This window comes from Mya arenaria, chromosome 6 (genome assembly GCF_026914265.1).
Source record: "Mya arenaria isolate MELC-2E11 chromosome 6, ASM2691426v1".
Taxonomy (NCBI): domain Eukaryota; kingdom Metazoa; phylum Mollusca; class Bivalvia; order Myida; family Myidae; genus Mya; species Mya arenaria.
The window spans coordinates 35,726,510-35,849,460 of record NC_069127.1 but is presented as its reverse complement, the minus strand read 5'-3'; the positions used below and the strand labels follow the sequence as shown (position 1 = coordinate 35,849,460).

The following is a 122,951-nucleotide window of genomic DNA, read 5'->3' as shown; positions in this document are numbered from 1 at the left end:
GGCATGTTTTTCGAATGATTCGTAAGATCTATAACATTTAAAATGTCTGTCAGAATAAGAATATTTCTCTAAAATGAATATTACTTGATTTTATGACTATTTCCTTCAACCTTCTAAAAAGCAAGACTAAATGGACACTTTTCGTATCCTATTACATTACTGTTCAATGTCACTGAACAGTTGACTATTATATCCTTACCAGAAGCCAAAACACCAAAAAGGTTAATAATTTATATGAAAGAACACGTCACAAAACCACTTTAATCTGATGTATTTCATAAAGTAGTTATTTAATAGCTCAGCTAATCTAATAATCGCAAATCAATATAGAAATCGCATTCAAATTGTGTTTTTTTCAATTTAAAGAAGATTGATTTAATGGTTAGAGTTTCGAAAAACAATTGCTTACATGAATAACACATATTTTATATTCTTTCTTTAATACTAGGCTAAGAATAATGTACTGATCTGGTTTAAACGTTATTGATGTCCTTACTCCATATATTGATGTAATGGTTAAATCAAGTCACGCAAGTTTCATATTATTTCATAACTTGCATTTAAAAATGAGTATTACTAATTAATAGATACGTGGCCACAATTTCCCCAGTTAAAAACGCGCCAAAATATCGTTAATTTCTTTAACCTGTACACAAATAATAGGTTTTTGTTTTGTTAATGATCTGATTTTTTAATGATCAATCATTAAAGTCAATCGAATGACAATGCATTAGCATTGAAAAAATGAAAATTGTAACTTCAAGAAAAAATCATATTTAAAAGGAGCTGTCCAATTCACATGACACATGCCCCCGATTTTAGGATTTTATGAGGTTTTCAAGAGACATGCTTAGATGTGGCATCCACCTGGTGCTCTCTAGGTTAATAGGTCGGACTAGATTGACCTCCATTGATTCAACAATTAGTCTGAGTTCCCTAAGTACTTTTGGAAAATAATGATGATGTTGTTGAAGCATCATCAAGCCAGATTTGAGATCACTGAATATTTGTGCATCTCTGATTTACATTGCATCCAGAGACATGATAAAATGCAGGGTAATCGAGTGATGAATATTCCACTCTAACAAGGCTATGGCACTATGTCTCTGTCCAATGTGCACCCTGCAATATACTGCACCCTGAGTCAGGGTTCGTGTGCACTGAACTTCTCCTTAGTGAGATCCATCTGTAAAAGACGTTTGAAGACAATAATTGAAATAATTTTCAAGTTATATTTCGGACAAAATTAACAAAGTAAAAAACTGCAACAAGAGTTATGCTCCGGAAAAATAGGTATGAACAAAACAAAGTGCAAAAAATTGGAGCAAGAGTTACGGTTCCTGTGCACTGCATGTCCCCCTTTTCAAGTATGCTCCGGACAAGACTGCCCGATGGAGACTTAGTGTCACTAAATCAAAGGGCAATTGCTCCAAAAGTATCTTACACAAAGTGATGTTTCTTTTGTACAGCACTTCTCCTCAGCAACATATGATGGCGCTTGAAGTATCTATGTAAAAAAGCATTTTACAAACGGAGCAGATCAGAGTCGGATCCAGGATTTGACGTTAGAAGGGGCGTAACATAAGGTGCGTAACCCTTTGACTTCGGGGTACATTTCCAAGAAAATGGTAACAATTTCTAGTCTGAGATGGTGAACTTTGGGCGTTTTTTTATTACTTTGTATCACCTATATTGAAATAAAAAGTAAACTTGGACGATTAGCTAGTGCAGATGGGTCATTTGTACATTATTGTGAAGAAAACAGTTTCAATTCTTTATGATTTCTTAAAGCTGCTCTCTCACAGATTGAACGTTTTGACAACTGATTTTATATTTTGTCTTGGGGCGAGCCAATTTATGCGAGAATGTATGGCAACTAATGATATAAGACTGCTGGCAAATAATCAGATCGCAATTTTCATATTTAAGTTCAAAAAATGTGTTTTATGCAATTTTTTTAAACCATTAATTACGCTTTTTGCCATAAAACGTTAAATTTTGAACGGAAATATGAAACTCTGCGATCTGATCTTTTGTCAGCAGTCTTATATCACTGGTTTGCTGATATTTGCTCAAAAATTGGCTCATTCTAAGACAAAAACTAAAAAGTTGTCAAAAAGATAAATCTGTGAGTGTGCAGCTTTAATGACTATGTGAAGAATGATGTCACAAATATAACAGCTATCTATATTCTTCTAACTTACAAGATTACTTGAAACAACTTAAAACACTTTATTAAAGGCGGCCATAATTAATTGCTAGATTTTTATCTTCACCCGCCCCCTCTTTTTTACCGCCGCCCCTTAAATTGTATTCACTCAAAAAAAAATGTTGAAATATGGTCTGTATTAGCGCATCGGTCCGTTAACAGCATAAATTCATACCTACGGTGTCAATGTGTTACGATCGTGTCTGCGGTTTGTCTAAAACACATGTATATAGTCCCTTATGCAATAAGAAAGAGCATGAACACATATTCAACGATGAACCAGTTATCTAATAAAAATAAAACAAAATATAATCTCATACCTACACCCATGAACAAACTGAGTGAAAATCTATCAATTTATTGGCCTTATATGCCCTGTTCTAAAACAATGCTCTTTTGCATATTTTTTTAACCATGATACAAAATTATATAGGATCCTCAGGCATCAAACATTCAATTAATTGTACAATGGGATCATTAAAATACTGTTTGTGCTACGCTAAGACAAAATTAAATGCTAGTGTATTACTGATTAGGTTTATAAATAATAAAATTAATTCGTAAAGTTGAATATTTTAAAATTACCGAAGCCTGTAAGGTTTTATAGTGTCTGACATTAAGTAAGATTAAATTGTGATTGCTTTATGATTTAAATGAACTTCCTGGTGTAGTAGTCGCATTTACGGCCAATCTTATTGTATATGGGAATGGGTTTGTTTTTGTGCCAAACTTTTGTTCTACATTGCATACAACTTTATCTGATATTGAGCTTTTCAAAGGCCATTAATTTAAAGTTATTACCTTTCGTAGAGTGCATATCCTTTAAAGCTGCACTATAACAGATTGACCGTTTTGACATCTTTTATTGTCTTGTAATGAGCCAATTGTTTCCATTAATGTCTGGAAACCAGTGATATAACCGTGCTGACAAAAGACCAGATAATATTTTGCATAATATATATGTTCGAAAATTAAAGTGTAATGGTTTATAGCGTTACTTACTCTTTAAGAGTAATGTATATAGCTTTTCGGCATAAAAATCATTTTAAACATGCGAGCTAATCATTTGTCAGCAATCTGGTTTCCTGACAATTACGCAAAAATGGCTCATTTAAAGACAAAAAATAATAAAAAAGTGAAATGGTCTGTGAGTATGCAGCCTTAAGTAAATACAACTTTTTAATGTCATCTTTCATTGATACGTATATTTTATGTCAAGAATTTGAATCTGGATATTTTAGATTAGAGTTTGTATTTTGATAGCTATAGAACATGGTTATAAAAAGTATGGTATTACAAATGAAATAAGTAAACACGATTCTTCCTGCTCAACCATGAATTTTTATAGTCAAAGTATTGTAGGGTCAAAAATAAATTTCAACCGGTATTGCAAGTTTAATGCATTATTGTTAACTCATTTGAGTTTAATGATAAAAAAAATATGATTTGTGTACAGATAAAAAATTGAAGCGATGTTATAAATACTTACTTATAAATACTACTACTTTTAATAATCGACAATTGTTAATGTATTAATCATGGATATTCGTCTTAGAGAGTCGTTTCTTTCTTACATTTGTCTTCCACCTTAGGCCTAAAAAAAAATATGTCTGTTTCGGGTAACCCGACCCTACCTATAAAAATGCGCCGACCCTAACTATTTTTTTCCGTTTCAGAGCCAAAAAAATATTCGTTAGCGAATAGAGAGTTACGAAGGGCGGATAAATGCAGATTTCGATCAGAATTATTGTTTGTATGATAAAACAAAGTCAGGCAATGACAGTAATGTAGGAAAGACTGCCATGTGCAAGAAAACACTCTGATCTTACGACAGATTTTGATTTTTTTTTTTAAATAAAAAAAAATCCCTACCTACCCTACCTAGAAATTTTGGGAAGGTTAACCGAAACAAACAATTTTTTTTGGCCTTATAAGAAATACTAAATGCGAACGGTGTGGGTAGAATAAAGCTTTCACATTGAAATGTCACCTTTCACGAGATATACCTACTGCTTATCATTTAATCTCTCTTGATTGCTGCTTTTGTAAAATCGATAATGAATCTTCAATTACGTTCGTTTTATTTATATCTTTGAAGATATATGACAAATGCTTTTTGTATGCCAACGGACCTGTCAAATCAGTTCTTCAGTCATATCTATTGCTCGAACGGAGCATGCGGATGGTGGCGTCGCGGACTGGAAGTGCGCGAGGAAGTGCGCTACGAGATCATGGATGAGCTGCACGGGACAACCCAACGATGAGCATTCCAATGTGTATGCACTTCTATGAACATTTCGGACAGTGGCGCGAGGCGGGGCGGACGGAGGCCATCAGAAAAAGCTAAACCCTAAGGTACACGTTTACTAAGATAAGAAAATATTGTAGCTCGATTGCGAACACAAGTGCATCACTCTGAAGTCTGTTTAAAGATTGAGGCAAATGACCTGCCACAAACAATTATTCTCTATATATGTGTCGTCAATAAAACCGTCTGTCCAGTTCTTTTCCGGTGGTGAGGATAATCAGGTCTCCGTCCACCAAGCGTTAAGAACATAAATGATATACCATGACATAAGAATTAGCATGAGAAAATTGCTAGAAAACCCCCCATAACTTTTAAGGATTTTGTTACTTGTTCATAAAACATATATTTATTTTAACCGTTTCTTTGAAGCCGAAATACTTTCATAGAACTCACAATGCAAACGTTAGTTTAAGGATCAAAACAAAATCTTTAAAACGTGAATGTAAATATGACTTTCAAGGTTAGTATTCAACTTGAATTTAACATGCATCCATATATACATTTATGTTAATGGATGTTTGAGTGGGGACAGTAACATATTTGTATTGTTGTCTAACGACTTGGATTCAACTGATTAAAAAAAAGTCCTTCATACAAGACCTTAACTCCTTAATTGATTAGACCACAATGTGAAGAACGGCTATTTTACACCTGCATAATACCCTAAAACGAAGAATTTTTCAAAAGTTGACAAAATATTTTCAAGGCTCCGTCATTTTTGTATTATGTAAGAAATTTAATTGATATGCTGTGCATTTGTTCTTTTAAACATTTAGTTATAGAATGTTCATATTTTAAAATATTATCTAAAATATAAAAAAAACACACATTCACACATTTTGGAAAAGGTTTTTGGCGCGAAACCAATCTAAGAGGATTAACTCTTGCATAAATTATACTGACTTTCATTTTTAATTGAAATTTTAGTTACAATTTACGTAACAAGTTTTTAATGCATACTTTTTCAAGCGTTTAAAAATTGAATTTGAATTGTTGTCGGTCAGACGCAGTGATTATTCGTTTGCAAAATCTTTAATATTCACGCGCAAATCTATCGCAAGTGTTAACGAACATTTTCAAGTAGTTTGCTTAATTAAAGTTTGTAATATAGTACAGACAATTCGTGTTTGCCATTTTTATATGCGTATGTCTAGTTACTTCCCTTGTTTTCGTATTTACTGCATGCTAATGCTTCGTCTACCATAACATAACATCGTAATGCACAGATTACTGAAATAGGCTGACATAAGGCATGTACGAACTTAAAATCAACCTTACGTGTATGGAACACTTACCACATACTCCGAAATTGTCGCTTATTTCAATTATTTATTAGAACGTTTAAACTGATATTTACCTCTACTTGAATTATGATAAAATAAAGATCCACATTTAAACCTATTCAGCCGCTGCTTTGATGTATTGCATCACAATTTGTCTTGTAATTTGAGATGGGATACTTGCACAGATCCCTGCTTGAAGTTCATGGTTTTGTAAAGTTTACTGCATTATACATACATACATCCTTATATACTTATATGTTTAGACTTGTTTCAGTTGCGACAAAACATATTCATATTGGCGAACGACGTTTTAGTTTGGTTGCAATTACACCTTAAATAAAGCAATCTGATAAACTAGTCCTTCATACATTCACCTCAACTCATTAACATACCAAACCACGTAATAAAGAATACCTACTTAACCCCAATAAAAGACTGTATGGTATCTTAAACAAAAATATAATTGTATACTGTAAGCTCCGCAAACTTTTATTATTATCATTAAATCAACAGTTAAATGAAATGACTTTCCTTTTTATTATAATGTAATGTATGGCGATATTTTTTAAATGCATTCCTTTTTCAACCGTTGTAGAATTGTACTTTCTTTTACAAGTGCAATTTACTTTTGATTATTTGTGTTGGTTGACCAGTATCTATATTGATGATATAATAAATTCGATACTCAACAAAGGTTGGTGCGCACACCAACAAAGGTACTTTGTACTTTTAGCAACAAGAACAATTTAACAAAGCTACTTTGTTGGTGCATGTACCAACCAAGGTACTTAGCACTTTTAGGAACAAGAACACGTTAAAAAAGCTACTTTGTTGGTGCCCTCACCAACAAAGCTACCTTGCACTTTTAGGAACAAGATCACTTCAACAAAGCTACTTTGCATTTTTAAGAAACAAGAACATTTCATTTTTATAAATTTAGAAAATCACAAAAAGTTGAGCTACTTTCCAATGCCATGCAACCATGTTAAAACCACTTGTGTTTTTGTTTGACTTTTTCAGCACTTGAGTATTTAATTTATTTCATCTTTATTCACTGTTGTCATGTTATTTAAAATACGGTAATACTAGATGTCTATAGACCACTAACTACCTATTCACATGCTATGGTGTTTAAAACAAAGTGATAAGGTAGGCAGTAAATGTGACCAAACTTATGATGTAGGAATAATTTTGGGGGACTCTACTTTGATTTTATTTTAGGCCCCTAGGGTCAAGGTCAAGGTTATTTAAAATAGAAAAACAGTTGAAACTGGATACTTTTAGATAGGGTTTGTAATTAGTAACAATATACTAACTTAGTATATTGTGACCATACTTGGCATATATAAAATGTTTATGGAGACCTTTCAAACAATTGTGTGTGCGGCCCTTCAAGTTCAGGTTCAAGGTCAAGGCCACTTTTACTATAAATAGAAAAATATGTGAAACTGAATATCTTAAATTAGGATTAACATTTTGTGATCAAACTTTGTGTGTATAAAGAGTTTATGGAAACCTCTCATTTGATCGCAATAACGGTCCTTAGGTTCAAGGTCATTGTAACTTAAATTAGAAAACTGTTTGTGTTGACATATTGTGACCAAACTTGGTTTGTATGAAGGTTTTATGGAGACCTGTCATGAGAGTGAATATAGAGCCCCTTGGTTTAAGGTCAAGTTTACTGTTAATAATAAAAAGAAAAATGGTTGAAACTAAATATCTTAAGCTGAGTTAATGGATACCTTTCATAGGGTTGCGATCTGGGCCCCTGGGGTTAAGAGTATTGATTAAAAATTGATATTCAGTTTCAAAGTGAATTACAGTTAATTTTCCTTGCATGCATTAAAGGGGCTATACACAATATGATGAAGTCGTGAAAAAAAATGTCGAAAACTGACATAAACTAGATATCGATGTGTACAATGCATTGAAACTATCTAACTGTAGTGCAGTTTATACAAAAGTTAACTGCAATTTTGACTACAGCGGTTGGAACCCTGTCTCAGACTCTATTTGTTTACATTTTGGTGTTGTTGTTTTGTACAATTATGATATCAAAGCGTATTTTTAAAAAAAAATAATTGTCCTGAGATACGTTACAGTAAAACACTCTTTTTTGTGCCAATCTGGTAAATAGTGCCTTTAATGCTAACTTTGCACTTGCCTAAAACAAGTCTGGTTTTAAATGGTAAACAAAACTACGTATGATTGATAATTGTTACAAAATTGCAGACAACTAGCAAACTATAGGAAATATCTGTTTCAACATAATATACATAGTAAATACTAGAAAATACATTTTGTCTCCATGTTTTCTAATCAATCACCAGACAATCCTGTGTTCAGGCTAAAAAAAACACTTCTAGGTTATATAAAACAGATAGTTTAGAAAACATTATTTTTCTATAAAATATGTTCACATATGACTTTCAAATACAAAAATAATCCATTTATGATGCTTTGCTAATTATGTTGAGAGAATAAAAAAAAAAAGAGTAAAACTTTTAGATAATTCGCTTAAATGCATTAACAAGGAATGCATACATGGACAAACCCTCAACTTTTGTGTGTTATGTGATGAAACTTTTTTTCTTCATTTTGCATGAGACTGTCGCCTTAATAGAATTTGTTGAGCTGGCTATATCTGCACTTTTTTCTCAACAAAGGAAATTTAATGAACATGCCTCTCATTTTCAATTTGTTTTAAAAAGATGTATGTATACATTTCATGTGTTTATTACCTTAAAACAATGGAAATATGTTCATTAAAACTGTACAGGAATGAAAAATTCGTTATTAAAACAAGAGGCCCAAAAGGGCCTATACTCTACTGGCTGGGTTTGTGTGGTCAACATCACTGTTTTCAAAATCTAGGCATGCATGGGCAGATCTAGCTGGTTTTCGAAAGGAACCGAGCTCTAATGGATATCAAAATACTGTACAAGTTTCATCGAGATACAATCAAAACTGAAGACTGTATCATGTTCGCAAGCATTTTTTTACACAATAGCATTTTTTATACTATCAAGGTCCACAATCTAATAATTTTAAGGCCCAAAATCTAGGCATGCATGTGCAGATCTAGCTGGTTTTCGAACGGAACCGAGCTCTAATGGATATCCAAATACTGTACAAGTTTCATCGAGATACAATCAAAACTGAAGACTGTATCATGTTCGCAATCATTTTTTACACAATAGCATTTTTTATACTATCAAGGCCCATAATCTAATAATTTCAAGGCCCAAAATCTAGGCATGCATGGCCAGATCTAGCTGGTTTTCGAAATGAACCAAGCTCTAATAGATATCCTCTGGCCTTTGGCCAGTAGAGCTAAAAATGAACAATGTTGACGGATACATGTACACTGAAAAGTGCTCTGCGGCCACCTTATCAACAAGCGTATGGCAAAATACCGTAAGATCATAACAAGAAAAATCAAATTAATAATTCAGCTTGCCATATCAAATGAACTTTGTAACATCTACAGCCAAATTATTTTTCAATCTTTAATTACCACGGAGAATGAAGTATTCAATAAATTAATCCAAACATTTGTTACATTGCTTTCAACACAAAAAAGTAATGCATTTCTTACCCATATTAACTAATATTGTCCTTGACTGACTTGTTATTAATGTTTAATCATGATATATAGTTGCCAAGGCAGCCATCATAGCAAAATTCGGTCATGTTACAAAAAACTATGGTCACCACTTGATGTGATAAAAAAACAAAATGATAGCATTTTTGAAAGAGGGAGCAGATCAAAGTATGTTAGAAATCACGTTTGGTGGCAATGCAGATGATCATTGGCCATGAAAAATGGATGTTCACAGATTGTTTTTAACAATGAATTATTAATCAAGGGAACATAATCATCAGCATTCACATTAATGTGTTTCAAGTCTCATTGCCATCTGTTACAAGCAGAAGCAATGTCAAAACAGTTAAATAAAGCTCAAACAAAGTTTACTAGCAGGTATTTGCATTGTTCATTCAATGACATGGTTCCAAAAAAACTGTACACATATGCCACGGATGCAATAAATTTCCAATAATCTCATTCACCTTTGATTTAAAACCCAGTTTTCAAATAAGGAACTATTTTATGGAACTTGAAATTTCCTCATTCAGTAGGACAAGTAAACATCCTTAACTGCATTTTTATACACTCAGGTTTATTATTTAAAAAAAAGCATTTGAAGAGGTATGGTTGCCTCCACAGATAGTCTTTAGGCCATACATTGTCTGTACATTTGAATAGGTAGGGTTGCCTCAACAGATAGTCTTGTAGGCATGACATTGTCTGTACATTTGAAGATGTATGGTTGCCTCCACAGAAAGTCTTGTAGGCTAGACATTGTCTGTACATTTGAAGAGGTATGGTTGCTTTCACAGATAGTCTTGTAGGCCTGACATTGTCTGTACATTTGAAGAGGTATGGTTGCCTCTACAGATAGCCTTGTAGGCCTGACATTGTCTCTACATTTGAAGATGTATGGTTGCCTCCACAGATAGTCTTGTAGGCCTGACATTGTCTCTACATTTGAAGATGTATGGTTGCCTCCACAGATAGTCTTGTAGGCCTGACATTGTCTGCACATTTGAAGAGGTATGGTTGCCTCCACAGATAGTCTTGTTGACCTGAAATAGTCTCTACATTTGAAGATGTATGATTGCCTCCACAGATAGCCTTGTAGGCCTGACATTGTCTCTACATTTGAAGATATATGGTTGCCTCCACAGATAGTCTTGTAGGTCTGACATTGTCTGTACATTTGAAGAGGTATGGTTGCCTCCACAGATAGTCTTGTAGGCCTGACATTGTATGGAAATTTGAAGAAGCTTTGGTATCTTGGAGAGTCTTGTCTAGCCACAGCTCTTTCTGCCTTTGTAAACTCCTCCTGACTCACTGGCTCACATCCTGCATACAAATAGACTAGTATAGATAACATTGATCGGAAACAAACATGTATCAAATCATTAAAAAATTGCAGTGAAAAACACAATTATTTATATGTATACCTAAGATCAGAGTATGTTCTGCTATGAACTTTAAAATGTCATGCTTAATATACAAACACTTCAGTTGTTTCATTTGGCTTCATGACTACAAATTTCAGATTTGTTTTTTGTATTTTGATATATTTAATTATTCAACAGTCATCAAAATAAGAGTTTTGGATACACAAGCCAAAATTTGTATAGTATTGCTTGGCATTAATTTTTATAAAAAGCCCTGCAATCCCATAAGACATATGATATTACCAGTGTAGAGCTTGTAGGCTTGTGTTAATATCAGCCACTGTTACAAAATCACTATTAATACTGAAGATAGTCACCAATGTTTACATTTTCATTTTTTTATTTATTATTTCAATAAATAGATAATTGGAGTGGCACTAATTGACATATATTATATAAAGTTATCACAGATGCAAAATGTGTACACATAGAATACCGGCAATAACCAAAAGAAATAACATCAAAATTATACCTTTGTCCTGACCATTTTGATTTGAACTGTTTTTTCCTGGCTTACAAGAATCCAGCAATCCAAACCAGCTAGAGGACATTCCTGTACGAAATTAACCGCCTGGTTGTGAGCAGGAAACCAGGCGTCAAAATCAGACTAAAACCAGTTGGTTTAGAAAATTTTAAATCTAGCACACATATGGATAATCAAGCGTCAAATTTAAAACCATGCGTTAACCAAGCGGAAAAAAGGCGTCTATATGCGAACATTATGCAAATGTACTGGTTTTAAATTCCAGCTGGTTTTTAAAACCAGGCGTAAAATAAACCAGGCGTAAAATAAACCAAGCGTCAAAAAACCAAGCGTCAAAAAAAACCAAAAAAACAGGCGTCAAAAAACCAGGCGTCAAAAACAACACCTGGCGTCAAAAATTGGCTTTACTTGAACACAACCAGTTTGAGTTAAGAAAAATTTATAGTTTGCAAAACAGGAAAATAAAACATTGTTTAATATATTTTCTAAAAAAAAACACAGCTGAAAATGTTATTTTTTTTACACATTTTTACTATCACTTATGATGTAAGAGTTCATATTCTGTGTTTAATTTGTTTTCGACAGAATGAACCTTGTTCCGTTATCGCCCCATTTAGTTCTGCTTCTCTTGTTGCTTCCGCTTTATTCTTTCTACACCGTGACCATCTTGGAACGTAATCTGTTAAAATAAATTTATATGTATTTATTTAAACGATGATTTCCGGATCTATAGCTATACTTACAAGAGGGATGTAATTGTTAGAAGATAATTTATAGTTTTGCCTACATGGATTTATATTTGTAAATTATAAAAAGAATAAAGTTTCAAAGTTGAAACTAAATGAAACTAAATGAAATAACAGTCAGCAACCAACCATTTTCAGCATATTCTTTAGCTTTCCAAGTTTCCCATCAGATCTTGTTTGGTCACAGGATCCTTATCTTTATCGCAGAGACAATATTGGTCTTCTATGATAATTAAATAGGATCATAAGGCACATACATACACACCCACATGATCATCAATAAATAAGTGAAGATTATGCTCAGGCTTAACATTATATAAAGAAGAGTATATATAAAGTTAAATGCAGCTTATACTTCATTGTAATAGAACTTGTGCATATATCCATATACTTAAACACATTGTATTACAATCACGAGGCTTCAAAACATCCCATTGAGACATTGTGTTAATGGAGGTTCAGGGAGCAATATACAGAATGATTAAATGCTGCCAGATATATAATTGCAAAAACATTATACTTAATAACTAACCATTTTTTATTTGTGTTATTTTTACTGTGTTATAGTATTAAAGATACATGTTGAAAGTGTTCTTACCTTTTAAGTGATTAGGGAAAAGGTTTATTCACACAAAATATGAGTTTCAGAAACTGCCATGTTGACATGATTCTTCTCCATACATTTGAATTTCCCACACAGATGAATGTTTACTTAATGCTGATTGGCTTTGATAAAACTCTTCAGGAAGCTTCATTGCCTGACTTTTGAATGGACTGATAAGCCCAGGTTGTTATATACCTTGACTCATGGAGAGAGAACTTTGGAGGCAGTACCAGTATTAAACCTTTTAGCAGTATGCTTACTGTTCATTAAAATATAAATGTTAATTGCTATGAATTTATGATTTGCTACTATTAAGATAACAAAGTAAATCTATAAATTTAGCAACATTACCAGAAAAAATATATGTATCATAAATATATATTAATAATATTTTTTTTTGTATGCGATAATTTATATAAGCATCATCATAGTAATTTGTCAAAGATAAATTCTGAAATTAAGCAGAAATTAAAAATCATTCTCAATTTAAGTCAAATTAAAAAGAGTTTGAAAAGCAGAATATATATAGTTTAAATGTGAAAGTTTACTTTGAAAATGAATAATTTTCAAAAGAAGTTCTAATGCATAATGCTTGTATACAGTAGAGAACAGTATTTTTTCAATGATTTTCCAGTTTCATTTTTTATCCCCTGTATAGAATTGTAATTTTATCACATTGGGAAACAATTATTAGACTTTAGTCACTTTGAGTGTCAATTTCTTTCTGTATTCCCGTGTAAAATTATAAAAAAAATGAAAAAATATTTAAAGCACAGCTTTATTTTTCATATTCTTATTTAATCTTATGTTAAAAAAGGTTGGCAGAAAATGTCAAAGTATTATATAATGCCTTTTGTGGAACGAAAAATGTCAAAGTATTATATTATGCCTAATGTGGAACCTAAAAGTATCCAAGTTCCAATTTATTTTTGCTGATTGCGAAAATACTTTCTTACCTTGACAATGTCAAAATTAAAATAAAGACACAAACGCATGCGCCGTGAAGATTTTCAGTTTATATCGGCATATGCGTAAATAAAGTTTTAAATAAAAACAAAGATCAAAAATCGTGTGCACGGCTCTGTTGGACGACATTTGACTTCCATTTTACAGATATCGTGATAGACATGTGGTTTCTCTTAGGCACATGTGTTGAATTGATGATGCAATAGCGGGATAATGCATTTTAGTCTTTGGTGAAATAAGCTGGTAGTTGGTTCGTCGAGTAACGTTCGTTTAGCAGGGTTTTAAATAACATTTCTTCCGGTAAAAGTATTTCCTTAATGATTGGTTAAAACACTACCCGTACGACATTTTTCGCCCGGAATTGACACGTAATTTTACTATAAGTTCCAGGCGGATAAATTTTCCCGGCGTACTTTGAACAGTATAAATTTTAGTGTTTGAGGCGGAACCCGTCGAATTTTCTTCATATCACATATTCTAAAACAAGACATTATTTTTTTATCAAACGGAAATTATAAACTTTCATATCATAAGATAACCAAACGCATATTTTTGTTTCAAAAAGAAAACACACTTATAAAAGGCAGAGTTATGAGAAGAGTGCTATATTGCTGACCTCTGTGTATGTTAAACTAAGTCTTCCGTAGATTATTTTGCATAATGATTTGTAAAAGGGTAACCATGAGTCTTGACTTTTTTCTAATGTTGATATTTTAGGCAGTCATCCCTAAAATGTTATTTATTAAACTACATGTAATTGTAATACAGTAACATGTAAATAATTTGAGTCCTTGGGGTGTTTGCTTATATTGTATAATTTAAATACAGTTTTAATGATTTTCGATTATATTGATATTGTACTGTTTGTTTGATATTTGACCGTGTACCCCATTGACAGCCCATGAGGCTTATCGGTGATTCAATTATTGTAGCACAGTGTTGTAAATGATGGTCTCGAATCGATTGGAAGTTAATCATTTATAGGCGAGTGGGCCGAGTTAAGGTTCATGAAATCTGAATTAAAATTTATATCATGGGTCATGTTTTTTTCTTTATGTTTTTGACTTCCCTTTGTAGTTCTATATTTTTGATACATCTTTTATTTCACAAGGAATATCTGGTGTACAGATAATAACATAGACTATGTTTATCTTTTACCCCTCTATGTGAAATGTAAATGATGTAAAGGAACAAAAACAATTCTATACGTTCTCATGACTCGAATTATTTTGGATTTTTTGGCTGAAAATATATGCCTAAGTTTGGAATAACGCTCCACTAAAATGTTAAGTAGGATATTCCGCCCCAAAGGTTGCATACAAAAACCGATATACGAAATTCCGTGTCACAAAAATGTTAAAGTATATAAATACGCCTGTAATTTGTTAACGCCTGGAACTTCCAATAATTTTACGCCCAGAATCTACAAGAAACGTGTATAGATATCGGGCGGAATAATGATTCCGTCCATACTCCAGGCAGAATTCACTAATTCCGTGCCAATTCTGCCTTGATTCCGAACGGAATCCGCCCCTTTATTTCGTACGGGTACAAGGAAAGCCCAAAAAGTGTAGAATTTGGTTGGGATTTGAGACTGTTATGGCCTCTTAAACTGGGTCATCTCAGCAAATATGGGGAAATACAGGAGTAAGTCGTCACCGTTTACAATGATTATAGAATACTTTATTTTTTTTAAACTTATCATTCGTAACATTTCCCCAATCACTATATTTAAACCTGGTTGTTTTTTTTAAATGGGGGGGGGGCGTGGTCAAAGTGTTGTGTCAAAGCAACGCACCATTCACCTGTGAACCATTGGGGACATGCTTTGTACTCTATACAAACAGTTACCCAAACAAACAGTTCATTTACCAACCATGAAGGGCAAACATGCTGGAGAGTAGATTCTTTATGTTAATAATAAATCAATGTTTTAGGCAGATTTTGAGTCGTTACCTCACAACATTATTTTTGAAGACTTTCTTTCCATGTAAGTTCTACATGAACTGTAAATAAACATTAAGCTTTAACAAGGCTTGTGTTCTGAAATAAATAAATAAATGATCAGAATGAAATATCAATATAAACACATACTATGCTCAGTGTGGGTATATAAAGGGTCTCAACGATAGGTATTACGTGAGGTTATTTGTACTACTTTTTAGGTAAAACCATAGCCTGGTAACAATTTGAATAGTGTTGTTATTCTTTTCAGGTTTATTGCTGCTGCAAGTGGCGTTTCTGGACGAAACTCATGAAAGTTGAACTTGTAACTTTTTTTACTTCAGGTAGATTGCAGATACACAAAAAGTGACCTGTCGAAATTGAATTAACTGTTGCCTGCTGCCATAACTCTACAAAATTAAAACCCGCCGGAGTGCTTCACTTTGATGGTGAAACCACGCAATATGAGTGTATTTAGTGTAATAACATATTTATTCATGATCGCTCGGTGTCAAGACTATTCAAGCAACTACATAAACTCTAAAGAGATATGTCACAATCGCGGAGGTCTTATTACGCAAAAAATGCTTAAATGCAGTGGACTTATAAACACTACATGTGAACTTAGTGTAAATAACAGTGTGCTAAAGGATGGGGAATCTGTATGGATGCAAGGGCGCGCTCAAACTGGACCTTATATAGCTCTCCATACTTGCATGAGGTTTAGCAATCAGGGTCAACACCTGTTTGCGAGAAAAATGACATTTAATTCCAACATTCTTTATGAATGCAGCGTGTTGTGTGGTCAGATGTTACACTCGGGATATCTAGGGATTTACCATGATTCGTGTTTCTGCATGTATGAATTCTTCAGATTTCCATATGCATCGCAATGCCTAGGACTTGACCTCATGGACATACAGAAAGGGATAATCGTTTTCAGACTGATTAAAGCCAATCAGTTTAAAATCCAATCAAAATCAGATCTCAACTGCCTTGGTGCTTTGTTTCAGGAAAGTGGAAAAACATTGTATTATAACACTAAATGTGCATCTACGTTATATAGCATATGTACACAACGTGTTGATAATGATCTTAGTAACAAATGTCTACCTAGGCTAGGAGAATTTTGCTTCAACCAAGAAAAAGGTACATTCCTTGAGAACTTACGAAAATGTTGGTATTACAATGGAACCCTAATACCGTTTAATTCAGGCATAATAGTATCTTTGAATTATTCAGTAATGCTTGGCAGTTTTCGGACTTTCAAAGCGATTGCTGCTGCTGCAGATGATGAGGATTATGATGAGGATGAAAACAACGGCAATGTTACTTGGTTATGTTTGTCAATCACACAATTGAATGGAACCATTTACCTTGAGACAGAAAATTGTTCTTATGGAAAAAAAATCTTGTGTATAGATGATATACAAGAAACACCTAACAAAGGAGAATCTGACACAAAAGATGATGTGACAACACACACCCAGCTCATTTGTTTTCTAATTCCTCTTTTGATAATAGTTTCTTGTATTAGTATTGCTATTATGTTATGTCGCAAAAGCACAGGTAATCCACAGACAGAAACACAGCAACAATCAGATGAAATAAGTGAAGAGGAATTCCATTCAATCGGAGAGCATAATTATAGAAGCAGAATATAAAACATCACAGTATGTCCAAGTAGCACAACAGTCCTAATATATTAACAGTCATTTACAAACCATGCACGACAAAGATTATGAATCGAGTAGATTTCACAATGTTTTCAAACGCCAATTTGAGGAATAGAAAATATTTTTAAAAACTTCATTCCATTAACCGAAATACAGTAACTGTTTTTGCTGTTGCGGTATGTTTGAGGTGCTATAATGAACCTTGAGGAAGATCTCCAAATACGATATGAGAGATAAAGCGGCAGCTGCATTAAAGGCGGAATTATAACTTCAGCTGCACCAACAGACACTATCAATTATATATATATATTACTGAAGAAATATGCACTTAACTGAAGTTAGACGTTTGTAAAATGTAAATGCAAATTATCTCCATTAGCCAAGTTTTTAATTGACCTATATGATATGATTTTGTAGATTTTTTTTTATTTCATATCCTTTTTAATTTAACCAGTTTAAGCACCCAGTCCATGTTATTATAATACGAGCACTCTATATACTTTTGCGATGATTCTGATATTTGGATATTTATTAGAGCCAGTCAATCGACATGTCAACTTCCGCGTCCGCGAAAATTCAGTAAAAAAACATGGACTTTCCGAGGTTTCCAGTCCACTAACATGGTTTTATCACCAAAATAACGAGTAAAACATATGGATTCTGCTTAATCTTCCGAAGTAGACGCTTTTAATTTGAAAGTTAACAGAAGGAAAGGAACGAATCAGTATGTTCAACCAAGTCAAACACTGAAAGTTTGAAACAGTTTCAAAATGACGATAAATTCTGTGTTCCTGAACCGGCTGAAGTCTGAATCTGTGAATAATTTAGTGTACCAGTATCAGTCTAATATGCAGGGGTGGTTCTAGAATTTCAATTGGGGCTAGGTGTGTTACCCCTAAGTACCCCAAATAGGTAGTCATTCTAAAATGCCGTCCAGGCTCTTTTTTTTTTAATGATGGTTAGCCTGGACATTCTAAAATGCCGTTCAGGCTCTTTTTTTAATGATGGTTAGCCTGGACGTCATTCATAACAAAATTCAAAAACATGTAAAAACTGTCTATGAAATGAAATGTTCTTCATTTGTATTCTGTGGCTTAAGACTGCCAATAAATACCTTAATTCTTATCAATAACCATATCCATTTTGCAAATTCACAAGCTATTTCTTCAAAAAAGTAATTTAAATACCTATTGCAGTTGACAGGAGCTTTCTTACTGCCAAAAAGAAAAAAAGATTACACACAACTATACTTTAAGGTTTCAATCTGAAGTAGTATTTTTAGTATGGATTACCTTCCCCTAACACTATCATTATCAGTTACCACACTTTTGTACTTAATACATTTGAAAAAACATTTATCGTCACATACAGGATTCAAGATTTATTTACAAACTATTCTATGGGCAATGTGGACAATGCATACTATTATACACATGTATTTAACATAAGACTAAATATTAAAAAACCACCATGTATATCAACAGCATTGTTACACTAAGTGAATCAAAATGTTTTATTGTGTAACCTATTAATCTTCAACACGACAATCCAAGTTTACAATAATCAGAGATTTTGCTGACTTATCAATTTATTATATATATATATATATATATATATATATATATATATATATATATATATATATATATATATATATATATATGTATATATATATATATATATATATATATATATATATATATATATATATATATATATATATATGTGTGTGTGTGTGTGTGTGTGTGTGTGTGTGTATAGTTTCGCTAGAACAGATGTTTCATGATTATATTTTTATAAACAAATACCTTATACCTCACATCAGAGAACCTATACAAAACTCAACTAAAGGGAATCTTCAGGAAATTACTATTTTTAAAGGAATTGATAGAAAAACATAATTACCGAACATTGTTGTTTGCTTTTTTCCGACTATCTAGAGTGCGTTTTATCGTTAAGCTTAAAGCTTATAGGAAAACAACTAGAACTATATTGGTAAACAGAAGTAATGCTTATGTGTTTAAGGGGTTAAAACATGACAAAGCCGGGACTCTGTGTGAGAATTGGCCTTCATGCTCTTATAGAATATGCCTCGGGTTGTTATGGGACACTTGTGCAATCTTCGCCGACTTTACATTTAAAATGTCATCTTATAGAAGGTCATATGCCCAGTTTGTGACGTGAACGCGCCAGCGGTTCAAAGAGACGCTATAAAATTTAACAAAGCTTATAAAGGCAAACCGGTAATTTTACCCAGTATTCTAATTTCTGTCATACAAAGTAAAAGCACACACATAGTATTTATAATGTATGGTCGTTTTTAGACGGGAGGCTAGGTGCGTGTGGGAAAGGGGAAAGAAATGTAGAAATGCTTTTATGTCAAAAGATGGCAATCAAAAACCTCCAAATAATTGCAGAATTTCAAACCGTCATGGCAGGTTTTTGTCAACATACATACAAATGGTCGTTCACTGGGGAACAACAGAAAACTTACTCGCCTACTGGTAGCAAAAAGGTAGGGAGGAGAGAGCTCGTACAATCACCAGTTGGTACCTGACGTTGCTTTTACCACAAGTTTGTGACAAGTAGTACTTGAAAAAGTTTTTTTTGTAGTGTGTCAGAATCTGGATGCTTTAAAGAAACCAAACAAAGGATATTAAGCATACAAAAGTTCAGACATCCAAGTGAGCGCAAATGAGGGGTAAATTACAAGAATAGAAAATAATGATACGAACTGAAAAAAATGCCATGCATGCAAATGAAAATTCTTCCCATACTTTGCATGATAACATTCCACAAACTTAATGATATTGCTATTTGATTCATTTTGCAAAAACTAAATGTCTTTATTCCAATATACTAACAAAAGTAATAAATGTTTGTAAACACTTCTTTCTTAATTTATTATGAATAATTTACAGGTTTACAATAAGTTGCCTTAACAAAACTACTGCCAATGACACTACAGCTCGTACTGAGCTGTACTAAAGTAACTTATAGTCATGTGTAACCTTAAGCAGAGAAAAGAAAATGCATTTGGATATTCTCGGCTACATTCGTTAACAAAAACAATGGTGTTTGGTGAATTTTGATGGTGTTTGAAAATGTATGTTGTTTTAACAATTCGGGACGTGATTATTTTATAATATATATTGCAATTGATGTAAAAAGAATTACTTTTAACAGGTACAGTGTTCTTTTTTTGTTTAAATAGACTAAATTGGAAAATTCTTAATAAATGTGCGACCATTTTGAACATGTTTACGAATTTTGCTATGAATGACTTCCAGGCTAACCATCATTAAAAAAAGAGCCTGGACGGCATTTTAGAATGTCCAGGCTAACCATCATTAAAAAAAGAGCCTGGACGGCATTTTAGAATGACTACCCAAATAGGAAACAGCTTTGCCTCTGTCCAATCCACTCCTTTGACCAAATGTGATGTTGAAAGACCAAGAAAAAAATTGCCAGCCATCAAAAATTTAGGGTTAGCCTAAGGTACAGTACGGATTGTAGTATTGCCAGATAAACGACAGTGCGGATTTCAGCAGGTGCTTGGATGGTCTATTTACGTCATAGATATTTGTGTAAATAGAAAAATTTGCCTTTGCAGCAAAGTATTAAGGTTGACAATGTTTTAAGGTTGACAGTGTTTATCATAAATTTCTCTTGTCAAAATGAACTCAATTTTGATTGTGTTTATATAAAATAATAATGTAAGTAGTTGCCACATTTTCCCATGATTATTTTATGAAATAATTAGGGTAAATCAAACAATTAAGAAATAAAGGAAGATCTACACTGTACTTTATCTTTGATTTAGATTTAGCTAATACAGTATAATTTAGTATTTTAGTACTCCATATAAACAGCTGCTTCTGAGTCTTTAACGGTTTTTGAATAGGCGAACGTTCCCTATAATCGCATTATTGTAACTAGTATTTTAGAAGGTGTAAACAAAGGTCCATTGCTTTAATTTTAATACCTATCAATCCTTTATTTATGTTCATCATGAAAAGCATCCAACTTTGACACTGAAATTTAAGACATCCATTACGTTTTGAAGTATTTTGACTGTAAATCATATGACTGTAGCAATCATTGCTTTGGAACACGTTCAAAAGCACTGTAGTTTATCAAATGACCATATATCTCTATGCTGGTGGTCATAGCTGGGGGACACGTTCTAAAGCACTGTAGTTTAACAGTTGACCATATATCTTTATACTGGTGGTCATAGCTGGGGGACACGTTCTAAAGCACTGTAGTTTATCAAATGACCATATGTCTTTATACTGGTGGTCATAGCTGGGGGACACGTTCTAAAGCACTGTAGTTTATCAAATGACCATATGTCTTTATACTGGTGGTCATAGCTGGGGGACACGTTCTAAAGCACTGTAGTTTATCAAATGACCATATATCTTTATACAGGTGATCATAGCTGGGGGACACGTTCTAAAGCACTGTAGTTTATCAAATGACCATATATCTTTATACAGGTAGTCATAGCTCGGGGACACGTTCTAAAGCACTGTAGTTTATCAAATGACCATATATCTTTATACTGGTGATCACAGCTGGAGGACACGTTCTAAAGCACTGTAGTTTATCAAATGACCATATATCTTTATACTGGTAGTAATAGCTCGGGGACACGTTCTAAAGCACTGTAGTTTATCAAATGACCATATATCTCTATACTGGTGATCATAGCTGGGGAACACGTTCTAAAGCACTGTAGTTTATCAAATGACCATATATCTTTATACTGGTAGTAATAGCTCGGGGACACGTTCTAAAGCACTGTAGTTTATCAAATGACCATATATCTCTATACTGGTGATCATAGCTGGGGAACACGTTCTAAAGCACTGTAGTTTATCAAATGACCATATATCTATACTGGTGATCATAGCTGGGGAACACGTTCTAAAGCACTGTAGTTTATCAAATGACCATATATCTTTATACAGGTGGTCATAGCTGGGGGACACGTTCTAAAGCACTGTAGTTTATCAAATCACCATATATCTTTATACTGGTGATCATAGCTGGGGGACAGGTTCTAAAGCACTGTAGTTTATCAAATGACCATATATCTCTATACTGGTGGTCATAGCTGGGGAACACGTTCTAAAGCACTGTAGTTTATCAAATGACCATATATCTCTATGCTGGTGGTCATAGTTGAGGGACACGTTTTAAAGCACTGTAGTTTATCAAATGACCATATATCTCTATACTGGTGGTCATAGCTGGGGGACACGTTCTAAAGCACTGTAGTTTATCAAATGACCATATATCTCTATACTGGTGGTCATAGCTGGGTACACGTTCTAAAGCACTGTAGTTTATCAAATGACCATATATCTCTATACTGGTGGTCATAGCTGGGGGACACGTTCTAAAGCACTGTAGTTTATCAAATGACCATATATCTCTATACAGGTAGTCATAGCTGGGTACACGTTCTAAAGCACTGTAGTTTATCAAATGACCATATATCTCTATACTGGTGGTCATAGCTGGGTACACGTTCTAAAGCACTGTAGTTTATCAAATGACCATATATCTCTATGCTGGTGGTCATAGCTGGGGAACAGGTTCTAAAGCACTGTAGTTTATCAAATGACCATATATCTCTATGCTGGTGGTCATAGCTGGGGGACACGTTCTAAAGCACTGTAGTTTATCAAATGACCATATATCTTTATACTGGTGGTCATAGCTGGGGGACACATTCTAAAGCACTGTAGTTTATCAAATGACCATATATCTCTATGCTGGTGGTCATAGCTGGGGGACACGTTCTAAAGCACTGTAGTTTATCAAATGACCATATATCTTTATGCTGGTGATCATAGCTGGGTTACACGTTCTAAAGCACTGTAGTTTATCAAATGACCATATATCTTTATGCTGGTGATCATAGCTGGGGGACACGTTCTAAAGCACTGTAGTTTATCAAATGACCATATATCTTTATACAGGTAGTCATAGCTCGGGGACACGTTCTTAAGCACTGTAGTTAATCAAATGACCATATATCTTTATACTGGTAGTAATAGCTTTGGGATACGTTCTAAAGCACTGTAGTTTATCAAATGACCATATATCTTTATACTGGTAGTCATAGCTCGGGAACACGTTCTTAAGCACTGTAGTTTATCAAATGATCATATATCCTTATACTGATAGTAATAGCTTTGGGACACGTTCTAAAGCACTGTAGTTTATCAAATGACCATATATCTCTATGCTGGTGGTCATAGCTGTTGGACACGTTCTAAAGCACTGTAGTTTATCAAATGACCATATATCTCTATGCTGGTGATCATAGCTGGGGGACACGTTCTAAAGCACTGTAGTTTATCAAATGACCATATATCTTTATACTGGTAGTCAAAGCTTAGGGACATGTTCTAAAGCACTGTAGTTTATCAAATGACCATATATCTCTATGCTGGTGGTCATAGCTGGGGGACACGTTCTAAAGCACTGTAGTTTATCAAATGATCATATATCCTTATACTGATAGTAATAGCTTAGGGACACGTTCTAAAGCACTGTAGTTTATCAAATGACCATATATCTCTATACTGGTAGTCATAGCTGGGGGACACGTTCTAAAGCACTGTAGTTTATCAAATGATCATATATCCTTATACTGGTAGGCATAGCTGGGGGACACGTTCTAAAGCACTGTAGTTTATCAAATGACCATATATCTCTATGCTGGTGGTCATAGCTGGGGGACACGTTCTAAAGCACTGTAATTTATCAAATGACCATATATCTCTATACTGGTAGTAATAGCTTGGGGACACGTTCTTAAGCACTGTATTTTATAAAATGACCATATATCTCTATTCTGGTAGTAATAGCTTGGGGACACATAATTTGTTAAGTGTTAAATCATAAGGAAAGGAGTGTTAAAACAAAAATAGCAAAAGCTGGAACCCTTTAGCAAAATAATGTTGAAGACCACAATTTCAAACGTGTATTTAAAATTAATTACGGCTGATGTGTTGTTTGATTGGTTGATTGACAATGTATCATGTGATATAATGAATGTTTCCTTAAGGGGCCAACATATCCACCATTTTTGTTAAAGTCCCGGTGGCTGTGTTGACTAGCCGGCTGTTTTTTTTTACTGTTTACATGGTTTTTCCTGGCGTGGGTTTGAACCCCACAAAAACCAAAATAAATTTTTATTCACTGGATTTTTTTCTGCATTATTCATAACATAAAAAAATGATAAAAATAGTTTTTTTCAGATGCATTACCGGGAAAACTAATATTTGGTCCAAAAACAAAAGCGAGTCACTTTTAAGTACTGCATTCAGTTTACTTGGTATATGCCTTCCAGATGCGTAGTCAGGCTTTACTGAATGTTACGCACGAAAGGGGGATGGTGTTGAAGGAGGAATATCCCTGTAGCCGTAGGGGGGCTCCCCAAGGAAAAAAAATGAAATATAGAACTAACATGTTGGGCACTGATGTGTATTTGGAGGGATTTATAGGTTCGGGGCCGCCGACCTTGTAGTAACCAAGTGATTGATTAAGGCTCAGTAAGCTATCCAACACAGAGAAAAAATGCTTACTATAGCTGATCTTCCCTTTATTCTGATATCAATATTTAGCTTAGCCCTTGAATTTGATGCCATTTTTTGCCATATTTATTTTTTTCATTTTTCAAATTGATGTTACACACATGCGTAAGTGCATAATGCTGGCTACGCCCCAGCCTTCAATGCTTCATATGAGTAGTTATGGCGGTGACAGCTGATGTGAAGTTCTAAATCTTAAGCAATGCAGTTTATCAACTGATCACCTGGAATCATGACTTGAAATTGGATGTTCACCTGGATACACTTGAGGAGCAAAGAGGTCATGTTATGTTTGGAAAACTATGAAAAAAAGTTGTTTGATTTGAAGTCTACAGATAAAACTCAGGATCTATACAAGTGTAAGAAATGTGGTTAGAATCAGTAAAGACTTAAAAGAAAGTCTTCACTGGATGTGTTAAGAAATAGGTAACTTTTGGTTTAATGAAGACATGGAATTAGAGAAAAAAGGTCACATTGGATTAAGAAAGTGATCTACAAGAATAGGTTTATGTGAAGAAAACTACTAGCTCAACAATTGGATTCACCTGAGGAGTTACAAGAACATTGGATTCAGAAGATATACAAAAATAGGTTGGATTATGTGAAGCAACTACTAGTTAAACGGAATTGGATTCACCTGAGGACTTACAAGAAACTATATGATAAAGGTCTTTTTTACTGTGCTTTGAAAAAAGTTCATCTGAAATGGGCCAAAGTTGAAGAGAAGATTGAAAAAATATGAAAGAATTGTGTGGATTTTAAATGACATGATTGAGTCTGTGACATAAAACACTTCCATTGTTGGTAGTTTTCTATGCTTGGTGAAATTGAGAAATAATTTTTCATACAAGTATGGTTACTTATCTGCATGGAAAAATCAACATAAGCGGAACTTATGTGAACTGTGCCACAAATTAATTCTCCTGAAAGTACACAGTAACTATTATACACTTTTGTTTGCAAATCACCCTAGAATACATAGATCAAGGGTCTGAAGCATTGATTGATCTTGGCTTTTGTTCACGCTTAAACCACCAAGTGAATTTCCTTTCAAGTCTGACAGCTATGGCCTGCCATTTAACTTCATGCATCATTTTGCTAACATCATCTGCAATTTTACCTGTTGTTTAACTAATCACATAGAACTTTCTACCAAAAAAGTGGGCTCATTTCCACACAAACCATCCATGTTCAGTTTGCATTGATCTCCCCTTCACCAGGGCTTTAAAGTATGCTTGCAACAACTGCATGGTTACAAAGGGAAATCTTTAAAGAGTTGATCATGACTACCTGGGTTATCTTTTAAGAGTTGATCATTACTACCTGGGATATCTTTGAAGAGGGGATCATGAATATCTGGGATATTTTTTAAGAGTTGATCATGACTACCTGGGATATCTGTGAAGAGGGGATCATGACTACCTGGGATATCTTTTAGAGGTGATCATGAATATCTGGGATATCTTTTAATAGTTGATCATGACTACCTTGGATATCTTTGAAGAGGTGATCATGACTACCTGGGATATCTTTGAAGAGGTGATCATGAATATCTGGGATATTTTTAAAGAGTTGATCATGACTACCTAGGATATCTTTGAAGAGGTGATCATGAATACCTGAGATATTTTTGAAGAGGTGATGATCATGAATATCTGGGATATTTTTAAAGAGTTGATCATGACTACCTAGGATATCTTTGAAGAGGTGATCATGAATACCTGAGATATCTTTGAAGAGTTGATCATGACTGCCTGGGATATCTTTGTGAAGAGGTGATCATGACTATCTGGGATAGATATCTTTGAAGAGGTGATCATGACTACCTGGGATAGATATCTTTGAAGAGGTGATCATGAATAACTGGGATATCTTTGAAGAGGTGATCATGAATAACTGGGATATCTTTGAAGAGGTGATCATGAATACCTGGGATATCTTTTAAGGGGTGACCATGCATACCTGGGATAACTTGAAAGAGTTTATCGTGACTACCTTTACCTGGGATATCTTTGAAGAGTTCATCATGACTACCTGAAGGTGGTATAAATTAACCATCTGCTTTTTGCAAAATGGAAAAATGATTTTAATCATGCCTTAATACATGTAACAGATACTTTTTCAAGCTTCCTGTTGACCTTATAAGGATTGTAGTAATCACTTCATACAAGAAATCAACATTTTTAAATACTTTATTTGAAATCATAATATGAAAATAAAATAAATCCATTCAAACAAGTGCTGACACAGCAATTTGACAAATGTTCTGGACAGGGTTTACTTTACACGGAAAGCCAATTGTTCAATGTTCTGTTTGCATACATAAAAGCCCATATTAGGGAGAAACATTTACAGATGTGCATCATGATGAACCCACTGGTTCAATGAAATTTTAAAAGTTTGAAGGCAAAAGCTGTTACATTTGAGATGAACAGTTACCTTAAATGGAGCTTTAAGCAAGAATCTTAGCAATACTCAATCTAATATAAAAGTAAGGTAAAAAAAGTTCTTAGTTTCAGCTAACTTCTAAAATAAATAGGGTTGGTCAGTATGCTTTTTTCTAAAAAAAACAAGAGGCCCATGAGTGCCTATGCTCTAGTGGCATGGCTCATGTGGTTATTTTTGATCCAGAGCATGTATGTATGAGTAATAGCCAACAAACATATTGTTCACGTTTTGTGTTTGAGTTAGCTTAAAACGTTGCACATTCAACATCTGAGAACAGAAAGTGTTGTAAGCAGATTAGTTGCATGAACTACCAGTATTCTAATATGTGCCAAGTAAAGGCCATCTGAGGAGAATAAAATTTGCTACAAAACTGTACTATTGGTCAAAATTTCATTTTTGTAGCTTTAAAAGGACAAAATGGATGGTGGCCCCGGCCCAGGGCACATAATTTCAACTGTTTTGCTAGACGGTCTACATATAATGCTCCACAACAAATATCAAAGATATGAGCCTTGTGGTTTGAAACAAGAAGATTTTGAAAATATTTCTTAAAAAAACTTGTGACCCCTGGGGGCAGTGCCAGTTTTGACCCTAGGGGCATAATTTGAACAACCATGGTAGCAGACCAATAAAATAATCCTTATTCAAAATAACATGGGTCTGCATAGCTGTTTCAGACATAAAGATTTTCAAACATTTCCCAATTTAGTATACCAAACCGGTGAACCCAGTGGCGTGGCCAATAATGACCCCAGGGGCCTAATTTGAACAATTTTTCACATGAATTTGTGACTTTACATGTAAACTTGTCTAAAAATAGACGTCGCTCATGTAGACTTGGCTAAAAATAGCATTTTTTTTTTACTTTTGAGGCCCATAATCTAGGTATGCATGGGCAGATCTGGTTTTCGAAAGGAACCAAGCTCTAATTGATATCTTAATACTGTACAAGTTTCATCTATATACAATTAAAACTGAAGACTGTACCATGTTCACAAGCAATTGTTTACAGTCGCACAGACGTTCAAGGCCCATAATCTAGGCATACATGGGCAGATCTGACTGGTTTTCGAAAGGAACCGAGCTCTATTGGATATCTAAATACTGTTTTATTGAGATACAATCATAACTAAAGACTGTATGGTGTTCACAAGCAATTGTTTACAGGCGCTAGGAAGCACATACTACGTACACATTACCATCACATCAGATATTCTGATCTTTGGCCAGTAAAGCTAAAATTAAAACCGTGATAATGTACCAAAACTACCTATATCAGGGTATATCACTATTGTATTCTTTTTAGGATATACAAAAGCTGTCATGGGGCAGTGCCCTCAACTATATGCTGCTTTGTCTTAGAAATGAATACAATAATGATAAAGGTAATATGCAATAAAGAGACAAAATAAAAATTAAGCATGAAATGCTGCAATGCAAAAAAACCCAACAAGTTTTCAATGATTGACAGACAAACCTAATTAATTAAGCCTTTGTTGTGCGATTAAGTTTCAATATTTTTTTGTTTTAGTGACCTTGATCCTATGGGCCCCGAAAGCAATTCTATAATACTTTGTATACTAAGTTTGTAGATGTATTTGATGCTGCCCTCCTCCTGGCCTGCCAACACAATGACACAGTCATGTCATTTTTATAACCAGGTTTCACTTTACAGGTTAACAAGAGCTGTCGTAAAACAGTGCGCTCTACTACCCCTCTTGGAATTGGACGTAAATACTATAATAGTGTGATATGTGCCTGTAAAAAGCAATAAAACAATCAAATAAAAAAGTGAATAAGAATCACAATGTGACAAAACAAGGTTTGATTTGGTTAAGATTATAAAAATGTGCCTGTCAAAATAAAAAAAATAACAAGACGCCAACGCGGCAACGCCGCATAAAGCTTGATTTTTTATTTGACAATGCAATTTTGCAAACCTAGGATTTGAGCTAATGACCTAGTATTTTTAACCAAAAAGACCCATATTTATATTTATCGGAGATATCATTCATACAAATAACCTGATCAACAGAAACTATTCCATTTGTGTGAGGAAAAACGAACATTTTATAAATACATCAGCTTTTCCAATAAGATCTGTCCCAGAGACCTAGTTTTTGACCCTAGATGACACACTTTATCATCTAAGATTTCATGTACACAAATATTTTTAAAGTTAATTAAAATTTATTTTTTTGAAAAATATGGTTAGATCTGAAATTCATGATTGGGATGTGTGTTTATAAAATAACAATTGAATTTAGTTATTAACTGATATGGATAGCTTTGGTAAGCATAGATTTTTTTTTATGACATCAGGAAAGTATTTCCTAAGATTTGACCTAGTGACCTAGTTTTTGATCTGAGGTGACCTATATTCACAAATGATTAAGACAACATGTAGACAAATATTCTGACCAAGTTTACAAAAGATTTGACTAAAATTAATGAATTTTTATGACTGTGGGATTCTTTCTTCTAAAATTTGACCTTGTGACCTAGGTTTTGACCGGGGATGACCCATATTATAGAACTTTTAAGATATTATGCAGACAAATATTCTGACCAAGTTTCATAAAGATTTGACAAAAATTGTTCAATTTATGATGTGGAATGATTTTCCTAAGATTTGACCTAGTGACCTAGAATTTGACCCGTGATGACCCATATTAAAAAACTTTCAAGATAGTATGCAGACAAATAATTCTGACCAAGTTTCATAAAGATATGAAAAAATGTTGAATTTATGACATAGAAATATTTTCTCTAAGATGTGACCTAGTGACCTAGAATTTGACCAGGGATGACCCATATTCATACATCTTCAAGATAACATGCCGACAAATAGTCTGACCAAGTTTGATTACCATTGGATAAAAACTCTTGATTTTATTACATAAAATGAAAACTTTAACGCAGAATTGTTAATGATAGTATAGCCCACCTATTCTTCGAATAGTCGAGCTAAAAATGAACAAATAATAATTTGCAATGCTAATAAGCTCTTGCTCAATTTCATCATGTCCCTTTCACATATGAGTTGGACTGATATATCAATCACTAAATATTAATGGTCCTAGGTCAAAGAATTCAAGGGTCATTGTGCAGAATAACCACTGTTTGCCATTACCTTCACCTTCGACCAAAAAACTCCGAAAACAATACTTGTCATGTTCTGGTCAAATATAACCTACCATTAATGTTTCATGGTGTGAAGTCAACCTACAAAATGTATTTTCAAATTATTCAAAAATATAAATGTGTCTGTTTGAAATATAAATGTGTCTGTTTGAAAACATATGCTAAAACATATGCCCATTTGTTTTTACAATAGTGGCATAATACATATAAAATATCTTTAAGGTCAATAAATCAATGACACAATGCAGCACAAAAGAGGTCTTTTATATCACAGATTCTCTGCAAGCCAAGGTAGGGTAATTCCATCCAAAGAGCATGCAAACTGACAACAGCCTGTTGAAGAGATTTTCCTGAGGAACAATCCTGGGTATTCATTCCCTTCCTTCTGTCAGAGTAGAGACGTTTCAAACTGACAGCCTGCAATTTTAATGTACATATTTGAAAACTGTTTATATTCACAGTGACTTTTTATAATTTTTTTTACATAAAGTGATGTTACATAAAATGTTGCCCATATACAATAAAATGATTAAACAGACTATCATAAACAATAAGTCTACAAGTACGGTATAAGGCCTTAAAGGGACTGTACACCAGATTGGCACTAAAAAAGTTTTATTCTATAACATATCTCAGGACAATTATTTAATAGAATGTGTTACGCTTTTATGTCATAATTGTAAAAAAAAGTACAAACATGTAAAAAAAAATGTGTCACCGAAATTGAAGTCCAGTGTTGTATCAACTGTGCTACGAAGGCTTACTTTTTACATAAAGTGATGTTACATTAAATGTTGCCCATATACAATAAAATGATTAAACAGACTATCATAAACAATAAGTCTACAAGTACGGTATAAGGCCTTAAAGGGACTGTACACCAGATTGGAAATAGAAAAGTTTTTTTTCTGTAACATATCTCAGGACAATTATTTGATAGAATGTGTTACGCTTTTATGTCATAATTGTAAAAAAAGTACAAACATGTAAAAAAAAATGTGTCACCAAAATTGAAGTCCAGTGTTGTATCAACTGTGCTACGAAGGCTTACTTCAATCAAGTGGTATATTAAAGCTATACACCTAACTTGGTTATATCATGTGATAACATCGACTAGCCAATCACGCATAAGAAATTAATTCTACTAGGTAGACATACCCAGTAATCTTTTTGAATGGAAAAATATGAAATAACTGCTAAACTTAATAAACTTGCAATTTGATCATCTGGTGCACACTGTTGCTTTAACAGCAATTAAAAAAACAACACATTCATGAAACAAATTTACTTTGCCTGTATATAATTATTTAAAACTATATTATTTTTTTTTTAATTATTTTTCGTTTTAAATACAGAAATGCTTATGCTGAGGACTTGGAAAGTTCTATTCTTACACATGGAAGTGGTGCAGAATGTATCCATTAATAGGCACGGCCGCAGATGTAATTCTGTAGATGTTTTCATGGCTGCTACTGATATCATGGACTCAACGGCATGGTCAACTGTTGGTCCAGGCAGCGATATATCTGCCATCTCTGTGGAAGGCTCTGGATGAAGGGCGGCAAAGGTCCATGACCAACTCCTAATAGCAAAATGAATTATTATTCAGAGTATGAGATGCACTATTTATTGAACATGTAAATGTACATGGGTATATCATTTTTGTTCTCACTCATCAACTCAATACTCTTTAAATCGTTGTTTATATTTCAATCCTGTACTTGTGTATAGACCTGTACTTGTTCATAGACATTTCCTTTAGGCCTGGCGGAAACAATAAATGTCTTATCATACAAAATTACAAACACAAAGCACAGTCTTACCAGTTGGTGTTTCAACACAGTTTGTTCTTCAACATTCCAGAAGCAAGCACGTGTAGACAGACACCAAGCACACACTTTAGGGTGATAGTGGTGGTGGTCATTTTGTGCTATTGTGCATCTAATAGCTTGTTAACTGCTACAGGTCTTTTTAGGCCAAAGCTAAAAAAAATAAACATCTGTCAATTGACCTACAGTGCATGAGAAAGTCACCTTTATAGAGTTATATGGTAAGAGAATTTAATAAAAAAACACAACTTTTAAGTTAAAGTCCAGTCAAAATCTCTAATATAAATGTGTATGGTCAGTGGAATAAGAACACAGCTGAAGACAATATACTTCCTGCCATATAAACCAGTGTTAGGTATAGATATATACCGGAGTATATACAGTCATCTGTTAAACTACAGTGCTTTAGAACGTGTCCCAAAGCTATGATAACTAGTATAGAGATATATGGTCATTTGATAAACTACAGTGCTTTAGAACGTGTCCCCCAGCTATGACTACCAGTATAAAGATATATGGTCATTTGATAAACTACAGTGCTTTAGAACGTGTCCCCCAGCTATGACTACCTGTATAAAGATATATGGTCATTTGATAAACTACAGTGCTTTAGAACGTGTCCCCCAGCTATGACTACCAGTATAAAGATATATGGTGATTTGATAAACTACAGTGCTTTAGAACGTGTCCCCCAGCTATGACTACCTGTATAAAGACATATGGTCATTTGATAAACTACAGTGCTTTAGAACGTGTCCCCCAGCTATGACTACCAGTATAAAGATATATGGTCATTTGATAAACTACAGTGTTTTAGAACGTGTCCCCCAGCTATGACTACCCGTATAAAGATATATGGTGATTTGATAAACTACAGTGCTTTAGAACGTGTCCTCCAGCTATGACTACCCGTATAAAGATATATGGTCATTTGATAAACTAGTGCTTAAGAACGTGTCCCAAAGCTTTTACTACCAGTATAAAGATATATGGTGATTTGATAAACTACAGTGCTTTAGAACGTGCTCCCTAGCTATGACTACCAGTATAAAGATATATGGTCATTTGATTAACTACAGTGCTTTAGAACGTGTCCCCCAGCTATGACTACCAGTATAAAGATATATGGTCATTTGATAAACTACAGTGCTTTAGAACGTGTCCAAATGCTATTACTACCAGTATAAAGATATATGCTCATTTGATAAACTACAGTGTTTTAGAATGTGTCCCCGAGCTATGACTACCTGTATAAAGATATATGGTCATTTGATAAACTACAGTGCTTTAGAACGTGTCCCCCAGCTATGACTACCTGTATAAAGATATATGGTCATTTAATAAACTACAGTGCTTTAGAACGTGTCCCCCAGCTATGACTACCAGTATAAAGATATATGGTGATTTGATAAACTACAGTGCTTTAGAACGTGTCCCCGAGCTATGACTACCTGTTAAAAGATATATGGTCATTTGATAAACTACAGTGCTTTAGAACGTGTCCCAAAGCTATTACTACCTGTATAAAGATATATGGTCATTTGATAAACTACAGTGCTTTAGAACGTGTCCCCCAGCTATGACTACCAGTATAAAGATATATGGTCATTTGATAAACTACAGTGCTTTAGAACGTGTCCCACAGCTATGAATACCTGTATAAAGATATATGGTCATTTGATAAACTACAGTGCTTTAGAACGTGTCCCCCTGCTATGACTACCAGTATAAAGATATATGGTCATTTGATAAACTACAGTGCTTTAGAACGTATCCTAAAGCTATTACTACCAGTATAAAGATATATGGTCATTTGATAAACTACAGTGCTTTAGAATGTGTCCCCCACCTATGATCACCAGTATAAAGATATATGGTCATTTGATAAACTACAGTGCTTTAGAACGTGTCCCAAAGCTATTACTACCAGTATAACGATATATGGTCATTTGATAAACTACAGTGCTTTAGAACGTGTCCCCGAGCTATGACTACCTGTATAAAGATATATGGTCATTTGATAAACTACAGAGCTTTAGAATGTGTCCCAATACTATTACTACCAGTATAAAGATATATGGTCATTTGATAAACTACAGTGCTTTAGAACGTGTCCCCGAGCTATGACTACCTGTATAAAGATATATGGTCATTTGATAAACTACAGTGCTTAAGAACGTGTCCCCGAGCTATGACTACCTGTTAAAAGATATATGGTCATTTGATAAACTACAGTGCTTTAGAACGTGTCCCAAAGCTATTACCACCTGTATAAAGATATATGGTGATTTGATAAACTACAGTGCTTTAGAACGTGTCCCCCAGCTATGACTACCAGTATAAAGATATATGGTCATTTGATAAACTACAGTGCTTTAGAACGTGTCCCACAGCTATGAATACCTGTATAAAGATATATGGTCATTTGATAAACTACAGTGCTTTAGAACGTGTCCCCCAGCTATGACTACCAGTATAAAGATATATGGTCATTTGATAAACTACAGTGCTTTAGAACGTATCCCAAAGCTATTACTACCAGTATAAAGATATATGGTCATTTGATAAACTACAGTGCTTTAGAATGTGTCCCCCACCTATGATCACCAGTATAAAGATATATTGTCATTTGATAAACTACAGTGCTTTAGAACGTATCCCAAAGCTATTACTACCAGTATAACGATATATGGTCATTTGATAAACTACAGTGCTTTAGAACGTGTCCTCGAGCTATGACTACCTGTATAAAGATATATGGTCATTTGATAAACTACAGAGCTTTAGAACGTGTCCCAATACTATTACTACCAGTATAAAGATATATGGTCATTTGATAAACTACAGTGCTTTAGAACGTGTCCCACAGCTATGACTACCTGTATAAAGATATATGGTCATTTGATAAACTACAGTGCTTTAGAACGTGTCCCCGAGCTATGACTACCTGTTAAAAGATATATGGTCATTTGATAAACTACAGTGCTTTAGAACGTGTCCCAAAGCTATTACCACCTGTATAAAGATATATGGTGATTTGATAAACTACAGTGCTTTAGAACGTGTCCCCCAGCTATGACTACCACTATAAAGATATATGGTCATTTGATAAACTACAGTGCTGTAGAACATGAGGCCCAACTAGGACTACCATTATAAAGCCAATTGTCATTTGTTTAACTTGTTTAGGTTAGTTTAGGTTAAATGTCAATAAATTTTGTAAAGGTCAAAATTCAGCTCATTCCCACCAAATCACTGTGAAATGGATGTGCTTTGCTGAAAAAAATGATTTGCAAGCATCAATAGTTAAATAATGCATAAAATTATGGAAATATTTAATACCGTCTTCCCAAAATTCTTCGTACTAGAGTCAGTCACAAATTATCTTGCATTTCCAGCTCCTGGATTTTCCTTAAAGCCTTTTCCAAGATTTTACAAACCAGCAATTTTGTTCGCTGTGGTGTACTCATGTGTTTTACACAGATATCAATGACGTAATTGTGTAAACACGCACCTGCCTAAATCCGCACTGTCGTTTATCAAAATCCATACTGTATTTAATTTTTACGAAAATTTAGTCACTTAAATTCTCATGAAAAACTTGGCATAAGAGTAGTGACACGCAAAACGATGGCAATGCCAAGCTGATTTAGTGGCAGTCATTTGACTGACAAAAGGAATGTCGTGCTATGTTACAACAAAAGTAGCTTCAAAACCCTAGGTATTTATCAATTGAGTACTATCAAAGACAAAGTTTCTATTTAAAGAAAGGCCGTCTCTAACCGTAGGCTTGACTAAAGAGTAACATCCCTTTTATGTAAATTAGCCATGGAATAGATGATTTGCTAAGCAGAAGTTCTCAAATGTCAACCAAATTTTACATGAAGGCTAGCTAGATAAAACCTGCACAAAATGTTAAATCATTTAGCAGAAACTTTAAATGTATGCATCTTTTTATGACATTAATTTTGCAAAACTGTCTATTGTGAAATATGCAAAGAAGCGCATGCATATGTTGTTCATTCTAAAGGTGAGAGAACTTCATCATGGTTCACTTTGGTTTTGATCAAAGACTATAAGTATCTTCCATGGCCAAGAGTGTAAGATAGGTTCATTCCGACCCGAGCGTAGGGTGTTTTGCGGAAACGAGGTTTACCGAGTTTCCGCAAAACACCCTGCGCGAGGGTCGGGATAAACCTATCTTACAGGAGCGGCTATGGTAGATGCTTTTTCTCCCACCTAAGTTAAACAAAGTTAAGTAAATATGTATTTTTTGCTGGAACTCTTTTGTGCTTATTTAAATTATTGCGTATGGATATGCGATAGCACGTGAATGGTGCTTGAAAACTGTTTTATGGTGACATTTGAAGCGAAAAAAATTTAATTAGGATTCTGAATATTACCTTAAGACAAGATTTCCTTGATGCTACTGACGACAGTCTTTAACAAGGGAGGTAATTACAATGGTGTGACCATTAAAAAAGGAGTTCCATACGGGCATTTTATCTTCGCCCGTGGGCAAGATAAGAATATCTAGCATGGTTAAATTATTGGATCTACTTAGCTGAGGTGGGAGAAATGTATTCTCTACATAGGAAATTGGTGAAATTGCTACAAACATCTGAACATGACCATGAATGTACTATGCACTGGCAAAAACCAGTGCATTTGTAGTCTATGGGATGCTTAGTCACAATCTGCCATTCACGGAATCTGACAGAGTTATACAAATACTAGATAAATTAAGGTAAGTGTGATACGATTTCAAAGAATGAAGTCATGTGGGAAGATTAAGGACAAACTTGCAACTCTAGAGTCTAAACAACAAAGTGGTCAAGACTGATGTTAAAGCTGCACTCTCACACAGCGTTTTTACAACTTTTTAATTCTTTGTCTTGGAAAGAGCAAATTTTTGTGTTTAAGTATCTGCAAATATATGATAAAAGATTGCTGACAAAAGATCAGATCATAGAACTTCATATTTCCATTTGAAAATTCATGTTTTATTGCTTAAATGGTTACTAACGGTTTAAGAAAAATGCATAAAACATCAATTTTTAAACTTAAATATAAAAATCTGAGATCATTTTTTTTTTGTCAGCCGTCTTATATAACTAGTTTCAGTGCATTTTCCCAAAAATTGGCTTGTTTCAAGAAAAAAATAAAAAGTTGTCAAAATGTTGGATCTGTGAGAGTGCAGTTTTAATTTTATGATATGATAATAAATTTCTTCTATTACTGCTTTTAGCGCAGATCTAGATAATGTCTTGAAAAAACATTATTCACAATACTTATTAATTTGATTTTCCATATAAGTATTCCATGTATTCATGAGCATTTTATGATGTTGACTTATTGAAGTTGATTCATCTTCATGATATCAAAATTATACATAATAAACAATATAACTGATACTTGTTTTTATACTTATATCAAATGTTAAAAGAGATACTGATATAAAGATATTGCCTGTAATTTATTTTCATTTAATACTCTTATATGTTTGTAATTTGATCCAGTGTTTAACCTTAACAGTATTTTTTAAATCCTATTAAATTACAGTTTAAGGACAAAAAGCAGTAAAATAAAAGTGAACGTCAAATGCTGAATACAGAATATTTCACCAATAAAATCATAAACAAAGCAACAGTAGGCCATACCATGTACATGTATAAAGAACAAATCTCCACCAACACAAAATTTGACATACAGCATACAGATTTAATGTCCTTAAACTTTGATTTTATTATGCCCCCACAAAGTGGCGGCATATAGGGTTGCCCTTGTCCGTACGTACGTCTGTACGTACGTACGTACGTACGTACGTACGTACGTCCCGAAGATTGTTTCCGATCTAATTCTTGAAAACCGTTTGTCCAATCCTCACCAGACTTTAAACACATGTTTGTGACCATAATATCTTGATCAAGTTCAATAGTCATGGAAATCGCTTTAGTCATTTAGGAGTTACGGCCCTTTTTTGCCAAAAATTCCCGAAGATTGTTTCCGATCTAATTATTGAAATCCGTTTGTCCAATCCTCACCAAACTTTAAACACATGTTTGTGACCATAATATCTTGATCAAGTTCGATAGTCATGGAAATCGCTTTAGTCATTTAGGAGTTACGGCCCTTTTTTGCCAAAAATACTTCAAAAATATATGTTTCCAATCTAATTCTTGAAAAGTATGTGTCCAATCCTCACCAAACTTTACATACATGATTGTGACCATAATATCTTGATCAAGTTCGATAGCCATGGAAATCGCTTTTGTCATTTAGGAGTTACGGCCCTTTATTTGCAAAAAAAGATTTGAAAAATACGTCCCGAAGATTGTTTCCGATCTAATTCTTGAAAACTGTTTGTCCAATCCTCACCAAACTTTTAACACATGTTTGTGACCATAATATCTTGATCAAGTTCGATAGCCATGGAAATCGCTTTAATCATTTAGGAGTTAGGGCCCTCAGATTATCCTGAATAATCATTATGGCTTATTTTCTGTGACAAAAAATCGAAGTGGGGGCATCCGTGTCCTATGGACACATTTCTAGTTTCAGTTCTTCTGAATGACAGTGACAACATTTATAAAAATGGTCATGAAACATTACTATTATTAATTATTTGAAAAGTGTAAACTTATATTTCTATGAGCACAAGTTAAACAGTATCTTAATACCATGCATTTAATACATGTAGTATTGTTAAAAATCATACACAAGTTTTATCAAATTAATTCTCTATTTTATGTATGAATTTTTATTCATTACAACAAAAAATGCATTTCAACAAGCAGTTTTATTTTTTAAATTTTCAGGAAAGATTTTTCATTGTTATCAATGATCAGGACAATAAAGAAATTGATAAACTTAATAATAATTAATTGCAACAGAAATTAAAGTCTAAACCTCTTTTCAATAAAAAAGATAAATGTCATTATTTGGGAGTGACAGAATACAGACAAAAAAAATTGTCCATTTCACTCTTTGTACTCAATGCATTTATAGCAGCTGATTGCTTTTTGTTCACAAAATGACTTGTACTCATATGGTAAACATATTTTTTCAAGTGGGGTTTGATTAAAATAATTCAGAAAAAAAACTAAAAAAGATTTTTCAGTCAGCTGTACAACAAAAATTTAGAATGATAAGAAGTTTGTCTTTAATATTTTAAGTTTTACTGATTTTTCTCAATTTGATAGAGAATTTCACAAGCAGATCCAGTGGGATAGGGGCATCCCCCCTCCCAATATCTAAGATCAGTTTTGTTTCAATATAGTAGAAAAAGAGTAATAAAATAATATCTCTAAAATGCACCATTTCTATCAAGAAATTGTGAAAATTTCAAACACCACTGCCAACGCTTTTAACCAAATACATTTCAGTTCTGATGGAGGGCCGCAAATTAAATGTTTTTGCCCGTAAATTATGCCTCCCAGTATCAAATACTGAATCCGCCCTTGAATTTCCAATTGTAAATGAAAATGATTATATTGCACAACTTAAATTGGTTATTTAATTCCATAAGCAGAATTGCATTGTAAATATAGGACATTTCATCTTATTTCAGGTATTGGAACTTCACGTCAGATAGCTCGGGCTGTACTGTCCTCCCCACCTGGCAATATAGTATGAACATTGATGCTTTATGAGAAACAGATGTATGCTAGGGTAGGTGCCACTAAAGGAAGTGCTTTGTATTACAATCAGTATAAAAAATATCGATGACTTTAACTGGCTTGGTATTATTATGACTCAGTCACATAGCCCGGCCGATGAGGTTCCGATGTGCCAGCGATGCGATTTTCACCGAACACCGGCCGGACATCCGTGGCGTTTGTTGCTTAAAACCGCATCGGTGGCAGCTCGGTGAAATTTAAACTTCGGAGCTAAATTTCACCGTGCTCTCACCGAGCTCCCTCATCGCAGCCCCATCGTAACCACATCGGAAAACACGTCGGCCGGTGCACGGCCGAGTATCGGCCGGTGTCCCGTGCATCTGAGACAACCAGAGGATGAGGTTTTTTTAACGGACACCGGCCGAGCTCCGACCGAGCTCCGACCGATGTGGGACAGAGCCTTGGAAAGTATAGCACCGGTGGCTGACCGATGTAAGGGACACCGGCCGATGCTCGGCCGGAACTCGACCGGAACTCGGCCGTAACTCGGCCGGATATCTCTGCTATATATATACTGTTCGCTCCTATCTGTGTACAGCATTCAGCAAGTTGTATCCACACGATTCACTCTTGACAGACTTTATAAACAGGATGCCAAATTAGTCAAGGAAAGTGATGGAGATGAGAAGAATTGCGGCAAGAAGAGGCAGCAGCCAGCTAGCAGCAAGGGAAAGGGCCAGAAGAAGCAGAAGACGCTAGCAGTGAAGACCAGAAAATCTCCCCGAAAGAGGATACAAGAGGAAGAAGGCGGTGCCAGTGGTACGGAGGGGGGGCAATCAGAGATATCCGATGCTGAGTCCATGGCGTCCCGGGCGTCCCAGGCGTCAAAGTCGTCGCAGTCCAAGCCCACGTCCTCGTCCAAGTCCAAGTCCTCGTCGGCGTCTGCGTCGCGGCGAGCCGTTGATGTGCCGATAGAGGAGATCACCCAAGACCAGATGTAAAAGATAGCAGATTTCTACGAGGGACACCCTATGTACTACGATGTTGGGCATGAGAACTACAAAAACACGAAGTTGAAGGAATGGACTCTGGACAAGTTTAGCGAACAGACTGAGCTTTCTGGTGAGACCTTGTCAGCTTTTGAAATGTTTGAAATTATTTTTAAATTTGTCAAATTTTAATTTAACGATGTTTTACTTTAGAAAACATTGTATTAAATGTCTTAATGGATTTTGTCTGTGTGTTGCAGTCCAAGCCATACAGAGGCATTTCACAAGTTGCCGTACCGAACACTTCAAGCTCAAGAACAGACCCAAAAGTAGCAAGAGTGGATCCGGGGCGGCCCCTCTTACGTCACTCCAGAAGTTCAAACTGAACGCGTACGAGTTTCTGGACGCCCATCACGTATCACGGACGCTGAAATCGACCTGTGGGAGGGTAAGCATCTGCAAGCAGATTTTCTAAGTTATCAAAGAATTGTCTTAATGTTTTTCTTTGCCAGTGAGTTGCTCATCCTTCTTTCTACTTGCCGCGATTTTACTATTGATGGTTTGAATGCTTCAGCTGGCTGGTGAGGACGAGGATTCGGCGTCGGAGTTGGAGTATGCTGCAGCGTCTGAGTCTGAGCCGGCCACGTCGCAGGGAGTAGGAGCTGCCAGCAAGAAGGACAAGGCTGCATCCGTCAGCGACATGTCCAGGACGCTGATCGCGTGTCTCAAATCAAGTACCAAGGCCACTCAGGACGCAGCGGAAAAGGTAAATACTCGACAAAATGCAAAATAAACCATTTTCTGCTACTTCCATCCCAATACAAAATGCAAGTTTTTGTGTATTGAAGTGTAGACGTGTGAGTTGGCGGTTCCTAAAACACCAGCGGTTTAAGCCACTGCTCGTACCAAGGAGGTCCCCTATTTTCATTTTTATTTTCTTTGCAATGTACTGGTTAATTTTAAGTTTTACTTATGGGGGGTTAGGTTTCGACTGGGTTTTTAGTTTTCTGCGTATTTGTGGTTTCTGGGTACATTCTTTAAAAGCTGTATTTACAATTGTTATGTTTACAGGTGCGTGTAGCCCAGACGGCAGCTGAAGATCCGTTCCAGGCCGAGCGTGACGCCTGGGCTGAGTGGATGACAAGCGCGAACAACCAGGTGCCAGCACCTCGGTACAGAGAGTTTCAGCAGGAGACTTTCACCACCTTCATGAAATACGTCCCGCTCATGCCGGGGACTCAGCAGCACCCCCAACAGCAGGCTCCAAAACCCTCATCGCAGTTCGTACAGCCACCCATCCCGATGGTAGATCCTTATCACCACCAGCCGATGTATCTTCAGTCCGTATCCCAGAAACCACAGCAACAGTCGCAGCCGTTTATCCCCTTTGCTACGTCTCCAGTTCGGCAGCATCAGCCGCCCGATCAGCAGTATGAACAGTTCCAGGTATGTTTTTTTTTCATTGTGATATTAAACAGTACATATTATAATAAAATTAATTTCCAATATTCAGATTTAATGCATGTCATAACCTTAATTAAATTATGGTGATATGATCTCTTGGAAGCAAACCATGCAACAAAAGAGAGAAAATTGCAGTCTCGGTTTTATTGAGACTGTTCATTGACAGCAATGAAATGTACTACACTGTCAACGCCCCCTAGCACCGGCTTAAGCGGTATTCAATCTTCAAATTCACCGAATTACATTAAATGATCCCGAAAGACCAGAAACTATCTACAGTATAACTGCACTGAGGACGAAGTACGGGCGACCTTTTACGACCCGCCATACAAACACTTAAGTTTTTTTGCAAAACAGTCAATTGTTATGCCTCTGCTATGTTTCAGTCTCCCAGGGCAGTCTCTGCACCACCTGTTACTTCTGCGACCTATGACCTCTCAGCCTTGCTGGCCTTGCAGTCTCCATTGACAGCCAGCCAAGGATCCAACATCGCTGAAGCTGCGTGGCAGCTTTCATCACCCGGCAACATCGGCCTCAACATGCAGTCACCTGCACAGAGGCCAAAATATAGCAGTCTTTCACAAGTGCTAGGTGCGACCAGCAGAGTGCTGGCTAGCACTGAACGTGATAACACAATCGGTGGTGACGACGACAACTCAGAACAGGAGCAGGAGTAGGAGTAGAGACAGGGCATGAAATTCTTCACAATATGACAGAGACCCACCTCAGCCAAGTAGCCCAAAGTTGTAGTGTATATACTGACAGTGTGTTTTGAACAATATAGTAACAATGTGCCTCGTACAATCACAGTAACAGTGTGCCTCGTATAATTACAGTTACAGTGTGCCTCGTATAATTACAGTTATTAGAATCAATCACGATGAACATTATGTTGTTGTATTATTTACCCACAACTCATCATTTTCGTACAGCAGCCAATTGTATAAACACTGGTAAATAATTACCTCGGTAAGTAAAACCAACGGTAAATTCCGTGGTAATATTACCATGGCGGTAAATGCGTTGTATAAAAGAAATTACCAAGGCGGTAAATTTACCAGGGTAAATTTTACCAAAATGTCCCATAATGCAATAGAGTGACGTCATTTTCCCGCACAGCTGTCAGATTGGAGGTATCTTTTTTATAAAAAAATGAATGTCCACATTCCATTTTTATAAAAAAAAATATCTAAAAGGCAGGTTAATGACAAAATTCATTAAATCGGCCCAACAAGTATTCAACAAAACAGTACAAAGTATTATAAGCTACTCCCGTGGCTGATCAATAAAACGCATGTATGCAACACTGCAAGGGGTAGGTTTATTCTGAATTCAGGGGTGTTACTCTTTACTTCATACAAAACGGTCAACGAATACCGAAGAAACATGCGAACATTATTGCAATGATATGCAAGTCATAATGACACAATATATCTGAATAATTTAAAAACAGAAATTAACTGACAAGAAATTATACTTGCTAACACAAAATTCAAAAAATATCTTTGAATGGCATCTTCCGTTTTTCTCACGCTGACACCTAAGGAATTTATAGTCAGTTTCAACTTGTCATAGAAATGATGCACTGAGTTTCATAGAATTGATTCTCATTAAAGTGATCAATAATTCATATCTTTAATCTAATATGTACCATTGTTTCAGTATTCCATGTATTTGTTAATTAAAGCTGGGAGTCCATTGTTATATTTTAAACTGAATTATTGCTGAAATTAAGAATATATGTAAGAAAACACCACTGATTCTTTTTTGTGTCAATACAGACGCATATTATAAATGTACTTGATATTTTCTATATCTTCTATGTGAAATGTCATTTCTTGAAGAATTCCATTTATTAAATGCTGCATCCAACCACTTTGCAAATTCATAAGATTGTTAAACTACATGCGACATTTGTATAATATATCAGTTATGTTTATTATTTATGACCAAATTATATATATATATATATATATATATATATATATATATATATATATATATATATATGTTTGTATAATTATGTCCCTACCCATAGGCTTGCAGTAACCTCAACTTGGCACTAAAAATGCAATCATTGACGGCGTTCCCTAGAGGCCAATATTTCTATAAATTTGAAAGGTAAGTTAACAAGATCGTCGGCTTTCACAATAAACAAACAAGTTAATGATATTTTGCTTTTATTCAAATGACAGTACACTGATAATTTACAGAAGAAAAAAAAACAACCTTATTTTTACCTCACTGCTCTTGGTGTCTGTAATCATGTGCCTGTTATATGTTCTATCATCACACTGGCTCTGCTGGCTTTCGCTGATATAAAGCCTAAAATGATTATAATATTCATTATCACAATTATGAAATGGTTGTGTACAATTGAACATAAACGTGCTAATCACAGAACTGTGTATGTAACAGTATAATTTATATACATTTTAACAAACTCAAACAAGGGCCATAATCCTGAAGAGCCTGGCTGGTTATAGAACTTTGCCAAGAATATATACCAACAAACATTTATAGTAGCAAGTTTGGTGAAATTCGGATAAAAACTGTTCAAGTATGAGAGTAGACAAAGCTAAAATGGCCAATTTTGATAAATTCAGGGGGCCATAACTCTGGAGTGCCAAAAGCGATTAGGCTGGTTATCGAACTTGACCTAGATATTTCACCAACAAACACTTTCATGAAGTTTGGTGGAAATTGGATGAGAAATGTTCAAGTTAGAGAGCGGACAAAGCTAAAATGGACAATTTTGACAAATTCAGGGGGCCATAACTCTGGAGTGCCTAAAGCGATTTAGCTGGTTATTGAACTTGACCGAGATATTTCACCAACAAACACTTTCATGACGTTTGGTGGAAATTGGATGAGAAATGATCAAGTTAGAGAGCGGACAAAGCTAAAATGGCCAATTTTGACAAATTCAGGGGGCCATAACTCTGGAGTGCCTAAAGCGATTTGGCTGGTTATCGAACTTGACCTAGATATTTCACCAACAAACACTTTCATGAAGTTTGGTGGAAATTGGATGAGAAATGTTCAAGTTAGAGAGCGGACAACATTGTGGAGCCGCCCGCCCGCCCGCCGCCCGCCCAATTTTGACAAATTCAGGGGGCCATAACTCTGGAGTGCCTAGAGCGATTTGGCTGGTTATCGAATTTGACCTAGATATTTTACCAACAAACACTTTCATGAAGTTTGGTGGAAATTGGATGAGAAATGTTCAAGTTAGAGAGCGGACAACATTGTGGAGCCGCCCGCCCGCCATGGGTGTTCCCATAATACGGCCATCGTAAGATGGGCGTATAAAAATCATACTTGAGTATGTTGTCGTACCACAGCTGTTGTTTTTATCAAATATACAGTAAACTTTTATATTATCAAGGCACTTCACAGTATTTGGTTAGCAGTCACCCAATTGTGTGCCTCTATATAAAAGAAAACTGTGGAAATAGACTATAGACTGAGGTATATTTCATAGAAAATGACGTCATAGCTGTCATTTACAGTATTGGTCAATGTTTACAGGCGGTTCAATTTGATTGTAAATATTTATGTGCAAAATACTCAAAAAAATGTGCAAATTGGGATACATTTCAACAAAGTAAGGTGCAATCAAGTGTTGGTCTCGAACCATTGCATTGAGCTTTGAAAGATTTTGGAATTATTTAAACGCGAAACAAGGTAAATAACTTTCTTAAACTTCAGATTTCTTGTGTCACTGTGTTTGTACATGAAATTTGTTCGTTGGAATATTTATAATGCATTTATTTGTTCACACAGTGAGTTATTGGCGATTTCTTACATCTGTATTCCTGTCTTCTATTGATATGGACGTAATGGAACAGTTTTCTAAGCATGAAGTTTCAGTTTGTCTTTAAAAGCGACAAAATGAGTTGTGAATCGAGCGTTTGTTTATGTCTGGTCGGCCATCTTGATTCTGGTAACTGAGACGGTAAATCAATTTACCCACCTCTTGGAGGAGGGTAAATATTACCGCGGTAAATAGCTTGGTAAAATCTTAATTTTGTTTTATACAATTGATTACCGCCAATTTACCAGGAAAATTACCGCCGGTAAAATATTACCCTGGGTAAATCTGTTTATACAATTGGCTGCTGGTGTACATTTATTTTGATATTTGGCCGACGTCACACCAAAAGGGACTTTCAGACAATACACACTAGTGTTGATCCTGATCAATGGCTACAACGTTAATCTTGAATTAAATAATACATTTATTGCATAGATTGGTCGATAATTGTCTAGTTTTGCTCTGACGAGTGTCAAAATGCGCAAGTCATCCAAATGTGTTGTTCCATGAGAAACACATGCATTCCAAGTTTCAAGTTTCTTTGACCAGTAATTCAAAAGTTATAGCCAATATTAAAGTTTGGTGACAAACAGACAACCAGACAGATCAAAAACAAAATGCCTCCCTGATCTACAAGCGGTGGCATAAATATAAAGACAATGTTTTAAGAATACCCGATAACAGTTTTAATTTTGCAAACAACATACTGAATAATGGACTGTAATATACGACAATGTACTAAGTCCTGAGAACTGTCTATGGTTGCAACCAGTACATGCATATTGTTACACAGAATACAGACGTGGTTTATTGCCACATCTTGACATGGCACACTCCCGGCAGGACTGCAAAAGTAATTCTTGAGGTATGCGCGCAGTTCTTTGCCTGGTCCGGTCAATCTTGGTCCGTTCCCTGCTGCTTGCACATCTTCGAGCACGGCTTGGTCTCGCCATGCACCCGCGATGAACTGGCCCTGCTCATCTTCCCGGTCGAGATCGGCATTCTGGATGTTGGGGTAACGAGTCCTCATGAGGTTGTGTAGGGTCATGCAGGCCATGACGGTCTTAGTAACTGTCGACGGTCTCATTCCCAGGGTTGTTGGAAGACATCTGAAGCGATTTGCAAGTATACCAAACGCATTTTCAACCCCACACGGCGTGCACTGGAACACCGGTAATTGAAGATCCGCTCGTCCCGTGCCAGGTGACGATGAGGGTAGGGCTTTAACATGTATTGCCGAAGGGGAAAGGCGTCGTCTCCGACCATGTAGTAGGGTGTGTCCCGGTCGTCATTAGGCAGGGAATCCGGTTGGGGGAGTCCGATCGTTCCCTCACGAAGACCTGGCTCTAGCCGCGACCGGTTAAAGATGCCGGCATCGGAACACGACCCTGGTGACCCCACATCCACCCAGATGAACTTGTAGTTCGAGTCTACCACCGCAAGCATGACGATAGAAAAGAAGCCTTTATAGTTGTAGTAGAGTGAGCCACTCTTGGGGGGCTTCTTAATTGAGACGTGCTTCCCATCGATCGCGCCACAACAGTGGTGGAAGTTCCACCTGTCTCCGAATCCCTCGGCCACCGGGCGCCATTCATCTTCTGTCTGTGGAGTGGCCCACATCTCATCCTCGTATACGTCGTAGATGGCCTGACACACCTCGGGGATGAAAAGGGCGATGGTGTTGTGTGGGACACGAAACGCAAACGCAAGATCGTGGTACCCGCTTCCGGTCGCCAAAAACCTCAAGGTGATTGCCAGCTTCAGCCCAGGGTCCAAGGGGGTTCGATGCCTGCAACAGAAGAGGATGAAATATGATTTAACCTTAGCAAGAGTATAATGTTTGGAGGGAATTTTGTTTGCAAAATACGGATTAACTTACGTTGTACTCTTGGTAATGCGGGGGCCAACTCGGTTTAGCAACTCATAGTACATCTGTGGCTCCATGCGGAGGAAGGCTTTGAAGTCGGCAGCGTGCTTGGCCTCGAGTTCCTTCATGAGAGTCTCGTAATGGCCGAAAAGGGGTCTGCGTAGGATCCACTCTCGCACCCACCAGCGTCATTCTCTTCTGCGGGCCCTCTGTCGCTCCCTCTCGGCGGCTTCTAGTATTGCCGCCAGGACCAGGTTGTACTGGAACCTTGCTTGAGCTAGTTCGTGTTCGAGCAGTGCCATTCGAAGTCTCCTCGGTACAGCCATAGTGATGAACTGACAATGTCAGGTAGGAAGAACGGAATAGCTCGGCACCCGAGTCCGTGTTACATCGGACGAGCATCGGCCGGTCATTGTTCAAAGCCCGTTAACAACCCGGCCGGCGATCGCACGGTGTCCTGTTACCTGCTCGGGTACCGGCCGTATTCCTTCCGATGTCCGGCCGACCTCCGGCCGGTAGTTGCTGCCACATCGGCAGAAAAAAACTCCCATTTTGAGACAGACTCCGTACGGTCACCGGCCGGTGTTCGGTCGGTCGCCTGAAGATGTCCGGACGGAGTCCGTTCACGTCACCGAGCTCTGCTTCCGATGAGGAGAGCTCGGTGGCACCAAAAAAATCCACCGAGCTCTACCGATGCCGGACATCGGCCGGGCTATGTGACTGGACCATAATGAACTCGTGATGAAACAGAATTTTCTAGCTGAAGTCTTGCTTGCTGTAGCCCTGCCATCGGGAAGAATTGGCAAAACCAAGGCAGCAGAAGCACTTGTCCGAGTCATAGGCACTGTTTTTAGAATGCTTATGAAACAAAGGTACCATGAGCTTTCTGCGGTCCAGAAAATGGTGCCTATTGCATGAGCCAATGAGTCACAAAAAGGTTGTATTTTGTTTTACGTGTCTGTTTTTACGTTTCAGTTCTTGTTTAAAGTTAAGTGTTCTTCGTTCTTGTTTTTATATATTTAGTTATAAAATGCCCAGTAAACTTTTCTTTAATAGTAACTATGTTCTGGAATTCAGCTTTGGTGACCTAAATTTGTTCACTACAAGTTTTCTTTTTTTTCCAAATATTTGATTATGGTTTTTACATGACAAGAATGTATATCAATTATTTATTCACTTTCACATATTAAGACTGGTGGTTAAAATGGGAACTTCAAATAAATAATGCAACAAAAAAAAAATGTAACACTGGATAATAACTATATTGTTTATTGCATTCCTTTTGTTTGGTATTTTAAATGGAGGAAACTCCATTGTTTCCCGTTTCAGATTTCCTGTTCTGATATTTATGGTTTTTTGAAAGAAGTTTGCTGGAACTGGCTTATCATCATTCTTTAACCGTCAAGTAGAACTGGGTTGGAATTTGCAGAGTGAACAAAAGGCTAACTAGCCATAACTCTCGTGCAAGAAATTGTATAGGCAGTAATGTACATTCTCAGAGAAATGTTGCCAAAAATGATGATTTTGTTGATTATTTTTATTTCCTATTATTTCACGTTATCAAAAATCTCAATTTTTGGAAGTACTTTATTCCACCATCATCATCATCATCATCATCATCATCATCAAAATCATCATCATCATCATCATCATCATCATCATCATCATCATCATCATCATCATCATCATCACCACCATCATCATCATCATCATCATCGTAATCATCTTCATCATCTTCATCTTCGTCCTCATCTTTATCACCACCACCACCACCACCACCACCTCCACCACCTCCACAACCACGAAAACCACCACCACCACAACCACTACAACCACATCCACCACCACCACCACCACCACCACCACAACCACCACCATTTCAACCACGACCACAACCACCACCACCATCACCATTATCATCATCTTCATCTTAATCATGATCATGATCCTCATCCTCATCCTCAACCTCATCCTCCTCCTCCTCCTCCTCATCATCATCATAATCAACCTAATCATCCTCATCTTCGTCATCATCATCATCATCATCATCATCATCATCATCATCATCATCATCATCATCATCATCATTTTCATCATTGTCGTCTTCATCATCATCATCAGCATCATCATCACCATCATCAACATCATCATCATCATCATCATCATCATCATCATCATCATTATCATAATCATCATTGATGCATGTGAAGTGGCTGCTGTTGCTGCTGTTTCAAAATTGTATAGAACTTAAAATCAGATAAGTAATTACGACATGAACAAACTTTGTAGGCAAAGCAGTAGTTGTTAATGGTTTTCTGACATAACTTTTGTCTATACTCATAGACAGTGCTGTCTGATACGGACTCTATTCTGGTACACTTTCAGGCGATTTTGCAAAGAGACATTTCCCAGGTCCCTCACCTAGACGCTCTGCCCCTACCATTCCTGCAAGTGTGGCCCCTATCTCAGTTGACCCCGGAATCAGAGGGCATTTACCCGATGACTAACCCTATGATGGCAGGTCCCGGCACTCAGCCAGTTTAGCCAGTGGGACCTCCATTAATGGGTGCCCCTGCAAGGGGCCCAGGGGGTCCAGGTTTAATGGGACCTTCAAACTCTTCGAAAGGCCGAATAGGAAATTTCGGACTTGGTCCTCAGGATATTGGAGGTCCTGGACCCAGGTGGATGCCCCCTAGGGGAATGTTGAGAGACCCAGGGTCTCAAGGTATGGGCCCAGTGCACGGAATGGGACCCAAGTGACCCAAGAGATCCAAGGATCCCAAGATTGTTGGGCAAGGTGATAGGGGAATAGTGCATGGTGAGCATTTCTTCAATTGAAACTTCCATAACAAGATTTGATGATAAAATCGGAACTTTAACTGTCATTTTATACTAAAATATTTTAATTCAAAAATAAATTTATAATATATAAACATTTTCATAGGTGTTCGACGTTAAAGGTTATTAAATATTGAATGCAGTTTGGATATAAGGGCTTTTTTGCACCGTTGATAAACACAGGGCGGTATGCCGCTGGCAGGCATGGTTTAAATGATCACAGGTGGAGATGGAGGGGGACCTCAAGACCAGGAAAAGGTAAGGTTGTATAAAAAAATGGGATAAGGGGTTCATTGGCCTTGTGGAGTGGCTGTAGCTTTTTTTTAGGAAAATTATTGCAAAAACTTCATAATAAAAGGGAAGAGATTTCAAGAGCTACTTTATGCCGATGGGACAATAAAAAGTCCATTATGAGCATACAATCATTGATTGGCATATCATAAATGATACCAGAGAGATAAAAAAGGGATACTTAAAATGCCGAAGTGGCCATTGATGGGAGCATTTAAGATGACTTGATAGTCTCAAAAACTTGCTTTTAGGAATAAATAGCCAGAATTGGTAATTAAATCTATAGACTATTTATATATCTGCTACAAAGCTATTGAAAGGAGACATGTTTATTCACTAAAAAAATAACTAACAGGTGTTGTCTTAAGGCTGAAAAAATGAAACAATATACTTCCATTTTTATCCCAGTAGGAACGCTGTAGTTTTATGTTTAGTTCCGTGGAAAGCTGCATTTTAATGCGCAATGTAATGATGCCCTTTTAGTTGCTATAGAATAACAAAATCATTAAAATGCCATATCGCTGTTGTTAGCACTGTGATGTGTTGTTGATAATTGTTTTACTAGGAGGACACCAGCCTGCCAAGCCTCTGCTAATTTCATGCAATGTCGACAACCGAAACTATTCATGCACAAATCATCATTCAGAAAAGATGCAAAAATCTTTTGAGCCGAAATCTAAGAAAATATTCTTTCATAAAATTTGCTCAGTTCCTTGCAATTTTGTTACCCACACTTGTTGTAACTTGCAAAGGATATTTGAATTACGTTTGTTTCGAATTCAACCTAAAACTAAAAAAACACAAATAAAATAACAAGCTTTAAAACAATTTACTTTTGGAGTGTGGAAGGCTCTTAAGATTAAATATTCATGTTTATTTTACGATTTAGCCTAGAATCTTATTCTATAAACCAAAACATAATCAATCAGGATTTCCTCTTTTTATGGGTTTTCTTTTAAAGCCACAATACTCTTTAAAGGAGAAAATGACAAAATCCAGACCAAAACAAAAACAGTGAGCTTAGCTTGATCTTGTTTTAAGGGACTTGTTTGAGAAATTAGGGCCAGGTAATAATGATATACATTACATATGTTCCAGGCGGCCCTGATATTGCAAGTGTTACAACTGACAGACAACTGAGAGACCATCAGACAGCAATGTTACCACCGGAGCAGCGACAACGAATCCTCATATTGAAAGGTCAGCTCACCAAAAATGCAGCCTAATGGCTTATCAGTCATTCATTATTTTGTCATTTTGTTCTTTCATTTGTGTTTGCTTGTGATAACAGGGAAATACTATAGATACATTTGATAAAATCTTTTGCACAATTTAAATCAAATAGTATATTTGGGCTAAAAATGTACAACTTCATATTCCATTTAATATAAAAAAATGAATGATTTGTTATCTCTAGAGCATTGTGGAGTTTAGAACACGTGTTCTCAATAAACATTGTGGCGTTTAGGACATGTTTTCTCAATAATCATTGTGGAGTTTAGAACACGTTTTCTCAATAAACATTATTGAGTTCAGATAGGTTTCTCAATACACATTGTTGAGTTTAGAACATGGTTTCTCAATAAACATTGTGGAACTTATAAAGAACATGTTTTTTTTCAATAAACATTGTGGAGTTAACAAAACATGTGGAGTTTAGAACATGTTTTCTTAATAAACATTATGGAGTTTAAAACACATAATTGATAAGAGAAAATATAGCTTTTTTAAATAGCATGGTTCCCAGCAAGCTTTGTTCGTGATTATTTATATTCTTACGCATTGTTAATCATCCACATTGGCATTGTCTTTAAAAAGGCATCATTTACTTGTAGTATGTAGTTTATCATTTGTATGTTGGTTATTGACCTTGTCATGAAGAAATAAAAGTTGTAAATAGTTATGAATTTAGTTTCTTTTCTTTACAGGGTTTCTTGAGTATTTTAAAGTGATCACCATTTGACACCAGAGGCCTAGGTTGCCAAGTAAGGCTTCTTATAGGGTTGAGGGAAGGGCCCTTGTAGGGGTCATAGGGGTATGATCACTTAAAGCTCATGGGGTTTAAGCATTTCAGAGCCATATATTGCATTGAAACATATATTTTACTAGTTGTTGAGAATTACAAAGAAATATAGGCAGTATTTATACATAAAGACACATTAAGTTGAGTTGAGTTGAGTTGACATAGACTCATTAACAAGTTTTTTGAAGTTTAAATTGAAAACAGTTGGAAGCCTGTGGGGCGAACTTACAAAATTGCATTGAGCAATCATTGTGTACAGTGAAGCACCCTCAGTTTGGTACAAACAGGTAAGGGTGAAACAATATTCCTTGGTTAAATCAGTACCAGGTTCACATATATTCATAGTTATGACCCTTTAATATAAATTACATTCTTTCAATGTCCTAAACTCGATATGTTTCGTAGACAATATCTTTTTAACATGATAAATATGTAAATCTTATGTTGTAGATTTTGGGCCGGTGGCCTTTGTTAACTTGAATAAACTGAATTGAATATCGAGCTAATAGGTATCTTACTACCAACAGTCCGAATTGAATACAAAAACAACAACGAGAAGAATCTTTCATGACACTAATGTTTGGCAACATGTATTGGTATGACACCAACTTGTTACATGTAAATCTGACATTTGTTTGTGCCCAACTCATGGCCAAGGAACATGACAATCTTCATTTCATTATTGTAAAGTAATTAATAATTTCTTTGCAGGGAACTGTACTACACACAAAAAGCCAAAGCATAAAAACAATAGTTTTCTCCCTTAACAGAAAATGATGTAATGTGATAAAAACATTGACTAAGAGTAAATTTAGAAAAGTTTGAATCTAACCCGTTTTCCAAAAATACTTATTTATTTTTCTGTTCAGATACGAAATCAGTCGTTTGTTTGTTTGTTTATGTAGCGGTGAATGGATTTACTGTACACGACTCAAAATACAATGTATTTGTAAAAACTCGTTTACAGCCGTATGGACAAAATGTATGTATTCTAAAGCTGAATTGTTTCGTTCTGGACAATCAAGAAAAAGATAATTTGTAGCCATTTTTAACATCAACAATCTCATTACCTTCACCTTGTATTTGCGTCCAATCATCAGCTTTCGGGATTTCAATCTTGTCTTATCATTTAAAGGTTTCTTGAAGAAAAAATATGTTGTCAAAAAGACCTCTTATATTCAAAGCAATCATATTATAACAAACAGTCAAAAGAATAATCACCATTTATATTCTGGATTGAATCCTGTTGGTTGCTGTTTTCGATCGCCCTCGTTGACACGGCATTCCTTCCGAAAGTGCCTTCGCCGACATAAGAAAACATGTAATCGCCGCTGCTTGCACGATTTAAGCGAATGACTGCTGGACAGGTAGCCCCGGCCCCGCCTGTAATTGTGGTGGGCGCTCACTTTCGGTGGAAGCGCTTGCAAACGTAAAAAAGAACGATTATGATGATGATAACTGATTGCGGTATGCTTGTAAGGTTTAACCTTTTGATGACCCTTGCCTCGTTAAATTTATTCTAAGTTTCATTTTATAAATCTGGATCCAAAACAATGTCCTGAGCACTCTCGGGTAAATTCCTCTGCGCAACACGTTCCAAGCCCTCTTGAGTTAGTTTTTTTTTATCTTGAATGGTTATAAAATTACTCAAATCCTGTTAAGAGTCGTTCAACGGATAGTCAGGATAAGTTTTAATTGAATTGAACAGCTTCAATGGCTGGGTCCCCCGAGTACGTGCACCAACGCCTATTTTACTGCTTGACATAGTAAATGTCAAATGCACGTGTATATGCCGCTTTAATACTAACCGCGTATTAATGTAAGCTCACTTACCATAAATGAATAGAAATATTCGGAATGGTCTTTACCACCACCACCGGAATAGCCTTCACCACCACCACCACCATATATGGTAATAATCGGAATGGCCTTCACCACAACCAGCATACCATATATGGTAATTATCGTAGTGACCTTCACCAGTACCGCCATATATGGTAATAATCGGAATAATCGCCTTTAATACTACCACCGGAATTACCTTCACCACCACCACACCATATATGGTAATGATAGTTATGACCTTCACCAGCACCATCATATAGTAATAATTGGAATGGCCTTTGACACCACCACCGGATTGACCTTCACCACGCCACCATATATGGTAATAATTGAAATAACTTTTAACACCATCACCGGATTGACGTTCACCACGCCACCATATAGCGTAATAATTGGAATGACATTCACTACCACTGCCTACATCATATATGGAAATAATTGGAATGGCCTTCACCACCACCCCACTATTTATTTTAATAATCGTACAGATGTTTTATCCGAACCCAAATAATAGATACATAAGCATAACAAGATGGTGGTACGTTAATGAGTAGGAAAGTTATTGTGCACTTTTTTAATTATTCTGATGAGAAATGATAATATACTATAAAACTATGCTCTTATAATAAATGATAAATTGCACGGTTTGGAAATAATCAAAATAAAATTTATGATCCTGAATTCTTTTGCACTCTTTCAAAAGTTTGCCCTTGAAATGACCTTGACAGTGACGTTCGGTGACATTAGTGTGAGGTTTGTTATAAAGTTTGATATCAGGAGCGGTCAGGAGCTCACTACAGGAGTCATCCAAAAACTCTTTAAAAATATCTCTGGCTAGCCTTTATCCGGTTGGAAGTCACACATGATCTTTGGCAAATGTCGTCTATCTTTTTACCCGCTAATTAAGTCACATATATGCCCAACGCTTAAACTCAACAACGATGCATAGTATCATATTAACAAGTTTCTGTTTTTTTATATACAATGTTCAATAGCAGATCAATCTAGCAGCTTTTGCAGCTAACGGATTTTAATTTTAGGAGGTGTCTTGACATGTGGGCGCAGCCATGTTAAAACTCTATACTTCTTTATTTGGCTGGCATGCAATCAATTCAACCAAACAAAACATTAAAATCATTTTGTCACATTTTGCGTCCTAAATAACGGACTTATACATGAAAAAAATGTTGATTTGGTTATGTGAAAAATTCCTCTTCAAAAAGAAAAATAACAGCAAAATTTGTGGTCAAATGTAGGTCACCTATCTATTAAGCGTTTTTGTTTTTGAAAATGTGTTTGTGAAATACATTTTACCTCATTTACCTGATAAAGTTATTTTGTCTGTACAATGCATACAAGTGAAATAACAGCGTGACATAAAAATGTCAAGAATTCTTGTTGGGTTAAGTAAGATACGGCGTTCTCTTCAACGAACACGTCCCAAAAGGTAATATATAACGTGTTCGCTGAAGTTCTTTAGCTACAATAGAACATGATTATTAGCAAACATATTCAAGTAAACACGATTCTTGCTAATCATACATAATTTTTATAGTCAAAGTGTAACGTGTGCGGAGTGTACCAAGCGGCTGTTCACTATTTTATCAAACTAACTGTTTTATAAATGACAAAATATAAAGCTATATTATAAAATTCCTTAAGATTAGGTAAACTTTTGATTGTGTACAAATGATTTTGATTAAGCTCCTAATAAATAATCACAAAATAATTATAAAAGAAGTTTTGTATAAGTAATTTTCCTTGTGGCTTAATGCCTATGATCGACTTATTATAAATGAATTTCAAACTCTCTAAATCTACTGCTTTGTCAGTGATCTTTGTGAATTAACAGAAAGCTGGGCTTTCTTGCATAAAACACAGAGTTTTCACTTTCAATATTAAAATGCTTATCAGTTATGAAATACCAAATAGCCAATCTTTCTTGGTATATACATAAAGTACGTTCACTTTCTTTCTTTACGTCTGCAAGCTATAATTACGCTCCAACTACACCAAACAGAAAAAAACAGAGCTTTCTCTGAAAGGTTGTTGAAGTTTCAACTCCCCATGTATCACAGGATAGCTGAACTTTCCAGCAAGAGCATAGAAGTGTAGGCATTAAAGTAACTATCGTATCTTTCAACAACAACCCGGTCCGCTCGTCAGCTATTAACTATACCATACGTCAAAGCTGAGCTTTTCAGTAAATATAGATAATATTTTAGACAAGTAACTATAAAGTTCAAGTTGATTAATACCAAATATTTCTTGATGTTTACTGTTTGGTAACTGCATTTAAAATGATGATATTGGTGGTGATGTTAGTAGTTTATACTCCGGGTCCCGGCGTGAGCACATTGAAGGGTCCCAGAGTGACAGTTCAACCACCGCACACCTATCCTGGGCGGTTAACCAGTCATAGGTGCCTTCACCTCTGCAAGGAACTGACAACTTATGTACATGCCAGGGGCAGTGGTACAGTGTGAATGGTCGTAGAAAGGATTTCATAACCAATCACAACAGACCTGGTCCGCCCGGGAATCGAACCCGGGTTGTCCGATTCGCAGTCCAACGCTCTACCGACTGAGCTAACCGGGCGGAATGATGATATTTTCAAAAACTCGGATTTATATACGACGCGAAAAGCGCTCGAGCAAAGCGATCCTTTCATTGGTAATTCAAACTGAGCGTCGATTGGTTTAAAACTAAACATTTTGATTGGTCGCAATCAACATTCTAATTGGACAAAATTATTCTTAGATAAATGCCTATAAAAGATGATTCTGGCTTGCAAGATTCACTATGCATTTTAACATAAGGTTACTGACAATGCAAAATGCTTATTAAAAGTTAAACAAACAAAATAGCGATGTATATCAGTCATAAAAACCTTTATCAAAGTATTTCAGTCCTGACTATGTTTCTTTTATTTATAGGACCTTAAAATTTTAGACAGTCAAAACCTTGACGATTTGACAATCAAAATAAAAAGGGAAACAACTGTTTAGGTTACAGTCAATTTGTTTACGCGGCTGTCGTAAAATTCTTCACATAAGTATTTCATGACGGAAGTAAATCTCTTTATTTTTCTGTTTGTAAAATCGATATTAAGAATTGTATTTCAACCGCATGAAGGCGGTTATTATGTATATCTTTGAAGTCATATGACAACTGCTGTTTGAATGCCAAAATAACAGGACATTTATAAACTGTGAAAACCGGTCTGTTAGCGGAAACGAACATGTTATAAGACTGATCTGTCAAATCAGACCTTCAGTCATCACACATATGTCGAATGGAGGATGCGGATGGTGGCGTCGCGGACTGGAAGTGCGCGAGGAATAGCGCTACGAGATCATGGTGAGCTGCACGGAACAACCCAACGAAGAGCGACCCAATATATGTGCTCTTCTATTAACAGTTCGGACAGTGGCGCGCGATGGGGCGGACGGAGGCAATCAGAAATAGCTAAACCCAAAGGTACGCGTACACTGTACATACAATGATTTAAATTATTTTAGCTCGATTGCGAACACTAATGCATCACTATGACAACGATAATGAGGCAGATAGATCTACCAATAATTGGATAGAATGAAAACCTTGAGCAACGAAGTCACTTGTAAAGTTAAAATCTTCATAATAAAGTGATTAAAATATCATGTTACGATTAAATGTACACGGACAGACAGATAAACGCAGTCTACCTTCTTCTGTTGTTTTCTTTCGTTTATTTTGTTGGAACCTTTGTCTTTCTTAAGAATCAAAAACATTATTTTTTCAAACATTTTGGTAAACAAAAGAAAACATGTTTAGGTTAGGGTATTATACAAATCAGTCTTAAAAATATTTTCTTCTAAAACAAATTGTGACTTTTTATCACTGACAGTAAATAGTTTATCCCGTACGTCATAATATCCATATTCATCATTTACAGTTTATAAGTTGGTGTATACTTAACTGCTTTAATATGTATATTGACACTACGCCGATAGCGATAAGGATACTTTAACAGTGTCACGTGACCCCTTAGTAAGGGCCTTCCGACAAACACACTGAAGCAGACAATAATACAGAATTTATGCTGGACAATAAGATAAAAGATGTATGGAACCTGGTTAAACCTAGTAATAAAAGCAGAAATTACATTAAATTAGTTCATTGCAATGTATAATTCCGGTAGAAATAATTAAATGTCTACACTCTGATTTTTTTATATCTTAATTACATCGGGATTTTGTGACAGTAGAAAGGCAGTCTCTATTTTAAAACTCAAATTTAGGGAAACAAAAGATGTTTAAATATCCTTTACGAAAGTAAAAAAAAATCGACGTTAGTATATCAAATGTCAAAAGCACAATATATTTTGCTGTTTTTCTTCCTTTCTCCATTAAAAATCACCTGTTTTAAACAAGTTTAACGAAATAGTATTGATATAACTACCTTAATGTTTATCTCAATGAATTAATATCCGTATCAAATAAAATGCAACTCTGTTCTAACAAGAAATATAGAATTATGAAATGATCATAGTCATTATATGCCGAACTTGTTTCGTTTTTTTCCGGTTTAGTTATTCTTTTTTTGTATTTCGTTATGTCGAATGCTCGTTACCTCGAAATATTTTTCCAAGGTCCCAACGACATCGACATAGCTGGTTTTGACTTAATATACTTTTTGAGACATTAAGTTATATGATATTGAATATTTTTTTCTAAATTTGATAAAAAAAAATGAAATTCAAATCAACTGATATGTCCTTTTAACTTACAGTATGTCCAGAACGATCTCAAAAGTGAACGCATATGCCTCTGATTTTAAACTTTATTCAATTTATAGATTGAAACTATATTTAAAATGAAAAAAAATCGTAAAATATCGTATAAGGGAAATATGCGTATATCATATATGTACTGTTACATCAAGACATTTGGAGGGTAAAAATAGTCTACTGAAAGGTATGTTTGTTACCAAACAAATACGAAAGAAAAAATCGTAATTTGAGCAAAATGTCAGTATTTCGGATTTCCTATCTCTCAGTAATAAGAAACATATTTTGTGTTAAATAGACAGAAAGCAACGTTATTGACTACCGTTGCTAAGTGCAGATTGTCGGAGGTCATGGCGGATAGCAACGGGCAACTGATAAGCCCCGCCTAATCCGGACTCTGATTGGTCAGTCGGGTATCGACCGGCTAGTTTGACTTACAGGTCGCGGCATGTTCATTATTGATTGCGTGCTGGAATTTACGACTTCTATGCTTCTATTGCGGTATTTTGAACGCGAGTTTAGATCTTGAAGCTTATCAGAATTTAATGACTGTTATGTGTTTAGTCAATGGAGTGGCTTTGATGAAACAGCATGTATTATAATATAAAAAAAATCTTTCATTTCAATGGGATCCAATTGTTTCGTGGAGAGTTATACAGCGAGTGCGGATACATGTATTCACTTCCATATGGACGAGACCGAGGGGAGACAGCTTCACCGAGCCAACAAATACGTGACGATTAAGGTCTGGGGACCTGTCAGAACTCTTTTCATTTTTAAAGCGTTTCATATTAATACACAATAAGAGGAAATATTTCCTCATACATTAGACAGTGATGAAAATCTGGGAGGCGCTCTCACTTTCCTCGCACGGGACAGAGACACAGTTTTGACGGCGGTCGTGTTCAATTTGGCACGCTTTGTTTAGTAACACTAACTTTGATTTTATATTCCTCTTATGCATATAATAATATATTTTTTTCTTCAGTTTAAGATTGCAGAAAGTTGGTGCTGACTAGATGAAATATTTGCGATCTTGCATTGAAACAAACAATTGTCCTCTATAAATGTTCGTCAATGAAATTGTCCGCCCGTTCCTATCCGACGACAAGAATAACCAAGCTTCAAGCGTCAATAATACACCATGACATACGAAATCAAAAATAAAGATGCACAGAAAGTTGGAGACAGTGTAGAAAACTTGACACCATTGACAAATCGATATTGTTGGTATTGACTTACTCCATTGGCAAGGTTAATAGATCAGCAAAAAAGAATACTCTGTGCTAAGTTCCATAGCTCTCAAGCATTTTGTTACTTGTTCATAAAACACATACTTATTCAAACCGTATCTTTAAAGCTGAAGAACTTACAATGCAAACGTTAGTTTTAAGAAGCAAAACAAAATGTTTAAAAACTCAAGTTTAAAATTATGTCTTTCAAGGTTCAGTATTCAGCGAACATGATACCAGGGTGAGGAATCACGTGTCTTTAATGGGGTTCTCACCACGGGTCAAAACCGATGTAAAGAAACAAGTAAATTACTTTAATTTCTAAACATCTACTTTTGACAGAAATATATATGAAAATATTTCTCAGCCTATGAAAGACTTTGCTATTTCTGCTTCTACACGTAAATATTTGAGATTTGCTTGTATTTTAACGGTGCAATCATTTGCCCCAATTTCAACTTGAAGTAAATGACATTATTTCCAAAAAGACCTTTCTTAGCCTATAAAATAAGTTGCGATTTCCGTTTCTACGCTAGGGAAATATTTGAGATTTGATGTGTTTTAACGATGCATTCATTGGCCAAAATCTCAACTTGACAGAGTTTTGTAGAACGATGCAACGTGATTCTTTGTTTTGTATGCATTAACTAATAATGAGTAATATTTAAGAAGTCAGACATGTTTGAGAAAGTTATTTTTGTTTATTACGTTCATAAAACGAATTGTTTGTTATTTGGCTTTAGTTCTAGTAATGCACAACGGATTTTTAAGAAGCGCTTTTGTTTACGTGAACAATGTATCGTAACATACTTATTTTACTCTATTTATTTTCTCAGTGATTTAATTGTAGAATGCTTTGATTATAACATATTATTTGAATTGACAATTTCAGTCACACGTTCTAACTATTTAGGAATAAATTAAATCAGTAGACGAATCAAATCCAAGAGGATTAACTCCTACCCAAAGACTGACAAGCAAAAAATAACCAATTGCTCTCCCCTGAAAATCACACTTCTGATTTGTTTCTGTGCAAGTCAGTGTTGACTTTATTTATGGGGTTATATATTTCGAATTGACGCTGTATTACACTATGAGAAAATCTTGTTTTTGTTTTTTAAGTTGCCATTTAGTCCAGAAATTAATAAGGAAGTTACCAAAATTCCTTCACTGTAAATAAAGGTTGCAATATTGATTTTCAGTGAAGGCTGCGAAATATTAAAAAAGATTATGTTAATAGCTTCAATTTAGGATAACTTTCCTAGCAATGTTTTGTATTTAGTTGACTATGCATATAGCTACTCTCTGGTCAACATCCTTTTTGTCCAATAAGTTGGCAATATACTTCAGATTTGCCAATATATTTTCTTCCACTAAATCAGCAGTCATCCGTTGTTGATTTTAATCACATGAACCGGTAGTTATGTAAAGTGCCTGACATAATTCGTGGATAGTTTACACAATAGTATGTAGATTATCAAATCTTATTTTTGTAAGTTCATACTAACAAACTTTAACTATTACATAATGTCACAAAAGGTATTGCAAAATGGGTTATTAATCTTGTTTTAAACATGTATTTGAGTCCCAAAATATTATTTTCAGTTCAAATTGAAAAAAAACATTAAATGATACCGAAGTAACGAACTCAAATTGCTTTGATATGTTTTATAAAACAATGAAGGCATCTTTTGCGATTTGATTGTGTGTTTTTTTCACCAAATCAGTGTTACGTTGTGTGATCATTACTTTGAAGAAAAGGAAATTGAATGTATAAAATTACTTCTAAGGCCATTCTCACATTTAATACCGTTATATGAGCTGTAGTTTTATGATATGGTATGTTTGATAATTAAAGTATATATCACAGTTATTAATAATTTATCTCATGCATGTACTATTTTTTCTCTTCTGATCTATAAAATATTCTGAGGAATACTGTAGCTAGAATTATTTCTGATCATTTCAGTGTAATTGCTGATCTTAAAATGCTAGACCGGCGTGTAACGACGAGTAACGACGCTAGCTAGGAGACCAACCATCTATCCAAACAAAGGTATGTTGAAACACTCTGATCGATAATTTAGACTATTTAATGTTAGACCCGTTTTACCATTTTAAACCCACTATGTTATATATAAATGTATCTGTAACTACATTGCCTTTGTTAAACATTATTTGTGTACTTAAAATGAACAGCTCTTATTTCAGACCCATATCTTTGAAACTCGATCAATTACAACGCGGTGTAAACCACTTTTCTTTTCCGCTTTTACACAAATCATAATTTCACGTTCATGTTTCATGTTTATGCCAGCACGGCTGCGTTCACCGGAAATACCTATCCGGTGTGCTAGAAATTGTTATATAATTTTCCGAATTATTCAAATTGATTTTGTTCATTTCTGTTAAAAACCCTTCAGCTGCATAAGATTTCAATAGATACTGGTTGAGAACCAGTACAATTAATAAAAGGAATTTTGAAAAGTCCATTTGTCTGTCTGACTGTCTGTCCGACGTATGTCTGATGTCTGCCTAAAATCGCGAGGTCAACGTCATTTATTTTAATAGTATTCAGTGTGTTATTTTTGTTAACTTGCATTTTAAAAACACGATGTTAATGGACATACTAGTAGCATGCGTGTATCATATGCATTTTCACTAGTGCGAGGGCGACCGTGCGTGTCGCGTCCATCATGCCGAAGCCAAATTGTGGATTCAAGTGATGGTCAGTACCGTTAATCTATCATTTGTAGTCGTCTGTGGTGACGCGTGCCGCCTTCACCGTGATGTGCTGCACGTTCCACCATGTGAGGCGCGGGCTGGAGAAAAGGGGCAGAGAGGAAGGGGGAGCTCATTAATTTAGTTTCCATTATACAAATAAGCGTGTCATTTTATTCTGCGATTCTATTCAATAGCGATTATGGTTAATTACGATGCCTGGTGGATGCCTCATTAATCTGGATAGCCTATTTTCAGGTGGCGGTCTCACCTGATCTTTGACAAACGTCGTCCATTTATCTACCCGCTGTCTTAAGTCCAATATATGCCCAATGCCTAAAGTTAAAATCGATGTTTAATATCATATTAACATGTTGTACGTTTTGATATACAATGCTCAATGGTACAGGTTTAACTGATAATTAAATTTTTGAAGTTGTCTTTACATGTGGGCGATTCTATGATGAAACCCTATATTTCTTTATTGGCTTGCATGCTATCGGTTCAATTAAACAAAGCATTGAAATTATTTTTTTCACCTGTTGCGTCATGATAAAATGGATTTCTATACAAAAGAAGACAGGTTGATTTGTTATTAAGAAAAAATGTTCAAATATAGCATAACTCTCTATCGAACTTTTTACAATAATCATAAGGTAATGACCAATGCACCTTTGAATTCAATTATCATACTGTAGACTCCGCTCTGTACCCCGTGTCTGATTGAAGGCGTCCGTAACGACTTTCAAGGCGCATCCATCATCGTATCATCATCGTGCAGCCCTAACCCCGCTTACTCCTCACCTTGCACTCATCATAATAATCCCTCATACCGGGACGAGCCACCATATCACCAATATGAGCAGCAGTCCACTGCTTCTAAATCACCACAATATGCAACATTCCGCTGCTTCCAAATCACAATCTGATGCATTCCGCTTCATTCATCTTAACGAAATCTGCAGCATTCCGCTGCTTCCTGAAAAGTCATCTTTGTAAAACATCATGTAGCTTAAGTAATTTTAAATGTACCTGCCTCTGATTATATAAGTACATGTTAAACAAACCTGCCGATAACATCTTTAGCAGTATTTTTATGTTTGTGAGTTGCGTTATTTAAGTAGACTTGCTGGAAAATGTATACATTAGAATCTCCTACAATACGCGCTGAAATCAAATATCGTTCTAACAAAGCTACCAGAAAGGTGGAAGTACCGATCCTTACGCCAATGTAAATACAATTCCCTTCTCTCAAAAACATCGGTTTGAAATTTTTCCATCTTTACAAAACTTTCAATGAGATTCACAAAAGTTAATATTTGACGTCTTTATATTTAAACATTCGCTAATGCGAAAAAGCCTGCAATAGATATTACAAACAAACATCTGTTTCTCAAATCTACTAAGGAACAGTTTAAAAGCATTTTTTTCAATGTAATATTTCAAAATATCAGAGATGACTAGTTCTTTTTTAATAATTGGTTTTACAATCATTCAAATTCATTCTTGAAGACATAGCTTAAGCCTTACATTGTGGCATAACTGGAAACAACATGAGCCCTGTTAATGGCGTAAAAAATAAAGTTTAGTTTTGATCGACTACAATAACGCAAGTTGTTTATGACATGCACCAAATATAATGCAACTGTAGTTTGTGAAGATGGTAGAAATGAAAAGTTATATGGCTCATACACTTATTAAGTGAATTGAAGGCCAAAGAATAATTTTAAGAAGTAGATCTTTCCTTCCCTCGTACACACTTTGACTTTAGTGAAGCTACTCAATCATTTATTGTATACATTTATAGAATCATAACACAATCATAGATTGAACAAAAAACATCATCATTGAAATCCTTTACAGTTACCACAATCTCCATTATACACACCTAATCATATCGTAATATAAAGGCTACATCCGACTCGAATCTTAGGGACTGTCATTATCAAGCTCAATCACCATTGACTTCCTTTTTCAGACCCGAATACCGTGCCTTTAAAATGACCCTGGATATGTATCTGTGATGGCTCTGTTAAAAGTAAAACGTTTCGAATGAAAAATAATTTTTCAGAGAATAACAAAGGAAAAAACGGATTCGAAGGCCAGTAAGGTGAAACTCTAGTACCAATAACTCTGCAAAACAACACAAATTTCGGAATGAGGTAAACTAGTGGAACTTACCAATACTGTTCATTCCATTTCCAATGTACCGAGAAAGCATCAACCGCTTCTATATCCGGTGTCCAATAAAGGGAATTGTAACATGACAATTTTCTATTTGAATCGTTAGCAAAACGACCGACATTATGAGGCCCATATAACTCATTAATGTATTCGTCAGTGACCCATAGTCATTATAAAAGACTATCATCCTTAATTCATCGACAACTGCATTATTATCTCGCTTTACCCAACGCAGCTCTAAATACGATGGGAAGCACAGATAGCAAATATATCCAAAGCTATAGAGTTTAATTCCGATTTCATATTACCCTTTTCAATAATTTGAACACAATTTTTGCTGTAAGTACTCAAGACTACTGTTCCATGCCAACATTTTTCTGAATGAACCCAAAGAAAATTTAATTGCAAGCAATTCCCTGTATGTCGAGCTTTTATTCTGCTCTTAATCCGTCTAAACTTTGTGGGCAATCGGACCATCACAGTCAATATACGCAGCTCGAACTAAGCACCAGAAAACACAATGACAGTGTGTAATAGTCTCGAAACAATTGTTTATGAAAATGATTCCCGAAATATCTCTCCAAAATATAAAAATGCTTTAACAATCGACCATGCACAACTAGTGATCCCATCCGGATCTGGACTAAATCACTCTGAAAAAATGCCTTGGTTTGTAACAAACATACGTTTACCAGGACTGGCAACATACATGTATTAAATAATTTTACAAGTTGTGCCAATTTCCTAATCGTTGTAACTGGACATTGTTCTAACATATGCATAATGAAATCCTGAACGTAACACATACGCTGCTCTGAAAAAAGAAGTCTGCCCATCTTCTCAACAGACTAGCTTCCTCCAAAGTACCTAATACAAACTTTAAATTAATATAAGTTAATTCAAAATAAGCATTAATGCACCAACCATCATCTTTAAGCAAAATTATCCTTGAGCCATGACTTCTTCATTATTTTACCAAAGGCCGCACGTAATTCTTTAGAAAAAAGAAAAGAAAAGGGGCAGAAGGAAGACCAAACGGAAATACCGAAAATGAGATTTCCGATAAAACGCTATGAAAACCCCAAATAAATATAATGAATCCTTTTAATTGAAAAGTAATGGTAACTACTAGTAAGTTCAGTCAGTAAGTGTTCCTTCGCAACTTTGAAATCCTCAAACATAAATTTACCCAGTAGCAGATCGTGAAATTATCTGCTATGCGTACGGAAAAGTGAGCCATTTCGCCAGTGCTTGCCCAGGCAACAGGTGCTGACATTCCGGTTCCAGAACCTTGGGTACAGAAGCGACGGCTACCGCGGGGTACAAACCAGCCATTGGAGACTGAAAAATGTATCAAAACATGATGGGAATTTTCAACTTTCAACAACCAATCAGTTATTCTTATCAGCTTTTTTCTGTGTTTTAATTGATTTTAAGTTTTATAAATGAAAATTATTTTGGAACATTTCGTAAATGAATTGCTCTTTTACTAGCATCTAAAACATCAATAATTTCAGTGGCGTATTGAAAGTTTTTTTGTAAGAGTTCTCATCGACACGAACGTTTCTGAACCTACCTTTTTCTAACAGTTTCTGTTGTCTATTACGAATGCTTCTGTATGTCCCATTTTAGACTCTCAAACTTCTCATTCAAATAAATATTTCAGCTCCAATACGACTTTTGACTCCAAATTAACCGCATTGACCCTTTACTCATAGTGTCTTGTATAATATCGTTTTCTGACTACGACATTCTCAACAATACGTAACTTGCTGCCAAGGATAAAACCTCGAATGGAACTAACACGCCAACGACAACTTTATAAAATAACAATGCATGAGAGCCCCGTAACTTGCCGCAAACATTCATAAGCCGAACAAGTTACTCACAAGCCGACGGCCATTCGCAAATTTTGAATCGGAAATAAGGATATTTATCTGCGCTGTTTATTAACAATGCTCGTTAGTAATCGGAGACACTAGCTACAGGCTTCCATAACACAAACTCGTCATTAAACTTGTTCTCGTGTTACAGAGAAACCCTTGTGTGTGCTGATTATTACTTTGTTTAATCAATATCCATCTTTATGTCATGCTTTTCGATGACATATGGAGTTTTATCAGTGGAAAAACAATAGGAAGAATATCAATTTGATATTTTCACTGCAAAATAAGGAGTGAAAATATAAATTTTCAGAACATTTAAAGCCATTGAAAGAACTAACCCTTTATAAAACAGAAAATTCAACCATAAAATGTTGGCAAAAAAACTTTTATAATGTAAAGAAATGTTAAATAAGTTTGAACAAATATATTTGGAAATTAACAATTTACCGATTATAAAAAAAATGGTTATCCCGTTTTTTTAAAGTTTTTTGATATTGAAGGTGAATGTTCGAACATTTGCTCTCATAACAAACAAAATACAGACGAAATGACTGTTCGAACATAAATAGAAAGTTATATCATCGTTAAAATGTATTTTGAACTGTTTGCCGTTGCTATACGTAATATGAACTTCCCGGAAAATTCACACAAAAATTTACAGATTTGTTTGTTTACCCCACCCACGTCTCAGTTTTTTCAACTAACTAGCGTCGTTCTCATCATTACCTTGAAAAGGACCTGTCTTCAAGCGAAACATACTTGTCTCTGACAGTAAATTGACTGAATATTCATGTATCAAGAAAATAAGAAAAATGTTTTATATCCAATGATCATATGAAAACTACATTTTCTATTACATAAACAAATACCCTCTATGACGTTATAGAGAGCAGTATTGCTATTTTGTATTTGTACTTTATTATCCCCCGCCGAAAGGCAAATGAGATATAGTAATCTCATTGAGGAAACGTGTAATGCACAGAAATAATAACTCTGGTTGTAGTATTTTTTTGCAGGTTTTGCCCTCTTTTTAAATGTCACACTTATTATTTGACCGGAGCATAACTTAAAAAAGAATTTTAGTTATTTACTTCAGACTGCATTTTCAAATATTTCTCATTTCGGAAAAGTGTAGTGCCCAGTATCACAACGCTTGGTGCAATACTTTTTTTAATAATTGCCCGTTAATTTTCATACCTATATTTTGTCCTGAGCAAATGTCGAAAAGTCTTTTGAGTTATTGACTTCAAATTCAAATAGAAATATATGTCATTGAGTGCAGTGCACAGGAACCATAACTCTGGGTACAGTATTTTTTTAGTAATTGCCCTCTGTTAATATTCATACTTATTTTTGTCCGAAGCATAATTTCTTAGGAATTGACTTCAACGGTCATATATTGACGTGTGTCATTTAGGAGAAGTGCAGTGCGCAAGAACTATAACTGAGGCTGCATTAGTAATTGCTCTTTGTGAATTTTCATACATATTCCTTGTCCGGAGCATAACTTACAGAAGTACAGTATACAGGAACTATAACTCAAAATGCACATAATTGTACACTGGGTACCTTAAATTCTGTTTGTACCACGTCGAGTGAAAAGTTAAATGCTCGTGCGTAACTAATTACGTCTAGAAATAAGAAACACACTTCGTAGAGTATATTATTTTAAATTTGTGGTGATTGCCATAATATTATGAAGTAGCTTTCAAGGTGTATAGCATACATGTTTAATGTTTTCAGGCATATCATGTTAAATATGGTATTAACGAGTTTTTAATTTTATTAAACAACCTGGTACAGTTTTAGTTTTTGTCGCAATTACGTTCTTTTTAATAAAATATGGTGATGGGGGTTGTAACTTTATTGTATACAGCTATCTTTGATATGGAGCTTTTAAATATCTAAATGTCATGAAGGGGCCATGGCCCACGTGGTTAAATAACTATATGATAAAATGTTTCCATGTTATTCGATGCATACAAATTACAAAATTAAATAATAATAATTTAGCAAACAAAGACTTGATGTCAAATTAGCATATATCAGGTAAAGATCATTTAGGTCAATGAATTAAAAAATAATTGCATTAAAAACAAAACATTTCCTTTGTACCTAACGAATAAAATATACTTAATGTTATATTTCAATAATACGTGTTGTTCTGTATAATAATTGGATTTGGATATATTGGGCTAAATTCCGAAATATAAAAAATGAAAGTAAAAGGACATTACATGTGTTGACATGAGCTTCTGATAATGAGAATTGTTATTGACTGTCAATGGCTTAAAAAAATCAATATGGTTGAAGTAATAATTTGGTGACACTGTGCTTCTTAAAGGGCTGTCTCACGTATGATAAAATAGCGAAAAAAAAGAAAATTGTCGAAAACTGACATAAACTTGGCATCGATGTGTACAATGCATTGAAACTGACTTACTGAAGTACCACATAGTTTACAATTTATTTTAGTTTAGCAGTTATTTCGTATTTTTCCATTAAAACAGATTACTGGGTATGTCTACCAGGTAGAACTCATTCCTTATGCGTGATTGGCTAGTCGGTGTTATCACGTGATATTACCGGAGTAGGTGTATAGCTTAATTATGTCACCCGATTATTAAAAGCCTTTGGAGCTCAGTGAGTAAGACGCTAGACTTCAATTTTGGCGACGCGGGTTCGAATTATGATAACAAAGCGTATCACATTCTATTAGATAATTGTCCTGAGATTCGTTAGAGAAAAAAACATTTTTTGGTACCAATCTGTGACACAGTCCCTTTAAGTGTAAATGTTTTGCTAGAAATTGATTTCGGGAGCTAGGGCCAAATTGATGTCAACCGGCTACTTAAATGGTCAGTAGACTTAAAGGCCCACATTATGTTAAAACTATTTTTTTGAATTAAATACATTATTATTGTGAAACTCAATCGGCAATCGTTAATGTATGAATCATGGGAAGTCGTTTGAGGAAAAAATGATATACCATTTTAGACTCCTGCGTCGTAATAAGAAGCTGAGATGGTTTTTCGCAGTAACATCGTAAAAAGGCTCATAACCCCTTCACTAGTTTAAAATTTATTTTAAAAATCGGATTAACGTTTTACGTTACTGATTCGTTGGCGAAAATGATTATGCAATAAAACCTGAAATTGAAACGGATTTGAAAATTAAACTTTCAGTCAGATTTAGGATGGAGAATGCGAATGGCGGCGTCTCGCAGTCCGGAATTGGACGATCATGTGCGCTACGAGATTTTCGTGAGCTGCATGGGGCTCGTTTACATGGATACCCTCTCTAAGAGTGACCCAATATGTGCACGCTATAAACACTTCTGAGAATGGCACGCTTTGGGCGGACGGATGCCATCACAAAAAGCTTTACCTAAAGGTACACGTACACTAACTTGCATACTTTTACGGAAACCGAACGCGTCCCACATGGAGACGCATTGACTTAATTATGTTCTAAACGGCATAGAACGACCTTGACCTATGATTCTCAGTCAGCCAGATCAACTCCGAAAATGTATCATTTTTAGCACTCTTCTCATTATGTTTAGCCTTTAAATATCTTGTGACTTTCTTTTCTTGGAAAATAGCGAATAATTAATATCTTCAACTTTTAAAGAACCACAGAGCTTAAAAGATCGTATTTGATGCTTATTTGATACTCAATTATTTTATTCGACTTTCTTGACAAAGGCCTACACGATTTCAAGTTCACTTTACAATCTTTATAATGACCAATTTGATTTAAAGTTTCTTTTAACAATGATCATTGACCATTTTAATTATGTTTTAATTATATTACTTTCGTGTCTATGTTCATTCCACAGGATGTCAGGGTAAAATTGGTCGGCATGCGGCCGACAAACGTTCTGCGATTTACAAGAAACCGATATCGCGCAATAAACCTTTGAAAAGCAAGGGTTTGTAATCTGTAATCGAGATGTCACACAATAAACCTATAGAGTTAAGGGTCAGCGGTTTGTAGCTTTGAGGCGAACACACTGAGTTTGTTACCTAGAGGTAGTAAATAAGTATCTTGTAAGGACAGTACTATTGTAGCGGGCTAGTAAATACACCAATATTTGGATAAAATGAGACCCTTACGCAACGAAGTCACTTTCAAGAATAAGTGAATAAAATATCATGTTACACTCAATTGTACACAGACAGACAGATATACGCGCATCTTCTTCTGTTTTTTTCTTCTTTCTTTTTGTTTATACCAATTATTTTTTACTTAATTTGGTAAACGAATTCAAACTAGTAACTTAAATATATATGCAATCCGCACAGTCCTCTTAAAATATTTTCTTTTCAAACCGTTTCTGGGTTTTATATCCCTGCGAAATATCCATAATCATGAATGACAATGGATAAGTTGATTTATGTATCTGCTTTAATACGTACTGTAGAATATTTATTGCGTTTCTATATTTGGTTTGATTTACTTTAGTCTATGCTTCTAGAACGGTAATGGAAGCTTATCAGATCGTTATAATATTAGACTCTCCGCGTATCATTTAACCTTAGGACCGAATTGAGCTTAAACATTTATGGTATTAAATTTAAATTTATGATATTACTATCTGCTTGCTGTATGTTAATTAGGTATGAAGGGCAATACATTGACGAGACACGTAAGAAGATTGAAGACATGATCTTGAATATTTATTTATTTGTATTTTCTTGCAACCTATCATCTTTTAATGATTGCATGCTGCGACGAAATAAAAAGTGACGCTTACCAAATTATGAAGTACGATATGTCGTAATGGGTAGACCGATTTAGTGTGACTTTTCAGGTAGCGCGCTAGAGTATCTGCATTATGTGTGAGGGCATGCGTAAATGTTGTAACGAGGTTTCTATGCATGTTCGTGCATACAAACTCATTAAGAAAGGCAAGATAATAGAAAGTCAATATTCTATTTTTATTTGGTATGTTTTGGTATTTTTAACGTAATTTGTGATATGTTTTCCTTATCAAAACGATGTTATTAACTGCTTCTTCCTAGATGTGATGTATATAATTGCTTGAAACTACAAATTCTATGTATACAATTACTTGAAACTACAAATCAGATGTATACAATTATGTTTACCATCACGATACATAATAGAGCAAGTCTCTTCGGTCTTGGTCAAATGCTTAGTTATGATAATTAGTCCTTCAACCGCTCGCGGTTATTTATTGTTTTAGAACAAACCAGTTTGGTTCTCACGTGTTAAGGTCTGACGTGTACCTGAAGATATCCCACAGTATAGACTTTCGATCAAAACGAACAAATGGAAACGGTCACAAAACGGGTCTTTTAACTCGTAGGGGATGCATGTCATTAACCGGCAAGTGTATATTTCATGTCCGTTGGTGTCCGTTCGAGATTTGGCGCATACAATGTAATGGAGACTGGGATCACTTTCCGTTCAACTATACAGTTTTGTCAGTTTACACTGCTTTGAAAATTTACTCCGATCTCACTTCCAAATCAAATGTTAGCTCGCATAGAGCTTGGGCACAATTTCGACGACGTTTGTTTACAACAGAAAACTGGTTTATTTTAGTTTAAGGTCGCAATACATTTCCCTGTGTGTGAACTCCAAAAGTTATTATTTTACTCGTAAGCTACAGTTTGAGATGCTCACTCGCTGAAATACATTGCGATCTTGCATTGAAACTAATAGCTATCCTCTTTTTGATTGCCGTAAATATAACAGTCCGTCCAGTTCTATTTCGGTGGCGACGATAATCAGGCCTTCGTCAACTAAGCGTCAAGAATTAATTATATACCATGACAAGACCAAGACGTATACAGAAAGACGTACAGAAAATTGGAGACAGCGTAGAATACATGACACCATTGACGTTTTGCTCGAGTGGGTATTGCCTTATGTCATTGACAAGGTTGAAATATATCCGTAACAGAAAAAAAACCTCTTTATTAATACTAGATTAATTCCATAGATTTAAAGCATATTTTTACTTGTTCATAAAACACATATTATTTTTTTAACCGTATCGTTGAAGCTGGAATGTTTTTAAAGGACTTACACTGCAAACGTTAGTTTTAAGAAGCAAATAAAATGTTTCAAAACTCAAGTTTATGATTGTGTCTTTCAATGTTCAGTATTCTGCGAGCATTATACCAGAGTGAGGAAGCACGGGGTTCTCACATGTTTCACCACGGGTCATAACCGATGTAAAGATACAAGTAAATGACGCTAATTTCTAAATGACTAATTTTTGACGGAAAATGTATGAAAATATTTCTTAGCCTAAAAAAAAGACTTTGCTCTTTCTGCTTCTACACGTGGGAAAATATTTGAGGTTTACTTTTATTTTAACGATGCTAGCATAAGCCAAAATTTGGAACTTGACATAATTTTGTAGAACAATCCAACGTGATTTTTTGTTTTGTTTTGTATACATTTCCTAGTGATGAATAAAATGTTAAGAAGTCAGAAATGCGTGAAAGGTTAGTTGTGTTCATTACTTCCATTACACGAATTGTTTGTAATTTGGTTTAAGTTCTAGCAACGAATATCGAATTTTAAAGAAATGCTATTGTTTACGTGAACTCTATATCGTTATCTTCTTATATTATTCTATTCCTTTTTTCAGTGATTAAGTTATATAATGTTTTAATATAACATATTATTTAAATCGAAAATTTCAGTCACACGTTCCAACTATTTAGAAATAAAATAAATCGGTAGACGAATCCAATCCACGAGGATTAACTCCTACCCTAAGACTGACAAGAAAATGACCCATTGCTCTCCCCTGAAAAGCACACTTCTGATTTGTTTCTCTACAATTTAGTGATTACCTTTTTGTATGAGGTTATATATTTCGAATTGACGCTGTGTTCATTATTTGAAAATCAGGGTAGTTTAATTAAACCTTCAAGTAAAGTTTTATTCATTATATGCACGTACAATGGTTATTGTTTAAGTCATTGCAACATTTCCTGGTTGCGTATAACATTTTACAACATTACTGTAAGCTCTAAGAGCTTTTATAACTATCATTAAATACTCTTTAATTTTTAATTCGAATGTATTTATGATGTAGGTAACGCTTTTAAACGCATTTTAAACGAAAGGTATGCCTTTCTAACATACGTTGAATACAGGCAAGTTTTGCAGAAATTGAGCAGGGTAGGGGGAGGGGGGCTGTGGGGGGGGGGTGTGAAGGGGCACACCCGGTGATTTAACATAACTTCAGATTTTGTTGCGTTAATCGAAAACATCTAGTGAAAAGAAACCTGCGGTCAGGAGCAGGTGTCATCCAAAATGTCTTTAAAAACATATCTTGCTAGCCTATTTCCGGTTGGCAGTCTCACATGACCTTTGACAAATGTCGTCTATCTTTCTACTCGCTGTTTTAAGTCACATGTATGCCCAACGCCTAAAGTTAGGACCGATGTATAGTATCATATTAACATGTTGTGGATTTTAATATACAATGCTTAGTGGCAGATCAATCTTACAGGTTTAGCAGCTGACTGTTTATACATTTTGGAGTTGTCTTTACTTGTGGGCGCAGCCATGTTGTAACTCTACAATTAATTTTTGGCTGACATGCAATCGATTCAACTAAACAAAACATTAAAATCTTTTTGTCACATTATGCGTCATTAATATCGGAAATATACAGGAAAAGATTTGGTTATGTGATTTTTTTTATGAAAATACATAAGATCACATTTTTAACCAGGTTTTCAACGAAAACCGGGTTATTAGAATGAGGTTGTCGTTGGGCGGGCGGGCGGGCGGGCGGGCGGGCGGTCAGGCGTCAAACATTGGTTTCTGTTCAATAACTTTAGTTAGCATTTATAGATATTGATGAAACTTGGTGTGTAGGTATCTTATGGAAGAGCTAGCTTGGGATTGCTTTTGAGGGGGGGTGGGTCGAAGGTCAATGTCACTGTTACTTAAAATAGAAAAAAGATTTCTACCCAATAACTTTAGTTAGCATTGATAGATATTGACGAAACTTGGTGTGTAAGTTGCTTATGTGAAGAGCTAGCTTGAGATTGCTTTTGAGTGGGGAGGGGCTAAGGTATAGGTCACTATTACTTAAAATAAAAAATGCTCAAGGTCACTGTTACTTAAAATAGAAAAATGGTTTCTGCCCAATAACTTAAGTTAGCATTGACAGATATTGATAAAAGTTGGTGTGTAGGTAGCTTACGTGAAGAGCTAGCTTGGGATTGCTTTAAAGGGGGGTTGGGCTAAGGTCAAGGTCGCCTGTTACTAAAAATAGAAAAATGGTTTCTGCCCAATAACTTTAGTTAGGACTGATAGATATTGACGAAAGTTAGTGTGTAGGTAGCTTTTGTGAAGAGCTAGCTTGGGATTGCTTTTGAGGGAGGAGGAGCGAAGGTCAAGGTCACTTTATGTTAAAATAGAAAAATGGTTTCTGCCCAATAACTTTAGTTCGCATTGACCGATATTGATGAAACTTGGTGTGTAAGTTGCTTATGTGAAGACCATACCTTGGGATTGCTTTTGAGTGGTGAGGGGCTAAGGTCAAGGTCACTATTACTTAAAATAGAAAAATGGTCAAGGTCACTGTTACTTAAAATAGAAAAATGGTTTCTGCCCAATAACTTTAGTTAGCATTGACTGTGCTTCTAAAAGGGCTGTCTCACGTATGATAAAATAGCGAAAAAAAAAAAGAAAATTGTCGAAAACTGACATAAACGTGGCATCGATGTGTACAATGCATTGAAACTGACTAACTGAAGTACCACATAGTTTACAATTTATTTTAGCAGTTATTTCGTATTTTTCCATTAAAACAGATTACTGGGTATGTCTACCAGGTAGAACTCATTCCTTATGCGTGATTGGCTAGTCGGTGTTATCACGTGATATTTTCGGAGTAGGTGTATAGCTTAATTATGTCACGCGATTATAAAAAGCCTTTGGAGCTCAGTGAGTAAAACGCTAGACTTCAATTTCGGCGACGCGGGTTCGAATAATGATAACAAAGCGTATCACATTCTATTAGATAATTGTCCTGAGATTCGTTAGAGAAAAAAACTTTTTTTGGTACCAATCTGTGACACAGTCCCTTTAAGTGTTAATGTTTTGCTAGAAATTGATTTCGGGAGCTAGGGCCAAATTGATGTCAACCGGCTACTTAAATGGTCAGTAGACTTGAAGGCCCACATTATGTTAAAACTAATGTTTTTGAATTAAATACATTATTATTGTGAAACTCAATCGGCAATCGTTAATGTATTATTCATGGGAAGTCGTTTGAGAAAAAATGAAATACCATTTAGACTCCTGCGTCGTAATAAGAAGCACTAATTGCGAATTCAATGTGGGTAGAATAAAGCATTTTCTATAGAAATTTAACCTTCTGCATACACATGAATTATAAACTTGACTTTTTGCATCCTATTACTTTCAGGGTTTGATTATTCAACAGCACGAATGTGGTAATTTATATGATTTCGAAATTAGGTGGATACCAGTTACTGCTTGTTTGCCAAAAGGACAATTATAAATTCCGAAAACCTGAGATGGTTTTTCGCAGTAACATCGTAAAAAGGCTCATAACCCCTTCACTAGTTTTAAATTTATTTTAAAAATCGGATTAACGTTTTACGTTACTGATTCGTTGGCGAAAATGATTATGCAATAAAACCTGAAATTGAAACGGATCTGAAAATTAAGCTTTCAGTCAGATTTAGGATGGAGAATGCGAATGGCGGCGTCTCGCAGTCCGGAATTGGACGATCAAGTGCGCTACGAGATTTTCGTGAGCTGCATGGGGCTCGCGTACATGGATACCCTCTCTAAGAGTGACCCAATATGTGCACGCTATAAACACTTCTGAGAATGGCACACTGTGGACGGACGGATGCCATCACAAAAAGCTTTACCTAAAGGTACACGTACATTTACTTGCATACTTTTTCGGAAACCGAACGCGTCCCACATTGAGACGCATTGACTTAATTATGTTCTAAACGGCATAGAACGACCTTGACCTATGATTCTCAGTCAGCCAGATCAACTCCGAAAATGTATCATTTTTAGCACTCTTCTCATTATGTTTAGCCTTAAAATATCTTGTGACTTTCTTTTCTTGGAAAATAGCGAATAATTAATATCTTCAACTTTTAAAGAACCACAGAGCTTAAAAGATCGTATTTGATGCTTATTTGATACTCAATTATTTTATTCGACTTTCTTGACAAAGGCCTACACGATTTCAAGTTCACTTTACAATCTTTATAATGACCAATTTGACTTAAAGTTTCTTTTAACAATGATCATTGACCATTTTAATTATGTTTTAATTATATTACTTTCGTGTCTATGTTCATTCCACAGGATGTCAGGGTAAAATTGGTCGGCATGCGGCCGACAAACGTTCTGCGATTTACAAGAAACCGATATCGCGCAATAAACCTTTGAAAAGCAAGGGTTTGTAATCTGTAATCGAGATGTCACACAATAAACCTATAGAGTTAAGGGTCAGCGGTTTGTAGCTTTGAGGCGAACACACTGAGTTTGTTACCTAGAGGTAGTAAATAAGTATCTTGTAAGGACAGTACTATTGTAGCGGGCTAGTAAATACACCAATATTTGGATAAAATGAGACCCTTACGCAACGAAGTCACTTTCAAGAATAAGTGAATAAAATATCATGTTACACTCAATTGTACACAGACAGACAGATATACGCGCATCTTCTTCTGTTTTTTTCTTCTTTCTTTTTGTTTATACCAATTATTTTTTACTTAATTTGGTAAACGAATTCAAACTAGTAACTTAAATATATATGCAATCCGCACAGTCCTCTTAAAATATTTTCTTTTCAAACCGTTTCTGGGTTTTATATCCCTGCGAAATATCCATAATCATGAATGACAATGGATAAGTTGATTTATGTATCTGCTTTAATACGTACTGTAGAATATTTATTGCGTTTCTATATTTGGTTTGATTTACTTTAGTCTATGCTTCTAGAACGGTAATGGAAGCTTATCAGATCGTTATAATATTAGACTCTCCGCGTATTATTTAACCTTAGGACCGAATTGAGCTTAAACATTTATGGTATTAAATTTAAATTTATGATATTACTATCTGCTTGCTGTATGTTAATTAGGTATGAAGGGCACTACATTGACGAGACACGTAAGAAGATTGAAGACATGATCTTGAATATTTATTTATTTGTATTTTCTTGCAACCTATCATCTTTTAATGATTGCATGCTGCGACGAAATAAAAAGTGACGCTTACCAAATTATGAAGTACGATATGTCGTAATGGGTAGACCGATTTAGTGTGACTTTTCAGGTAGCGCGCTAGAGTATCTGCATTATGTGTGAGGGCATGCGTAAATGTTGTAACGAGGTTTCTATGCATGTTCGTGCATACAAACTCATTAAGAAAGGCAAGATAATAGAAAGTCAATATTCTATTTTTTTTTGGTATGTTTTGGTATTTTTAACGTAATTTGTGATATGTTTTCCTTATCAAAACGATGTTATTAACTGCTTCTTCCTAGATGTGATGTATACAATTGCTTGAAACTACAAATTCTATGTATACAATTAATTGAAACTACAAATCAGATGTATACAATTATGTTTACCATCACGATACATAATAGAGCAAGTCTCTTCAGTCTTGGTCAAATGCTTAGTTATGATAATTGGTCCTTCAACCGCTCGCGGTTATTTATTGTTTTAGAACAAACCAGTTTGGTTCTCACGTGTTAAGGTCTGACGTGTACCTGAAGATATCCCACAGTATAGACTTTCGATCAAAACAAACAAATGGAAACGGTCACAAAACGGGTCTTTTAACTCGTAGGGGATGCATGTCATTAACCGGCAAGTGTATATTTCATGTCCGTTGGTGTCCGTTCGAGATTTGGCGCATACAATGTAATGGAGACTGGGATCACTTTCCGTTCAACTATACAGTTTTGTCAGTTTACACTGCTTTGAAAATTTACTCCGATCTCACTTCCAAATCAAATGTTAGCTCGCATAGAGCTTGGGCACAATTTCGACGACGTTTGTTTACAACAGAAAACTGGTTTATTTTAGTTTAAGGTCGCAATACATTTCCCTGTGTGTGAACTCCAAAAGTTATTATTTTACTCGTAAGCTACAGTTTGAGATGCTCACTCGCTGAAATACATTGCGATCTTGCATTGAAACTAATAGCTATCCTCTTTTTGATTGCCGTAAATATAACAGTCCGTCCAGTTCTATTTCGGTGGCGACGATAATCAGGCCTTCGTCAACTAAGCGTCAAGAATTAATTATATACCATGACAAGACCAAGACGTATACAGAAAGACGTACAGAAAATTGGAGACAGCGTAGAATACATGACACCATTGACGTTTTGCTCGAGTGGGTATTGCCTTATGTCATTGACAAGGTTGAAATATATCCGTAACAGAAAAAAAACCTCTTTATTAATACTAGATTAATTCCATAGATTTAAAGCATATTTTTACTTGTTCATAAAACACATATTATTTTTTTAACCGTATCGTTGAAGCTGGAATGTTTTTAAAGGACTTACACTGCAAACGTTAGTTTTAAGAAGCAAATAAAATGTTTCAAAACTCAAGTTTATGATTGTGTCTTTCAATGTTCAGTATTCTGCGAGCATTATACCAGAGTGAGGAAGCACGGGGTTCTCACATGTTTCACCACGGGTCATAACCGATGTAAAGATACAAGTAAATGACGCTAATTTCTAAATGACTAATTTTTGACGGAAAATGTATGAAAATATTTCTTAGCCTAAAAAAAAGACTTTGCTCTTTCTGCTTCTACACGTGGGAAAATATTTGAGGTTTACTTTTATTTTAACGATGCTAGCATAAGCCAAAATTTGAAACTTGACAGAATTTTGTAGAACAATCCAACGTGATATTTTGTTTTGTTTTGTATACATTTCCTAGTGATGAATAAAATGTTAAGAAGTCAGAAATGCGTGAAAGGTTAGTTGTGTTCATTACTTTCATCACACGAATTGTTTGTAATTTGGTTTAAGTTCTAGCAATGAATATCGAATTTTAAAGAAATGCTATTGTTTACGTGAACACTATATCGTTACCTTCTTATTTTATTATATTTCTTTTTTCAGTGATTAAGTTATATAATGTTTTAATATAACATATTATTTAAAGCGAAAACTTCAGTCACACGTTCTATTAGTAAATATTTAGAAATAAAATAATTCGGTAGACGAATCCAATCCACGAGGATTAACTCCTACCCTAAGACTGACAAGAAAATGACCCATCGCTCTCCCCTGAAAAGCACACCTCTGATTTGTTTCTCTACAATTTAGTGATTACCTTTTTGTATGAGGTTACATATTTCGAATTGACGCTGTGTTCATTATTTGAAAATCAGGGTAGTTTAATTAAACCTTCGAATAAAGTTTTATTCATTATATGCACGTACAATGGTTATTGTTCAAGTCATTGCAACCTTTTTTGGTCGCGTATAACATTTTAAAACATTTCTGTAAGCTCTAAGAGCTTTTATAACTATCATTAAATACTCTTTAATTTATAATTCGAATGTATTTATGATGTAGGTAACGCTTTTAAATGCATAATAGGTATGCCTTTCTAACATACGTTGAATACAGGCAAGTTTTGCCGAAATTGAGCAGGGTAGGGGGAGGGGGGGGGGAGTGTGAAGGGGCAATAGATTGCGTAAATAGAAATCATCTAGTGAAAAAAAAACCTGCGTTCAGGAGCAGGTGTCATCCAAAATGTCTTTAAAAACATATCTTGCTAGCCTATTTCCGGTTGGCAGTCTCACATGACCTTTGACAAATGTCGTCTATCTTTCTACTCGCTGTTTTAAGTCACATGTATGCCCAACGCTTAAAGTTAGGACCGATGTATAGTATCGTATTAACATGTTGTGGCTTTTAATATACGATGGTCAGTGGCAGATTAATCTTACACGTTTAGCAGCTGACAGATTTTACGTTTTGGAGTTGTTTTCACATGTGGGCGCAGCCATGTTGAAGCTCTACACTTCTTTATTTGGCTGACATGCAATCGATTCAACTAAACAAAACATTAAAAAAAATTGTCACATTATGCGTCATTATTAACGGAAACATACAGGAAAAGATTTGGTTATGTGATTTCTTTTAATGAAAATACATAAGATCACATTTTTGATATATATGTTCGAAAATTAATGTTTGTCGGCTAAAAGCGTTACTTACTCTTGATATTTTAGTTAAGAGTTTGTTTTTGATGTCTATAGCACTAGTTTTGTCTTCCATAACTTTAATGTAGATATTGGTTTGTTTACTACACATGAAAACGTCCGAAAAGGTTATATATAATTTGTTCGGTTACGTTCTTCACCTACTATAGAACTTGATTATTAGCAATAGGATATAACAAATATCCTATTTACGTAAACACTGTTCTTGCTACTGATCCATGATTTTTATAGTCAAAGTATTTCATGACGGAAGTAAAACTCTGTTCAACTTATTTAAGGGCCAAAATTAGATTTTAACCGGTTTTTAAATTATAATGCATTATTTTAAACTTATTTGATTTTAATGACAAAAATGTTTATGATTTGTATATAGATAATAACTAGAAGCGATATTTTTGCATTTTTTGTGGAACCCAACTGCTTATAAAGGCTACTATTTTTTTATTAATCGACAATTTTTAATTTATTAATCATGGATACTCGCCTTAGAGGGTCGTTTCTTTCTTACATTTGTCTTCCACTTTTGACTGCTATTTCATTATAAGAAATATTAATGCGAATCTGTGGGGATAGAATAAAGCTTTCGTATTGAAATGTCTACCTTTACCTACTGCTTGAACATTGCTTATCATTTAATCTTTCTTGATTGCTCCGTTTTGTGAAATCGATATTCAAATATGAATTTCCACCGCATGAAGGCAATCATTCAACTTGATTTTGAGGTCAGTTGGTCAAAAGCCAATGTCGTGGTGAACTGGTTTCCGATCAATATAAAGAACACTTAGCCTCAGAGATCTTAACGGTAGGTAGGTAGTCCATGACCATGATGTTATATCTACTTACTATGAAGTTAGGGGATCAAATTTCAAGGTCGTGTAGACCGTCAGTTGAAAATCGGTTTACACTCGATATCTGAAGAATGCGTTCATGGACCTCAGACTTGAAAGAATAATTGTTCATGACCAGCAGATGAACCATATTAATTTTGTGGTCAGTGGATCAAAGAATAAGTTGGGGTGACCTAAGGCTAACAATCAGTTTCCGATCAAAAATATATGGCCACAAAAAACAACATTTAAAGGCTTATATTTTTTTATTAATCGACAATCGTTAATGTATTAAACATAGGTACACGTTTAAGAGAAAGTCGTGTATTTCCTTCATTTGTCTACCACTTTGGACTGCTGCTTCGTAAAAAGTAATCAGCAAACCCAATGTTGGTGGAATAAAGCTTTTATAGAGAAATTTAACACCTGAGATTATATATTCTGCAGTGACATGCATTATAAACTTTTTTGGCACCGATAGTTGCTTCATTTAAATCGATATCGAGTATCATGCTGTATTGTCAGGATAAACTATTCAACCGAATGAATAAGTCATTTACGAGACATTGTTTGAATTCAAATTGCGAAAATCGATGCTGTTATTTCGCATTAACAACGTGAAAACATTCATATCCCCTCAACTTGTTTAAAATTTATATTTAAAAATCGGACTTTCTTAAAGTTACTGATTCTTTAGCGAAACTAATTATGCAGTCAAACAATAAATTGAAACGTATCTGAATAAAATAGATTGTCAGTCAGATCTCAAATCGGAAGTGCGCGCTTCGGGATTCCGGTGTGCTGCACGAGGCTCGCGGATAATTGATACCCTTACGAAGAGTGACCCGGTGTGTGTGTGCTCTTCTATAAACACTACTGGCAGTGGTGCGCGGTCCCGGGCGGACGGAGGCCATCAGAAATACGCTAAACCCAAAGGTACACGTGAACTCTACATAATAAGATACTTTTAAATTATTATAATTATTGCAGCTAAATTGCGAAGGCTGATGCATCACTCTTGAGTCCGTTGCCTTCGTTACAACGAGATTGTGGCTAATATAACCTGCCTGACTAAGTTGGAACCAACATACACTTTGGGGACAAGCGGACGCCGTACCACAATATTACTCATTTAGCCTATTAATGTTATAATGAGAAACAAAAGCATTAATGATTTCAAATATGTTTTGTAAATAAAAGAAAACATATTTCACTGACTGAAATATTCAAATCCTGTTAAAAGTATTATACAAATCAGCACAGTGCTATTTAGACTCTTCTAAACCATTTGTGTGTGTTTTATGACAGACATTTAATAGTTTATCCCGTACTTCAAAATATCCATACTCATTCTTTACACTTGATATGTCGGTTTTATACATATTTGCTTTAAAGATGCTCTCTTACTCCCAGATAAGATTTACCACAATAAATAATATCGTTTAAATATTCTTAAAGGGAAGAATAAATGTTGAAAACAATGTTTCTTATGAAGGATTTCGAGTTTTATTTGAAAGAAACGAGCATAAAACACGGTATTTTTACCTTATAAGACTATAGTAGATCACAGTAAATCTTGAAGCATTCACCAATTATTTAATATTTTTGCGCTTTCTGCTATTACTTATTATTATCCTTACTCATTCTTTACACTTGTATTGATTAGTTGGTTTTGCACTTAATTGTTTGCTTTAATACTTCAAATATTTATTGCGTTTATATACAGTTGATTTTACGACATTAGTGTATGCTTCTAGTACGATAATTTGAACATTTCAGACATGGAAGCTTATCAGAATGATATGACTGATGTAAGTTTCTGATACATAATGTAAAGATGTCGTGTACATATAGAAGTTCCATAAAAATGTATTAAACGAGTTGTTTTTTGACCACGTCAGAAAACTTTACTATCTTAAAATGTATACCCCGCAGATTTCTATCACTGTGTGGTGGATGAAGAAATATTCACTCTTTTTATGTGTTCATAAGGAACGCTTTATTATTTTTTTGTCCCCGACAGGTCTCAGGACCTCCATCATCACGGCTTTGATGGCTCGGTGAAGCCGTCGCCCCTAGATCTCGTCCACCTAGAGGTAGATATCCGAACTCGCTGTAAAAATATCCGCGAACCAGGTTATACAACTGGATACCATATATTTGAAACATTCATGATGTAAATTATTCTGCTTGCTGTTTGCTAAATTGGTATCAAGGCCACTATATTGACAAAACACTATGGATTATAAAGACATGATCGTAAATATAAAATTATTTGAAAATATTAAAGCAGTTAATAAATTAGTTGTGGAAAATCGACTCGCTTTTTCGAGCGTGCCATATTTATAAACGTTTTTTTTATTGATTGCATGCTGCTCATTGATAACAGAATGAAAAGTGAAGTTCCTCAAAAAATGTTCTGGACAGGTAAGGTATGATATGTCAAAAATGAGTTGATCGATCTATTTTGCTTTTTCAGATAGCGCGGGAAGTCGAGGGTCGTATCATCATAACGTCCGCACGCTTGCGTTAAGGTCGTGACATGGTGTCCATGAATGTTGGAGCACACAAACGCAACAAGAAAGGCAAGATCATAGGCAATATTGTCTTTCCATTCTTTCCTTTCTTTGTTGTTTTTAACGAAGTTTTAAATTGTCTTTATTATCAAAAAGCTGTTTTATACTGCTGTTTCTTCGAAGAATAGAGTCGCAGTATGGATAACTGACCGTTCCAAGGCGGTACCTTACAATTCTTGATAAACATACAAATTATATATATATATATATATATATATATATATATATATATATATATATATATATATATATATATAATATTTATGCACTGTGCTGTTTGTAGAGTTGTGTGCTGTTCTATGTTTCTTGTTTGTGAATTTGTGTTCTATGTCTTTGGCTTTTGCTCATTGCCACTAAACCGAGTTTATGTTTAAACTTTTAGCTACTGAGCATGTTTCTGTAGCTTTTTGCATATATATTGTATTGGCCATAATTTTAATCTAGAGATTTGATCCATACCTATATCGACAATGTGAGTTTCATGCAAATGGAGACGGTCAACAGACCACAACACCTAAAGTTTCCTCTGTATTTATTAGGGATGGCAACGAGTAGTAAATCTGGTACTCGAGTACTCGGACAATATTCCGATCGAGTATAGGCATGTACCGCTATCAAAAGTTCGCTAATTGACACCAGTGCATTTTGCAAATTATAGCCCTTTGTTGACAGTTTGAAACTATCACCACAACTGATCATAAATTGTCTTCATGGGAACGCGCCGAATCTGATACTAATGTCTGTAAATCATGTATTTGGTGAATATTTTTTTCGAGTACTCGAGTAGTGATTTGGTACTCGGGTACTCGGAAGATTGATCTAGTACTCGAGTACTCGGGTACTCGTTGCCATCCTTAGTATTTATTGTTTCCGCAAAATACCAAAACCAAACGTGCGTCCAAAATCAAATGTTAATAGACGCATAGTAAAATGACGAAACGGCGTAAAGTCGTTTATAAGCTTACGTATTCACTCTGATACTCGTTTTGATATCGGTATTAAAATGAAATGGTAAATGATTGTTGTAGGATAGGGTCTTTATACCCGTTTGGGTTGGGTTAGCCTCGTATTTACGTGAATGTATATGTTCCACAACAGGTGGCGTACTTTCATGCTTGGGTTACATCCTCTTTGTAATGGAGAATGCGATCGCCAGCTCGAGTGTGCAGTCTGGCACCACAGGTAAGAACAGAAAAGAACACAATTCATGATATGCTTTCCGGTGATTTAACAATTTGATAATTTTCACTGTTTTAAAATTTCACACCGTCGTCAGTTCCAAATCAAACGTGAGCTCGCATCGGGCTTGGGCACAATGTCGACGACGTTCGTATACAAATTGGCGCGCTTTTGGCACATTTTGTATACCACGCATGTTTCAGTTATATTCCGCATTACATTTCCCCTCCTGAAACACCAAAAGTTGGTACTCACTCGCCGAAACATATTGAGATGTTGCATTGACACAAACATTTATCCTCTATATATTTGTCGTCTTTAAAACCGTCTGTCCGGTTCTATTCCGTCGGTGAGGATAATCAGGCCGCCGCCAACCACGCTTTAAGAACATTATATACCATGACATAAGAATTAGCATGAGAAAATTGCTAGAAAACCCCCCATAACTTTTAAGGTTTTTGTTACTTGTTCATAAAACATATATTTATTTTAACCGTTTCTTTGAAGCCGAAATACTTTCATAGAACTCACAATGCAAACGCTAGTTTAAGGATCAAAACAAAATCTTTAAAACGTGAATGTAAATATGACTTTCAAGGTTAGTATTCAGCTTGAATTTGACATGCATCCATATATACGTTTATGTTAATGGGGTTTTGAGTGGGGACAGTAGCATATTTGTATTGTTGTCTAACGACTTCGATTCAACTGAATAAAAAAACTCACAAAATACTCACAACACCTTAACTCCTTAATTGATCAGACCACAATATAAAGAAAGGCTATTTTACACCTGCAAAATACCCTAAAACGAAGAATTTTTCAAAAGTTAACAAAATATTGTCAAGGTTCCGTCATTTTTGTATAATGTAAGAAATTTAATTGATATGCTGTGCATTTGTTCTTTTAAACATTTAGTTATAGAATGTTCATATTAGAAAATATTATCTAAAATATAAAAAAACACACATTCACATATTTTGGAATAAGGTTTTTTGCGCGAAACCAATCTAAGAGGATTAACTCTTGCATAAAAACTGACTTTCATTTTTAATTGAAATTTTAGTTACAATTTACGTAACGAGTTTTAAATGCATACTTTTTCAAGCGTTTGAAAATTGAATTTGAATTGTTGTCGGTCAGACGCAGTTATTATTCATTTGCAAAATCGTTAATATTCACGCGCAAATCTATATATATCTAGTGTTAACGAACATTTTCAAGTATTTTGCTTAATTAAAGTTTATAATATAGTACAGACAATTCGTGTATGCCATTTTTATATGCGTATGTTTAGTTACTTCCCCTTTTTTTCGTATTTACTGCATGTTAATGCCTACGTCTACCATAACATAACATCGTAATGCACAGATTACTGAAATAGGCTGACATAAGGCATGTACGAACTTAAAATCAACCTTACGTGTATGGAACACTTACCACATACTCCGAAATTGTCGCTTATTTCAATCATTTATTAGAACGGTTAAACTGATATTTATCTCTACTTGAATTATGATAAAATAAAGATCCACATTTAAACCTATTCAGCCGCTGCTTTGATGTATTGCATCACAATTTGTCTTGTAATTTGAGATGGGATACTTGCACAGATCCCTACTTGAAATTCATGGTTTTGTAAAGTTTATCCTTAGTATTCAGCAAGCATGATACATACATACATCCTTATATAGTTATATGTTTGGACTTGTTTGAGTGGGGACAAAACATATTCATATTGGCGAACGACGTTTTAGTTTGGTTGCAATTAAACCTTAAATAAAGCAATCTGATAAATAGGTCCTTCATACATTCACCTCAACTCATTAACATACCAAACCACGTAATAAAGAATACCTACTTAACCCCAATAAAAGACTGTATGGTATCTTAAACAAAAATATAATCTTATACTGTAAGCTCCGCAAACTTTTATTATCATCATTAAATCAACAGTTAAATGAAATGACTTTCCTTTTTATTATAATGTAATGTATGACGATTTTTTTAAAATGCATTCCTTTTTCAACCGTTTTAGAATTGTACTTTCTTGTACAAGTGCAATTTACTTTTCATTATTTGTGTTGGTTGACCAGTATCTATATTGATGATATAATAAATTCGATACTCATACAATAGCAAGTAGACTGATAATCACAAAGTAATAATGAATATCATCATAGTCGATACTTGTAAGTATAGTGCCTACATCTTCCATAACATAACAGCGTAATGCAAAGATTACTGAAATGGGCAGACATAAGGCGAGTACGTACCTTATATCAACCTTCCGTGTATGGAATATATTCCACATTACTCCGAAATTGCCGCTTTTTTTCAATAATGTATTAGAACGTTTAAACTCATATTTACCTCAATTCGAATTAAAATAATAATATAGGTCACATTTAAACCTATTCAGCCGCTACTTTGATGACTTGCATCAGAATTCGTCTTGTTATTTTAGACTTTGATGACTTGCATCAAAATTCGTCTTGAATACTCACACCGATCCTTGCTTGAAATTCTTGGTTTTGTTAACATTCAGTTATCAGCGAGCACGATACTTGCATCCTTATACACGCACATGTTTAGGTGTGTTTGAATTGGAACAAACATATCTATATTATCAGAGGACTTTTGAGTATGGATGCAATTAAATTTACAAAAATGAATCTGATAAAATATTCCGCCAGACCTTCACCTCAACGCCTTAACATACCAAACCACGTAATAAAGAATACCTACTTAACCACTGCAAGAGACTCTCCGGTATATTAAACAAAAATATAATTTCAAAAGTTTCCTAAAAGTTTTAAAGGCTCCACCACTTTTGTTTTGTGGAAGAGACTCTACGATGACGTGGTGCCTTGAATATTTTATTTGGAAAATATATAGGGTTTTTCAATCTTAAAGGTTAGTTTTATTCATTATGGTACAAAAGGAAAGCGTTTGCCTTCTAGCTTTTTTAAAAGTCATTACATTTTCTGGTAATGTTGAATATTTTAACCGTTTCGCTGTAAGCTCCGCAAACTTATATGATCGTCTATAAATTAACACTCAAATGAAAGGACTTTCATTTTTCTTTTAGAACAGACCACAAGTTTGCAATCATTAAGCTCATTTAGAGTCAAATCTATCCATGCACAATTAATTTAGACTTCTCAGTGCCAAACAAACGACATGTTGGCAACCATAAAGTCCATTTAGAGCAAAACAAACGTGACCACATGTTAGCAACCATGAAGTCTTTTGGGCCAAAAACGTCCACGTGTAACTCAAATTAAGACTAGTCAATTCCAAACTAAGGAAAAGCTTGGTTTGTGAAGTCTTCACAATACTCTAAAATTGTCCCTTTCTTGTAAAAGTAATCGCTTTTAATCTCAACAATTTCCATTTGATTTTAATGCTTTTCCATCCTACTTTCATCTCATTTCAGGATAGACTGTAACGACTCGTCGCTTGGTTATGTCACAGGAGGGGTGAAACTAAACCAGTACGACTCCAACGAGTTTACGGTATGTTAGTTTTCGGTTCTGTCTACGACCAGTAGGTTTGGAACTGTATTGCAATTAACATTAAAAGCATGGAAACTATATTGCAATTTATAATTATAAGAGTTCATGTTAAATTTTGCTACGTTCTTTTTAAACATAAATGCGTAAAAGCATATATGGAAAACTATATATTGATGATATATTTACAAACAGTAAAAACTGTCCGACGATATTAAAGAAAGTTCTTTACATCCAATGTCTTTGACGTTTTTGTTTACTTATACTTGCTATTCTACTGCTACAGAAATCGAACGAAAAATCAGAAAAAAAACGATTAGTCTTCACGACATCTCCGAAAAAAGGTTTATACAGTTTATTTGCTGTGTATGTGCATAGTTTCTGTGGTGTTTACATATTCAAGAATTAAGTGTTTCTAGAATTAAAGATAAAGTGTTTATTGTGCTTCTAATCTTTAAATATTTAAAGTGCTTGTGACGTTTTTGTATGCAGAATTTAAGTATTAAGATTATTCGGATAATTGTTCGGGTTATTTTTTAAATTCCAGGGGGTAACTATGGCCAAACTACTTCGTAGTAGTAGAATTAGGAGTAGTAGTAGCAGAAGTAGTAGTAGTGGTAGTGGTAGTGGTGTTGGTTATGGGTTGGTAGTTGTGGCGATGGTAGTTGTAATAGTAGTACTAGCAGAAGTAGTTAAAGTAATAAAAGTAGTAGTTGTAATGGTAGTGATAGTGACAGTGGTGGTGGTGGTGGTGGTGGTGGTGGAGGTGGAGGTAGTAGTAGTAGTAGCAGTAGCAGTAGCAGTAGCAGTAGCAGTAGCAGTAGCAGTAGCAATAGCAGTAGCAGTAGTAGTATACAAGAAAGGAGATTAGTAGTAGTAATAGTAGAAGTAGAAGTTGTATACAAGAATGGAGTTTAGTAGAAGAAGTAGAAGTAGCACGCAAGAAAGGAGTTTAATAGTAGTGGTAGTAGTAGAAGTAGGATGCAAGAAAGGAGTTAAGTAGTAGTAGTAGTAGTAGTAGTAGTAGTAGTAGTAGTAGTAGTAGTAGTAGTAGTAGTAGTAGTAGTAGTAGTAGTAGTATGCAAAAAAGGAGTTTAGTAGTAGTAGTATGCAAGAAAGGAGTTTAGTAGTAGAAGTAGTAGTAGTAGTAGTAGTAGTAGTAGTAGTAGTAGTAGTAGTAGTAGTAGTAGTAGTAGTAGTAGTAGTAGTAGTAGTAGTAGTAGTAGTAGTAGTAGTAGTAGTAGTAGTAGTAGTAGTAGTAGAAGTAGTATACAAGAAAGTAGTTTAGTAGTAGAAGTAGTAGAAGTAGTATGCAAGAAAGGAGTTTAGTAGAAGTAGTCGTTGTAGTAGAAGTAGTATACCAGAAATAAGTTTAATAGTAGAAGTAGTAGAAGTAGTATGCAAGAAAGGTGTTTAATAGTAGTAGTAGAAGTCGTAGCAGTAGTATAAAAGAAAGGAGTTTAGTAGTAGCAGTAGTAAAAGTAGAAGTAGTATACCAGAAACGAGTTTAATAGAAGTAGTAGTAGAAGTAGTATGCAAGAAAGGAGTTTAGAAGTAGTAGAAGTATACAAGAAAGGAGTTTAGTAGTAGTAGTATGCAAGAAAGGAGTTTAGTAGTAGAAGTAGTAGTAGTAGTAGTATGCAAGAAAGGAGTTTAGTAGTAGTAGTAGTAGTAGTAGAAGTAGTATGCAAGAAAGGAGTTTAGTAGTAGTAGTAGTAGTAGAAGGTAGTAGTATACAAGAAAAGACTTTAGTATTAGTAGTAGTAGAAGTAGTATGGAAGAAAAGAGTTAAATAATAGTAGTAGTAGTAGTAAAAGTAGTATACAAGAAAGGAGTTTAGTAGTAGTAGTAGTAGAAGTAGTATACAAGAAAGGAGTTTAGTAGTAGTAGTAGTAGTAGTAGTAGTAGTAGTAGTAGTAGTAGTAGTAGTAGTAGTAGTAGTAGTAGTAGTAGTAGTAGTAGTAGTAGTAGTAGTAGTAGTAGTAGTAGTAGTAGTAGTAGTAGTATACAAGAAAGGAGTTTAGTAGTAGTAGTAGTATACAAGAAAGGAGTTTAGTAGTAGTAGTAGAAGTATTAGTAATAGTATACAAGAAAGGAGTTTAGTAGTAGAAGTAGAAGTAGTAGTGGTAGTAGTTTACAAGAAAGGAGTTTAGTAGTAGAAGTAGAAGTAGTAGTAATAGTATACAAGAAAGGAGTTTAGTAGTAGAAGTAAAAGTAGTAGTAGTAGTATACAAGAAAGGAGTTTAGTAGTAGAAGTAGAAGTAGTAGTAATAGTAAACAAGAAAAGAGTTTAGTAGTAGAAGTAGTAGAAGTAGTATGCAAGAAAGGAGTTTAGTAGTAGTAGTAGTATACTAGAAAGGAGTTTAGTAGTAGTTGCAGTATGCAAGAAAGGAGTTTAGTAGTAGTAGTTTTAGAAGTAGAAGTAGTATACAAGAAAGGAGTCTAGTAGTAGAAGTAGAAGTAGTATGCAAGAAAGGAGTTTAATGGTAGTAGTAGTAGTCCAACTTACTTTCATTTTTAAATCCTTTTAGGCTTTAATAAAAGATTTTTTGCTTCAGCTTAAGGTCGCAAGACATTTTCGCTCATTAACAGTGCTCAGTCGCTGAAATATATTGCGAACTTGCATTGAAAAAAACAATTGTCGTCTATAAATTTTCGTCAATAAAACAAGCGTCTATAACAATAATGAAACACAATGAAAAGTCGCAAACAGAAAGATGTACAGAAAGTTGAAGACAGTGTAGACACCATTGTCAAATCACTTGTGTTGGTATTGACTTACGCCTTTGGCAAGGTTGAAAGATAATAAGTATCTTCCATGACCGAAAGTGTAAGATCCTAGCACGATCGATGGGTGCAGAACACCCTGCTCGACGGTCGGGGTGAACCTATCATACAGGAGTGTCTATGGCAGTTGCTTTTTCTCCCACCTCAGTTAAACAAAATAAAGTAAAAATGTATTTTTTCGCTGGAACTATTTTGGGCGTAGAAAAAATGATTTGCGTATAGAAGTATTTGATATTCGTTGTTGTCATGGATATGCGCGCAGTGATTTAGATAATGTAAATAGCCAGTTTTTTAAATAGTTTTGGGGAGAGTACAGAATTAATTCTTGAATGCACTGTGAAAACATTTTATTGTGTCATTTGAAGCGAGAAATAATTAATTTAGATTGAGGTGGGAGAAAGCCGTATCAGCAAAAGAATACTATGTGCTTAATTCCATAGCTCTCAAGCATTTTGTTACTTGTTTGTAAAACACTTAAATTTTTCAACCGTACCTTTGCAACAAAAATACGTTTAAAGAACAGTGCAAACGTAATTTTTAAGAAGCAAAACAAAATGTATCAATACTCAAGTTTATAATTATCTCTTTCAAGGTTCAGTATTCAGCGAGCATGATACCAGAATGAGGAGTCACGTGACTTCAACGGGGTTCTCACATGGGTCACAACGGGTCACAGTCGATGTAAAGGTACAAGTAAATGACTTTAATTTCTAAATAACTATTTTTGACAGAAAATATAAGAAAATATTTCTTAGCCTATAAGGACTGCTATTACTGCTTCTACACTATGAACTATTTGAGAGTTGTTTGTATTTTAACGATGCATTCATTGGCCCAAATATCAGCTTGACAGAATTTTGTAGAAAGATGCAACGTGATTCTGTGTTTTCTTTGCATTTTCTAGTAATGAATTATATCCAAGAAGTCAGACATGCGTGGAAAAGTTAGTTTTGTTCATTACTTATATAAAACGAATTGTTTGTAATTTGGCTTTAGTTCTAGCAATGAATAACGAATTTTCAAGAAGTGCTTTTGTTTACGTGAACAATATAGCGTAACATACTTATTTTACACTATTTCTATTTTCAGTGATTTAGTTATAGAATGTTTTTTTCATATAACATATTATTTAAATCGAAAATTTCAGTCACACATTCTAACTATTAAGAATTAAAATAAATCGGCAGAAAAATCCAATCCACGTGGATTAACTCCTACCCAAAGACTGACAAGCAAAAGGACCCATTGCTCTCCCCTGACAAGCACACTTCTGATTTGTTTCGGTACAATTTTGTGTTACCTTTTTTGTAAGGGGTTATATATTTTAAATTGACAATGTGTTACATCATTGGAAAATCTAGGTAGTTTCATTAAACCTTGAAGTAAAGTTTTATCATTATAGTATTGTTTTTTAAGTCATTGCAATAATTCCAGGTCACGTGTAACATTTTAAATGCTTACTGTAAGCTCTGCGAACTGTTATAATCATCATTGAATTAACTTTCATTTTTAATTCGAATGTAATTTATGATGTAGGCAACGCATTTTAAAGGCACACCTTTTTAACTATTCAAAACTACTGTTTTTTAATCTGCCAATTAGTCAAAAAATGAATAAGGAAATTCCTACGCTTGAAATAAAGGTTGCAATATTGATTTTCAATGAAGGCTGCAAAATATTAAAAATATTGTGTTAATAGCTGCAATTTAGAATTACCGTCCTAGCAATGTTTTGTATAAGCTGGCTATCCACATCAACTTCTTATTTGAAAACAAACAAATCCCAAATAGGTTATACCCTACCAATCAGCGCCTAGTAAATCCCTAGTAAACTGTAGTTTGTCAAACATACCTTTGAATAGCGCTTAAGCAGCCAAACCGGTAACAAAACCAGTGGTAATAAGGCGTCGTTAGTGCCTAATAAACCACATGTTGGGTATAATAAAGCCCATTTATGGTCAAACATGTGCAACTCTAGTTTGGTTACTTAGTTCAAACAAATTCGCAGTTTGGCTACCACAAACCTTTATCAGGTCAAACACACCTATGTGTAGCACAATTTTATCCTTCTCAGAGACAAATAGACCACAAATGAGCAGTCATAAAACCCAGAAAACAGACATGTTTGCAGCTCTAGATAAGCCTACTAATTGCAAAACATATAACCTTTTGGCAGCGAAACAAATACATTTAATTAAGACTAAATCCCAAGCTTATTATTACTAAAAAACAAACCAAAAGCAACAACACATGTTAGCAACCATAATGCTCATTTAATGTCAAATACACCAATGTGCATCTCTTATTTAGAACACGCATTACCAAAAACGAGTAAAGGATGGCATTATAAATCCCATTAGAAGCCGAACAAACATATGTGCAACTCTAATACAGACTACCATGTGCACGCATTAGCCGATAAATCGCTTAAACGCCTATGTAAACCATGTGTAACTCTAATTCGGACTGCTCATTACCAAAATCTACCACATGATGATGCAATAAAGTTCATTAAGTGCATAAAATATGTAGGCAACTCAGTACCAAACAGACCATATATTGGCAACCATAAAGCCCATGTAGAACCAAGCAAACATGCAAAACTGCAATTTAGAATACTCAATACGAAAAAGACCACATGTAAGCAACCATAAAGCCAAATAAGGGCAAAATAAACACATTCACTCTGATATTTAGACTTCTCAGTGATAAAAAAGACACTATTTGGTATCGATATAGCTCGTTTAGAGTCCATGTGCATATCTTTTGTCGGTTACCCTTACCGAACTGACACATACTTGCAACCATAAAGCCCATGAGAGCCAGACACATATTCAACCATAATTTAGAGTTCTCAGTGTCGAACAGACCACATTTTGCAACAACAAAGGCCATTAAGAGGCAAACAGAAACATGTGCAGCTCTAATTTAGACTACTGCGCAGTGCCAAACAGATCGCATAAATCCCATTTAGAGTAAACTAAAATCCATCTGCAGCTTTAATTTAGACTTTTAAGTACCAATTAGATCACCTGTTGGCAACCATTAAGCCCATTTCTAGCAAAACAAACGCATGTGCATCTCTTTTTTAGACAACTAATTTCCAAAAACCGACCACATGTTGGCACCATAAAGCCCAATACCAGCCAAACAAACGCTAGTACAACTCTACCTTAGACGACTCATTTCCAAACAGCCTGCATGTTGACAACCGTAAAGCCCATTCAGAATCATACAAACCCATGTAAAGCTCTGATTAGACTTATCAATACCAAACAAATCACATATAGGCAGCGACAAAGCCATCCAGACACATATGCAACTGTTATTTAGACGAGTATGTGCCAAACAGACCACAAATTGGCAATCATAAATACCATTAACAGCTACAAATCCAAGATTCAAACAAATTTAGACTACTCATTACCAAACAGCCTGCATGTTGACAACCGTAAAGCCCATTTAGAATCATACAAACCCATGTAAAGCTCTGATTAGACTTATCAATACCAAACAGATCACATTTAGGCAGCGACAAAGCCATCCAGACACATATGCAACTGTTATTTAGACGAGTATGTGCCAAACAGACCACAAATTGGCAATCATAAATACCATTAACAGCTACAAATCCAAGATTCAAACAAATTTAGACTACTCATTATCAAGAACGAGCACATGATTGCCCGATAAAGTTCATTAAGTGAAAACAATTATACGCGCAACTCTTATTTATTATTCAGTGCCAAACAGGCCATATGTGCTGGCATACATAAATCCTATTTAAAACCAAATGAACCAATGTGAAACTCTTATTTAGACTTATGTATGTTAAACAGGTCACTAGCTGGCACACATGAAGCCAATTTAAAGCCTAACAAATCTATGTGCAACTCTAATTCAGTCTACTCAGTACCAAACACCGCAAACATAAAACCATAAAGCTTAATTAGAGCAATACATTAACATGTGTTACACTTGTTTGGACTTCTCAGTGTCAAAACGACCGCAACATTAATAGCCCATTAATAAACAAACAAACCCATATGCAACCCTGTTTTAGTCTACTCAATACCATACAGACATATGTTGGCAACCCAAACGCCATTGAAGAGCATACAGACACATATGTAACTGTAATTTATACTGCTCAATGCCAAACATACCAAATTTTCGGAACAATGAAGGCACATGTGCAACTTTAATTAAGACTAAATGTCAAATGACATCAAGATGGCAATTATTTAGAGCAAGCCAAAACCATGTGGGACTCTAATTTAGAATACTCAAAACGAAAAAAACGATTTAAGTGTCGACGTGATCAAGACCAAATAGTGCCAAGCAAATATACTCTAATATATACTTCTCAGTGTACAAAAGCACATGTTTTCCACCATAAGGCCAATTTAGAGCGAAACAATGTGTGTGCAACTCGTGCTTAGACTAATCAGTGCCGAACAGACCACGCGTTGGCAAATAATCCTAGGGCCATACACACCTATGTGTAACTCTTCTGTAGATTACTCAATGACTAACAAACTATATTCTGGCAAATACAAAGTCCTTAAAGAGCAATACAGACACATGTGCAACTTTTATTTAGATTTCCCAATGTTAAACAGACCATATTTTGACAATCACAAAGCCTTTAATGAGCTAAACAGACACATGTGAAACTCTAAGTTAGGCTGCTGAGTGCAAAACAGACCACCAGATGGCCACCATAAGACACATTTAGAGTCAAACAAATTCATATACATCTATTATTCGGAATAGTCAGTGCCAAATAGACATGCTGGTCACCATGAAACCGATTAGAGCTAAACACACATATGTGCAACTCTCATTGATGTTTTAGATAAACAAACCACATGTTGTAAACAATAATGCCCATTTATGGCCAAACAAATCAATGTGCAACTTTATTAAGACTACTCAGTGCGAAACAGACAATATTTTGGCATTCTCAAAACCCTTTAAGAACCAAACAGGCATATCTGCAACTATTATTTAGACTACTTAGTGCCAAAGCGACCCCCAGTTGGTCACAATTAAGCCCATTTAGAGTAAATCAATACCAATTGAAATTTAGACTTTTATATGCCAAACAGACCACACACATTAAGAGTCAACCACATATCCCTTTACGTGCTAACAAACACGCGCAACTCTTATTAAGACTATTCAGTGCCAAACCAGTTGGTCACCATTAACACCATTTAGATTCAAACACATCCATGTGAAACTCCAATTTCGATTACTCAGTGCTGAACGTACCATTTAATGGAAAACATGAAGCCCAGGTAATCAAACCAATGTACAACGATAGTTAGACTTCCTAATGTCAAACACACCACATTTTAGCAACAATAAAGCCTAAATATAAGCAAACCCATAAGCAACCAAAATGCCAAAAAGACAACGTTTTGGCAATCATAAACTTTAATATCCAAACAGGCACATGCTCAACTTTTTATCCAGACGACTCAGTGCCAAACAGACCACAAGTTGGCAATCTTAAAGCCAATTTAGATCCAACAAGTTACACTGGCAACTCTAATTTAGACTACTCAGTGCCAAACAGGCCATTATAAATATCATTTAGAGCCAAACAAACCAATGTGCAGCTAATTTAAACTGTTTTTTGTCAAACAGACCACATGTTGGCAACCGCAAAGCATTAAGATGTCAAAAAAACACATATGCAACTGTACTTTGGTTGACTCTGTTCGAAACAGATCACATGGTTAAAAACATACAGCCTTTTCACAAGAAACGCCATTTGCTACACTAATTTAGCATACTCAATGTCAAAAAGCTACATGATTGCAACCTTAAAGCCAATTTAGAGCCAAATAAACGCTTAGGAAACTCTAATTTAGACTTATCATTACCATAAACGAGCTCATAATTGCGCCAAAAAAGCCCATTATGTGACAAACAAACTCATGTGCAACTCCTATTTAGATTACTTAGTGCCAAACAGACATGTTGGCAACCCTTAAGCTCTCCAAGATCCAAACGAGCACTACTGAAACTCTGAAATTGAGTATTAAATGACGATATTCACAAAGCCCTTGAAGAACAAAACAGACACATAGGCAACTCTAATTTAGACTACTCAATGCCAAACATACTACCTTTCCTGCTTGCAACGAAAAAGTGCCTTAAGAGACAAATAATCAAATTTGCAACCCTAACAGAGACATCTCAAGGCCAAACATACCACAATTTGGCAATCTTAGAGCACATTTGGAGTCAAACAAACCCATATGCGACTTATTTTGACTACTCAATGCCGTACAGACCACATGTTGGCAATTAAAGAGCCCATTGAGAGTTAAACAAACCCATGTGCAATTAAATTAGACTATTTATTGCCAAACAGACCACATGTTGTTATCCATGAAGTCCATGTAGAGTCAAACAAAATCATGTGAAACTCTTATTTATACTTATAAGTAACAAAACAAAACACATTTGTGCTACCACAAAACCCTTTAAAAGCCAAAAAGACACACTGTTATTTAGATTACTCAATGCCAAACAGAAAATGTTTGCCAGAGTAAGGCCCATTTAGAGCCGAACAAATCTATATGCATACTCAGTGTCAAATAGACTACGCAGTGCTAAACAGGCCGCATATTGGCAATAAAAAAAGCTCGAGCCAAAGAAACTAATGTTTAACGTTTAGACTACCAAATACCAAATAGTTCACAGTTTGGCAACTACAAAACCCTTAAAGAGCCAAACAGACAATCTTGCAGTTTTAATTAAGACTACTGGGTGCCAAACAGACCACCAGTTTGCCACCATAAGACACATTTAGAGTCAAACAAATCCACGTGCAAATCTCTTAAAGTAGACAACCCAATGCCAAACAGACCACATGCTGGCACCCACAAGTGCCAAACAGATACATATGCAACTTTAATGTAGACTACTCACTGCCAAACAAACCACATGTTGGCATCAATGAGCCACGAGTCAAACAAACTCATAAACAACTCAAGTTTAGTCTACTCAATGCCAAACAGACTACATTTTGGATACCACTTATGAAATTAAGAGCAAAACAAACACACTTGCAACTCTTATTTTGACTAATCAATGGCAAACAAACCATCATAAAGCCCATTCAGAGCCAAACAAACCCAATTGCAACATATTTAGACTATTAAATGCCAACAAGATTACATTTTGACAACCAAAAAAGTCCTTTAAGTTTCAAAGTCAAACAGACACAAATGCAACTTTTAATTAGTGCCAAAAAGACCATGTTGAAATTCATTAAGCTCCAAAAAGCCAAAAGACTGCAAATAATTTAGACTTCTCCATGCCACAAAGACCACATGTTGGCAGCCACCGAAGACAATTTAGAGCTGAACAAAACCATGTGCAACTCTAATTCGGACCTCTTAGTGCCAAACAGACTAAAAGTTTCTTCTTTATGTCAGTGTCATTCTTGTTAACTTACAAATATGAAAAGTATTATACAATTTCAGGAATCAAACGGAAAACCTGAACCGTTACAGACGATTAGTCTTCACGACATTTCCAAGAAAAAGTTTATAGAGTTTATTTGCTGTATATTTCCATAGTGTTTGTGCTGTTTACATATTCAAGATTAAGTGTTTCTTTCTGGATTAAAGTTTTAAGTTTGTTTCTAATCAGTATATACCTACAGCGGTTGTGATGATTTCGTTCTGGATTGAAGTGTTCTCTTGGATTATTTAAGTGTTTATTGTGAGTATATTTTATGTGACAATTCCTTTTGTGATTTGACACTAGCATGTGAAATACCTTGGACACTTTGTGTTCAGGGGAATATACGATATTCTCCTACCTGGAGACAGATAAAGTCGACGTCGTGCCGTCCTCTCTGTAAGTGTTTATATTTTGTTTCCAAATATAATGTAGTAGTAGCAGCAGCAGCAGCAGCAGCAGCAGCAGCAGCAGCAGTAGTAGTAGTAGTAGTAGTAGTAGTAGTAGCAGTAGTAGTAGTAGTAGTAGTAGTAGTAGTAGTAGTAGTAGTAGTAGTAGTAGTAGTAGTAGTAGTAGTAGTAGTAGTAGTAGTAGTAGTAGTAGTAGTAGTATGCAAGAAAGGTGTTTGGCAAAGTGACCCCACGCGTGTGAATGTTCATATTAAATGCCACTATTCTACTGATGAAATGACAAAAGGAACTGTATATGTTTTACCCCCGGTTGAACATTCAATTACCGACGTTGCATCTGATCTGCATCCTAAGCGTTCGATGCAAACTCTTTACTTAGAGGGGCTAAATGATTGAGACTAACGCTTTAAGGGCATTCCACAACTGGATGATGGTTCCAAACAAATACATTGCTTAAGATTTTTTTTATTTTGCAATTATGACGTAAATTGTTTTGTTAGATTAAGTTATAATATACTAATTTTTGTCCTTATATATTTGAATGCAGCAAGGCCAACTTAAGACTGGAAAAATGCTCCTTAGGCGGTTCACGTTTATAGCAATCATTCATTGAACATTCCATTCAAATCACAGTTATTTAAAAAATAAAAAGGTATGATTGTCATGTTTCTCCAAAAAGATTCATTCACTTTGACCTTAAGCACCGTAATTAAAAAAAAATCAATAGCATTAGGTCAGAATTTTAATTCCGCAGGTAAAAACATTAACTTCTGAGATATTCATATAATTTCTCCATTTATTGCATGTATTGGACTGCATACACAGTATTTCCTTGCATAACAGAGACGTACATACATATGAACGTCAAGTACTATTCTCAATCTTGAATTTAAACCGCATTCGTATACTTGTCAATTAGTTATAACGCACCTCCCTGTATTTTTTTATGAAAAGCACCTTCTATTAGTCATACAAATATTAATACACACAAAGCTAGCTCAACCTGAGGCCATACCAAATTATTATTTGTTTTCACGGATTTAAAAAAAAAATGAAACGAAACAAAATACAGATTTATTTTCTCATAAAAAAACAATACAAATGAACAGCAATTCTTGTTCTTTGTTTTAAATCGAGTAAAAGATTTTTTTTTTATAAAATTCCATTCATTAATAAGCAAGATTTCGTAAGAGTTTACAGCATTTGAAAGTCGATTACAGTGCTTTTTATGCAAAGGTGATGTCTTGCGTTTACATTTCACGAAATCGGATACCGATTTCTAAAGCAAAATATGTTTAAATTGATTTTTTTTAAATATCTGCATTTTCCCAAATCATGATCGCCTTGGCGTCATTAAACAGTGTGGAATCTTTATTGTAAGTACCATCATCTTTGACTGTGCCTGTTCTGTTTATGAGTGAAAATATTTTGGAATGTTGTGATTCTGGAACACACTGTAATGGGTTGTATTCTGCTGCTGCTACAGGTAGAGTATACCCTCAATATTTGAAGATCTGTCTTCATGTTCATGCCGGAGCGTCCACCATACCGCAAAAGCAATAGCAATACCAATAACTGTTGGAATCAAAAAAATACTCAGAATGATGGACACAGTGTATGTTCTTATATCATCTGTTGTCTCGGATTCTTCTGTGTTAGATGTTTCTAGAAAATCAGCCATACAAATGAATTTATTTTCATTGCCACAATTTTCTGTCTCCAGATAAATTGTCCAATTCAATCGTGTGATTGATAAACACGACTTAACATTTCCAATGTTGTCGCCGTCATAATCAATTGCTTTGAAAGGGCGAAAACTCCCAAGCATGACTGAATAATTCGAAAATATTGGTGTTAAAAACGGCATCAGGGTTCCATTGTAACGCCAACATTTTCGATAATGCTCCAGGAATGTACCATTTTCTTTGTTGAAGCAAAATTCTCCTTGCCTTGGACAACATTTGTTGCTAAGATCACTATCCACACGTTGTGTGCATATGCTATATAATCTTTGTGATGCACATTTAGTGTTGAAGTACGAGGTTATTCCATTTTCCTGAAACGAAGCACCAATGCAGTTGAAATCTGATTTTGATTGGATATCAAACTGAACGTTTTTAATAAGTCTGAAAACGATTATTCCATTGTATATATCCATGAAGTCATTTTCTAGACATTGCGGTGAATGTGGCAATCTGAATGTATCATACATGCAGAAACACGAATCATGGTAAATCCCTAGATATCCCGAGTCTAAAATCTGGTCACAGAACACGCTGCATTCGAACAGGATGTTAGAATTAAATGTCCTGCTTTTTGCAAAACTGTGTTTATCCTGGTAACTGAACCTCATGCAAGTATGGAGAGCTATATATGGTCCAGCTTGAGCCTGCTCTTGTACCCACACAGATTCCCCGTCCTTTAACACATTGCTGTCTACAGCAAATTCACATGTGATGTTGAGTAATCCACCGAATTTAAACAATTCTTGTGTAATAAGACCTCCGCGATTGCGACACTTCTCTTTTGAGTTTGTATAGTTGCTTGAATGGTCTTCACATTGAGCAATCATAAATAAATACGCAATTATACTAATTCTAAGCATTTTGCGTGGTTTTACGAATAAAATGAAACACTCCAACTGGTTTCAAGTTTTATACAGGCGGCAGGCAACAGTTCGTTTCTTTCGACAAAGGGCGAACTCAACAAGACACGTCACGTGTGATTTATCTGAAATATGAAAGGTACATGATCAACTTTTATGAGCCTCGATAAGAAACGCTACTTTGAGCAGCAATCAACCTGAAAAGAAAACGTACAAAAAAAACAAACAACAACACCGTACAAACTTTCACCTGTCAATGGTTTCACCTAAAATAAGTAGTACCAGCTACCTGACATATTACCTTCCGTTGTGACCAATAATGCAAAAACTGTACATAGTATGTGTTTTATATCGATATTTAATAGAAATATTTTATTTATTTATTGCTACAAACAAGACATGTTAAGGTTTAATGTTTATTTACAGTTGATTTACAAATTTTCAAAAAGTGTTGTGAGGTATGATGCTATCAGCTAAAATATGCCTTATACATTAATCTCTGAATTATTTTTTATCAATAAAAAGACACTACTGCCGTGCATGGATTGCTCTCAATGGATGGTCAATGAACTGTTTGGAAAGATACCAAGGCATGTTCTCCATGGCTGGTCAATGAACTGTTTGTTTAGGGAACTGTTTGTATACAGGCCAAGGCATATCCTCATGGTTGGGGAAATCTGCATAGATGCCAAGTCATGCCCTCCATCAATTTTCAATGAAATGTTTGTTTAGAGACAAAGATATGCCCTACATAGATGAACAAAGAACTGCATGTGTAGTCACCAAGTGATATTCTCCATGGGTGGTTTGAAACTGTTAGATGGAGTCCAAGACCTGCCCAATATTGTTGGTACATATTTCAAGACATGTATTTATGAAATGTTTGTCTATCACGCCCTACTATGGATTTTCAATTTAGTGCTTGTCTGTAGCCAAATGTATGTCCTATGCAGTGTTTCTACACACTCGTTTTATGTCCTTGCAATGTTTGTAAGGAGAAATGTGTTTATCCGTGAAGAGTTTGCATGAAGGTCAAATCCTTTTCTTGTACAAAATTGTGTCTAATTTACATTATTTTGATGTGCTGGATATAATGCAATTTAACTTTTTATTAAGTCAAATGTTTGTCAATATTCCAATTAATACTGTACAGATTCCAATGTATGTACTATTGGTCTATACTATATGCTATCTATAAGTAATTCAATTCATAGCTGTTTGCAATACAAGGGCAGTCCTATTGGTTGACTGTAAATTATATACTTTATAAATGGATGGAGTCAAATGTTTGTGATATTAGTCATTTTGTAAAACGTTCAATTTATATCTGTATAACTTTTAATTCATTTACCATGCTTGTCCTTAATTGTTCAATTCAAAAGTTTATGCCCAACCTAAAGGCAGTAGGTAAAATGTCCAATTCGTACGTGCATACATTCCAATTTATGCCCTTTGATCCGTCTGTTAGTTGTCTTATTCAGATAAACTAAACCATGTGCCCGTCATATTCCATCGCAATATCAACATTATACGAGAACCAAACCAAAATACTGACAATAACAGAACATTATTTATTCCGTGAAGAGTTAAAGGTGTTTATCATTATTTGCTAGTTATGTTGGTAATAATTACGACTAATTATTACGAGTATAATTATAGTCTGTATACTATTAAAAGCATACTATTAAAAGGCAAGGGTGGGAGGGGTTGAGGTTTGAGAAATGTTGATGGCTTCCTACCTGAATAGTCGTACAAGAAAGAGGAAGTAGCGAGGAAAAGGATAACGTCATTGTCTATTTTAAGCCTGGCTACAGGCAACTAAATTAAAACAAAATAGGTACTGGCGCCTCGATAACGCTGGTTACATAAAGTTGTAACCAGAATTATGTTGGCAGGAGCGTCGTTTTCATTTCATTTGTAATAAATGAAATTTAAAAATGTTTAAGTTATTTGGTTACCAGAAATGATACATTCAGTAGGAACCTGAGTATTAGTCATTGCTTGTATATCTTACTTGGAGAAAAATCTGTCCGCAACGAGCAAATTTAAACGGTAAAATCGTTTGATTTTTAAAATACTTTGTAAAGAAATTTTGTTTATTACAGCCTTTACATATTGATTTTAAATGTTATGAACACCTTCTCAACACTGTTTTGATATAAAATGAACCATTATTTTCCTTCAATATTAGTAATTCTCAAAGCTGCATGTTAAGGAACCAAGCAATATTCTCCATGGTTTGTTTGCTGACTGTTTTATGGAGTCTAAGGCATACAGTTCATGTAGAACATTACATGGAAATAAGACTTTCAAACATTGATGTTGTAAAGGATTTAAAAAGTACTATAAATTTTCCCAATACATGTACCTCTGATTTTTCATTTCATAAAAGAAGAAGCTTCTGTCCTCGATGGCTAGCCCTCAATATATAATCAATGAATTATTTGTAAAGAGACCAAATCACGTTCTCCATTGTTGGTTAAGGAAATGTTTGTGAAAGGAACTGTTCTATAGAGGCCAAAGCAGAGGCCAATTCATGTTCCACACGGTTGGGCAAATAGCTGTTTGTATTGAGGCCAATGCTTGCCATCAATGGAGAGTCATTGAACTGTTTGTTTAGAGACCAAAGCATGTTCTTCATGTTTCTTTCAATGAACTCTTTATTTCGGGAACAGTTTGTTCAAAGGCCAAAGCATGTCACCCTTGACAAATATCATTTTGAATAGATGCCAAGGCATGTTCTTCATAATTGGTCAGTAAACTGTTTATTTAGAGACAAGAGATATGCCCTACAACAATGGTTAACGAACTGCATGCTACGGGACAAAGTAATATTCTCCATGGTTGGTTTGATAGCTATGTCATGGAGTTCAAGGCATACAGTTCATGTAGAACTTTACATGGAAATATAACTTTGAAAAAATATCTTATCAGGAATGTTAAAATACTTAAAATCTGAATTATACATGTACCTCTGAATTATTTGTATATAAATTAAAAAGAAACTTCTTATCTGTAAGGCTTGACCTAAATTGATGGTAAATGAACTGTTTGTTAAGAGAACTGTTTGTATAGAGGCCAAAGCATGTACCCTATGGTTGGGCAAATAACTGTTTGCATAGAGGCCAAGGCTTGCTATGAATGGATGGTCAATAATCTGTTTGTATGAAGGCCAAAGCATGTCCCCCTTGGTTTGGCAAATAACTGTTTGTATAGAAGCCAAGAAATGTCCTTCAGTTAAGAGAAAATATATGCCCTACTTGGATGATGGTTAATAATATAAATGTTCAGGAACCAAGTAATTTTCTCCATGATTAGTTTGATTAATGTTTTATGGAGTCCAATTTCATACAATATTTACAGGGAAATAAAACATAAATAAATTAATATTGTGAGAAATTTTAAAATACTTTTCAATTTGCCTGATACATGAACCTCTGATTTTTCATTTCATAGATAAGAAGAAACTTTGGTCCTCTATGGCTTGCCCTCAATATATAATCAAGGAATTATTTGTAAAGAGACCAATTCATGTTCTCCATTGTAGTTTAAGAAAATGTTTGTAAAGGGAACCGTTTGTCAAGGCTCCAAAGCATGTAACCTATGGTTGAGCAAATAACTGTTTGTATAGAGGCCAAGGCTTGCCATTAATAGATGGTCAATGACCTGTTTGTAAAGAGCCCAAGGTATTTTATTCATGGTGTCTCAATGAACTGTTTGTTTGGGAACTGTATGTTTAAAGGCTGAAGCATGTCCCCCTTCGTAGGGCGGAAAACAGTTTGAATGGACGCCAAGGTATGTCCTCCATCATTAGTCAATTAACTGCTTTTAAAGAGACAAAGATATGCCTTGCATGGATGGTTAATGAACTGCATGCTAAGGGACCAAGTAATATTCTCCATGGTTGGTTTGATAACTGTTTTATGGAGTCCAAGAAATACAGTTTATGTAGAACTTAACATGGGAATAAACTTTCAAATAATGATGTCATGAGGAATGTTAAAATACTTAAAATCTGAATTATGCATGTACCTCTGAATTATTTGTTAATAAATTAAAAAGAACTTTCTGTTCTGTATGGCTTGCCCTAAGAGGATGGTCAATGAAATGTTTGTTAAGGGGACTGTTTGTATAGAGGTCAAAGCATGTACCCTATGGTTGGGCAAATTACTGTTTGCATAGAGGCCAAGGCTGGCTATTAATGGATGGTCATTGAACTGTTTGTATAGAGACCAAGCCATGTTCTCCATGGTTGGTTAATGAACTGTTTGTTCATGAAACTGTTTCTTTAGAAGCCAAACTATGACAACCCATGGTTGGGTGAATGACAAATGTGTTTAGTGACCAAGGCATGCCCTCCATCAATTGTCAATTAACTGTTTGTTTCGAGACAAAGATATGCCCTACATGGATGATTATTGAACTGCATGTTAAGTGACCAAGTAATATTCTCCATGGTTGGTTTGATAACTGTTTTATGGAGTCCAAGGCATACAGGTCATGTAGAACTTTACATTGAAATAAAACTTTCCAAAACTGATGTGATGAATATTAAAATACTTAAAAACTGTCTGATGCGTAAACCTCTTAATTATTTTTTTATGCCTACATAAAAACGTTTATTTTGTATGGCTTGCCCTTAATGGATGGTCAATGAACTGTTTGTAAAGGGACCAAGCCATTTTCTCCATGACTGGTCAATAAACTGTTTGTTAATGGAAGTGTTTTGGTCAAAGCATATCCTCATGGTTGGGGAAAAAACAAATTTGCATAGAGGCCATGGTATGCTCTCGTTCAATTTTCAATGAAATGTTTGTTTAGAGACAAAGATATGCTGCCCTATATAGATGAGCAATGAAAAACATGTGTAGGCACCAAGTTTTATTCGCCATGGTTGGTTTGAAACTGTTTTATGGAGTCCAAGACCTGCCCAACATTGTTGGTACATATTCCGAGACATGTATTTATAAAATGATTGTCTATCACGCCCTACTTTAGATTTTCAATTAAGAGCTTGTCTTTGGTCAAATGTATGTCCAATGCAGTATTTCTACACACTCAGTATATGTCCTTGCAATGTTTGTAAGGAGAAATGTGTTTATCCGTAAAGCGTTTGCATGAAGGTCAAATCCTATTATAGTACATAATTGTGTCTAATTTACATTATTTTGATGTGCTGGATATATTACAATTCAACTTTTTATTAAGTCAAATGTTTGTCAAGATTGCAATTAAATGCTGTATAGATTCCAATGTATGTACTATTGGTCTATACTATATGCTATCTCTAAGTAGTTCAATTCATAGCTGTTTGCAATACAAGGGCAGTCCTATTGGTTGACTGTAAATTATATATTTATACATGTAACGACCTCCAATTTGTGTTTGCAAATCCTAGATTTCGCAAACTCAAGTACCCTTTAAATACGCTGTAATCGAATACTGACCTATACTTTAGTTAGAAGGCTTCATTAAGGTGTGATTTTGGTGTTTTTTGTTTGCGAAATGTTTTTGGAAGTTTGTCTAATTGACCCACCAACTTCGGGCCCCAGCGGGGGTTTTGCATAAAAACACGGGTTTTTTCACACTCCCGCGGGATTTTTCTCCCGTTTTTCAAGAGCTGGGGAAAAATCCCGCGGGGTTTCAATAATACACGATTCAAATTATTTTAGCTCAAAACAACATCTTATATCAAAAGAAACATTATGCTTCGACACCGGAAGTGAAATAACGCGAAACAAAAAAAAACCCGCTTTTTAGTACGGGGTTTTTCTCCTGCGGGATAAAATTCCTACATTTTAGCAAAAAAAGAAATCAATTCAAGCTTTATGTTTTTGAGATTTTATACATTACTTTAATGTAAATACTAATTTGAATGACTATTCTAGAGTCATTTCTTTCATTTGAGAAATCTATTAATTTAATGCATATTTTACGGGAGAAAAACCCAGCAAAAATCAGGAATGCTATTTAACGAAAAAAAAAAACACCGACAAAAGCCATTTCAATTTCCAGCGGTTGGATGTTGTTAAGGAAGTGAAGTTGTTTTACATATTTATATTGAGTCAATAATATTAAGTTAACATGTGTTTTTAATAAAAAAAAATCAGATTTTAATAATTAGTTGTTTGTAACCGTCGGCATCGTCGATATACAGCCGTTATAGCCATCAGTGGTCTTCCAGTTTATTTATTGTCTACATGATCACTTTCATTTAAGACTTTAAAATTTCATTTAAGAACTACCAAGTGATATATAATTTCGTTTAAATAATGGATAACTAACCCCAAACCCCACTCCCCTTCACTGCCACTTAACATTTTAAAGCTGCACTCTCACAGTTTTGCCGTTTTAACAGATTTTTTTTATTTTTTGTCTTCGAATTACCCATTATTGGTATCTTGAAACCAGTGGTTAAAGACTGCTGTCAAAATATATGATAGCAGATTTTTAAATTTCAGTCAGAAAACTTATCTTTTATCTCTATAAACCGTTTCGTACGGTTCAAGAAAAATGCATGAAACATAAAATTTTAACTTTAATCAAAACGTTCAATGTGTGAGAGTGCAGCTTTAATAATTATCTATAATTATTTTATTGTCTAGGAAAAATACCATTAATGACTACAATTTTTTTTTTGCTTAACAAAAATCTTTCCCCCATAGACACACACACAAGTGACACAACCCATTTAATACTAATGTAATACTTTTGTAATCTATACCCTGTGTCCACGATGTTTTATACTGAATGTTAAAGGGTTGGTAAAACAGTATGGATAAGGGACTGTTCAATATGGGGATTAAACCCATGATAGACAATGCACTAGCATTGTCGCCTACTCAGCCCCGGTGGCTGACCCCGGTGGCTGATTCCCACCCAGACATACATTAAAGGGACTTGGACACCAGATGATCCAAAAACAAGATATTCAATATTACCTCAAAACAAGCCTAGCCGAATCAATACCAATTATTATGAGACTGATATTACATCATTTAATGTGTTTAAAAGATTTCATCACTGTCTCTCTCTCTGAGACAAGTAATCTTTAAAAAATAGCACATAATGATTTTCCCGTTTATTAGTATTATCATATCTACTTTAAGCATGTAAAGGTCACATAAACATATATACAGATAAATACATGATTGCTATTTCTAAATTTACTTCGATTTACATGGTAGACAAAGTGAGTTAATTTCGACTTATATGATTACATAAGTAAGATTCAGTGCACTGTACACTGTTGAAACATAACAGTTTGATGATAAATTTTGACAATTTGCACTTTTTCTTGCAATGTAGAATCTTGAGTCCGGTCCCTCTATTATCAGATTCTGTGAAATAATTGCATTCAAACAATTGGAAGAGCTGCATGGTGTACTGAATACAGGAGTTTAATGAATTCCATCCACTAGCTGAATAAAGGATGAACACACATTTTAAAACCACATATCAGAAGTTTTTCGAGAGCAAATTTAAATGCAAAACAGCGTTGGAAAATAAACAAGATTTTTTTTTTTACATGTTTTATCAATGATACATGGCGATCATCAACTTATTATAAAAATCAGAATTAAAAAACAACAACATTTAACCATTTATTAAAGCTGCACTCTCACAAATTGAACGTTTGACAATTTTTTTATTTTTTGTTTTGGAGCCATAGTTTTCGAAATTCCATAGAAAACAGTTAAATAAGACTGCTGAAAAATTAGATTGTAGATCTTTATATTTCAGTTCAAAAATTGATGTCTTATGCAATAAAACATTAATTTTCAAACATAAATATGAAAGTCCGCAATTTGATATTTTGGCAGCAATCTTTTATCAATGGTTTACAGATATTTACGCAAAAATGTGCTTTTTCCAAGACAAAAATATAAGAGTTGTAAAAATTGTATATCTGTGAGTGTACAGCTTTAACTGTCCATTTAAAATTAGCCAGTACAAATTTACTTTGATATTAGTATAATACTGTTATATATTTATTAATCAATATAAAAACAATATTCTAAGATCTAAATTGATAATAACTTTAAAAATGAAAAAAACGAATGAAGAAACATAAGTTCAAAATATGCAAATAAGCTGCACACTCACAGATTTACGGTTTTGACAGCTGTTCTATTTTTTTGTCTTAAATGAGCAAATTTCTACATTCTTTTTTGCAAATCAGACTGCTGACAAAAGATCAGATCGCAGATTTGTAGATTTCTGTTCGAAAATTAATGTAATGGCATTCAACATCACTTCTTGAACTTAAATAAGAAAGTATGCAGTCTTATGACACTATTGTTCATGCATTTCCGCATAAATTGGCTCTTTCCAAGCCAAAAAATAAAGAAGTTCACTTCAATCTGTGAGAGTGCAGCTTTAAGTCAATCTTAATCTTAGGGTCATACATCATTGACTAAATTCACTCTATTGGTCAGTAATCCGATTAGCTGTACATATTATTCTCTGATTCAATTAGTCTGACCAATATTAACAGCCTAGTTTCAGTCTAGCAAATAAATTCAACACAAGTTGTTTAATTCTTCTGAGACTGACAAAGAATTAAAAACCCACATTCATGAAAAATATTTTCGATATATGAAAAAAACAACACAAAAAATAGATTCAAGAATAAAAGAAATATGCATCCTTTAATATATATTGCATATAAACAATTAATTATCTATTATAAAGTTAACTGAGTTACAATGTTTTATCTATAATTGTTGCCATTTATATTTAATAGTTATATAATTATCATGTCTATCAAACAAACCAAAAAAATGTCATTTAATATTTGAGATAAGCACAGGCTGACACAAGAACTAAATATTTAAGTCACAGTTGACAAGGCAAACAGTTCCTACCATGATATATATATATTTATACACATGTATGTCAATAATTCTCGAAAATTGTTCCACCGCACCCCCCCCCCCCCTCCCCAATCGTGAATCTGCAACGCGTTCAGTAAAGATGAAAGATGTTTGCGGCGAACATTTGCTGTTTGGTTTCCCGCTTAACGTATATGCGCTGCGTTGCAACAGAGATACAAAACGCTCGCCTGACTGAACGCACTGCTGATATCCTGGCCTCAGAACACTCTTTACATATCCCTCTTCCTCCTCTCTTTAAAATGATCGTCTTTTTGCCATTACTCTGTTCTCTCCATTGAATTTAGCCTGCAATTTTAGAAAGGAAAATTTTAATTTCACACAAAAATGGCACTTGTTTATACCAGCACATTTGGCATATGACAAGAGCACCACCTGCGGGTTCTGAACGCTCGTCTGATTATATCCTTTTATTGTAAATTTATTTCATATTGTACATTTGAAAGTGAATATCCCAATGTTTAAAAGTGATAGCTCTGATAGTTTGCTTGTAAGCCGCCTTCTAAGCACATTATTTTATTAAACTTAAAATAATTAGACTATAGTCCACAAATACTAAAATATCCCCCATCCTCCCCATTCCCTTCTAAATGAGTTTGATATATTGAAGGCATAATCCTTTCATTTTCTATGAAGAAGCTTTAAGTGTCCATTTCTCAAAATCAACCAAAATTCACGTTTTTTACCCTTAAAACAGGTGAGACTCAATATCTTTAAGGTATAATGTGAAGAAGGGTATAAGATGTACAAGTTCCCCAAGTTTCAAAGTGACAACTTTGATAGTTTTCATGTAACTGACCTGAACGCAAAACTTAACCCCAAGGCAAGGATAACAATCAAGTGATGACAATTGCTGCTTGTCATTTTTTTCAATAATGTATGAATTTAATTCAAACAGAGTTTATTAAAGGGACTAGACACCAGATGATACAATTGCAAAAAAAAATAGATAACTGTCAAAAACTTACATACAATTGATATACTAGTACTAGTGTATAACTTTTAATCTTACTTTAATAGCTATATAACATTGCTTAAAGACACATAATTTCACAGCTTTTGCACATATTGTCGATATGAAACTTTCTGGGGTGTGTTTACCACATATAATATCCCAGTAAGTTTAAAAAAGCATCAGTATATTTATCTGTATTCATAAATGGATATAATATAAACTTGGAAAACTTAATTCACTATTTTTACACAATGAAACCCAAATGAGATAGTCAAATGATTGCTCCGTTTATTTTAATCATGTAAAATTATTTATTATATACCCATCATTTATCCACACGTAATACATATCGCAAAAAGAAGTAGTCTGTATTCCACTCTAGTGCACTACAGCCGTTTTCAACTCTTGTGACGTCACGTCATAACAACTTTACAAGTGTCATTGCGTGATGTTAAAATGATGTCATAAAACAAAATAATGTGTCCTTAAAGGGACTGTGTCACAGATTTGCACAAAAAAGTTTTTTCTGTAACGAATCTCAGGACAATTATCTAATAGAATGTGTTACGCTTTGATGTCATAATTGTAAAAAAAGTACCAAAATGTAAAAAAAAAAGATTGTGTCGGAGAACGGGTCAAACCCGCGTCGCAAAAATTGAAGTCCAACTTCACGTGATAACACCTTCTAGCCAATCACGCATGATTGAATGAATTCTACCTTGAACACATACCCAGTAATCTTTTCTAATGGAAAAATACTAAGTAACTGCTAATAACTTAAATAAATTGTAAACTATGTGGTACTTCAATTAGTACGTTTCAATGCATTGTACACATCGATGCCAAGTTTATGTCATTTTTCGACAATTTGTTTTTTTCGCTATTTCATCATCTGTGAGACAGACCCTTTAAAATGACATTTATTATGAAAACATGTGGCTTTTAAGTGATGTAACAAGTAAATTAGTAATGTATATATATATATAATAAAAGGGTTATTAGTATGGCGTTTTGATCCGGGAGGCTTGTGCCTTGTGAAATCCGAATCTGCAAAAATCCACTCAAGTTAAATACAACCTCCCGGATCAAAACACAGTACTAATAACCCTTTTGTATTATCAGCCTTCTAAATGATCACATCGACAGTTCTAGGCTTATTTTGAAGAAATACTGTACTTGCCAACCTGGTGTCTAGTCCCTTTAAGTTTATGGCTACATTGCACACAAATAAAGTAGGTTATGTTGCATGTCAGAACATAATCTTCAATAAAAAAAGCCTATTCAAAATATATTGTTGAATACTTCAATAATGTTTTTTGAGACATTAACAAAATAAAAAGACAATAAAAAAAGTCATATGCTCATTGACTTAAAGAATCCATGATAGCAAATTGATTGTTTAGTTTTATTCAATTACATAATTTAATCAATGACGTTCTAATGAGTAGGTCATATTTATGGAATAAGACTAATAACTATATCTTATACATGTGTATGTCAAAACTTTGCATTCATATATACATACCATTCAACTTTGTCTTTGGTGTTTGTTGCATTTGCAAGTCTAGAAGAAGATGATGATGCTGGTGTTCTTAAAGAGTGTGTTGCTGGTGTTCTTGTAGTTCGAGTAGTTTTATTCGGGTAGCTGTTGTTGCTGATGTTTGTGTTTAGGATGAATTTGTTCTTGAAGCCGATGTTTTTGTAGTTGTCCCTGCAGGAAGTGTTGATGTTGTGGGGTTGAAGTTGTTGTTCTTGAAGATGGGGTTGGTGTTCATGTTCTAGTAATCAGAGTTGTTCATAAATCTGGAGTTGCTTTTGTTTGTTTTTGTCAGAAGTATTGTAGTTCTTATACGCAGGGTTGTTCTTGTAAATTAAGTTGTTGTGTCAGAGGTTGTTTCAGGATCCCACTCAAATATGTCGAAGGCCTTAAAAATAAGAGAATGTGAAGCTGTGACAAGTTTTTTTAAATGACAAAAAAGTTTCACATTTTAATTATATTTTTTCTTATTAAATTTAAGTTAACATTTTATGCTAAAGTTTAGAATGTTACAGGATATATATATATATATTAGGGATGGCAACGAGTACCCGAGTACTCGAGTACTCGATCGAACGTCCGAGTACTCGAGTACCAAATCACTACTCGAGTACTCGGGAAAAAAATCTATAAAAATCACCAAATACACGATTTACATACAAAATATCAGATCTGGTTAGTTGCCAATAGGACAATTTACGGTCCCTCTAATCCCCGCTGTGTACACAATTGACCTCAATCAATTAGTTGACAGTTGTTGTGATAGTTCCAAACTGTCAACAAAGGACCCCTATTTCAAATTAGCACTGATGTCAATTAGCGAAGTTTTGATAGCGGTACTTTCACTGACATAATCCTATTGTATACCAATTAGAGACCTTTCACCAAACAGTGGACGCTAACGAGCGAAAGAGTATCGTGAATTGATTTCTTAAATGGCGTATTTTAACTATTTTTGCAATAATTATCACAATTGATTGGTTGATATTTTAAATCAAGAATTATGAATATTGATGAGGTAAACAAGAATTACACAGTACGAAAAACTATCAATTTAAAAAAAATAATTTGTAGAGTGAACAACTGAACTTCGTATTGAATTTCGTTCACTTTTTTATGTATGCTGTTAATTTTCGTTCATTGTAATTTCGATTGTTGTTCATTTCTGCAGTCCAAACTTGTATAAAATGAAACGAATAAGACTAATTAAAAGCCTGAAACAACATTTGTTTTCTTTTTATATCATTTTTTGTTTAAATACGTAATAAAGTTTACTTTAAAGGTGAAAATGACCAATAATACGACCAACGCACAATATACGTCATTAACGATACATGTATACACAATCTTGTCTTTGCGAACATAAATCATTTTTTTCCGAGTAATCGAGTACCCGAGTACTCGATCGAACGATTGTCCGAGTACTCGAGTATTAATTTTACTACTCGTTGCCATCCCTAATATATATATATCCCTCCTTAGTTGAACCACCACTTGAAAGATTAAAACTTAAATTGTCACTATCAAGATGTGTTTTATTACCCCCAATTAACCCTCTAATTCACTCCATTTGTTAGGTTAAGAAGTGTTACTATGGAGACCTTCAAAGCCAATATTTTTAAACTAGTATTTTGCTTCAAACACTTTCAACAGAACCTACCATAAATCAAGAGTTGAAGTGGGCCCTGGGCCCCTGACAGCCAAGAAAGAACTTTACATTTGCAGGGCTTGTGGGCTTGTTATTATTTTGATCACTGATATGATAATATGGACATAATAAGGCCTATACAAATCTTTGTTTACACCCATCTGAATTTATTGTTTTCTTCCTATTTTTTTTTTTTGGCGTTTTGATCAAAATGCGTTTTTTTCAGAGACCTAAAATAATACCCTGATACAGGTCAGTTTGCTAAAGAATTATGGTCGTCCAAAAAAAAGTAATGCCTACCTATCTACCCTTTTTTGGGGGATGTTAGTAGAAACTAAGAATATTTGTTTCGCCTAATCAAGGATTTATTTTGAAGACAGTTTTGCTGCATACTGTATATATTTTTACTTTATTACATTGCATTGTGTGGGAGTAGGATTTGATATATTGGTGCAAGGTATTTTGATTATAACAATTCCAGGAAGTTTATCAAAATGCGAATCTTTATGCAAGATGTGTCATGTTTGGTGTCATTATTTTGCTTTTATAATTCACTTTTATATTCAATAATATATTGATAAATTTGTATCAATGTAAAAGTTTAATTTTTATTACAAGCAAATGAGGAAAATCAAAATAGTTCCTCAGTTGGTACGATCCATCTACATTTCATGTCAGTATTTATCTTAGCTCCGCCCCTTTCACTGGACTTGACATTGCCCCTTTCACTGTTTTTGACATCTGATTGGCTGAGTTAAAATTGCCTTTTAATGTTCTTTATGAATGACAGTTTTATACAGGGAAAGCCTGGTTAATGTGACAATCATTATTCTGAAAATGGTGCTATAAATATGATTATGAATAGGCTTATAATTTATTTAAGATAATAAACATAATCTGCAGTTATGCACTTTAATTGATCAAAATACATATTCCTTAATTATGCTTAAAATATAAATCCTTATAATATTGGAAGAGATACATGACTGTCAATTTAGAATTGAACTTCAATTTCATAGCATTTCACAGAATTGATTAAAATAATTGCTTATGGTCATGTTGATTTATAGGCTAATAGCAAAGAGGGAAAAAAATAAGAAATATATATTATCATATGGAAAGGAAAAATTGAGGTGAATTTTATGTGAATATCTTAAATGTATAATTCTCCATTTTGCTAAAGTGGCTAATTGTTATTTAATTCAGATGTTTTTTGTTTTTTTTGGTACATTTTATTTTGGCATTTTGATATTATTTCAAGGATATTCTGGATATGCAGTTTTAATGTCTTTTGTTTAATTAAAAAAATAGTTTCTATTTGTGTAAGAAAAGCCAGACCAAACTATAATTATTGTTATTATATGCAATTGTTTAAACCTGGGAGTAAGATAACATATTATTGGTCCCAGTTTAAACATAATTTTGCTTTAAGTGTTTATTCATTATTTTTACCAGCTTCTTTGTACAGTGCACTTAAAGCTGCACTCTCACAGATTGAACGTTTTGACAACTTTTTATTGTTTGCCTTGGAACCAGCCATTTTTGCAAAAATCCATGGAACCAGTTATATAAATAAAACTACTAACAAAAAATCCAAAAATGATATGCATTTTCCTTAAAAAACATCAATTTTTCAAACAGAAAAATGTGAAAATCTACGATCTGATTTTGTCAGCAATCATAAATTTATTTGCAGATATCTAGGCAGAAATTTGCTCTTTCCAAGACAAACAAAAAAAAAAGTTGTCAAAATGGTATATATATCTGTGAGAGTGCAGCTTTAATGTCATCTAACACCTAGATTTTAGAGTAATTAACAAGTCTTACTTTTTGTTTTTAATTTTAAGTTTAATTAGGTTATTATAAGGGCCCTTTCCATATCTTGATTAAGATTTTTTTTTTTGGAAAAGTTTAATTATGTTCTCTCCTACTATTTTCTAATTGTGGACTTTTTGTTAATAGAGAATTTTATCTTCATTATCTCAACAACAACAGGATCAGAGTGGCATAAATGCAGCCACAGAGACAATTATAAACAAAAGACTTCTAAAATAGACCTGCCACATATGAAAAATTCATATAACTATACATGAAATAGACTTAAATCATACTGGATTTGCAATTGCAATTGTGTTATTTGTTATCGCTGATTTAAAAGGAACACTATTCTTAGAATAAAGGAGTGGAAATCCTGAACAGAAGTCTCTGACTGTTGAAAAAACTACATCAGCCAACCTCAAATACTCTAAGGCTGACCAACAGTAATCTTTCAGTAGGAACTGAAAACAAGGAGGCACACTAGGGGCGCTACTGTGCTATTCCCCAGTCATTCAAAGTACCCCCTGTGAACGCGTTAGCGGACTTGCGCCCAATTCTTAGCAAAATATTGTGCATGAGTGTAGACATTAGACATATATATTTAAGATATATATAATCCAAATGTGAACTTATTTGACAGCTTCAAGGAATGGAGAGAACTCAGCAGATTATTTTGTTTCGCCAAGGCATGTAGGAAAATGAAACCCATTTCATCATAAATTCTGTTTATTGACCAGTCACTTTAACAATAGTAAAATCTTTTAACTAAAAAAAATAATATTAAGCTCTGCAATTTCAGAGTACCATCCACTCATGATATATTATCATTTATCATGGTGTAATTAATTAAGTCATTTTGACATCCTACTGTTAGTTTTAAAATAATATACTTAAAGTAATAATTACCGGTACATGTACATGACCATGACAGTCACGCCAATGGGAAGACTTATTTAGGGACTGACATTATAATTCACCAGTCAATTGTACGAACAACGTGTACGAACTGATGGTTAAACCCCGGCCAAATGCCCCCGCACCCCAGAGACTCTATATAAGGCCCAATCTTGGCTTAATTTGGCCCTATGACAAAACCACCGCGGTCACCCGGCCCTGTGGGACCACCTGGAAAGTAAAAACATGGCCCTTTTCTCCGGCTATCCCCGGTATACCCCCGGACCTGGGTGGGGGGGGGGGGAGCGTGGATACAATTGACTGGTGCATCCATGGGGAGACTTATTTAGGGATATAACATTGGCATACAATTATATAGTAATTAGTTATCCTGACATGTACTTTACACAGAATTGCTACATGGTGACAGTAATACTCTGGGACGGACATTACATTTACATACACTATAGTAATAGTATTTCAGACATGAACATTGCAAAGACACACACCAGACACCCTTAGGGTGACTTAATTAGGGACAGACATAACACTGATATAGAATACAGTAATTAATTATCCTGATGTGTACTTTACATAAAATCCCTACATGGGGACAGTTAATCAGGGACGGACATTACATTAACACCACTATAGAAATAGTAATTCTGAAATGAACATTGCAAAGACACACACTATGGGGAAAGTTAATCAGGGCCTGTCACACTAAATTGACATACACTATAAAGAAATAGTTATTCTGAAATTTATGAACATTGCAAAGACATACCCCATGGGGACAGTTAATAAGGGACGGACATTACATTGACATACACTATACTAATAGTATTTCAGACATGAACATTGCAAAGACAGACACCCTTAAGGTGACTTAATTAGGGACAGACATAACACTGATATACAATACAGTAATTAATTATCCTGATGTGTACTTTACATAGAATCCCTACATGGGGACAGTTAATCAGGGACGGACATTACATTAACACCACTATAGAAATAGTAATTCTGAAATGAACATTGCAAAGACAGGGTTAGACACTAACATTTTTCACAAGGTAGTCCCTCGGACTCCAGGATCCCAAATCTGGGTAGTCCAGCAAAAACTCTGGTAGTCCATAAAAATGCAAGCCTGCAACGGATTCCTTCAGTGTTTTGTGAGACTTAGCCTTCTTAGAACATTGTCAGTATAACCCTTTGATTGGTCATGATTTTTATCTGTCTCAATCTTAAAATTTCCACATTCTTCAAAACAATTTTTGGCCTTTAAATTTAATTTTAAAACCAAAAAAATGCTAGAAACTATGCTAAAATACCTCAGATTAAAAATCTAAAAACATGCTAAAATACCCCATAATCTGTCACTTTCAGGAAAATGTTGCAATAAATCACTTGCCACTAAAACACCTCGACTGAGATCGTTGCTAAGTTATGGCACAAATGACAGACCTCCTACTGATAAGCAATATTTGATTATTGGCATCCAACTATTCAGTATTCTTTGTTAATCTAAACAACATATCATATAATACTTAAAAAAACATGATGAAATAAATTCCGAAAGTGTTATTAATTATTTTTTGTATGGGAGTAAGATAACAATTAACATGACGCTGCCTGTCACTCAAACTAGCATCCAGATTAGGCAGGGCTTATCAGTTGCCGTTGCTATCCGCCATGACCTCCGACAATCCTCACATATCAACAGTAGTGTAATTACGCTGTTATATATATATTTAACACAAATTATGTCTCATAATTGAGAGATAGTAAAGACAGTTTAAGAAATCCGAAATACTGACATTTTCCCTTTATGCTGCTAAAATTATAATTGATAACAAGGGACAGTTTAGTAAGACTAATTCAATTCTCAAAATGTCTTAATGTAAACGTACATAATATACGTATATTTCCGTTTTAATAGCCTTAAAATAAGAAATATCATTATGAGAATTAGTGTACAATATTGATATCTTGCGATTTAGTTTGATTTTGAAATTTGTCTCCTTATTGTGCGAAAAGTTTTAAAACTGAGGCATATACATTTGCATTTAAGTTTGTTTGACATATTAGTGAAAAAGACACCTCAATTTATGAGAGTTACATTTTTTATTAAATTTAATTGAATATCTGATATATAGTTTAAGGTCACAAAAAGTATATACGTATAGATAAAACAAAATCATATTTTAAAATGACGCAAATCAAAGTAAAAACCTTTGCATGTATAATGACTATGGTCGTTTCAAAATTTCTATGCTGATTGTTAGAACAGTTTTGCAATTCATTTAAAACGGAAAATTATTCATTGACAGAAACAATAAGGTAGTTATATAAATAATGATAATAATGCATTACACTTGTATAAAACAGGTGATTCTGAATCGAAAAAGGAAGAAAAACAGCGAAATCCATTGAGTTTTGACAATGGATCTATACAAACATCTTTTTTTGTTGATTTTCGGATAGGAAATTATTACATGTTTTGTTTCCCTTTATTTGAGTTTTAAAATAGAGACTGTTATTGTACTGTAACAAAATTCCGATGTTATTTAGAAAAAAAATATTTTAAAGTCTAGACATTATTCTACCTGAGTTATACATTGCATACAATTAATAATAATGAACTTATTTAATGTTATACTTGGTTTTATTGCTATGTTTTACCATGTTCCATGCATTTTTTATCTGATTGTCATTTATAACTTTTGTATTATTATCGTCTGCTTCTGGGTATTTGTCGGAGGTCCTTAATTAAGAGGTCATGTGACACTGTAGGTGTAGCCTTATCGCTATCGGCGTGGTGTCAATTGTTATTGGCCCTAGCTTCAATGTATAAAATGTTACATTTTGGCGCGAAAATTAAAGCACACAACTCTGTCATCGTCTGCACTTACAAGTTGCATTATACCTGTTTTGGCAGTATGATTAACTTATCAGCTGTTCTTCTAAAAGCCAGTTTAAAAGATTTCATAAGCCAGACATAATGTTCCTTCTGTTTGCTTTAAATAAACACCGACATTTGGCAATACCCTAAACCATAATAATCATGTTGTATTTTCAGAAAATTTAAAAATAGTAACAACCGTCAAGTGTTTATCTGCATCGTATCTTTCATTGTTTTTGACTGAAAATGCAAGGGATTTAGAAAATCTGCCACTTGGACCCAAATCTACCTTGCTGACATTTAAGCAGAGGTGCACATGTCTGACGATTAAAACACATCATAGAGTGTGAAAAGGGTTTTTCCCTTTCTAAATAAAGACATTCTACTGACTGGTTTAAACATTAATCGAAAGGCTATACGAAATGCGCTCGAAATTTGGTTAACAGTCCATGTTGTCCGGAACTGCTCGGCCATCTTCGGCAAGCTTTACAATGAGTGTTTACCGGTGATAATCGGCTTCTTGACATCACGTTTTACACAAGTTTAAGCGTAATAAAGATTTTATGCTCAATTAACTGATGTGATTTTTACTTTCTTCTAGTAGTCCGACGGACTATTGACTTAAAATGTCTTGTAGTCCAACCATAAATCTGGTAGTCTCGGACTACCGGACTACTGTTAGTGTCGAACCCTGAAAGACACACACTATGGGGAAAGTTAATCAGGGCCTGTCACACTAAATTGACATACACTATATAGAAATAGTTATTCTGAAATTTATGAACATTGCAAAGACATACCCCATGGGGACAGTTAATAAG

General features: G+C 34.8%; 3 protein-coding genes, 2 long non-coding RNA genes and 1 other non-coding gene across 6 annotated transcripts in view; 2 read left to right on the top strand and 4 right to left on the bottom strand.

Annotated features, from left to right (window-relative positions):
• Positions 1-27,035: 27,035 nt before the first annotated feature.
• On the bottom strand, positions 27,036-35,761 carry LOC128236836 (uncharacterized). The gene is made up of 4 exons (XR_008261452.1): positions 35,625-35,761; positions 32,277-32,435; positions 31,848-32,035; positions 27,036-30,870 (listed from the first exon to the last, which is right to left on the bottom strand). It is a non-coding gene; the product is annotated as an uncharacterized LOC128236836 (long non-coding RNA).
• Positions 35,762-35,914: 153 nt separating this feature from the next.
• On the top strand, positions 35,915-40,902 carry LOC128236429 (uncharacterized). The gene is made up of 3 exons (XM_052951289.1): positions 35,915-36,003; positions 39,853-39,953; positions 40,552-40,902. The coding sequence occupies exons 2-3, from the start codon at positions 39,924-39,926 to the stop codon at positions 40,900-40,902; spliced, it is 381 nt and encodes a 126-aa protein (XP_052807249.1). The 5' UTR covers positions 35,915-36,003; positions 39,853-39,923.
• LOC128237748 (uncharacterized) lies at positions 40,887-43,038 on the top strand. The gene is made up of 5 exons (XM_052953332.1): positions 40,887-41,023; positions 41,151-41,338; positions 41,465-41,656; positions 41,962-42,336; positions 42,741-43,038. The coding sequence occupies exons 1-5, from the start codon at positions 40,933-40,935 to the stop codon at positions 43,029-43,031; spliced, it is 1,137 nt and encodes a 378-aa protein (XP_052809292.1). The 5' UTR covers positions 40,887-40,932; the 3' UTR covers positions 43,032-43,038.
• A 4,216-nt stretch (positions 43,039-47,254) lies between these two features.
• On the bottom strand, positions 47,255-48,166 carry LOC128237747 (uncharacterized). Its single transcript, XM_052953331.1, has 2 exons — positions 48,051-48,166; positions 47,255-47,960 (listed from the first exon to the last, which is right to left on the bottom strand). Exons 1-2 carry the CDS (start codon positions 48,164-48,166, stop codon positions 47,255-47,257), a joined length of 822 nt encoding a protein of 273 aa, XP_052809291.1.
• A 9,391-nt stretch (positions 48,167-57,557) lies between these two features.
• On the bottom strand, positions 57,558-57,633 carry Trnar-gcg (transfer RNA arginine (anticodon GCG)). The gene has a single exon. It is a non-coding gene; the product is annotated as a tRNA-Arg (tRNA).
• Positions 57,634-112,460: 54,827 nt separating this feature from the next.
• Positions 112,461-122,951, bottom strand: part of LOC128236584 (uncharacterized) — a 13,501-nt gene continuing 3,010 nt past the window's right edge. The window contains exons 2-3 of the long non-coding RNA XR_008261387.1: positions 114,854-115,253; positions 112,461-112,661 (exon numbers count right to left, since the gene is read on the bottom strand). This is a non-coding gene — a long non-coding RNA (uncharacterized LOC128236584). The remainder of the gene's footprint in view (positions 112,662-114,853; positions 115,254-122,951) is intronic.

Bases quoted from the DNA above. Each gene is read 5' to 3' on its own strand.
- LOC128236429 (XM_052951289.1), top strand. From the start codon at position 39,924: ATGCTTTATGAGAAACAGATGTATGCTAGG. The intron at 39,954-40,551 runs GTAGGTGCCACT...CTTTATAAACAG, and splicing joins AGAAACAGATGTATGCTAGG to GATGCCAAATTAGTCAAGGA.
- LOC128237748 (XM_052953332.1), top strand. From the start codon at position 40,933: ATGTACTACGATGTTGGGCATGAGAACTACAAAAACACGAAGTTGAAG. The intron at 41,339-41,464 runs GTAAGCATCTGC...TGAATGCTTCAG, and splicing joins TGAAATCGACCTGTGGGAGG to CTGGCTGGTGAGGACGAGGA. The intron at 42,337-42,740 runs GTATGTTTTTTT...GCTATGTTTCAG, and splicing joins AGCAGTATGAACAGTTCCAG to TCTCCCAGGGCAGTCTCTGC.
- LOC128237747 (XM_052953331.1), bottom strand. From the start codon at position 48,166: ATGAAGGAACTCGAGGCCAAGCACGCTGCCGACTTCAAAGCCTTCCTC. The intron at 47,961-48,050 runs GTAAGTTAATCC...CTTCTGTTGCAG, and splicing joins CGCATTACCAAGAGTACAAC to GCATCGAACCCCCTTGGACC.